At 40.1% G+C, this 121,896-nt stretch overlaps 3 protein-coding genes across 5 annotated transcripts; 1 reads left to right on the forward strand and 2 right to left on the reverse strand.

Annotated features, from left to right (window-relative positions):
* Nucleotides 1-50,112: 50,112 nt before the first annotated feature.
* LOC121904331 (serine/threonine-protein kinase pim-2-like) lies at nucleotides 50,113-52,948 on the reverse strand. Its single transcript, XM_042422015.1, has 2 exons — nucleotides 52,813-52,948; nucleotides 50,113-51,486 (listed from the first exon to the last, which is right to left on the reverse strand). Exon 2 carries the CDS (start codon nucleotides 51,378-51,380, stop codon nucleotides 50,259-50,261), a length of 1,122 nt encoding a protein of 373 aa, XP_042277949.1. The 5' UTR covers nucleotides 51,381-51,486; nucleotides 52,813-52,948; the 3' UTR covers nucleotides 50,113-50,258.
* A 7,514-nt stretch (nucleotides 52,949-60,462) lies between these two features.
* Nucleotides 60,463-98,618, forward strand: adgrd2 (adhesion G protein-coupled receptor D2). 2 transcript variants are annotated; one of them, XM_042420785.1, is made up of 25 exons: nucleotides 60,463-60,601; nucleotides 60,850-60,907; nucleotides 61,132-61,371; nucleotides 61,486-62,115; nucleotides 63,548-63,670; nucleotides 65,008-65,102; nucleotides 66,530-66,820; nucleotides 68,586-68,697; nucleotides 74,542-74,676; nucleotides 75,033-75,141; nucleotides 77,444-77,549; nucleotides 77,659-77,714; nucleotides 77,919-78,045; nucleotides 78,170-78,273; nucleotides 78,488-78,590; nucleotides 79,139-79,292; nucleotides 82,227-82,360; nucleotides 83,460-83,575; nucleotides 87,110-87,230; nucleotides 91,948-91,989; nucleotides 92,119-92,172; nucleotides 92,359-92,506; nucleotides 94,481-94,539; nucleotides 94,636-94,666; nucleotides 98,335-98,618. In XM_042420785.1, exons 1-25 carry the CDS (start codon nucleotides 60,557-60,559, stop codon nucleotides 98,340-98,342), a joined length of 3,201 nt encoding a protein of 1,066 aa, XP_042276719.1. In that variant the 5' UTR covers nucleotides 60,463-60,556; the 3' UTR covers nucleotides 98,343-98,618. The 2 variants fall into 2 exon arrangements, with proteins under 2 accessions (XP_042276719.1, XP_042276720.1); XM_042420786.1 differs by lacking the exons at nucleotides 91,948-91,989; nucleotides 92,119-92,172; nucleotides 92,359-92,506; ... (1 more) ...; nucleotides 94,636-94,666; nucleotides 98,335-98,618 and adding an exon at nucleotides 91,651-91,733.
* Nucleotides 98,619-101,449: 2,831 nt separating this feature from the next.
* LOC121903607 (steroidogenic factor 1-like) lies at nucleotides 101,450-120,740 on the reverse strand. 2 transcript variants are annotated; one of them, XM_042420788.1, is made up of 7 exons: nucleotides 120,518-120,740; nucleotides 118,358-118,476; nucleotides 117,866-118,007; nucleotides 116,577-117,220; nucleotides 107,864-107,983; nucleotides 105,449-105,596; nucleotides 101,450-103,318 (listed from the first exon to the last, which is right to left on the reverse strand). In XM_042420788.1, the coding sequence occupies exons 1-7, from the start codon at nucleotides 120,537-120,539 to the stop codon at nucleotides 103,065-103,067; spliced, it is 1,449 nt and encodes a 482-aa protein (XP_042276722.1). In that variant the 5' UTR covers nucleotides 120,540-120,740; the 3' UTR covers nucleotides 101,450-103,064. The 2 variants fall into 2 exon arrangements, with proteins under 2 accessions (XP_042276722.1, XP_042276721.1); XM_042420787.1 differs by having other exon boundaries at nucleotides 116,577-117,232.
* Between the last annotated feature and the right edge of the window lie 1,156 nt (nucleotides 120,741-121,896).

The following is a 121,896-nucleotide window of genomic DNA, read 5'->3' on the forward strand; positions in this document are numbered from 1 at the left end:
ATTTCTCCGACGATGTTTGGTGACCACCGGACTTCCTGGAGGGGCTGTTAGCCGAGCTGCTGCTAACGTTTGCCCAGTTTATTTCTCTGATAACTTAAGATCCAGACGTCCAATGACTAAAATCCTTCTTCTGGCTAAAAGATATAGTTAAAAGCGACCTAAATTTATCATGAAAATGTGACTTAAAACTGAATAAAAGTCCATTTATAACAGTTTGTGTGGAACAACCACAACGCCGATGTATTATCTTGTATGTGTGTAAGTTACTCTTTGGTAGACGCCATTGTAGCGGACAAACACAGCGCCGCCGTATGCATCTTGTGCATGTTTACTCTTTGGTAGAGGAGGTATGACGCCATTGACAGGTGACCAAATGAAACGGTCCGTAACTTTGATTAAATTACAGATTTCCCTGGGTTTGAACATTGTTGGAAACATTTGGGATAATGTAAGTACACAACTCAACAAAATATATAACATAGGTCTAGTTGTTTTTAGACATTTTAATGTGGAATAATTACATATTATACCTTTAAAAAGGTATTTTCCACTCTTTTTGCAAATTTTTAAAATTTCTCTGGCTTCTGACTCTATCCCAAACAGTTTTAAGCAAGCTATTATTCACCTGCTACTAAAGAAACCTCAGTTGGACCCCCTGTCTTTAAGTAACTAAAGACCAATCTCCAAATTGTCTTTTTTTAATCTAAGGTTCTGGAAAAAGTCATTTTTATAGTTGAGTTGTGGTGTGCTTCAAGGTTCTGTTCTTGGCCCCCTTCTGTTCTCTATATACATGCTGCCTCTCGGCCATGTTAGTATGATGTTCTTTACCATTTTTATGCTGATGACACTCAGTTTTATCTGCCATTAAAACCCACAGATCCTAGCAGCCTATGGCAAATCTTAGAACTTGCCACTCTGATATTAAATCCTGGATGTCCCAAAACTTCTTTAAATTTAATGAGTCTGAGAAGTCTGAAGTCATTCTGTTTGGTCCCCCAAATTTCATCAGCTGCTAGGAATCTAGGGGTAATATTTCATACCAACCTCTGTTTTGACAGTCAAGTCAAAAATGTTGTCAAGTCATGTTTCTTCCAGCTTAAGATACTCTCTAAAATTAGTTAATTTTCATCAGTTGCTGATTTACAAAAAGTTGTACATGCTTTTATCTATTCTTGCTTGATTATTGTAACGCACTTTATTCAAGTATCAGCCAGGGCTCCCTCTGCCGTCTCCAACTGGTACAAAACACTGCTGCTTGACTTATTACTGGAACAAAGAGGCATGATCACAATACTCCCTGTTAAATTTCGCATTGATTTTAAATTCTTATTGCTCACTTTTAAGGCCTTAAATGGCCTTGGACCTACATACATCTCTGACATATTGAACTAGTATGCAGACCTTTCCCGTGGCGTAGGTGGTATAAGCAAATGCTTATGACTGTCCATCCGTAGGGGTGCCCAAAATGAGGGAAGAAAAAAATTCAAAATTTTAAACTTTTACTATTTTTTACTAATACTATTTTAATGCTATTTCAAAATATTACAAAAAAGCCCACAACAACATATAGATAAAGTTTATTATTATCATTATTATAATTATTATAATTATTATTATCTAACTCAATTGTCATTATTATATAACTCTCAAAAGGAAAGCAAGTAAGCGTATTTCCCAACTAATTTCCATACTTCCTGTTAACTACTATAATCTCAGATCCCACTTAGTTTAAACTAATGCAGTCTAATATAACAGCCCTGCAATAAATTCTACCTTGAGTTTTTGTTGAAACTGTTTCAGATGGGTGTTCAGTCATTTTGGAGGTTGTAGTTTATAGTGCTGTTATAGGAAGAGGTGTTTCTAGTATTTAATGTAACCTCACAGTGATATTAACAACTACTAGTGAAATGGAGTCAGAAGGGGGTTGCAACAACTTTGTATCAGAGAGGGAAAGCAGACCTCTGAAGTTTATGAGAAACAAATGGAATGTATTCTGGAAAATGGTTCATGGAAATAAAATAGGTATTTGTATCTGGACTAAATGCAGTAAAAAATATTTTGCAAAATGTACTTTACAAGAGTGAAAAGTATACTGTCAGCCAGCCAGGTTACTGACCCCCTCTGCACAGGCACCCTGACCAACCTGTAGGAGTCGCTAGTGCAAAAACATGGACACTATCCCTCACTGTCTTCCCAACTATGCACACTGCATTATGATGGAGTGAGGCCTCCGGCTTGCCTCACCAAGCCAGAAGCACTGCTGCAGGGAACTGAACTGTAAATTGGTCTCAGGGGTGGCGGACAAGTGCTTTTAGCCACATTTGGCCAAATTTCACAAATTTTAAATGTGTGGTGTTGATGAGCACTATGTTGTCCCACAATACAATGAGTACCAGAGATGAAGAATCCACTCTGCTGCCCAGAGCACTCATGGTTCCACACAGTGGCTGTTTTTTTTTCACAATTCCTGATAGTTTAGCCATCATGCTTTTGTCCTCCCCCACCTTCTCACCTCCCCTATATAACCTGGTTTAACTTTTGCCACATCACAATGCACTGTCATCATTCAACAGTGAAATAAATGTAAGCACACATTCTGTGTTGACTGAGGATATGTTTGTGGCCTTGATAATTGTCCAGGGTGTAAAATCATGCGATCCATAGTATTTCTGTGCACTAGAGCTTTAACTAATGGTTATGTTTATAATCAATAAATCTGCTGGTCATTTCTCAATTGATAGATTATTTTTAGATAATTTGGTCTATAAATTGTTAGACAATATAGTTAGTTACACTTTCCTTAAGACTGACATGTTTTGCCTGGCCAACAGTCCAAAACAAAATCACATGCAGTAAACTTTGGTTTGGTATTTTTGCTTGAGAATTTACTAAAGCAATTAATCAATTATCAAAATAGTTGCCAATTCATTTTTTGACAATTGACTAATCAATCAGCTTATTTTTTCAGTTCAACTGTCCAATTTTTTGGTGTTTGATAAACTTTAAAACTCATCATCTCTGCATACACCACCAGAAGTGCTTGTCAGATTTGGAAACCCAAAGCTGCTTCTGACATTTTTTTTCCACTTTGCAAATCTGACATTCATACCCACTTCATGAAGTGACTGGCCACACCTGAGGAGGTGAGAAAGGAGCCAGAGTTTGAACTTGTCTCTGAAACATTCTAGAATTTTTCATGTACAGTTGAGCATTAAACTTTGAATGCCTTCAAGATGAGACTGTCTCACAATGTGAGCCATTATCCTCCTACAGTATAAACACTGTTGCCCTCTGATGTGGTCGGACAACATGCCGTACAAATTGGTTCTTTTCTAGCATAACCCGGCCTTAAGGCACTGACCATGATTCACAGTGTCACATTTGCTTTATTCCCTTCATTCTCTCCCCTCATTTCCTATCACTCTCTACCAAAGACATAAAATGCCCCAAAAATGATCAACAAAAAGTTATCTTCTCATCAGTACCTGTACAACACACGTACCCAGCCTGTTGCACTAAGACTGGGCTATCTCTATGTCCTCTCCCTGTGTGCTCACTAGTTTAATTTTTCCTTTGCAAATCCACCACCAGCTCAATGGTTTTGCTTGCACTTAGCTGCACATAGTCAGCTGACATCCCTCAACAAAGTTCAATATCAGTCTCCTGTTTTCATCTCCATCTTTTGTGATGGAGCCAAACATGGCTGAGTCGTCTGACACCAGTTCTCTGAGCTGTAGTTAAAGTCTGACTTGTGAACAGAAGAAATTCACTGATTGATTGACTGTCGGAGTATGTTTTGTGTAATTTCCTAATAGTGCAAAATGGCATTCTTTCTTTTATACTATTAACATTATTACATAGTATATGGACTAGTAGTGTAAGTAGTGTATATGTATAGTATACATATATAATCTGGATCTGGGCACTTTCTAGTTGTTTTGTATTTGTTGTCTGTTCCCCTACAAACAGATAAACAAATGCAAACTCATTTCAAAGCACAGTCCGCACCCTCACAACAGCGTAGTGTTGGATTTGCTGTCAGGGCCTTGTTTCGCGGCTCTGCACTTGCCTCTCTGGAAACTGGACTAAGTAAGAGTTTAATTCTGTTAACAGACTGCTCTCTCCACACCGGGCAAGCCGGGCTCAATGGGGCCTGATTTATGTGCTGACAGGCTGTGGAGGCTCAGTGTGTTCTGTGTGTATTGGAAGACATATCACTGCTGGAAGCTAAATAAAAAATCAATGAGAGTGAGGCTGCTTGGTTAGGGAGAGCGTCCGCTCGGCTGGAGTTTAACAGCGTTTTAACTCTCCGCTGACTGAGGCTGGGGGAATGGCCATTGATTTTACCCCCCCACACCACCCCCATCACCGCCTGCTCTCTTTTAATAAATCAGTCTAGTGTGTGTGCATGTGTGTGTGTGTGTGTGTGTGTGTGGTATACTTCCAATTCCTTCTATGTCAAACACTGGAATGTAATGGAGGATAAACACACCTTAAATGGAGTTTAGCCATCTTTTTATTAATACATTTATAATAGTTAGTGTAGACAGTTACATCAACTGAGGTCAACTGTGGGAGTTCAAACCAAGAAGGCTCATTATGATAAAACTGACCAGTAGTTTACATACACATCCCCTACTGAATGGCATGGCTTCTTTACCAGAATATTCCTGCATATTTCATCTTTATTTAGTCAGGCAATCTCATTGAGATTAAGATCTCTTTTCCAGGAGAGACAAGAACATTCATAAGACAAGAACACAATGGGCAGACAGAAACAACACAAAAACAAGAAATTAATAAAAACGGTTACAAGAATCATAAAAAAAACAAAAGATAATAAAGCTTTAAAATCTCCAAGAGTAATGTAAGTAACTTAAGTTTGAGGGCAGTTTGCACTTCATTCCATTTCAAAGGTGCATAGTACCTGAAACCAGTTCTGCCAACATTAGTGTGTACCTGAGGGATATCTTAGGTTAAATAGTTACTGGATTCTGCACAATAGCTACTAGATTGAAATGAGAGAGGAGATGTGAAGTTGTTTGGAAGCTTCAGCAGTAGCGCATTATAGATGAATAACATTAGATGGATGTTTCTTCTTGTCTATAAGGAAGTCCAACCAACCTTGTGATACAGAGAACAGTGATGAGTTCAAAACGTGTCATTTGTGATAAAAGTGTTGATGCATGACAATACAGAATCTTTCCATAATCAAGGACAGACATGAAGATTGATTGCACAATAGTTTTACAGTTGGGGGAAGACAGACAACCTTTAATTCTATACAACACTAGTTTGATTTTTAACCTCTGAGTCAAATGATGAATATGAATCTTGAATTGTAGTCTGCTGTCCAGCCAAATTCCCAAGTTTCTGTATGACTCTGCAAGAGTAATATAGTTGCCATTTAAAGTTTTGATGGCAGGATTGTCAGAGTCACTGGTGGAGGTGGAGAATACCATGTGCTTGGTCTTTCTGCATGTCTGTGAGTGGAGTGATAATTGGAAAGCATCAAAGGCAGACTGAAGATGAGTCAGAGCCTGGGCTGGGGTGGAGCCTGGGACATATAAAATTGTACTATCCGCAAAAAAAAATGGACATTGAAGTATTGATTAGGTAGAAATGTGTTATTTATGTATAATGTAAACAGCAATGGACCAAGGACAGACCCCTGTGGCACCCCGTTTCCATACGAGGGCTTGACTGAGCACCATCAGCAACAACAGTCTGAGTTCTCTCTGTAAGGTCAGAGTGGAACCAATTACGCGTGGCTTCATCTAAACCTATATACCGTAGTTTATGAAGTAGGATTTTATGATCAACGGTATCAAATACTTTTGAGAGGTCAATGAAGAGAACAGCACAATTTTGGATAAGCCATACGCTTTGGACACCTCTCCCTTCCAAGATACTCTCTGAGAAAGTAGGACATGAACCAGTATGTGATACTTTACATTGGGGGGTAAGTAATGGCTTGAAGTAATGAGGGACTACCTAGTTACTACTCAGTGTTATCTACTACTTTACTTGAGGGGGCACAAAAAGGGTAAGTAACTGAAGATAATGATGAACTTATAAGGAACTACTTAGTAACTACCCAGTATTATCTACCACTTTACAGTACGGTACACAAAAGCAGTAGCTAATGTTTAAGTAATTAGTAATGTTGTTACTAGTTTTGTGCTGCTCAGCTGCTGGTTCTGGACTCATGAAGAAAGTGGTCAGTATGATCAATTCACAGATATTCATGAACTAATCATTCAATCACCTAATCATTCATTAATATAGCATCTTCCAGTCTGTTCTCTCGTAACTCATCATTATCTACTATATAGTCCTCCATAAAGAATTATTATGGAAGTACTTGTTAATGATGCATCAATTATCAGATTGTTCCTGATTCGTTCTTCAATTGTTTCTCAATTAACCAATCATTATCTGCTCTATGAAATTTGATTAAGAACTATCCATTAACTAATGGTTTACTAGTAGTTAGTTCCTCATCCGTTCCTCATTTGTTCCCTGGTAAATACCTTATTTTGTGTACCTTATTGTTAAGTATTATCGCATTGATGTCTTCATTCCCCTCAGGAGTTTATGGTTGGCTGCTTGAATAGACATTGACTGATTGTTGAGACTAAGCAGTGGACCAAGCCTTTACCCTGACATTGGAGGTGTCTCAGTTGCTACCAGAGTGGTGCATTCGTTCAGCCAGGTATAAAAAAAAAGTTCATTTTGTGTGAGGGAAATCTCATTCACTGAATCTGCACCCTCTGCAGCACTCACTATCACTTATGTCATAATGTAATGAGACTACTTCCATCATCATCACTTGATTTTGTCTATATACTGTACATCAAATAAACCAAACCTCTCTTCTGATGTAATTTATTAATCTTTTAGCTGTAATCTCTGCTGTCTAAAAACATGACTGATTAGTGAAACATGTCAAAGTTAATGCAAGGGGAAATTATCTTATATGGTAACTCACAACTTGCATGTTGCACATTTGGTCAAACATGCCTCTAATCGGCAGAACAGAGTAGTGTCTGCAGTCATGTTGGTGTTGACCAGACTGTCATTGTCAAGAGGAAGATGAAGAGAGAGGACTGGACCGTCACAGAGAAGGCTAAGCCAACGCTGTATCCTGTAACCCTGCTGCCACAACAACCCAGATACATTTCAAACATGGTTAAATAGACTATGCATGGATCTTTCAATGATGTCTATGTACAAGTACAGTCCACAGTGTGTGCTTTTGTGTCTCTAGAAAAAGTATTATCTGTAGTAGTAGTATCTGATTGTTAGGAATTAGATCACAGGAAGGGATTATGGGTCTTTATGACTTCCGCCATTCAACTGAAATGTCTTTTCCACAGAACACACTCCTCCACTGTGTTTAACATTCACTGATGTGTTCTGGAGCACACACCGCAAGAACGCTGCTGCTTTGCCTATAATTAGCGTTAATAATCATTGTCTTTGTTTCGATTTGTTTGGTCAGGTCTGCTGCTGCTGCGTTGAAGACCGGCAGTACCGCGACTAGTACTCTTTTTAGCTGAGTCGTTTTAATGGTGTGCGTAGTAAGCGGTGTTTTTTCTTTTTTTTTGTTGTCATCATTTGCTTATTCTCAGTTTTGCTTAGTTTAGTTCATTCATTTGTTTTTACTTTATAGCTTACATAATGATTTCATATCACTAATATTGTTTTCATAGTTTATTTTGTTGTTTGCTTATTCTCGGTTTTGCTTAGTTTGGTTCATTAATTTGTCCCAACTTTATGGTTTATGTAATGGTTTCATATTAATAATCTTGTTTTTCTAGTTTATTTTGTTTATTTGTTTATCTTTTTCTAGTTAGTTGTACAAGTACAAGGCTTTCGTTTTTATGCCCTGTAATGAATATTGTTTGGTATTGTTTATGTGTTTATTTAGTTCAGTTTTGTTTGTTAGTTTATTCTTTTCTTTTTTCTGGTTTTGTTACACCGCCAGCAGGGGGCCCTATCTTATAGCTTTTGATTACCAGTGTTAAGCGTTTCAACATTAAGGCAACTGTTTGGTGGTTTTGTTTGTTTGGTTAAAGACTTTATTGATTTTGTATCCCTATTTATTTTTTTCAGGAGCTGAGCGCCCACGGTGGTGGGGTTGGTGACTGTAGGTGATGGTTCCTCCTTTTTCCTGTGTGCTGTGTTTAACTGAGCGTCGCTGGGTTTGACCCTTCACCAGTGTGTGTGTGTGGATGTGTGTACACGTGTGATTCGGGATGACACCTCTCCTTCCTCCCTTCCACTCTTTTTAATACCTGTGTGGTCGGTACGTTTAATAATTGTTTTTTTTACTCAATTTTGATATTGTTAAAATAAAGAATTGTTAGAAGAATAGTTGGAACCACGTCTCTTGCCTCTTGGTGTAGCGAACCTGACTGCCTTTTGAATTAATGGTACTGGTCTGAGGTAACATTTGTCCTTGGGTAAAAGGGTGGCAAAGTTGGATTCTTTTGATAACACTGGTTAGTGCCCTTCAATCCCTATTTGGTACAACAACTTGTGTGTTTAGGGTTGTTGTCTTACTGCATGACCCACTTTCTGTTGAGCTTCAGTTCAATGACTAATTACTTGACATTTTCCTATAGAATGTGCTGGTACAACTCAGAACTCATAGCTCCTTCAGTAATTTCAAGCAGTCCTGGTTCAGAGGCAGCAAAGCAGGCCCAAACCATGATAATGCCACCACCATGTTTCACAGATGGGATAAGGTTCTTATGCTGGAATGCAGTGTTTGTGCATCGCCAAACAGAACGCTTCTCATTCAAGCCAAAAAGTTTGATTTTGGTCTCATCCATCCACAGAACGTTTTCCAATCACCATCTGGCTTATCCATGTGGTCTTGAGTGAACCGTAGACGGCAGCAATGTTCTTTTGGAGAGAAGTTGCTTTTTTCCTTACAACTCTGCCATGCACACCATTGATGTTCAATGTTCTCCTGATGGTGGACTCATGAATATTGACTGTAGACAATGCAAGAGAGGTCTTTAGTTTCCTAGACGTTACCCTGGGATCTCTTGTGGCCTCCCGGAGTATTACATGCCTGCTCTTGGTGTGATCTTTGTTGTTCAGCCACTCCTGGGGAGGGCAACAAGGGTGTTGGATGTCTTCAATTTGTACATGATCTGCCTGACCGTTGACTGGTAGAGTCCAAACTCTTCAGAAATGGTTTTGTAACCCTTTCCAGCTTGGTGAGCATCAACAACTCTTCTTCTAAGGTCCTTAGAAATATCCTTCATTTGAGCCATGACACTTTCACAAACCTATGTTGTGCAGCTCAGACTTTGATAATGAAGACCCAGATTCCTCTTCTTTAAATAAGACAAGGCCTCCCAGACTCACACTTGATAATCATCCCATTGAGGTTCACATACTTGTGCCACACACAAATATGTAACATGGGATTATTTTCTTCGATAAATAAACAAACAAGTGTAAGGTTTTTGTCTCATTTGTTTAACTGATGTCTCTTTATCTAGTTTTAGAATTCAAATGGAAATCTGATCATGTTTTAGGTCATATTTATGCAGAAATAGAACAAATTCTAAAGGGTTCACAAACTTTCAAGCAGCACTGTATAAGTGTTTTCTCATTTTATGTCCCTATCATCAGGACAACATCATTTGTCTGTGTTGTCAGCCTAAATCTGGCACAGACTAATAATGTTTGTTTGGTCTGGTCTGAATGAATGGATAAGTTGGTGAACTTCTCATGTTTTCCTCTTGGTTAAGTTTCTTTACACACAGAAAAACATTCAAACAAACCAAAATTAACACTAAAAGCCACATGAGAACACTCACTCCACACATTGGTTGGATGTATCTGGGGCGGGAGAACATAAACAGGAATAAGGTCCTGAAGAAGCTCCCCTGGCCAAATACAGCATTCTTCATTGCACTAATCCAGGTCAGATCTCTCTCTCTTTGTTTGACTTAGTTGTTAGCAACCATTAAATTCGGTCATCTGCATCCCAATATGCAAAGCTTACCTTTTTCCTCAAATTTGCACACAGTACACCTAGTAGTCGGGTCAGATTGAAGTCGGATCACGTTCCCACCACAAACGAACCATTTGGGACCATCCGAGACCACCTCCTCTAAAGGGTCATGCTATAGTTGTTTTGGTCTGGAACCGAGTACACCACAGTATTTTGTTATAGTAGATGATTTTAGCATGAATTCAAAAGCCAGAGAACATTCATGTGAGAATCATAAAAGTGTTGCACAATTTACTGTGTATTGATAAGTTCATGACCTGTTGTCAGTCACTGGAATTTCATTTCTATGTGGGCCAGAATAATGCTGATGATGCCAGAACTGTCCAATCAGTGTCAGTCTGTATAACTTCATGTTTACAGCTCTTGGTCTGTTTGTAAAAAGTCAGAGTGAACATGAACCGGACCAGAACTAAGATGCAACAATGTATCATTGTCCAAACTAAATGAACCAAACTAGGTGTGAAAGTGTCCTAATTCCTGATCTAAAATAGCTGACAAAACTGACACTAGATCAGCTGGAGCTCATGCTGTCGGTTACTTTCTGTTGACCTTCTTGTTCACTTTTAATTTTAGGTTTTATGAAATAATATTTCACTCCATAAGTGAGAGTGAATGAAAGACAATGATGTATATTCAGTACATACATGGAGATAAGCCTTTGTTAATGAGAAGACAAAATCAGAATATGCACTAAATCCCCCAAGGTCCATTTTCAGTTTGTGCAAATAAAATCCCTGTGCAAATATTTCTTAGCATCATTACTGTTTTAGGACAAAAAAAAAAAAGTTAGGAAGCAGATCATAATGAAATATTTCCATGACACTTATCCTCAGATAAATAAGTGTGCTATGTTGTGCCCTCTCACCTCAGCTGCAGCCCTCTCTGACTGGCACTCCCTGATCACCCTAATGAGGCTCGGGCACAAACCGGGGCGAGAGGGCACCGCCATTATCTGGTGTCTCCCCCATTAAAATCACCTTCAACAGCCGTGACCGTCCAACACACAGTCATCCTCCACTACAATTAGCGGGTAAAAATTATGCAAATATAAACTAGTGGAGCTGCTGTGAGGATGCAGAACACAGGGGCTTGTAAATGCGGGGAGGTGATATTAAGGAGAACTGGGGAGGCATGTTGTCCAGAGGGCAGCAAGTGATTAGTGGCATCAACCTATCTATCGTCATGGCGCTGATGTTGTTTGGGTGGGGATGGTGGGGTGACAGAGTGACAGGGGTAATTACTTAGGAGAGGTCACCCTGGGGTGACGGGGGGCGAGACAACACTGCTGGGGACCCGCCAGCCCCCCATGTCTCTGACAGCAACCTACTGAACTCTGCACTGCCCTGCTACAGCGAGGTCGCTGTACATACACTATACTACACAACAGTAAGCAGAGATGCGTACATAGGTGTAGATTACATGTAAATCTGACTTTATACACACACACATTCACACATACACACATGTTTACACATCATTTATTTTATCGGGAAGTCTCCTAAAGAGCCAAGCTAGTGTGTTTGCAAGTTTTATCTCTACACTTCTTTTGTATTTTACAGTTTTGCTCACCATGTTTGAATGTTTGAGTTTTCAATGTGTTTTTTCAACCATTCCAGCATCCATGGATTTAAATTAATATGTAATCCTGCCTCCTACACAATACATTTATATACAACTACAGTAACTTGCTCAACGATGCAAGTTTTAGAGGAAACATACAGTAATTGATCCCTGCCTGAAAATCCCATTATTGTGACTTCCTGTACCACATAGAAGTCATAGAGAGAGGTGGATGGTTGGGATTTTGACACCGGAGACAGGGGTTGTGTCCTGTGTTGCACCTGTTTTTAGGTTTAGGCTACTAAAACTCTTGGTTAAAGATTCCCTCCAGACATATTTTATGATATTATTAAACACATTTTTCCATTTTATCTACTCCTTCATCTACTCCTTCTCCCTCATTGGAAAATCCAGAATCTATAAATATGCAAATATTTTTTATTCCACACATTGAACTGCAGGAGTAAGGTCCATTCTCAGTGTATGTGCACTGGAGGCTTCAAGTTTCCACATCACAAGTTGCATCCTGGACCACGATCGGCTTCCAAAACTAGTTGTGATGTCACAAATCATGCTCGTACGTACATGCATGAATGTGAAAACAACCTCCTAGTGCACTCTGCACAAACTGTACATGAATTCTGTACAGTGGAGCTCAAACATCCAAGTCAACCCTAACCCTAACCATTTTTTGAGTGGAGGGGAACTTTAAAGTCTGGAAAAGATGATGGTTTTGATTAAATATTGAAAAAGTCAATAAGTCCCATCTTGTCTCAAGTCAGCATTGTTGACATTTTCAATGTTTGACCAAAGCCACCATCTCACCACCTTAACCAAGAGTTGCCAGAACAGTATTATAAAGACATTCATCAGTGTTTAGTTGCCAGAAGTGGACAAGGAAAACAGTTGAGATAAGTTGACTGTGAACATTTAGGTTCAGAGTGAACATCTTGCATTGGCAGTGATCACATTGCAGAATTATGTTCAATAATTGTTTACCAGATATGTTGATAAGAAAATATCATTCATTGGGCACTTCCCACAAAATGTATTTTTCATGCAGATTAGATGTGATTTGGCTTAATCTTTTAGGAGAAGTTTAACATGGCCCAGTTTTGTCAGACCTTGAAACTTGCTTATTATATTCAAAAACTTTGACCGGATGTGACGCTAGAGCAAAAGTCACCAAAGTGGTTAAGATGTATCCTCTAGAGATCTGTTGTAAATTTCATGGCAAACCAACAGTTGTCGAGATATTTCACCCTGAACCAGAGATATCAAACTCAATGTCAGTAGTGTTCATCCTCTGGGGACCAGGAATGTCTGTACAGAATTTCACAGCAATCCATCAAATAATTGTTTAGATATTTCAGTCTGGACCCAAGTGGTGGCCTGACCGACTGACCAACGTTGCCATCCCTAGAGCCATGCCACTAGCATGACTAAAAAAAAAAAAAAAATCTCCTTAATGCTGACTAACCTAATATTAACAGTGATGACTTACACAACTCATGCAAGTTTCAACACTGCTTATTGAGTGGAATACTGTGCAAAGTGAATGGGAACCAGCTGCTGCCTGGAACTGAAAAAAAAAAATACAAACAAATTCCTCAAACACAACAGAAGATGATGTGATGTGATGTATATGCAGTTCAAGTAAATGGGCTAAAATGTGGTAAAGCACTGGTACAGTATGGTCTCTTAAATGTCCGATGAAATGGGCACTTTAAGTTACAGGGCCCTATCTTAACGCCCGGCGCAAAGTGGCACCAAGCGTGACACAAGTCTCTTTGTTAGTTTAAGACCGACACAGTTGTCATTTTCCTGTTTGGCGCCCACGTTGTTTAAATAGCAAAGGCACTTGCGCCCATCAGAGCGCCCATGGGCGTGTTGGTCTTAAAATGAGGTGTGGTCATGTGCATTGCTATCTTGAGGCAGCAGTGAGCGATTGCGCTATTGACCAAAAAAAACCTGGTTTGAAGTCCATGGCACAGTGTTTCACTGTTATTTTAAGGGCGCATTATCAAGACAGTAATATGCGGCTACACAGGCGGGTGCACAACACAAACCCTGCATGTTACACACAGCAGCAGCAGCAGCGCACAGACATGCAAAAGACTACAAATAAAAGGATTACAATGTGAAAGAATATTATTGTGTACATCAACATATTTAAAAAAAATACATGTCATAATGCTTAGTCTGAATATTTATCATATTAATCGGAGTAATGACAGATAAAATTGTTTAATTATTTGACCAAATCGTGGCAATACACGTAGGTATTTAAACAGACAGACAACAGCTGATCAGACAACAGCTGATCAGACACAGATCAACTTTCCAGCTGCATCAATACATGATGACATGAGGAACACATGAGGAAATAAATGGTGAAAACAATGATTGAACTAAAGAAGGAAATAAATCTGCACAGCTTCTAGCTGCTGCCAGCAGCAGGATCAGCACCTTGGAGAGCTAATCAAGTCCTGATAACTGTGTTGATGATTCTTAACATGATTAAAATTAATGATTTCATTTTTGAACGATATTTAACAAATATTCTTTAACATTTTTGAGAGTACAGTTATCAGGTTTCCATACTTTCAGTAATTAAAACCCTGCTGATTTGACCTGTAACTCCATGACTGAACAAAACGATTTAAAGAAACCAAAGCTGTAATTAAAAAATAAACCTTTTCAAAAATCAAATGAAAATACATTTGCAACAAATTAATGAACAGGACCTTAAACTGGTGATCTCGGGCTGACCACAGGGGCCAGTGTGCTCGTTATGAATCGTACGCTTTCACTTTGCGCACGAGCAGATCCGTTTCCTCTTCAGAGAAGCGCTCCTTCTTGCTACTTGGCAAATGCGCCATCATAATAGCAATGCACCAAGGTGCAAGCGCACCTGGCTTTTAAAGGGAATGGGAGATGACACACTGATTGGTTTATTGCATGTTACGCTGAAAACACCCATGATTATTAGGAGACTATGGAGAACCCCTTTGAACCATGCACCTGGTGCATTGACCATTTTTTCTGTTAAAATAGAAAAAGTGGATTTGGACCCTCAATGCACTTGCACCATGCGCTTCAGACCATTCGCTTTAGATCATTAAATTAGGGCCCACAAAGTCCAACAAATAAAGTCACTACACTTTTTCTAATACTGTTTCTGCTTGTTCAAGTGCCTTGAGTTTAGTATTATAAATATGAGATTAGTTTAGTGACTCTGAACACTGGATGGAAACGGACAATAACTACTATATTAGGTGACTGCGGATGCATATATTTAATTCAAATCAGTGACAGGTTCACTAAACCAACCCTGCCCTGCCCTTTTATAGTTTATATAAAAATATGTCCAGCTCCAAAACTAACCAGTGAATCCTTGAAAAATTCAGCAGCAGCCAAAATGTCCTCACTCCAAAAGTTTAATGCTGTAGTTCTCACAAGGATAGACGCACAAGAACACACACACACGCAGACAGAGACAAAGCCTGAGGGGAAGTGACAGAGCCACCAGGAAGCGTTGCAGAGCCTGCTGTGAGTTGAGGAGTGGAGCTCTAGCTCTCTCCACAGATCAGCTCCACAAAGGACTCTCTCTGTCAGTGGTTTACCTCTCTTCATACGCCTTGTCACCACGCTCTTCCTCTTTAGCGCTTCTCTCACTTAGATGAAGCCATGTTAGAGTGAGGGTGGAAAGCGAGGCGCTCTAATGCATTCAGAGGAGATTGGTTGTGAAGTCTGGCTCCCCCCTATGCTCTTCCTCCGAGGCTGGCCTATTGATTGTTGTGTGTGCTGCTGCTTCCTGAGATCCCCGTCAAGCCTTGTTATGGCGGCGGCATTCCTCTGCCTGGCTTTGGCAGGTAACTACAGTGGTGCAGTCTGGGATTTTAACAGCTCGCCTCATCAGACACATTTTGGCTTATTTCTCTGTTTTGTTTCTTCTTTCTCTTTGTTTCTAAATGGTCATTGCTTTGGACTTTCAGCACTACACTTACCAGGGATCACTTGTCAATTAGCTCTTAACTTATTTTTGTTCTGCTTTCTGCCAACAAACTTTGAGTTTCTATATGTGTTGCCCTTTTCTGCGTCAAGCCAATGTAATTATTGAAGCATTTTTTTTTACTGTTATAATACCAGTGTGATCTCTGTATGCCTCCTCATTACAAGCTCAGGAAAATCAGCACACAATCAATTGTACAGCTACACAGTGATGTACAGGATATCCCACCTGTTATTGGCTGCACTCTAAAAGGTCAGTCCATGGCGAGTTCAGAGTTGAACTCATCTGGATAGTGCTTAAGCTCATGAAAAATGACTCCGTTCAACACAGAAATGGAGACCTAAAGCACCTACAGTCAATATTTTTATAATAACAATGGATCAAATGACTATGCATAATGTGAAAGGAGAGCTCATAGTGAATTATCATCCTACTCAGCTCTATGGAACTTTGTGGCCTCTTTCAGCTCATTGTTTTGGTTTCCTGTCCTCTAATTTACTGTTCTGGTTCACCCTCAGAGCTCTTATCAGCATCTTTTCAGTCGCAGCAGGTGGCTGCTTTAAGCAAAAAAGCTATAAAACCTGCTCAACTCTGACAAAGTTAGCAACTAGCTGGTACATAGCACGGCATTTCACAGGTAAAGAGACAGATCATTTTGACCAGACCAGAGTAATAACGACAGTAAACATTCAACAGGTGGACACAAATATGACAAATGAATACTGATGTTGCTCTCAATCTATTGGATGTGTAAACTGTTTGTTAATAAGTTTGGTATGCCAGGTATGTAGAACTGCAAAATGCTTTTCTGGACTGGCTGTAGACTGAATTACATCAACTGAGAGAGAGAGTAACTAAACTGATGTATCCAAATTCAGGTTATTGTCTGGTGGATCTTTACAGAGAAGAAATGTACTTAGATTTATACTGTAGAAACAATCTTTTTTCATCATATTATTATCTCATGCTGATGGACTTGGATGTACTGAGCTGTTTTATGTAGTGTATTTGCTGTTCCGTGGTTGTTTTTTAGCTAGTTAGCTAGTTAGCTAGTTTAGTCCTGGGGTTCCCAACCTAGGGGTCGGGCCCTTCCAAAGGGTCGGCAGATAAATCTGAGGGGTCGTGAGATGATTAATGGGAGAGGAAAGAAGTCAGTTTTTGGACTTTTTCTCTAATCTTTGATTTTTGCTGAAATATTGGATCATTTGAACATTTATTGAAATGAAAGCATGTGAGAAGTTTAGAGGGAAAAATCACTATTTGGTGGAGCTGTTAACAACTCATAGACATGTGAAATGTGACCCCGACTACACACTGCTTTTTGTAAGACGTCAAAAGACAAAAAGGTTGGAAACCACTGGTTTCATCTTTAACAATGTGTTGTATTTTAAAAGCTTGTTATATTATCCATTGTGTCAAATCTTCATCGGAAATACATAAAAGTAAGTAAAATTAAGTGCCTCAAGAACCTCGAAATTGTACTTGTACTTGAGTAAATGTACTTAGTTACTTTCCACCACTGGTGATGGTAAAACCTCACCTTGCTGTACAGTAGTTTTATTGCTAAAAATTATAATTGCGTGACAAAAATAATCTCAACCCTAGGTCCACTTTCTCACATCTCATGGTCTTCATCAGCAAAGGGAAATCGCTCAGACATATTCAAACCTCTGAGCTAGTTCTGTTCTCTGAAGACCATGAGATGCAGCTGAAAGCTCCAAAATAGTGAGTGGATGAATCTTGAGTTGAGATTATTTTGTCACAGAAATATCAAAGATCCCAAAGTCAAGAATTTTCCACGCTATTTAAGAGCAAATATTAAGAATTTGAAGTCGATAGCTAGGTGACCCAAAAACCCATCAAGACATAAGGAGGTCCAGTGATCCCTTTAGCCGAGGTTTCTCAACCTTTCAGACCCATCAGCCTCGCTAACTCCCAAAATTGAGATCTGATGAAAAATATATCAAACATCAGCAGAGCGAGTCAGACTTGTGAATAGCCTACAACCCCTTAAATGTATGTCAAGCAACTCAAAACAGTGTCCAGACAAGCTTAACAAAGTGAGCAGATTGGTGACCTGTAACCAATCATTTTGTTGAACTTTTTCTCCAGATATTCAGTCTGCATAAGTTGATTTCATAATAACTCAGCCCCTGGATGATGAAGGGACAAAGTTATTGCTGAGTGTTTTGAGCTCATCATTAGAGCTCAGGCTAAATGCTCTATTCCCACAGTGCACTGGAAAACCTTGATACTTTGCAGGGAGCTTGTGAAGAGTTAATCTCAGTAAATATTTTATGCGGGGCGTTTTTGTGTTTGATTACCCCGCTTACTCCGGTGCATACGCAGCCCTCCCATCCTGGCCAGGAAGAACAAGGAGGACCAACTCAGCCCTCCCTTCGCTGCTCAGTCGATGCACTCATCCATGCAGCCTCCCTCCTTCGCTCTCTCTCACCCCGCCGCTCTCCGCTCTGCCCATTAACTTCAATTAATGTGATGGTTCATCAGTGGTGGAGGACTCTGTCACGGGGCCGTACCCCACTACTTATCTGATTACTCTTAATGGGAGAAAATACGATAAACAAATTCAATTATCCCTGACCTATTTCCAATGGTGGGGACATGGGATTATTATTCATGTCATCTCTGAAGTATGAATATGAAGAGATCTAATTACCTTGGTGTCACATTATGGATAGACAGGGTATGTAAATATATTCCATATTCATGGTGATGAACTACTCTGCATTGTAAAGGCCAGAGAGGGAGTGAGTGATACTGAAGATGAACACCCCCTGTTGTGTCCTCAGTGGCCATCAATTCTTCACCGAGAGCGGCCTTCATCCGCCTGTATTGATGACGGGAGCGCTGGCGGTTTCCTCCAGCAACCGCACAAATGATGAAGACAGATGGATATTTAATTAAATCCAGACCTGACTATATGAAGATTGAGGGAGGTAATTGAAGATGAACGCCCACTATGGCTGCTAATTCAACCCTTAGTTTGAATCCGTGTTTCAAGAATTTCACAGAGCTGCATCACAACAAATTAAAGAACTACATGTAATTCTGACTTTCAAACGGTGTGCACTTTGTGGAGGTATTGTTTGCCATCATGTAGAAAAAATAGAATTGAATTCATGTTTTGTTGTTGTTAATTAAAGGTGCATTATTTAATATTTTTCTTACATTAACAATTGATCAAATGACTTAAGTGTAATATGAAAGGAGTCACTTCCCTCACATCTACACAGTGTTTTAGTGTCTTTTAGTTTCCCTGTGTGGGATCAATTAAGTCGTCTTATCTTAAAATTCCACATTTTAATACTGTTTCCAGTTGCAGAGGGCAGCTCTTCTTTAGCAAAATAGAGCTCTGATGAACTCGCTGTGCGCTGCCTGCCTACTACCAAACAGCTATCAGACAGTTAGCGTCTAGCTGCTGAAGACATTTTCATATCGGACTTTGACCACAGTTAGACCACGACAGAGCTAAAAGGAAAGTGAATATTGGATTAATATTCATCAGGTGGACTCAAACATGACTCAACATAAATGTTAATGTTGTGTAAATAGGCAGTTGTTTGCTATTTATTGCTATTGATGCACTAGCAAGATCATATGTGGTTTTTAAGCATTTCTTTTTTTTATTGAAGCAGCTTTAATATTTAAATATTTTTGATAAAAACAATGGATCACATGACTCTGTGAAAGGGGTCGGTCATAGAGACAAACCCTCATTCAACCATGCAGCTCCCAGAGGGGTTTTTTTTAGCATCATTGTTTTAGTTTTACAGCTGAACCTACTGTACTATACATACAAAAGCAGCAAATAGTACAGAGACAAAGTTAGTGATTAGCTGGTGAACATAATGGAGCATTGCTGGATGTGTGAATAGGAATCTGCTTGCCAATACATTACCCATAACAACTCCAAAAGGTGATAATATGCTCATAATAATATGTTTTCAGATTTTTACGCCCCCCCCCCCCCCCCACCAAAAAATCAATTAATGCAGCTTTAAGTGGCATTATAAGTCATTATAAGCATTATAATGATAAGTGTTATAATCTACAGTATATTTCATTATGTTCTCAGTGTAACTTATGTAAACCAAGTGAAACCACAAGCAACAGTACACACGATGAGTTCACTCCATTAGCAGCTGCTCAATATTAAGAGAATTTGAAGACTCTGCTGTATAGAATGACTTGTTCAGATGGGTGTGTGGCTCTACTCGTCACGGCTTCATGTCTGTGGAATAACATGGGCTCCCTCTGTTGGTCGCTGGCCGGCCCAGGCTTTACCAGTAAAGGAAGAGATGTGGGGCCAGTGTGACTGTCACTGGAGATAAATGGGGGTCCAGGAATGTCAGGGCCACTGTTCCTGCTCCGTTCCAAAAAAAAAAAAAAAAAACATCTACAGAGATGAAGAAATTCACTTGATTTAACCTCCGCTGAGAACCAGTGACTGCTATTCTAAGGCCATGTGCTTCCTTATATTGAGCTGCTGACTGCTGGTGTTTAAACCCTTGTGTGCCTGCCTTTCTTTCTCTTTTCCCTTCCTCTTACACACTCTCCTCTCTCTGGCTTTCTGTTTGTGTGTACATGTGTGTGAGAGTGTGCACATTTCTTTCTCTGTCTCTGAATACGCCGGCACTTGTGTCTCGGAGAGTTCACTGACTCTAAAGGATCGATGAAGGGAGGAGATTCAGAGCCAATTATTTTCAGCTTAATGGTCCCTAGGGTGCAGGGGTGAGCAACAACAAAACGCCTTCAAGAGACATCAATTCTGGACAAGCCAGCTCCTCCATCTCTGCACTGCCACAGTGTGGGCATCAACTCCCAGCTCTCTGGAGGAGAATGAAGTGCACACTGCAACACACACTAGGGCACATATGCAGTAATGGACACACACAGGAGTAACAGCAGCTGGAAAGCGTAGACTTGGAGCGTCACTGCACTACAGTGACAGAGAATGCTTCACATAACTATCAGCACTGAACCAAGAAAGCTGCATGATGGCAAACAGATGTTGGAAAGCAAAGCACTCAGACATACAGGAAAGGAAAAGAAATACAGTGAAAGGACCATTACTGTGTTTTATGTTTGTCATGAGTGACAGCAGTTCCTGGCTGGTTTCCAGTCATGTCACAGTGGCGCAGCATGAAATGAACTTGAAACATGCTTGAGACAAGTAATGCATCACATTTAGTTCATTTTATTTATTTATTTTCACAAAATTGCATCATCATTGCATGACATAATGTGCGAGCACTAAGTACTTTTACGTTTCCTCGGTGGTGCGTTCATGTGCTGGTGGGAAGCTCCGACAACTGAGACTTAAGAGTTTACAGCATAACTGAAACCCTTTTAATACAAAAATAACAAAATGAATTTCATCTTTTCCTAAGTATGCTTGGTTTTTTTGTTTTGTTTTGTTTTTTTTTTCTCCTGGATTGAATTTACAGTTGAAACAATCAGCTGACTAATCGATTAGCTGATTGACAGAAAATTATTCAGGAATATTGATCAAGCAAAAATGCCAAACATTTGCTGGTGTGAGGATTTTCTGTTTATCTTTGTCTTATGTGACAGAAAACTTAACATTTTTTTGGGTTTTGGACAAAACAAGCAATTTGAAGACATTACCTTTGGCTCTGGAAAACTGAGATGAACATTTTTCACTTTTTTCTGACATTTTATAGACCAAACAATTAATCAAGGAGAAAGAACCTGTCAGATGAATAGATAAGGAAAATAATCATTATCAACATCTTTAATTTATTAGAAACATACCTTGTGAATACAATCCTTTATGGCAGCCAATTCCTAAATCTCAGATACAAGAGTTTCCTACAGGGGCCTGAACGCACCAATAAAAATCACTTTTTAAACAGTAAAGTAAGACAAAAAAAAGTGACCTGTTCTTCACTCTGACGGAGCTCAAGTTTCACATCTCCACAGGCTGAATTTGACACCTTGCATGTATGAACAGAAGACAAAGACATCCTGAAAAGAAGAAAAAGACAATAACCAAAATAATAAGTAGTACTGTAAAGTATTTAAAATCCACCACATGACACTTATTGTAAATAGCTTTAAACCACTAGCTGTTGGTGCTGTACTTTTGTCTCATGTCGCATGGCCACAGGCCTGTGGCTTGTATTGTGGGCCACACATCACTCTCCTAAAAGACTCAATTCCATATCTCTAATTTGAATGTCTGTGATATGACTGAATGTACAGTATGTGGAAGTGCATTTAGACTTGTGCATCAGGCAAATCAATGAATCAATTCAACACTGAGTCTCTTCTGATTGGTTGCTATGTTCAGAACTACAAGTCCACCAAACTATATGACAAAACATGAGCGTTTTCTCATCTGGAACTTCTATGATTAGGATTTACTGAAGTTTTGGCAAAAAAACGACTTGGTTAAGGGGAAGAAAAGATTGTGGTCGTGTTTAAAAGAAACTTACTGGTAGGAGATAAAATGTATTTCTATGCATCATGTCTATTTTTCTTTCACAGAAATAACATAACATCCTATATTGCTTAGTAATACGAGGTTTCTACCCAATAAACATAAATACAGGTTGTTTGAAGTTTGTGAACCAAGTCTTGTTAACAATATTGAAACTGTTTCCATTCACAGGTCCTGATTTGGCGAAAACAGATCTATTATCACATTATACTGCAACACACTGATGGTATATAGAGAGTGTAAGAGAATCAGAGGTGGATTTTTCCTTCAAACAGCTGAACACGCTCTTCTCAGAATCTCCCCGCATACATCCCATTCATCTGCACTTTACCTTCATCGTTTGAATGGAATAAAACACAGTTGTCTCTTCTGATAATTATCTTAAAAGATTGGGGAGGTGAAGAACCTGCTGGGCTCGGAACCATCTCCTTTCCCTGGTTGACGAGCAGCGGGACGCCAGGTTGTTTAAAGCAGTCCCACTGGGCATCTCAGAGGCGGCGTTCAATCGAGGCGCCGCCGGCGACACTTTCCCCCAACAGCTTAGTGCTCATCAACTATTTAGATATGCACTTAACGCTCCTGGGGAAGCTAACGTCTAGCTGCTGGAGGGCGGAGGGAGAGGGAGCACTCGTCAATATAATGGTGAGGAGGTAAGAAAGGGATAATACTTTGCAGGACTGGCGAGAATCAAGCCTGATTAAAACCTATGTGGTGGTGGCCGGGTTGGTTTCTTCTGCAGGAGTGGAGGGAAGAGGGGGGTCGGTTGTGGTCCCATGGGTGCCACACTACCCCCCCTATTCTGCCTGTAAGTCAGTCCCCAGGCACAGAGCTATGAGGTTTTCTTCCTCTTCTCTAAGACAGTATCCCTTGCCTGTACAGACACATCCCTCTCTGTCTGCTCTGTCTGTCTCTCAGTACCCCCACCCCCCCCCCACCCCCCCCCACCCCCCTCCACACACACATACACACACACACACATCACCACCACCACCACCAACACACCTCCTCTTCCTCCTCTCCTCAGTCCTTCCATCTCCATTGCATCCCCAGACTCCCACAAGCAACTCCATGAGGGGTCGCATGATGAATGAGCAGACAGTCAGCAGGACCTCTGTTTGTGTGTGTGTGTGTGTGTGTGTGTGTGTGTGTGTGTGTATTTGTGTGTGTAGGGGGAGTACGCACGTGCATGCATCTGTGTGTGTGTGTGTGTGTGCGCGCGTGCGTTGGTCAGAGAGTGATGACCACAACTGCCAGAGTGATCACAGTGGGATTCATTACGGCGACAGACAGGGCCGCCTCTAAAACACTGACCGTGTGTGCATGTGCTTGTGTGTGTGCGTACTTGTGTGTGTGTGTGTGCATGTCTTGACAGGCCCTCCACTAAAATGGCGTCTGAGGATTACACACTGACTGGGATGGAATAAACAGTGCTGTGTGTGTGTGTGTGTGTGTGTGTGTGTGTGTAGGTTTGATAAATTATTTACATCATTGAGAAAGCAGCGTCGACACTGTTTATGCCCGCACCTGCTCTTCTCAGTGCTTAAAAGATGATTTATGTGTTATGGTCACATCGGATTTCAGCAACTATTGGTCCGGCGTCTTTTGGGACATAAAGTGGTGGTTACAAAGTGCTGCAGGCTCGTTTGGGAGGCGGCACAGCGAGAGAAGAGCAGCATCATATAACTGGACCTGGCAAACTCCTGTCCAGAGAGCTGTTACAGCAGTTTGTTTGCTCTTACACTCAAATGAGTTATGGACACACTAAGGGAGGGAAGGCTGGCAGTGCTTGCCATGAATCTTGCAGTATAAGAAGCTATCATCAGGATAGGTTGACACTACTGGAAGTTAAAGCCCCGGCTAACGCTCAACTCGAAAAAGAGAAAAATCATGCAACTCTGTGTACAGCATCTGAAAACTTGTAAGCATCACACAGGGAGAGGAACGACACTAAACATGTAAATACAGCTGTGAGGTAACTTATGGAAGCTAACATTAGCTAATATTAGTTAGTATTTAGTGTTGTATAACTGACATTACGTCTCTACTTATGCTACTATATGTTTTAGTGTTCACAGATACATATTTCAACAGTTCTTTCACAAAAGTATAACAACTTACCAGGTGACATGTTTGTTGTTTCCTGCTTGCAGTCCTAATCGCGACATCTTTGTCTGACAGACATAGTCTTGCTTTAACGCATAACATTTACAAAATCCACATTTCCACCTGTCAACATACAGTATAATTTCATAATTTGTGACACCAAGTGACAATTGTTTAAAACAACACACAGCTAAGCAGCTGTTGTGAATGTTTTTCCCAGTAAGAAGTTCACATTTACATCAAATTCAATATTAAATGTTCACAGTATAATGATATGAACACCTCACTACTGTTTAAAATCAAACTATTTTGACAGAAAAGGCCATTTCTGAATTATAGAATATTTAAGATTCCCTGTTTGTCAGTTATGTAAATCAGATAGAAGATGAAAAATACAAGAAGTCCATTTGCACTTCCTTTTTACGTTTTCAAATTCACATACAAACCACATTTTTTCTTTACATGTTCAATTACTTGAACTCTAACCCACACTAATACGTGTCTCCTCACAATGCCTGCATTGACAAGAATTTCCCTCCAAAGTTGCACAAGCATTGCTCTGCTGTAGCGAGCTGAATGTGAGACGCAACTTGGCTAGAGCGTCTTAGCTTCAGATTGCATCATTTTCCCTGTAGTATCCTCCAACATGTCCCAGATATCAGTCTCCTGCTGCAGACAGGGGTGTCACAGCCGGATTTACATACAGCCCCAGCAACACAGACACCCAGCGGTACCACAACGCCACACACCAGCTCAATATTTCATAGCCGTATGAAATATGCCTGAATGTGTGCACGGCATCTGCCATCTTTGGGGCTTTGCAGCCCCCAGGAGGCCCGTTTGATCTGTAATTGGGAAGTGTGCTGAATTAATCAGCAGTTTATCCGCTTTTTAATTGAAATAACATTTTCAAAAAACACCGATAACACAGAGAACAGCACCACTGATCCTTCCCGTATTGTCTTTCGCCTATTGTCAATTTTCGTCTGTGTGTTCACTAATGGCCCGCTGAGATTCAGGGAAAAATTACAGTGGTGACAGAATCAGAAAGAGCTAATAAAGAGAGAAATATCTTTACTGTGTAGTCAAAACATTGTCTGACTGCTCCATGGAGAATTCATGTGATGTTTGATTTGATTTTTTCAATGTTCTGTTTTTTTGTTTTGTTTTGGGCTTTTGTTGATTTCTCATCATATTCCTTCTCAGTTAAAAAGGGTAAATCCTCCATGACTGTGAAATTATATGGATTATATAATCCATAAATTCTATTTTGCATTTCTGCTTAGTGATGCCTGAGGCAGTGAGCTCCTGGCAGCGCTGCCACCCACAGACCTTGGCTTGTAACCTTGCCACCACATCCAAGTCCTGACTCTTCCATACTCTGTAAAAGAGAACTAAAAATCCTTTATTAAAGCGGCAGTGAAATGTTATCCTCTTGCTGGTTAATGTCATTTCCATCTTATTTAACTGTCACTTCAGTTTATTCTGGTAAGAGCAAAACACTCATTGAGAGAATTTAAAGATGCACTGCTCATTATTATCAATATTTTTTATATTAAGAATGGATCATATGATTGTGTGTAATGTGAAAGGGGTCACTTATTGTGTCAAACATATAAATACTTTAAATGTATACTATGCAGGATTTTCCTAAAGATCAATGTATGGACTCAAATACAAAATACAAAAATAAACACAGTAGAAGTGCTGTGTTTCCTCTATATTCATCCTGTAGCAATGCACTGCACACACTGCATCACAATGCAGTGTCTAATCATGATTTTCACTTGTACACTGTGCGAGCATAATAGCACCCTATGTTATCATGGAATTGTTTTGAGTCACTGACTAGTGCATCAAATCCCAGAATCCTCCCTCTCCTCATTCTTCAAAGGACGTCTATGTGAGAGATACTGTTATAAGAATAGTGTAGCTGCTTTAAGGAACAGGGCAGTGCGTAATGTGTGTGCATGGTTGAGCAAGTAGAGCGAGCAGCAGAAAAGTGACAGTGAATGCGAGCGGAGCAGAGGAAAAGGTTAGCAGTACGTTGTCTATCGGGCAGTAAATGTACAGTACAGACTCCAGTGTGTCAGTTAATAAATGCTGCAACTTCTCAAGACCAAGAAAAGTCTCGTCTGTTTCCCCAACAGCTGGGGTGCGCTAGGGGTTAGCCCCAAAGTTAGGTTAGCCTAGCCTAACAATAGGTTAGCCTAGCCTTGACTGACCTTTAAGTCGGACCGGCTATTCTCATTTTAGCGTCAATATCAGCCACTTCTAAACACAACAATGTTGAGAAAAGTCTGGCTGCTGAGTCTCTCCCGAGTTTTGCACAGTTTTCAGTCTTCGTTCACTCTCTAGCTTGCTCAACCACCACTGATCTCGCTCTCTTTCTCCCTCACTCTGGTGTTGGTGAGCTGGGGAGGAGGAGCCAACTTTGAATGTTGTGCTTACAAACACCAATTGACAAATCCTGCATCGTGTGCCTTTAGGAATGCTATTTAAAGCTGCACCAATCGATATTTTTATGTTAACAATGGATAAAAAGAATCTTCAACAACTGTGTATTTTCCCATGGTTTTTAGCTTCTTTTAGCTCACTGTTTTCTTTTGTTTTGTTTTATTTTTTCGACCCGCAAACTGCCATCAGCCTTGTTTCCAGCAGCAGTGGACAGCTGTTATGAACCCACTGTACACTACCTGCCCAGCACCAAACAGCAGACAGAGAAGGTTAGCAACTATAGTAGACAACATTTAGCAGCTAAATAGCCAGATATTCTTCTCAAGTGTTGGTGGAGACCAAATCAGAGCTAAAAAGAAAGTGTTGGACAATACTGACTGACTGTAAATTCAAGACAAATGTCAACTCAGTGTAATAGTTTAGTCTAATGCTACTTGTAACTACTCAAATGCAGAATGGTGCTGAACCAGGCCATGTCATGCCCACTGTTCCCCACACTGAGAAGGTGCTTGGCTTCTGCCCCACCACTTTCCAGCTCCAGCAGCCTGGCAGGTGAGCTTGTAGGCTGCAAAGTCTTGGCTACTGACTGTGGTGCAGATGCCCCACAAGCTGGGCCAGAGCACAGGCCAGTAGCTGTTGGTTCGACAGCTATTAATCTATGAAAAATATATTATTTTGTATTATCTATGTGCCCAATGTAGAGCCTGGTCAGTGTATAAAATGCTATTTTAAATATATATTTTAAATAAATCATTTTAAATCTGCAATAAATTTTTTTGACCTCAAACAAGTTATGAAAACAACGTTGACATATCTACACCATTTAAGTTGTTATGGCAAACTTAATAGCAAACAGTTCCTTATGCATTATATTTATCAATCTGGAGTCATCTGACCAATGTTCATTCTTTTAGCTCTATTTTTGGTCTCCACCAGCTCCTGAGGGAAATATCTGGCTCTTTAGCTACTAAATTCTCCACAATGTTCCAGCTCGACCATCTAGTGGCAAACTGTGTCTTTTTACCATTTGGTGCTGGAAGTGTAAAGGAGGTTTTGAGAGTGAACCAAAACAGTAAAGTGGCAGCCAGAGAGCTAAACAATGAGCTGGAACTCGCTACAAAACTCCATAAAGCCAAGAGGAGCTCGAGAGTTGAGTGATAATTCTCTGTAAAAGCTTTAAGATTTCCACTTAGAGCTGCAAGAAAGATGATTACAAATGAATGCTAATGTCACTTTGTTTCTGCTGCATGTGTAACTTGATAATGGTTTGCTAACATGTTAGCCATGACAAGTTTATAAGGTGACAATATGTCAGTGTTGTGTTTCAACTTGACCCGCTGCAAAGTTTGTCCAAAAATTTACTAATGCAGCTTTAAATCAAGTGAAGGGATGTGATGTAATACAGGAATATTATATCATTCATATAAACTCAAAGCACAAGGCAGCATAAATGAATGCTTTCCTGAAAATATAATGACTTTAGTTCATATTGGTCATTGGCAGGTTTATGATGATTATGGAATGTAAAATATATTTTACTCAAATGTTTTTCACTATTACATAACTGAATATTACTTGTGTACAGTTGTGTACAGCCAGAACAGCACACTGTCACTGCTGCACAGGCTCAGAGGTTTAAATAAAGTACAAATTATCCATATGTTGTCAATACAGCATTGAGAAGGTTTCTCTCTGATGCCTGCAATGTTGCTATATTTATAGTGATTGCACCGACCATTAAACAAAAGCATGGAGGTGTCTCCCACCATCCCCCCTGACAATAGCCATAGCAGAGGTGATATAATAAATTGTTGCAGTGGAGATCAATGTCTATGGGAAGAGGCGAGGGAGGAAGGGAGCGAGTCTCATTGTTCCTGCTCTCTGTGTTTCCACTCTTTAAGGCACATCCCCGGCTGCCCGTATGACGGATGGCGACCATTCTGGAGTGGCCGTTTGGTACTTGGCATCACAGTGGACTGGGAGCCCAGGGCCGTCAGGTCTTAGACGGCGGCTGTCCCCAGCGCTCTCCAGGCGGGGCCCCAAGGGGCCTCCACTCTGCCTAGATGGAAAGGAGGCGCCATAAATCAGCCCGTCTGGGGGGCTATGCTCTGTCTCACCATCCATCTCAGCCCCTGGTCCCTGATGGGGAAGATGGGGCAAGAGAGGTTGGGAGGCAAAGGGTGGAAGGGGTTCTCATACCTGGGGAGAGGCTGTAGGGAGGCAGGGCAGGGCAGGGGTCTCTACCAGCCCAATGATCCAGTAACCCAGGGGCCAGGAGAAGCTGTGAAGAGAGGAACCACCAGAGAGGCCACACCAAGAGTGAGAGTCAGGAGCAGATAGTGTACATTACCAGACTGAAATGTAGAATGCAGTTTAAAAGATTTGGCTACTTTAAATGCCCCTATTTAGCATTTATAAGCAGTATACACACCTTTAGTAAATTGTTTATAACACACTAAAATGTAGCTTATTAAGTATATTAATTTGTTAGTAATTAGTATTAATTCTACATGTATTAATGTATTTGTCAACAATTATAACTTCCTATCTGAAGATTTTCTATATTCATTATCTGTCTATATAACAAATCCACTTATGCTGCCACAGGAAAAGTAATTGTTTTTGACAAATACATTAATAAACACTTATATCTACAAATACATTATAGTGTGTTATAAAGCATTTATTGTCTGTTTATCTACCGCTTATAAATTCTTAATAGAGGGACATTCTCAGTAATATAAAGTGTTACTGATAATTCATCCATAGAACAACTTGGGTCTTATTCCCATAGCTTTGGCCATTATTTCTGGGATTTTATCCTCTTTCATGTGATCCTGTGATCCAGGGAAGGTGAGAACATTGCTGAAAAGTTGTCCAATGAGGCAAGAAACAGCAGCAGTCAGATGATCAGACAGGTTGTAAACAAACCCGCAGGTTAGCCAAACTAAGTCAAATGATAAAATTATTTCCAAAACAACTGTTGCAATTCACAAATCCACATCCTGCTTCAATGTTGACTAACTGTACTGACTGTAGTAGTAGTAGTAGTTTTCCTAAGCAAGCATTATTATCAACTCAGTTTTTCCTTTTACCTTCAAATGAAGTGGTTCAGATAACCTGGATTAAGTGTTAGCTTGATCTCATCTGACTGAATCTTGTTTTTATCATCAGACTTCAGTGTGGTGATGCCACCATGTTCCTAGCCTTAAGCTAATTACTTGGTGAGTACGATGTTATCATAACCAATAGCAGCAATGTAAAGTAGGAATGTCCTGAGCCGATATGCTGGCTCAAGGCATTAGTTAATTGATTGTTGATTGTTGTTAGCTATAAAAAGCCAAATCCCTCTCCAATCCTGTGATTATTGTAACCCAGTGCACTGCAGGTACTCCAGACTTTGTTCATGGTGGGGATGAAGAGTGTCTGTCCAAACCTTCCTGCCACAACAGTATAGGACACCAGGAAACACTAAAGGAAAGAAAGAGATCCAATGAGTATCACATTTTCTTAATGCATAAATCTACATTACTTGATTTTTGATGACTTGGTTGCAATGAAAACAACCCGTAAATGCAACATTGACAGATTATCACCTTAAAGTTGTTATGGTGAACTTGTTAGTCAACAGTTACAGTATCAACATTTCCAACAAATAAGGAATGACATTATTATTAGGGGTGTACTCAAATACATACTTTATTCGGCAAAGCACAAATAGTGGGTTTTTCATGAATATTTGTTTCATACAAATATTTTTAAAATTATTTGTTTTTGGGAAGAAAAAAAAAGCAAGTCAAATACCAGCACGCAAGTCAGTTATAGTCACTATGTCAGTGTCTCTCCTCTGCTCCGCTGTTACGTCTATCAGCAGGTCTCAACGAGGGGAGTCACATCCACCTGCTACATGACGCATATTTCTTAATTTGGACATCACTTTAATTTTCATCTTTAATTTTCTAAAATTATAAGCGTAATAAAAACAAAAACAGGATTTTTAAGCCTCTTTCCACCTTTATTCGAATACAAATACAAATAATTTGCTGCCTCAACAAATACAGATACAAATACAAATACTGGGCCATCTGCACATCCCTAATTATTATACATTCATATGGAGTCATGTTTCCGTCCACCTGATGAATGTAAGAACAATATTGACTCTCCTTTTAGCTCTGTTTTTGGTATCCACCAACTGATGAGAACAATATCTGGCTTTTTAGCAGCTAAATGCTCTACAATACACCAGTACTGTCTTTTGCGAATTTTTATCTGCCCATTTGATGCTGGCCAGATGAAGTACAGTAGTTTATTAGAGCTTTTAGAGCTGCTACTGGAAATGACTGTGATGAGCAGTGAGAGTGAATCAAAACAGTGAAGTTGAAGGCTGTAAAACCAAAACAGTTGGCTGAAACACACTAAAACTCTCCAGAGTGCTGGGGGAACTCTAAAGTTGGTGATAATTGTCTATGGGTTTGTCACTATGACCCAGAAAGCAAAATTGCTGTGACCCAGATCCAGCCCACACCCGACACTTTCAGCACTTTCATCCGGCCCACATACCGCATGGAATGATGGCACTTGGGTGGTCCGCCTCTGTTTCCCAGATCTAGGCCACAAGCAAGCCATAGCAATGCTGTATGTCAACCAAGAACAAACCGGATAAACCAGAACTGGCCCACATCCAGCGAGAGCACCACATCTTTACCAAAAAAGGCCCACATTTGATTTGGGATATTTGGGCCATATTTGCTATTTTACATGTGGGCCATTTCAGGCTCACATTCATTTGTCCGAGCCAGAAGAAGACCAGCCTGAAGTGGCCCACTTCCGTATATCTGGGGAGCGACCCCTTTCACATTGCACAAATTCATTTGATCCATTGTTAATATAAGAATAATGATTACAGCAGCTTTAGAGCAGTGAACAGCATCAAATTTTAGTGTGTCCAGATGTGTTATTCCTTACCTTATTTATATATATATATGTATATATATATAAAAATAATAAATAAAGGTTATTAAATATAATAATAACCTTTATTTATTCAGGGAAGTTTCACTGAGAGAAAGCCTCTCTTCTGCAGGAATACCCTGATCACATTCACACAGTTCACACCTGGAGGATGCCCAGTACAAGCACAGTCTGATCTGCCAGACACTGAGCAGGTCCACTGGAGCAGTTGGAGTTTAGGGCCTTGCTCAAGGGTTCCTCAGTGGTGGTAATGAAGGAGGAGCAAGGGCTGCTTTTTCACTTTTCCCACCCAGGATTATCCTGCCAGTCTGGGGACTGAACCAGCGACCTTCCGGTGACAAGCTCGCTTCTCTAACTTTAGTCCACCGCTGCCCCTTACTATCAGACGACAGAAAAAACATTCTGAAGTGTTATGTTAAGTGTTACTACTTTATAGCTACTCATGCTGCTTGTTACTGAGGTCTGAGAGGGTGGGAGTCAGAGCATGAGCACATATCAAAAGGTAACAAGAAGAAGCTGAGACTGATTTTGATTGTATGAGTGGGAGTTGTATGTGTGTGTGTGTGTGTGTGTGTGTGTTCATGTGTATGTATCTATGAATGTGTATGTGCCTGTGGCAGTAGCAGGGGTCGAGCAGAGAAGGCTTTCACTCTGTATCTTCAAACAGCAGCATGGTTCTATGCAGCAGGACCCTGCAGACGGTGGCAGTGCCGGGGGCTGCCGGGGTGGCTGAGAGGAGTCACACCGCTTCAAAGAAAGAAGACACAACTGCAGGGCAGAGCATCTGATCCAAGCACGCGCCTCCACCCTCCAACCACAGCAACAAGGAGGAAAGGGAGGAGAGGGTGACTTCTCTATTCACTGCTGCCTAACTCTCTCTCCAGTGCAAACAAGAGAGAAGAAGTGAAGGGGCTACCATTACAGCCTGTCATGCAGCTTAAACACCCTGCTCCATCTCCCTCCATCTAACCTCCTGGGAGTGGAGAACCAGAAAATGTGCCAAAAGCTACAGAATAAACTAGAAAAGATACATTTTCTTTAAAATAAAAAAAAGGTCTTCACACAGCATGAATAAGTTCACATGCAGTGCTGTCAAGTTGAAATCTTTGAAGTATAGTTCAACCAGGAGAGACAAGTGAATGAAGCAAAAAGAATTGTTTATTATACAGATGATATTGATGATTAAGTCTAGTCATAAGTCTTTGACGCTTAGACTCTACAGGGAGATTTTGTAATCGAGGGAGATCAGTCCTGGGGAGTCCAAACACTGGTGGTAGTGGTGGCTGATGACTTCTGCTGAGACTGATAAAGCAGATGAGGTTGATGAACTGATGAACTGATGAATCTGTGAAGTGTGGGCGGTGACGGGGAGGTGGTGAGGTGTGCATAACGCAGCATGAAAGCACTAAGGCAGAGAGGGAGAAAACATATTTAAAAAGACAGCTGCAACATGATAGGCTGACAATGAAGGTGTGTCACTATGCTACTGGTTAGATCTGACCAGCTGATGTGAACAGCTGACAGTTGACAGCCCGGATAATGACAGCAAGGAAATTATGAGTGAACATGTGTGAGGGATGGAAATGACAGATGGTTTGAGAAATAAAACTACAGACCTGAGCGTGCAAAAGATAGTCCTCCTGACTGAACTTTCGCTAAAGCTCCATTAGCATTAGTATTTGAAGAAGTAGTAGTGGTAGCAGTACATAATAGTTGGAGTAGTTCTAGCTGAGGTTGTAAAAGTAGCAGATGCAGCAGAGGCTGAAGTAGTTGTACTACAGTAACAGCAAATGAAGCAGTTGTAGTGTCATTACTAGCAGTTAAAGTAATAATCCCACAGGTAGTAGTAGCAGTGGTAGGAGGAGAAGCAGAGGTAGTAGATGCAATGCTATTAGTACTAGTGGACTTACAGTAGCAGTATTTGTAGCAGCAGCAGTAGCCTAGTACTAGTAAGTAATCACTGATGGAAAGTAACATAAAGCAAGTAAAGTACATTTACTCAAATACCGTATCATGGTACAGTTTTGAGGTACTGGTGCTTTACTTGAGCACTCCAAATTCATCTTGAAACAAACATAATGTTGCATGAATTACATTTTTTTGGGCAAGTGTTGGGCAAGTTACTTGAAAAATGTAATCGATTACACATTACATCGACTACTACTCATTAAAAAGGCTATCACATTACTAATAACTTAACAGCAAAAGTAATTAGTTACATTAACGTTTACATTACGTGCAGAAAAAGAAAAGGAGACGTGGTTTAACAAGCAGCAGCTGACAGTCAACAGCTAGCTTAACATTAGCTGCAGTGACTGGATTAAGTCCCGTCCTCTAAGTGAAGCTGCTTTGCTCTGAACTAAACCAAACCAAACTGTCCAAGTAACAGAAGGTTATTGGGGATAGTAAATGTAATATAATTAATCAATTTCAGATTGTAATACTTTACACTACTCATTACTGAAAAAAGTAATCACATTACACATTACAAAACAATGTGTTACTGTCCAACATTGGTAACAAGGAAACATTTTGCAAAGTTACAAAATGTTTGCATTATGTAACAACAACCTGAGAACACCACAGGTTGGATTTGGATGGAGCATTTATTTCTGGCCACAAGACAGAGCTTTCTAGACATTTGGGACTCTAAGAGCAGAAGCCATATTGGACCTATGAGAACTACCAGGGACTTGTCTAACGTATACAGGGAATCAGAAACATAGCTGGTAGCCCAACTCTGCAGAGCCAGGAACGTCAGCAATAAAAGTTTCACATGATGAAGTTTCAAACAAAAGTCAGTAGAGAAACAATGTTTTTGCTCCAAATCACTGTAGCTGCATTTTAGCAAATGGTGGTGATGAGTTTCTACACCATAAGTGAGAGACAGTTTCTGAGGGATATATTTCTATGCAGTAGCCACAGCAGCAGTAGTACTAATAGTCACGGGGAGTTCCACTGGCACTGGGAGGAGTCATGCTGCTTCAAAGAAAGGAGAGAAAACTGCAGGGCAGAGCATCTGATCCAAGCACGCGCCTCCACCCTCCAACCGCCGCAACACGGAGAAGAGGGTGACTTCTCTTTTTCGCCGCTCACGAACTCTCTCCAGTGCAAACAAGAAAGAAAAAGTGCAAAAGTTACCATTATAGCCCGTTACACATCTTAAACACCCTGCTCCATCTCCCTCCATCTCTCCTCCTGGGAGTGGAGAACCAGAAAATGTGCCAAAAGCTACAGAATAAATAACAGAGCTGGAAAGGACGGGGGGCGCGGGATGGGGTGGGGGGGTACTCTCTTCAAATGAATGCTAATTCTACTAACACCCCACCACCACCACCACCACTACTGCACCCCACCACCAACAACTTTGTTCACATATTGATGTGTTCTGCAATCAACTTCAATGGCACGAGCCATCTTGTTGGAAGAGAGAGGCCGATCAAGCCAGGGAACAGAAAAGAGAGAGAGAAAGTCAGAAAAAGAGGGGGAAAGTGAAATGGGGGTCCCAGATTATTTCTTCACTCGAGCCCAACCACTGCTTTCATTAGCCCCCCCATTAATTAGCCTCCTTGAGCTCATTTGCAAGTCAATGGCTGTGGCTGTAGGACCGGCGGCTTTGAGCCGCAGCGCCCCTGTGATCTCTGGGTCCTCCAGCCCCTCCACCCCTCACACACTGGATGCAAGCCTTCCTGACAATTAGTACAAAAGAGATTCATGCTCTGTATAGCCGATACATTATTCATATTTTCTCCTCACTTAAATAAATCATAATGTTCTTGAGGGTTTTACTTAAACAACATGCTTTCTCTCCCTCTCTCTCTCCCAGCTCTCTTAGCTAACATCCAAATGAAATTGGTTTGCATTGACCTTGCCCTATATTTGGGTCACTTCCTCAACAGTGCAAGACAAGCAGACCCCTCCTTCCCCCTTCAAGATGATCATCATGGGTCTGAGAAAATAGGACAGTTTGTCCACTAGTCTACGCTCTCTTGTCTAAAAGCACACATCAGACCCAGCGCCTTTAACTTCTAAGAATCCCACAGTTTCAGATTTATCGAAACAGTGGCCTGCTTTTATTATGCAGAATCGGTTTTGATGCTTCCGACTAATCACCCTGTTTTTTCTACAGACGCCTGGGTTGAAAGTCCTCCTGAGTTCTGACTGCTCCCTCAGAAAGCAAACTGCGGCTTCGTCTGGAGGATTGTGGGCCTCGATGCCTCTTATGTCCTCCGCATTGATCTGTTAGCGGTGTTGTGCTGGACTAGCACAGTCTGGACAGAGCAGAGCAGCTGTCTCAATGATTTAGCAGCCCTTTGTACTATTATTCATCTGACTGGAGGGAGTCAGTGTCCAGCTGAGGGCCTGCATCTTTTATGACCACTTGCAGTCCATTCAGACAAAGGTACTTCCATGGAATACTTTGGGGACCCGTAGCACATGTTTATTGATGTATATGGCTGCATATTGATTTTGAACATCTTTATTTCATTGTGAAAAGGGGGAGACTCGCAATGCTAAGATATGAATTTCATGGGTTACCTTTTAAATTGTCTGCCTTCCTTTTTCTGGCTTGTCGATGTTGATTTCATTAGACAGATGCTGTCATATTTCCTGTCACACTTGTCATGTTAGTTAATCCATCAATGCCTGTCCAACAGCTGTCTCTTTTAGCTGAAAATTCCACCGCTCATTTGGAAAGTTGCACAGTGCACTTCAAGGTACATAATCCTCCACTTTCTCCCTCAGAAGTTCCTCAGCCTCACTTTGGCTGTTGTATATTTGAGTGTTTTACTCCAGCATCGTGGGGTCCGGGAGATCTGAGGCTTCACGTAGACACAGCTAGCCTGTCACTTGAGACTGGGTAGAAACAGGTAGTGCAATTAGCCAGCAGTGAACATGTTTATCTGTCAGCCCAAAGACAGGATGGGACGGCTTTGAGGAGAAGGAGGAGAAGGGGGGGGGGGGGGGGAACGTACTGCCCCTTTTAACTGTGTACAGGCTATTAGACTATTTCACAGAACTCATTTTCAGATACAAAAAGGGGAATGCCGGTGCTTCCATTTCCCCCCCTCACCCAATTAGGAGAAGAATCCCCCTTCTTCAGCATTTATTACACCTATTCAGTATTCTGGATCCTGCTATCAGTTTTCCATAACTAGGCTGCACAAAGAGCAAACGCTCCATTTGGTGTGATTTGTTGCCCCGCTTGACCACTTCTTTGTCTCGGCCGGGCTGGCTAAGCGCTGTGGAATGGGGCACCCCTGCTGTTTTATCAAGTCTGCTGAATCTGTAATGAAATAAGTGAGGGTGACAGTGACAGTGGAGGGAGGGGAAGCGGAGGCAAGAGCAACAGACCGCCTTATTTGAATCATTTAAGCAAGATGCAATTACGGCTGCGCCCGGCACGGAGGAAACAGCCCATTTTAAAGGCAACACAAATCAATGAGCACAGCGATGGTGATGTGTTTGACAGAAGTGCCTGTTAGTGGTATACGGCTGCTCTCGAGGATCATTACACACCCTGTAGACAATACATTATCACCAAAAGAGAGGAATGAAAACAAAGAGCAGTGGGAGGCGAGGAGGGGCCACTGGGCCATCTGTATTATGGCCTTGGACGGCCATTTGAGAATCGAAAATGACGCTCAGTTTTCACATCTTCAAGGACTCGTATATTCTTTCAACTCTTTTGCACAATTTAAAGAATATCTATAAGTTTTACTTTCTTAAAGCTGCTACGTGTATGGTTTTTAAACTCCATGTCATGATAAAATTAATTGTGACACCTTGGTTTCAGAGAGCAATTGCAACCATATTGAAGTCAAGGCAAGAGATTGAGTTATCTTTAGATACCTTGCACACATATATACATAGTATAGCACTGAATGTTATCCACACTGGGCTCAAATGTGCAACAAGTATAGTCTATATTTTTTAATTAAAAATGTAACATGCACATGAAAGTACTTATTTTAGCCCAGTCTCAGCTTTCATGTCACCCCAAGTTGGTACCACATTCGGTTTGCGAGTTGCGGCAGGTGCTTTGACCTGGCATACCTGAACCTACCTAAATATACTGTCTTTAAGATAATTGGGAGGTGTAATTGTTGTATAATTGCTCAAATGACAAATGACACCATGGTTGATATGACTGAAAGCCTCTAGGGGGGGATTGGTGTCTTGCCTCCTTTAGTGTCTTTATTGAAAATGATTAGCACTCCTCCAGGCTAGTAGCGTAAAATGCAGTTCAGAGGCTGACAGTCTACAGTCAATGTGTTGATGTTAAAGGGGCACTCCACCAACTCCACATGCAAAAGTCAATTTACTTATAACTGGGAGTACTACATAGCCAGTGAAAACAGTTGAATAATGACCTCAGTGGTTCTGAAGGAGCTTTCTGCAGCCTGATATAAAGTCATAACACTTGATGATGCAATCAGGGTTATTTCAGAAAGTCAGAATTAGAAAGTCTGCATTACAAACAAGGAATGTAGAATTTGACCAATGTGGACCAGTCAGGGACGGTCTAACAAAATATTCTATCAAGTTGCATTATGGGAAATAAAATATATGTGCTTGTGGAGATTGACCCATACTGGGAATAAAAGTCAGAATATCTTGCCTGTGCTGCATTATTTTTGCATTATTCTGTATTCTTTCTTTTTTATTTTTATCTCAGAAGTCCCCGAGTGTCATGGAATGGCAATACTAACTCACTGGAGGATCCCGTTAAATATTTTTTTAAAGGAGCCATTTTATCTGGTGGATTTCAGACAGGAATTCCTCCCATGTAATGAGATAGAAGGTGGGTGGGTGGGTGGGGGGGGGGCATGGAATAAGGTTGTCTACTATGTCAGTTTTGTGGGATTTAGACTTTTCTTATTAGTTAGTCTTTACATTAGATGAGCTCCAGTAGCATCCAGGCCCAGTGTTGGATATAACTTTGACTGAACCCGGCACCTCTGGGACACGTCAGGCACCAATGCTTTCTCTCTCCCATTCTCTCTTTGTGTTTCTCTCTCTCTCTCTCGCTCTCTCTCTCTGCCTGAGGATGAGGCCATCTGGTCTATGTTGGTGAAGCCAGGCATACTGACTGGAGTCGGTGCGGGCCAGGCCAGTCTGCGTACTGGAACACAACTCACTTTCTATATTGCCTTGTTTTGGCCACAGAGCCTCGTTGATCCCCCTCAGCAGAACATTTTACATTTGGAACACTCCTCATTTACACTTGTACAGACGAGCAGCACAGCGGCCGAGGAGTGGCATCATGAATAAAATTATCATATCAAAATATCAGCGGTGAAATTATCCGTTTCTGTGTGTGTCGGCCTCCTTCTTTCCAGGAGGGGGAGGAGGAGGAGGAGGTAGACACTAGGGATTGAGAAGCAACTGTGAGAACTTGTCAGAGGAAATTAGAGGGGGTTTCTGGACCATGGACTCACTGGCTGGAAAACAGGAATCAGAGGAGGGACCCCCAGACTTGAGACCAGCCGTGTGTAAAAGGAAAAGAATCTCTCTCTTCCTACATCAGCTTTTTTTGGCATTTGTTTTTTTTTTTTTTTCCTGCCAGCTTCAGTGATCTCAAGTCCAGCTGTCCAGTCAGTCAAAGCTTGAAACTGTCAAGTCAACATCTGACGTACCTGCCTGTGGCATGGCCTCCTAAAAGTAGAGTTCAGTGCATGCATGAGTGGAAGTTAACCCCTTTATCCTGTCTGTTTCCAGGGCAAGCCTTCTCTGTACCTGATGCCCCCCGCCTCTGTGGCTGTCTGTGGAGGATTGTGGCTGGCCATTGGAGCTCCATACAGGTCCACCCCTCATCTATCAGTGACAGTACTGGCTGACAGAGCACTTATTCACGCTCACTCATGAATATTCAATTTACTCCTACTTCAAGGGTACAAAAGACATATCTATACACAGGAGAGAGGAGCGGCATCTCTCTCTTTCTGTTCACTCTCTTACTGTATCATCCCCCTCTTCTTTCTACCTCTTTATACATGTACAACCTAAACATTGGCAGCAATATGCAGGTCTTAATTTCATGCGCATGTTTCATTAGAGGTGTCGACCAGGAGACATTTTTTCCCTGACACTTTGAGCAAGCCAACACAATCCTGCACCGTTTGCGCGAAGGAAAAATCCCATTTGTCCTTTGTCAGCACAAACACTTTAATTTGAGGCTTTCACTCCTGAGTAAGCAGCAGATCTCCTCAGAAGCCCGGAGAGACACAGGAAACACATGTGGGTCCTTCAATCTCTCCCTCATCAGCAGAGGCACACCTCATTCTGCATGGCCTCCATGTTTTATCAGTCAGCAGGGGCATGCATAAGTCAAAAGAAGAGGGGGAAGAGCAGGTGTGTCAGCTTATAAATAGCCGACGAGACCGGCAGGTCACACTGTTGTTGTGAAGTCTTAAAATGCTGCCTTATGCGGAAGAGTTTACCAGATGTTTTATTACAGTCCAAAATTTCAGTAACAAACCTGAAAACAACACAGCATTTTAAAAACAAATGTCAGATTTTTGTCATTTTCTGGGCTGGTTAGCCCTTAAAACCCTAAAACACTCAGTGTGCTCAACCATGGTAAAGGCCTCATTATGTTTCAAACAAAGTGTTTGGATTGTCTAATCAATTTTTGTAACTTAGATCATTTGAAGCATATTAACTATTATGTTGCCCTGATAAGGCTGGACTACAATACATGCAATAACTACAGTTCATTCATAGATTGTTTTTACTTAATTCTCAGTTCATGCTTACTTGAGATGGAGTCTGTCCCAGCTAGCAGTGTGTTAAAAAAACCTTGATATATGATGATAAAAATCTAAAATCTGTGGTAACACAGAGGGGCAGGCAAATGCAGCCTAGATGTGGATGTGTACTGTATGCTTTGCTGTCTTCAGTATAGGTTGCACTTGAAACATATCCAGGTAATATTACAGTTCCTGGGAGATAGAGCCAGGAGCCCTTACTGAAAACTCAAGTCAGTACATACTGTAAAATGTACGTATGGATCATAGAGTAGTTGTCCTATTGTCAGTCCATCTTGACCATCAGTATTATGAAATCATTGTTAAAGATTAAGGTTATGTTTATCAAGTTAAATCAGCTTCAAAAGCTGCTGGCTACAGTACAAAGCTGTGGCCTTGGGAGGACTGTAGGCTGAAAATTGCACCTCCCTCCCGAATGAAATTCGACATGTCATCATCACAAGTTATCACCCCCCGAGCCTAACGGATATCGCAGACCATAAAGGATATGCGTATGTGTTCTTCAGCTCCAGGCAACTCTCAGCTGCATTTCTCTGAACCTTTAGAGTAAGACCACCTTGTGATGATGCATTGTGCCTTGAAATGGGACACAGCTACTGTCAAGTCAGTATGTCAGTCTGTCTAAGACTGTGTTCGGACCAACACCGGCAGTGTGAATAGACGCAGCCCTCTCCTTCGTTTGAATTGGGGCAATGCGTTTATGCAGTCAGAGGTGGGGAGTGGGGGGCTAAGGGTTAGGGTTAGGGTCCAGAGTTGTGCAGTGTTTTGGCTTCTGATAAATCCTTAAATTCAGTTAATCTATAACTTCGACATGACTTCCTGGATCGTATTTCATTGTCTCACCGGTATGTCAAACAACGGGCTCCCACTACCGCAGCCCTCGTACCATTTTCATGCATTGCCATTTTCAGTCTGACCACGGCCTACACCTGCAGTAAAATTGGGAATAAGGTATTATAGTCATGCAGGACAATATTGCAGCACATAACTTATATCCAATGCCAACATTCAGTGCTAATACAGGAAGTAGTTTGCTCTTTATGTAGCAAGGCAGAAGCTAAAGGTGTAGAGGAAAGAGTTGTAGTGCGTCCGACCTTCAAGCCAGAAACTGGAGTTGGTGTCCAGTCCACCCACAGACTACCGATGTCAGATTTTTTTTCCTCTTACCACAATCTGTCTTCAACTGAAGTCATACCTTAAACATACTGTAATTGTAAAGGAATGATTTCAAGTTGTCATTGAGTAGGATTTAGGGATTTGTAGACTTGTCTGATATCAAAGCTATGTCTGATGAGGGTTGGTCTGAGGTGTAAGCTGCATCTTGCCCTGTGTCTGCTTGGACCCATCCACCCTGTGGCCTTGCACAGCATAAGCTAATGGGATGGCGCAATTGAAAAACATTGAATGTCAGTGAAATATTCGTTTCTGGCAGCTTGGGTCCTAAAGTACCAAACTCATTGCATGCCTTCACCATATTTTGGATTGAGTTTATGCTCAAAATTCATCTGTGTAATGAAAGGTGATGTTTGCCCTGCTAAAGCACGTTGTGACGAGCAGAGGATTTGACTCTGACTTGTGTTTGTGATGATCAGTGCTTGTAGCTCTCTAGGTATGATGAGGACTTAATTAGCTGTTTGTGGATTTGGCTGCTGTGGATTGCATTGTGGATCGCAGCAAAGACGCTGGGGCAATGAGCGGGCTAAGTGCAAACCTCTGTTCTCATAATTGCACATCTGTTTCTCATTGCTTGCTCCTGTAATTACCTCCTCCTCAGTCATCTCTACGGAGGCCGGCTGCAGGTGACGGCAGGTAAAACGGGGAATGAGGAAACCCGTCTGCTCTCTGATCAGCAGAGACATGCAGGGACAACTGGGACGGATGTTTTGACAGCTTCTCCTGGGTGCACACACACACACACACACACACACACACACACACACACACACACACACACATTCTACATGGAGTATGTATGCATATCTAGTACACTGTCAAGTCTTACACCAGAGCACCACCCAGTGGTAGAAGATAGACTTGCAGGTTGGAGTAAAGGTACAAATGAAGTACTATGAAGACTCTGACTGTAACACACACACACACACACACACACACTTTGTATATTTTCAGCACTTTCAGGACAATCAAGTAACAGCATAAGTGATTTCTGATTGTCTGATATGGCGAGTGTTGAGTTGGTGGTAGACCACATGAAGACAAATCATGTCATGGTTTAAAGTTTTGACAACAGAGCCAATGATCTACATGGATCATTGGCTGTCAACTGCAGCAATCGGCTTTTCCTCATAAGTTTGTTCTTGAAATAGTCATGTCATGGTATCACACCTGAAGTTGTGTGAAAAGGCCAATTCAATAGTAGCTATATTTGATTTATAAACACTGAAAACAGAGAGAGGAACAAAATACAACAAGGAGCTGAAAGGATGTGGGTTCAGATTTGAATTATTTATCTCATTAGGTGTATTTGCTCCTGAAATGATCAATAAAATAATGTTTATCTATGTAAATTAATTAAAATAACTTAGAACAACCTAAAGAAATTACAATAAATTGAAGGCAAAAGGGAAGCCCAAGTGTAGACAAATGGGGAAAACTATAGTGAATCAAACTAAAAGCATGGAAACAAAAAACCCATAAAATCTAAGCAATGCTGACTGTTATGAAACAAGATCTGCCAAATGGTATGAGGTGAAAATCATGGAGGTAATTGATGAAATGAATGTATACAGGTACATGTGGATGAATATTCATGTTCAAGCAGATTCACATGTATGTATAAGTATATAGTGTATATATAGTACACATAAGTACACATATGTCTCACCTGATGTATTCACGTTATTTCTCTACTCTATCACAATGGCAGTCTCTTAATGATTAATTTTAACTGTTGTGGGTATAATGGTGCAAACTCTGTGATATCATCTACAACTGTTAAAACCTGATGGATTGGAGTTTAAGAACCCACTAATGATGCAATTAATGAAAAATATTAATCGCAAGAAATAAAACGAAAAAAAAAGCCTCATCCCATACAAAGAAATATGCAGTGATGAAACAATCTCACGATGCATTAAGCATGGGAAATAATATGTGTGTTATTACTGTGGGTGAAGTGTGAGGTGTTCTGTTACTTGGTGCACTGAGCGAAATGAAGACGGGTTTAGAAGATACATGGCAGCATAAAGCAGAGCTGTGCAACATTTGGCCACATGGTGTCAGTGTGCTAAAATGAAGGTTTACCACACACACTGTCACCATGCACCTTCACTACCCTACACCTTATTGACAGAGAAACTCAGTGAATCTACAGTGAAAATTGTATTAGTAAAGTAGAATTTATGACCTTTTAAGGTTTTTATTACAAAAAAGTCATTTATAAAAAATAGATGATCATAAACTAAGTCATGGAAGAAGAATTTAACCTTAGCAAAAGAAATACCACAATGTAAGTGCTGCATTCAATATTTTGCTTAAGTAAGTAAGTTAAGTAAGTATCATAAGTATAAGAATGGCACCTTTATATCATAGCTGATATTATATTATTGTATTATTACTGATGCATGAATCTTCGGAAGCCAAGGACAGCCATGCTTGCAATTATTTTTTAATGCCTTTATCTCGAGATCACGAGTTCATTATTTAATCGTCTTGAGAAAACGAGATAATCAACCCATTATCAGAAAGAAGATAACAAAAGGTCAGACCTTTCTTCTGTTTGGACTAACAGCCTGAGAGGTCATATTTTCGTGGATGTCTAAAACTATGTATTCTTTCTTTTCAAGCCATATCCATACATGGATACACTATGCATACTTGACAACAGAAGTGAGAATGTCTGAAAGAGCCATCCATTTCATGTGAACAATTCAAAACCTCAGGATATCAAATGAATAAACATAACCTTAATCATTCACTGCATAGTGTACTCCATTGGCTATCATGATGGTTCAATTTACACCACTAACAATTTAGATGCTTATAAACCTATACTATTACTATACAATTATAGATGTAGCATTGATTCAACATAATGGACAACACATGGAGGAATTAACTTGTGGTCTCGAGATAACAGCATTGAAAAAATAGTCACCATTCTCGGCTTCTGTATGAATCTACACCGATGCATCATATTTTTAAGATTGTTTTATGTTTTTTATGTCATTGTAACTAGAGGTGTCAAATAAAATGGAGTAGGTGGTATAAAGTAGCATAAAATGGAGATATTCAAGTCAAGCACAAGTAATTCAAATTTTACTTATGTACAGTACAAACAAGTGAAACAAACAATCCCAGCAGATTTTATATCTATCCACAAAAGACAAAGGTATTAATCTAGATAAGTAAATGTTAGGAAACGTACTTGTCATCATATATAGGTAACAGTGATTGCAAAATCCCCATCACATTAATTCACCATAGTCTCACAGGATGGGATAGGTTCATGGTTTACATTCTCCCATATTCCCTTTACATGCTTGCTTTTTTCATTTCTAGGTTTCCAATCTTCATGGGATTGTCTATTGTCAGCCATTCCCTTTGAGGATTCACTATAAAAGAGACTTATGCAAGTTCATATAATATACACAGACATATAATATCTCATCCCCTATAAACCAAACGGTCACAAAAACAGAAGCAGATGAGTGAATCTCAGTCATTCGTATCACAACTTTGAGCAAGATTCTCCTGTTCCATATTTTACCCAGAAACACTATGAGAATTCTGTGAAGTATGTAATTTTTACCTCCAGTGTTAATGATGAAGTGGAAGGATTACCATTTATAGTAGATGAAATATACTATAATGGGACTCATGAGCTATTACAGATATTTAGAACCATAATGTCTGTGTATGGATTTAGACCCTGCAGACTCATGATAGGATATTTAGCTGTTAAAGCTAAGCTCAACAGGGAGGAATCAAAAAAGCTGAAATGTTTAAGCACCATAGTGCTGCTAGATTGTCTATCTGTGACAGACCTTTTGACCAGCTAAAACAATTATAGCTGATTAGTTGATCTGTCTATCTGTCCAACAGGTATCTGTCAAGGTTTCAACCAACAGCCACAAGACAATATAAGATTCTCTGGCACCACTTCCACTGCTAGACAGTGCGATGGACTTTTCTGCTGACACTGGAACAAGCAAGGAAGACACTCCTCAGCACACTGGAATTTTATCACTGAACTACAGTTGCACTTCTTGGACGACACCTTGAGCAACTGTACTATACTATAGCATTGTATTGTATCACATTGTATTGTTTCATATCATGTCATATATAGAGATCTTAACAGGTCCCAAATTGTGACAAAACTGACTCTTGGAAAACCTCTTGAAAAATAGAGCAGAGGACAGTTAGACAAGTTAGAAATAGACCCGAAGATAATTAGAATCGATCCGAAATGCAGTAACAGCAAGGAATACGTGTTGGAATACATACCAGTTGGCTCCCTGGTTACTTGGAACCAAGTGAAGACCTTTGTCATGTTGTCATCTCGCGGCAGTAGCCGCTACTGCACTACTTGAGCTAGCTAGTATAGCTTGTGTAGATGCTATCATCAAGCGTTTCTACAAGTCCACCGCCATACACAGACTTGTGTGTGTAGCTGACAGAAGCACTTCTGTACAACAGCAAACGTTTGAAATATACCAACACATACGACTCTTAACCCACATTAGATGATTCAAAGTGATATTCAGAGCTTAGTGTGCCTCACAATTCATCACGGTGTATTGCGCATCACCAGTCCAGTAGTTGGCAGTAGTGTGCTATAGGCTTGTTTTTGGGACTGACAATAATCTACAGACAGGAAGAAGTTAAGGTTTATAAATTGGATTTAGCATGAATATTAATATTAATAAACAAATGCTAAATTATGACAGAACTCCCACAGCTGGTTATCACCAAATATTAACAATTAATCTGTTCTCCTTGATGGGTTTGAAAAGACTAATATTGTTAGCCCTATATATCTGACACTATCAAGATAAATATTAAAAACCATATCCATTATCAAAGATTCTGAGAAATACAGACAGGTGGCAAATGAAAGGAAAAACCAGTACAGGCCTGAATTTTGAGCCCTACAGTGAGGGGATCTGGTGGCTCTGTTATGCTGTGGGGGCATTTTGCTGGCATGGTTTTGGCCCACTCGTTCCTTAGAGGGAAGGGTCGAACACAAAGTTGTTCTGAGTCATCACCTTTATCCTATGATGAAACATTTCTATCCTGATGGGACTGGTCTCTTCCAGGATGACAATGCCCTGATTCACAGGGCATGAGGGAACAGGGGAAAAGTTTAGAACTTGAACTCTGAAATATTACTTTTGTAGTTTTTAACATTGAACGGGTGAGGGTACAACAAAAATGCAAGTCTCTACAAAACCAAAATATGGTGTAAAATTTATGTAGATATAGCTACTAGTACAGAGTGGGCCTAATAAAAATATCACTTTTTAAACTGCCAGTAGCCTGATAGCGACAAGCCCGTGTATCAGTGTTGTACTGGATGAACTCAGAGGGGTTGACTCAGCTATTGTTTCACTCAAGCTGGAGCCCAATCCAGTCCAAAGAGGACACAGCTAACGCTGGACTGGCCCATCCTTCTCTCCCTCTGTCTTTCTCTTTGTTTCATGCCAACACCCTATATCCTTTATATGACTGCTTTTAAAAGTGGTCTCCGTGGCGACAGTGTGACCCCTGCTGCCGTCTACTGGGCTCTCAGTAGCAGACCTGATTGATGGCCGAGGGGTGGCCATAAAGCCTATCTGCTGTTGCCAGATTAGGCCAGACAAACATGGCCCCCTGATTGCTGACCAGCCAGGAATGTTTGTTTACAAGGGAGCATTCCGCCATTTTCTGCCCACAGATTTACAGACATGTATCCTGTGAGTCTAATATAACATAGCCTAATGATACACATACTTGGGTATGTAATATAGAAGATTGTCAGCTATTTACTGTACATGATGGTGTAAGTTGGGATGCAAGAGTAAGAGTTCACCAACTATATTAATACAATTCCTACTTTATGAGGCATATGCAGAAGTCAGTCCCCAAAGTATTTAGAAAAATGTGTTTTCCCCACCACAGCTGCTCCATTTTCACATCATGTTACTGCTCTGGGAGATTCCCATGAAACATGCTACAAGACTCAACTTCATATCTGGGCTGTTCTGCAACTGAGCAGTTGGTTGAAACAAAAAAAAAAATGTGTGCGTGTGTGTGTGTGTGTGCGTGTGTGTGTGTGTGTGTGTGTGTGTGTGTATGTGGGGGGTGGGTGGGGGGTTGTCACTGTGTTTCTGTCTTCTAATGCTCTGTTGGGCCTGTTCTTCTGGGAAAAGCCTTCATCTTCACTCCTCATGTAGGTCATTGGCCTTTTGTGTGCGACGATGCAAGCCCACCAAGTGTTTGACGTTTCCATACCATCCTTACAATCCCCAGGTTGTCATGGAAATACACTGGGTGGCAGTGGCAGCAGAGTTACAGTGGAGGGAAGAGCGAAGCAAAGGGAGGGGGTCAATTAGCCCAGCCTCTTTTGTGAGCTCTGGCTCACTGTGGCCAAGTCTGTTGATTAAGAGAGCTCTGACCAAAGGTGTTTGTTGACTTCAGGCAGAAAGCAGGACAGATTACTCAAATAACCGGGAAAAGCCAGAACACTATTTATCACGCAGTAGGCTCGTTAAGAACTGCAACTCTTGAATGTGGTCAAAACACGTGGGTTAAAGATGTTAGATTTATGTGGCTTTACTGACTGTGTTGAACAGTCCCCAGAAAACCTGAATGGTCTTCTCCTGGATGCTCAGTCAGTTGCTCATCGACTGAACTGAAGTGTGCAGAGTGTAGTGTTGACTTGGGGCCAGTAAAAGAGCTCAGACCAACTGTTTGCACACTGAGCTCAGGGCTGATAGTGTAAAGAAACACTCTGTATGCATATGTGCACACACAGAACTACCTTACATCCACTCCAGCTTCCAGATATGTTGCTATTATGTCTGGACATATGATAAGAGAGTAGGCATTTACGCATCTAAGTGTAAATGTGCATGTGAATGTGGGCAGACACATTTGGTAGACTTTCGCCTCATATATTTTCACAACAGAAATCTTCCAAATTTTGAATGTAGTTAAGTAGGTCAGGGTCATGTTGTGGTGAACGTGTTGCTCTGGGATGCAGAGGGAAATGCCTGTCTTGCTCTGCATTTCTGTTGACTGACTGCCACTATTTTTATGACCCAGTTCATTCAATTGTAGTTGACCCATTCCAGCACCTCCCCGTTTTAACCAGCTGTCAGGTTTATAAGGAGTTTGCAACACTACAACTAGTGTTGGGGTTAAACAAAAATTTTAAATAGTTTTCCTTTTCTTTCTTCTTGATTCCTAGGCTCCTTTCAGACATGACACACATTGCTGGCTTTATCTTGCTGTTAGGCTAATGGCTTTTTGTCATTGAGATGTATGTGCCCAGTACATAAATGTTTCTTATGGCTTCATTCAGCTTTATACATATGGCTTTATACATGACAGGACCTTTACTGAAAGAATGCACCCACAATGCTCAAATTAGACTTGCCACCTTTTGCACAAGAAGAGACTGTGCTCAGTGATGGACTTTAAAACTTACTTTGCCCTTCAAGCTTTAGTCAATGACCAATGTCAGTGCAAAAGACACTCACCTCACTTCTCACAGTGGATCCTCTGATCTCTAAGTCTCTCCTTGATTTCATCATTTATCAGTTAAAATTCTGCTAACTGATTGATAACATACTGACACACTAATTTGGGATCTCTTGTAATTGCTTACATGCTGTATGGAAAATTTTTTGCCGGATCTTGCATCCATCAGGACAAAAATGTTAAATTTCACAATTATGCAACAAGGTGCATATCTGAAAGGGCCTAGTTCCAACAAGGAAATGAATACAAGGTTGCATGCAGTTGTTAAAAAATTAATTTTGCTTTACATACCTGAAAGGAGCAGTCATATGCTATTGGAAAGTCGTTTTGTATGTCCTGTCCAAAAACCTTTGTGGCTTCTGGTCTGGGGCTGTTTTGGTCTGGGCCCCTTAGTCCCAATGGAAGAAAACCTTAATGCAACAACATACACTGATATTTAATACAACAGTGTTCTTCCTCTTTCCTGTGTCAACATGGCAAAAACAGCTACATAAAGAAATGATTTCCCTCTTTGGTGTGGAAAAATTTGACATCCAACACTTTTGGGATGACCAGGCCTTATCAACCAACATCACTGTTGGACCTCACATGTCCTTGTGGCTGAATGTAGCAGATCCCTGCAGCCAGGTTTCAACATCTGGTGGAAAGCCTGAAACCAGAAGATTAGAGGCTGTTATAGCTGCAGAATGCCATGTTCTTTAATCACACAAGACAACACATTAATGGAGTTTGTGAGTGTTGCTGTCATAGGTCTGACATTTACCACATGCTGAAAACCAGAGGAGCACTCTTTGAGTTTGAAGAAACTCAATAAAAGATGGAGAAGAATGGCCACAGAGTATGAAAACCAAGGCAAAGTCTGACAAAGATAATGATTAAATCATTTTTATCAAAATGACAAAAATAGGAAGTTTGAATGCTGGGTTGGGGGATAGGGGATAGGGGGTAGAGGATAGGCAGTAAGGGATAGGGGATAGGGGTAGGGGATGGGGAGTAAGGGATAGGGGATAGGGGTTAAGGGATAGGGAGTAAGGGATAGGGGAGAGGGAGTAAGGGGTAGAGGATAGAGTGTAAGGGTAGGGGGTGACAGTGAAGGAAAGAGGATATGGGTGGTCTGGCACAAGGTGGGTCCAGGCTTGCTGTCAGGCTGGCTCATGCCAACCAGGGGTGAAGCCGGAGCTGCTCCAGAGAGGGACGCTGCTGAGGGTCTTCAGCCAGACACAGGCACAACACATCCTGGCAATTTTGAGATAACTCGTCACTGATCTTGAGTTCATTGCTCAGAAACCTCATTGTCTCGAAGCATGTGTCCCTGTGCAGCATGTCGTACAGGACCAGTCCCAGTTGCCACACTGTGGCGGGACCAGCCCTGTAGGTCCCGCATCTGTACCATTCTGGTGGGATGTGTGCCGAGGTACCATAGAAGATCCTGTAGGTTGAGGTCTTCTTGGTGAAGCAGCTAAGGCCGAAATCAATCAATCTCAAGCGTGGGACATCAGTGCTGGTCTCAATCAAAATGTTTTCCACCTTGATGTCCCGGTGGAAGATGTTTTTAGACTGAAGCTCCCTGGCTGCTTCGACCAGCTGCTTAAGAAGAAGTCTAGCCTCCTTCTCCTGCAGGGACCCCCCTTTGATCTCAATGTATTTCAGAAGGTCAGTGGAGGGGACTGGACGTTCCAGGACCAGGATGAGCTCCTGGTCTAGATCATAGTAATCTAGTAGGGAAATGGCGGCAGATTTCCCTACTGATCCTGCTGCTCCACTGACCATCTTTCTCATGACAGCCACCTCAAGAGGGAGCGTCCTGCTGTTCTGTATGATGTGTTTGCAGATCACATTGTCCCTGGGAATGTGTTTTATAGCCACAGGGAAATGATCTACTTTCCTGTAACCAGCATAAACAGATCCGTGGCCTCCCTCACCCAGCAGGTTAAGCTGGTGGTATTTCACTTCAAACTGCTGTCTGCTGGTATCTTCAGAAGTGAATGGGGTGTTGTTGTCCCTCTGCTTTACACCAGAGTCTTTCTTCTCCTTTCTGAGTGTTGCAGCTTCCAGTGATGATGAGGTGGCATCCCCTCTTTCCTCTTTGTACTGCTTCAGGTCAGAGACTCTCTGTCTCTTCATCTGTCTCCCTCCATTTTTGGCAGCCTTCCTCTTCCTCTTGCCCACCCTGACAAAGTCTCCAGAGATGTTGCAGGGTTTAGTCTGAGAGGTCCTCTGCCTCTTCCTTGAGCCCTCCTGATATCCAGAGGCTGGTCTCTTTCTTGTTTTCATCCTGACATCTATATCAGTGAGGCTTCCAGAGGCAGACTTAGAGCCCTTCTTCCTCTGCTGTGGTGTCTCCACATCAGGGCTGGTCTTCCTCTTTCCACTCCTGGTCCTGACAGAGATATCACTGGGCTCTTTTATGCTGCTTTTGCTTTCTAGAAAAACATTATGTCCTGCACTACAATTTTAAGGTTCCCTTACTTTATGTGAGTATTTCCATTTGATGGCTCTTTATACTGCTACTCTACTACATTTATAGTTACTAGGTAATGGATAAGGCTGGCAATTTCCTATATTTTTCTTATTGTCAACAAATTTCATGTGCAGAGCCAAACCAACAATGAACTCATCTTACTTTGTAAGAGTACAAGTATTGTGTGTGTTTCCAAAGTCTGATATATCTTATTCCTCTGTGCTGTAGACCTCGGTTGTTGTCAATAAACTATTAAAAACATGTCAATGAGCCACACCGCTGCACTGGGTGACATGTTTCTTCATCCCTGAAGACAGTGGTTACTGTAGCTTGTTTAGAAACAGCTTCAAAGAGTAAAAACAGCAATAAGATAGTAACCCTCAGGAGAGAGATTCCTTGTACAGCAGACACCACTGCGCATACATGGTAACGCAGTTTCCAGAGCTTTGCTAGCTTGTTGTGCTACATATCACATTGTAAATTTCTCAAAGAACTTCAGTAACCATTCCCTTCAGGGATGAAGAAACATGTGGCTCGTTGACGTGTTTTTAATAGTTTCTGGACAACAACAGATCTAGGGCACAGAGGAATAAGATATATCAGGTTTTGGATACAAGCACAGTACTTGTAAGTAGGATGAGTTCATTGTTGGTTTGGCCTAGCACAGATTTGTTGACAATAAGAAAAATATAGAAAATCACCTGCCTTATCCTTTAATTTCCAGATAAGGACTAAAATGTGATCTACAGTATAATGTATTGTTATAGAGTGGTAGAAGAAGTGTTCAGATCCTTTAATTAAGTAAAAGAAAAATATCACAATGAAAAAATACTCCATTAGAAATGTAAAAAAGTAAAAACCTGTTAAAGTATCAAAAGTTTTAAAAAATAAAATTAAGGCAGAATGAGTATTCCTACTTTTATATTATTATGTAGGCAATATTGTATTATTGTTTTCTTATTGTTAATGCCTTACCATGTGTTCAGCATCTAAATGTCATACTCATAATCCAATAACATTATGTAACACTATGAAAAGGGTCATACTGTGTAATGATATTTGTCACTATAATGTATCAAGTATATTTTTATACAAGTATATATGCTGACGATACTGTGATTTCATATAAAGTAACATTTTGACTGCAGATACATATTTTTTCACTGCATTAATTGTATTTTCACAAAAGTTAAATGTTCTAAGTATGTTGTCTCTCATGAGAGATTACAGGTTTTTACTACTCACCTACTCTCCCGCAGCCAAAGGAAGCTGAATTTTAAACTGCTGATCTGAATAACAGTCCATGTCGAAGTTGAACAAGGTTTAACATGATTACTTGACAGTAGAGAACTACCAACACTTGTAACTTGTGTATGTCTTGAGTGTTTGAGAATTCTGAAGATGTGGTAAATTTAGCGCGGAATATTACAGTATGATGTGTCCCATTATGAGCTCAAGTGTTTCTAGAATTCTGCTATAGAACTGCATAATCAAATAAACAGATGTGTGTGTGTGAGAGAGAGAGAGAGTGTGTGGCTATATGAATAAATGGAGTTACAGGCTAAGGCGCCGCACCTTCAGCAATTCCAATTTTGAAATACATATTTCTACATATGTGTCTAATATGTTCGGCTTTTCCTGATGGCCCCTGATTGGTTAACACTTAACACTGAAAGTAACTGGATCTGGGGTGGAAAATTTTACGCCCAAGAAATGTTGCCAGATTGGGCGATTTTCCACCCAATTGCTGCCTCTTTATTAAATAACATTTACCCTCTGAAGGCAGGCAAACAGGTTGTTGTGGTACTGTGGTGATAACTGTAAAGTGAAAGCAGTTGCTAAGTGGCCACCAAAAGATGGCTGGCTCTCTGTTTACATTGTACAGCACATGCTCATGACCAAAATACACAGAGCTACCTAGGGCCATATCCCCATGCCACGCCACTGCTTCTGAAAATCAACATTCATTTATTATTGAATGTAAATATATTAAAATGAGATCAACAGTATAGGTATGTAATGGTTTAGCCTAGCTCAAAGACTGGAAGCAGCCTTTAAAGAAAAGAAAAAGTAGTCCTTCTCTCTCAAAAAACTCAAAACTTTTCACATTTAGGCCAAATCAGGTGGTGCGGTCCACCATTGCAGGGTTGAGTGGAGGTGTGCACATGTTTATTTGTGCTCTAGAACATAACCACTGTGAAACAATCAGAAAAAAGCGTTTTATTGATCTGATTCAACGGCTTTCTCACTACCAGGCTCCCACTCTTCATTCACTCTCTAACTCGCTCGACCACAACTGCTCTCTCTCTCACTTGCTGGTGCTCATAGCTCTCTCTGTCTCGTCTTTTTTATGAGTCGAGAAGCAGACGGTAAAGTCTAACTTTAATTTTAACGTTATCAAACAAAGAGAACTGTCCTCCCCTCCTCCGAGTAATGTCTTTGTGCTCTGATCAGTCTGATCACCGACTGTGATTGGCCACCGGAGCCTTCAGCCACAATGACGTTGGGTTGCGTTTCTCCAAAAGTTGACTCTGGCTCAACTTTCCAGCCACAGTCCAGTGCGGCTCCGCTGCGGCCAAAACGCCTGCAGCAGAAATGTGCTTTCCTCATTCAAATGAACGTGAGGACTGGCATTTTCACTGCACCACCTGATTTGGTCTGAATAAATTTAATTTTATTGATGAAAACATAGAAAGAAAAATATTGTGTAACAATAATATAGTGTTACACTATAGGCTATAGTAAAAGAAAGAATTTGTGCCTGTCATTATTTAGAAAGTCTAACACGGGCCTAAACCTGCATTCATTTTTTGGCAATTGTTCACTGTAGCACCTCATTATCACCTCATAAAGTTGACATCACTAACATCTTAACAATTATCTATTTACACATCCAGCAGACATGGAGTAACATTAGCATTTATCTGTCATGTTTTTGTCCAACTGCAAACTTCCCTTCTAGCCTTGTATTGGTCTCCACAAACTCATCAAGAAAATATCTAGCTCTTTAGCTCTAAATGCTCCACCTCTCTCTCGTCTGCCATTTAGTGCACAGTGGATTTATCAGTGCTTATTTACTCAAAACAGCTGTCCGCTGCTGCTGGAAACAAGGTTGATGAGAGCACAGAGACCAGGGACGGCCCTAGCCATTTTGCGAGATTGGGATTTTTTTCTTGTATCTGTTCATTTGTTACCCCCGGAAAAAAATAGGATGGGGTGCCCACTGGCAAATTTTTATTATTTATTTATGTAATTTTTTTTTCTTTCAGCAACCCCCAGACAATGTGGCGCCCTAGGCGACCGCCTATATTGCCTATGCCTTAAGCCGGCCCTGACAGAGACTGAGTCAAAACGTAAAGTTGCAGCCTGGAAAACCAAAATTAGCTGAAGCTGAAGATGCTAAAATGCACCATTGAGCCAAAACTTTGTCAGTATGAGCGATACTTTTACAAGTGAAAGATAACGTTTTACTGTAAGTGCAACAAAACCTTCACAAGTAGAAGGCCAATAAGTACTTTATCAAACCACCTGTTCAACAAGCATAAACATGTTGAAAAGCGTTATTTTCAACTGTTTTGCCCGCAGTGTCCCATCCACCACTGGTATGTTTTACACAACCACAGTGCATCACAGCGAAAGCTGTCTGTATGTAGCCTAACTGTTTATCAGAGTTTGCCACGTATCTTAATATTTGGCAAATTTAGCTACTGGCTGAGACAAACCAACACCTCCTCTCTCTACCAGCGGTACCTGTAGGCAGTCAATCACATCAGCGACAGAGGACAGAGGACAGGATGAAAGACTGCCTGTGCAGAGAGCAGCTGTGCACACATGCTGTGCAGTGCCAGAAACAGGTTGTGATAACGAAAAGGAAAAACTATGAAATCAGGAGATTAACAGGAGAAAGGGTTAAAAACAGGGAGACTCCCGCGAAAATCAGGAGTGTTGGCAGGTATCTGTATGCCAACAGTCTCACAATGAGAATGTTAATTAATTACCACAGTAACCATCTCAGTTTAGCATGTTAACATGCTAACATTTACAAATTTGTACTAAACACAAATGCAGCTGAGGCTGATGGAAATAGGCCTACTTGCTGTTTTGCAGGCATGTCATAAACCAGTATTTGACAAATGAATCAAGTAGATATCAAGATATTTCACCACATAAGTGAAGACTTTGACTTGCTAGTGGTAAAAATAGAATTCCAATATATAAACAATTGACTCTTCATGTGAATTTCCAACCATGATTTGCGCTAGCTAGCAGTCATTCAGGCATTTTTCAGGCAGAAAATGTCCATGGAAGAACTAAATCAGCAGCAGACCTTTAAAAATAAAACCTATAAAACATCTCAACAAAGGAGGCACTCCACTGCGATGAACAGAGGTTTAAATTATATTTAATATTGGCTTTTGACACCGCTGTCTCATCTCACAAGAACCTTGTGTAAACCTGAGAAGCGTCAGTTTGATTTTTTTACATTTGTAAAATTAAGACTCTCACAGCAGTGTTCCTCTTTGAAAATAACTTTAATGGTCAAGTCACGACAATAGGAGTTTGTCTGCATTAGTGTTGAGGTTTATTTCCAACATGAAGACACACAATAGAACAACATGGACCCATTTTCAGTGCCAAGGAACCACAATGCAGTAGCTACACTGTGCACATCTCTGAACATTGTCCTGTGAGATATATACTGTCATGACATCCTATCGTTGATCTTCTGATACTGTATTTTGTACTCAGTGTGAAAAGACCAGGTGGCAGCTTTTAATGTGGTGGTAAAGTTTTATATATTAGCCTTAATGGGGTTTTACTGTGGTGACACAGCAGCGTGGCATCTGGTTTTGTGCTGTTAAGCTGGATTGGATATTTTTTGATTTATCCTATCCACTAAAATAAATGAGTAGCATTCTCTTACAGTGACACCCTTTATACAAGTAACAGTAATATATAATATATAATATATAATTAACATTATCATTGGTTTTAGTGCAATTTTACTTTTGCATAATGGTTTAAATGCTCTGGCTTTTCAACCAGAAGAGGGTAAAAATCACAAATATTCTACACAATTAAATTTTCAGAGACTGTCCTCACCAGAAAAAAGTCAGCATCCGTCATTTGTTGAAATGCTTAAAATGATGTATGTTTATATTTTCCTGCCAAACAACCTTGTGGCAGTGCAAAAAATGACTTTTGTTTCTCAGAAGCGAAGGAAGAAGTAGAGTTACATTGTTATAGCACCACAAAACCTCTAACGATGTCGTTGTGGCTCTTTGGACATTCAAACTATCCTCTACCAACAGTTAAGGTTGTTGCTTGACTGTGACCATAATCTTTCTAAATTTAAACTTTAACAACAGAGAGCACTCATATAGATATCATCTGTGAAGGCAATAACAAATGACATAATATATTTTCATTTACGCTAACATAATAGCATAACAGATTTTATAATTGGAAAATTGTGACTTGAATGCTGTGACTACTGGTGATTTTGTTCCAAAGAGCTCCACTGTGTTCTGTAGATAAGGACACTGTCTTGGAAAGGGGTATCACTGTTGAACTTTTCAAAGGCACAAATGTCTGAGATTCTTAAAACCTGCAAGTCAAATCAAACAAAAACTACCTGCTCAGCAAGATACTAGTTGAGGACTAAATATATGTGAAAATATTTGTAATTTTGATTAACAGACCCTTTTTATTCAGGCTACAATTGTATGACTAGATAGAAGGCAATTTGTCTATTATGTGAGTTACATTGAGCTAATAAACCTAAATGTTAAACTTTTATTTTTCATATATAAGTGAAAATCTTTAGGTACACAATTCCTGATTGTACTTTTCTGAATCCTTCCAGGATATTAGGCACCCTACCCATGTTCTTGACAAGTAAATGCTAGGGGTTTCACAGCTACGACTAAGCCCTGGTTGAAGGAGAAAGTTGTTGTTCAGTTAGATAAATGGGCGAAAGGAGAGGAGGGCACGAGGGAGAGTGATGTCCAGGAGTCTCAGCCTGAAGGAGGCTTTGTTCCTGTGGGCTCTTGTCCAGTTTTTCACACTTTGAGTGGATACCCAGGTGGAATACTAATGGCTGGCTTTGTCTCAATCAGTCTTTGTCTGGATTACTGGATTCTGGGCATTGAGCATGTCTGGCTTTACTCCAGCTGTCTTAGGGCCTTTTCACACCTGAAAGTCTGAATCAAGGTTCATGTTGCTGTTACATTGTATACATTTGATCCGGTTAGTTTTGGTTTCACATTGCTATTATGTGAGCGCACAAAAGAACTTTACATGACATACCTATATCCTGTCGTCATCACCTACATGGGCTGCATCTCCCTATACTTGACATTGATGGGTTTGTAGATGAGCATGTGTTTGACATTGGCATGTTGTCAATTCAGCAGGTAGCCTTCTATCACAATTGGACTTAATGGAGAAAAATGAATGAACGGATTCATTTCGTTGCCACTATGTTATATTATACTAAACACAGCACAAAAAGTAAGGAAATTTGTGTTTGATAGATTATTTCTTTGTTGTAACAATGCTTCTTGGCAATAAATCTTATACAGTTGGAAAGCCTGTTTATTTCCCTTTTAAATGGTGCCACATTTGTAAGGAACATGCTCTGCTCCGCTGTTATGTCTATCAGCGGGTCTCACTGAGGGGAGTCAAATCCACCTGCTACATGACGCACATTTCCTAATTTGGATATCACTCAGTTGGGGGTGTTCGCCAGAGATAAAGCTGAGTTACTGATACAAGTGAAGTGCTCTCAAGGGACTTTCCATAAACTGTTTTTGCAAAGCAAAGCAAAGCAAGAATTGCCCCTGAACTTCCTCCCTACACATTACATGCTCTGCTGTCTCTGTGTTACAGGTGTATAAATAGGTAGAGGTCTGCCTGCAATGAGTAAAGTTTTAGCTCAGTAGTCAACACAGTCATCTACGATCTGGGAGACTCCAGTTCAAGACCCGATGTGGGGACCTCCTTCATAAGGTAATTTATTCATGAACACTTACTGTAACACTTTAATTTTCTAAAATTAAAAGTGTAATAAAAACAAAAACAGGATTCTTTCCACTTTTATTCAAATACAAATACAAATACAAATAATTTTGGTGCCTCAACAAATACAGATACTGGGCTCTCTGCACATCCCTAATTGGTAGGCTACTTTTTAGCAGCCTTGCTAGCTAGCTACGCTATTTGTACTGTAAGTGGTGTACAGTGGAGAATTTTACAACATGAAAAACTTAGAAACATACTGTCCTTTTAACTCTATTTTGTTTTGGCAAAGCAGTGGCCCACCAATGTGATGTGATTCAAATTGTAAAATGTAAAATGGATCTATGGTTTAGAACGGCTGTCTGGAGAAATATCTGATAGTGAAGAGGGCACAGTTCAATGGTAACGTAAAAAGACAACAAATGTAATTTTCATTATACTAAAATGTGCTCATAAACAACATTGTCAAACCCACAGCTGTTAGCAGTTTAAAATGCTGCACTAATGCACGCTTAGTATGACCGTCAGTCTCGAGAGTTGCCTGATGTAACATTCCTCAAAGTTGAGGACCAACTTCATGGTTAATTTCAAAAAGGCTAACTGTTATATTAGTTTATCTCCTAATAATTTTTTTTTTTTTTTAAAACAGTCTAGCTAATTTAGCTGTTTGTTTGTTTACAATGTGTATGGTGGTAATCTGACTGCTCTTCTTTCTTACCCCATCAGACTTCTTTTTAGCAAAATACAAAAATAAGACCCAAGTTGAAATGAACTGGAGATATAATTTAAAAAATCAAACCATCTCATCAGAACACATCCACAAATTGAGTCGCGCTGTTTCTAAATTGAAGAGTAATGATGTCAGTAAGAGTGATATGCTTCATTGACATGATGTTAAACCTACTTCAGTAAGCCATGGTGGTATCTGCTTGTCCCACCTCAGCTTCCTTCTCTTTTGCTCAAATTTAAATTTTCAAGTCGACAGTTTAAATGTGTTGCATGCAAGTATTTAGTCATCAATCTGTTAATCCTCAAATGTCCATGAAAACCTGCATGTCTAATGTGGTATTCTATTTTGAATAGAGGCATTGATGTCAAAAGGCATACAAAAGCTTTTCAAGCATGTTGTGCACAACATCAGATGAAAGCCATCCAAACAGACAACCATGAGGGTTTACCGTGCAATGATTGCATGAGTAGTACTAATCTTTTATTGACTATGAAGTACAGCAATAAAACCCATGTTCCAATTAACTTTAGAGAGTCCTATAGAAGGCATAAATAAGGGCTATGTGGTAAAAATGTCTGCCGCCCCGCTGCTCTTGATGTACTCTCTGTGCCAAAAGCCTGACACTGCTTGCGTAAGAAGGGTTCTTTTAAAAAAAATGACTTCATTTGCATAACAAAGGAAGATGGCTTCAGGGTGCTAAGAAAGGAGGGGTAGAGGGGTCTGAAGGGAGGCAGGAGACAGACTGGGACTCTTGGACAAATCCACTGGGATCACTGGCTCTCTCCCAGTCTGGAGACCTAGAAACTCTACTGGATATGCTGGACGTTGAGGTTGGGGCACTGGATGACGAGTCTGGACTGGATTTGGTTTTGATCGTCTCATACATGTGGAGTTTGTTGCCAGACTACTCAAAGGGCGACTTTCTACTGTTGTGGAGAAGAAATCAAGGATTCTGCTACTGGCTATTCAGCAACAAGCAACTTGGGATTTACACTCTCCAGTATTTTGGAAAACTACCTGTTGTAGTGTGACACACTAAAATGCAAACTCTTCAGCTTTGCCATGTTATATTCAAACCTTAATTTGAAATATAGTGTTTATTTTGTTCACTTTGTCATTCGACAGAGATACAAAGCTTTTTTTTCCCCTGAAGTGACGTACATCTGGACCCAGGGGAATCATTTTCCACAAAAGCTGAACAAGTGTTTTATTTCAGCTTGAAACCAGACTGGCTTAGAGATGACTGGTGCCCTGCATGCTGGACTCATACTCTTCTCTATTGTGGTAATAACCTTCTCCTTCTATACTACATCATATAAAAGAGCCTTGCAGAAGGATTTCTCTCTGCTTCTTTTATAGCTTTTAGTAAGGTACAATGACTATAAATTTTCTTTCAGAGATTTTAAACACTGATGACCATGTTAATACCTGCCTATGGTCAATTGCTGGATAACCTCTCTTATATCAAATATGTAGGAAAATGTTGCATACAAGTTATTGAAATGATAAATTAACTTTATTTTCTCCTGTAGGCGATATGTAAGAGTGAACCAACACATGCTGGGCCAGACAGAGTGGGGGACTCACATGGTGAGACACTTAATCACTTTTTGTGGCCAGCAGTTTCGATTATCTGTACTGACTTTTCCCGTCCACCCATCCATGCGTTCATCCATGTATCCAAGCCCCTGGCCTTCACTATCTAGTCAACCCCTCAAAAAAAACATTTAATCCACATCTTATTGACACCTCACTCTTTTTGATTCATTATGTACTGCTTTGGTTCCAATTGTTTTCTGTGTCTGACTCCCCAGGACAGTCCAGACTGGTTCACCTAACATCACACTGGGCCTTCCAGCTGATCAATGACTCTCTGGCCTTCTCCAGGGCTGACAGCTTCTGTAGAGGCCAGTTCAGCTCCCTCGCCACCCTGGACCCGTCAGAGGACCGGGAGGGAGCCCTGGAGCTACTGCGCCAAGCTGGACTCCACTCACCTCTCTGGATCAAGAATCCTAGAAAAGCAGCCTCCAAGCCGCTGGCCCTCTCCAAGCAGTGTGAGTGGGATCAGTGGATTTAAAAGTTTAATTTCATCACTGAGTAGAAAGGTAGAAACTACCCTAAAAATATACAAATCACCTAAACAGCTCTTCTTCTCCCGTTTTGTTTAGATTTACAGTTCTCAGCTCTAAACTTCCCAAAGGAATCTAGTGAGGGCTTTGCTCGTGTAAACATGTCCTTCCCCGCCTTATCGTCCATCAGTGTGTGTGTTCGTGTTCAGTGGGACCCAGAGTGGAATGAGGTGTCCACCATCTTCTCCTATGCTGCTCCTGTCTTCATCAATGAATTCCAGCTACGAGGCCAAGTGGACATGCAGGGACGCATCCTCTTGGCGCTCATCATCCACGGGAAGCACCTGCCGTATAAGTCGTCCTTCCCCAACGATGGAGCGTGGCATCACATCTGTGTCACATGGCACCGCAGCAGCGGTCACTGGGCTATCTATGTGGATGGGGACAGGAAGGACAAAGGCTCAGTCACAGACCCTTCCAGGGATATCCACGCCAATGGGATACTCATCCTGGGTCAGGACCAAGACTCCTTTGGAGGGAATTTCACAGAGCCCTTTTTTGGGAATATCACTGACTTGAATGTTTGGAATATGTCCCTGGAAACGAGGCATGTCCGTGCCCTCAATGCATGTTCACCCATGACCCAGGAAGTGCTTTTCAGCTGGAGCCTTGACCACCTGAGCAGCCACCCAGTGGTCAAAGAGGTACAGGCCCTTCTTTTTTGCCCAGGTAAGGCTTCTGTCTGTACATGCTGTGTCTTATTTCAGGGGTTTCCTCTTTTGGAGTCTGCATTTCATGTAGGGTCACCAAGGCCACTAAATGTGACCGATAAATACAATTTTTCTATGCCTGAATTTTGTGGACACAACTAGTGTCTCTGTTAGGTTAGGGGCAGGATGTCTTGATGAGGTGAACCCTCCGGACATTGTCTCAGCTGGGAAGGAAGAACAGGTTCAGCCTACTAGTTTTTAATCATCTAAAGGCTACATTTTTTGGCCATGCACCATTTCTATTTGTTATGATAACATTGCACTCACCATAGTAATTGCTAAGATATGGGAACATGGCAGCATTGCTACAACAAAGTCCAACTGGGAAACACAGGCAATCAGAAGACATACAAACTGTCTGTTGTAAACATTCATCACCGTTTACCGATCACTTCCTGTTTCGACTTTGACCTACTGCACTTACTGGAGTTGTGTTGAGACAGTTTTCCTCCTGTGTATTGACTTATTTGGACGGCTGAAGCTTCATCGTAGCTTCAGATAAACTTTTGAATACATTTTTGCACAGATGGATGCTTGTGGATTTTGTCCCCCATCATTTACATTGTAAGTGCATTATGAAGGGATCTAATGGTCAGTATGAACAGCAGGAATGATTACAGCAAGAAAAATATGTTTTAATGTTCATTTGGACTTAGAAATTGTGGTTTTGTCCTTTAATATTAGAATTGATGCAATTCTATACATGCTTTCTTCATATTTTATTAGGCTTGTTATAGTACATGTTAATATCATTATACTCTTCCACTGATTTCTTGTTTTCTTGCTCTCTTTTCCCACTTTTTGTGTTTCAACTTACATCCTCATATTTGATTCTAGATCAGTCATATTACTCTTCATGGGTTGCTCTAAGTTGCCTGTGTCTTAGTGAACAGTCTGAGAGAGAGACACTTCTAGAAAGACATCTCACTGAATGGAGGGTAGTGAGAGTGAGACACAGAGGCAGGGAGGGAGGAATGGATGGAGGGGATTCCCACAGCTCCAGCAGTGCGGGGGCAGCTTGGGGAAGAACAGAGCTCTATGCAGTGGTGAACAGTAACTCCCCCACTGCCTGAGTTTCATTTCCTTGTGAGACATCTGTGCAGGCTTTTATCGTCACAACAAAGAAATGGAACCTGAAAGGTTTTCAGTTGTTTTATATCATTATTGCAATGGCAACATTGCTTGATGCTTCACAGAATAATTAATTTATAGTAAATATGTGATTCATCAATTTTGTGACCCTTTGCTGTTTCTGAACACCATTGTTCTTTTGAATCAAATCTCATATTTATTTCATAATTTTTCGTCAGTGAAGATCTTTAGGTATTTTCTCGAGCTGACTCTTGTTTTGTTGTGTCTCACTGTGTGTGAATATGTGATGACGTGGGCAGCTGTGCACCAGCAGATGGAGCTGCAGGGCTGCAAGATGCTGCAGAGCTGGTCAGATCAGCTCCCATTGTTCAGCCTGACAGATTGCTCAGAACCACTGCCCTTCATCTGCAGGAGCAGCAGAGGTGAGTGTGGCCTTGTCACAACAAGTGAAACTGTGACAAACCAAACCACCATTGAAGTCAACTAGGCTGAAGCTATCATGCTGTATTGTATTTTGAAAATCACATCACTACTATTAATAATAAAAGATACATCTTGTGCAATCCTCTGTCTTTACAAGAAATAAACTGTCCTGTTTGTTTTGAAAATTGTGGCTTGCAGTGAAGAAACGCTGAGACAAACATACATAAAGTGATAAAAACTGTATCGTATACAGAACGATCTCAAGCATTAATACTTTAAACTGACAATCTAACAATACACAGAGATAATGTCCCTTGATACTGAAGTTGATTTGTTTCATAAACAAAGTAATTTTATGATTTTTTAGCCAGGATTAAATACTAAAGTTATGAATCAGTACACTAAATAAAGGGTTACATTTAAGGTAGTGATTCATAAGCACCTTTAAAAATTGTTTACCAGACACCAGTAAGACAGTCTGTGAAGTTTTCTAATTGTTTGAATGTTTTATTTTTCATATTTTATTTATTAAATTAACTTTTCAGTATTTTCTGTATTTGTTACCACCATATGAAAGTATAAATTCAGTTTAAAACCTTTTTCTACACTGCAAGGAATACAATTCTGACATTCAATCCTAAAGGTATTCAAAAAATATATCAAGTCTAAAAGTACTTGAATTAGCTAGTAAAATAAGCATAATGTGCTCCCTAATATCCCCAAATTTCTAGAAAAAATACTTAAGTCATGACTTTACTGTGCTCAGTGTTAGCTTTTAAAAATTCCTTTAAAATGGAATAACATAAACTTAATAGCATTATTAGTGAAATGGCTGTTTCTTTATGATCTTGCTGAAACACATAATGGGCTGTGCATACTTCTGCCTGTAGTGACATCTGAAAATGCTGAACAGGGAGTTCATGAGATGTTCAGATACATGATATGAGGCATTGTACATTTCATTTCATTTTCGAGGGAAAAGTATTGACATGTGAGCTCAAGTAGTTACATTCAAAGTAGAAAAGAATTCTTATTCATGTGTACATTCGTCAATTGTTGAGAGATGATTGCAAACATAGTGATGGTATGTTTGAGTCACTGACAAGACATGAATACACATGTGTAAAATATTTACCTGCTGTAATTACATAATAACATTTAAGCTTTAAGTGGGTAAAGTCCGCCTGTTCTGCTGGGAGTTCAGCGTGTTGTACTGGGACGCTTCAGCGGGCTCGGGTCTGAGCCCAACTCCTCCACTTGAAGGATGAGCTCTCTGAGCAGCAGATCATCCTGCCATTACATCACCCACAATGATGTCACGTTGTTTTTGGCACAGAGCGTTATCTGAAGATGAGGCAGATGAGTGATGCCCAGACCTCTCAGCCGTCTGCCTTTATGAACCATCTGATGAAGCTCTCCAACAAAAGCCAGGTAGACATCTTTAGTATGATTCTCCCTTCTTTTCCAACTTCTCTACAGTCCCCCTCTGCTCAAAAATGTGTTTTGCTTTTTGTTACTTCACTGTGATGTTTGAGCTTCACTGTGCAGAATGATGTGTTTTACAGAGTTTGACAAAAGAAAGTTATATTCACATTCATTTACTGAGAATGCAAAGTATTTTCAGTACTCTAAATGTAATTTTAAGGTGTGTACCTACGAACACGATTTATGATAATGATAAACTTTCTTTATAAAGCACCTTTCGAAACAGTGTTACAAATTACAATTACAATTAAATAAAAACCAGCAAATAAAAGTACAGATCAAAATATATATTTAAAAAAAAATCCCAAAATATAATACAATAAGATAAAAACAGTAAAATAAACAGATAAAACATAAAACATAGTGGAACAGGAAACAAAAAACTTTGAGCTAACATTAATAGAAAGGATTTTTTTAAGGGATACATTTTAATAAGTTATTTAAAAGATGTTACTGATACTCAGATCTTCATGCAGGAACTTCCAAAGCTGAGAGACCCTGACTGCAAAAGCCCTTTAGTCTTTAGTCTCCAATCCTTTAGTCTTCAGCCAGGACCCTGTCTGAAGATCTGAGGCTGTGTTCTGGTTCATAGTGGAGCAGTTATTAAGCAATATAACTCCAGGAGCCATCCCCAGAGGTGGTTTAAATGTAATCAGCAAAATCTTAATATCAGCCCTAAAACTGTGTATCACAGGGGTGATCTCATCTTGTCTCTTTGAATTCGTTAAAAGCAAGCAGCTGCTTTTTTTTTTTTTACTAACTGAAGGTGTTAGATTGTTTTTTTGGCTGAATACAGAAAACCGCAGCAGTCCAGAGGTTACTATTTAAAGTCACAGTAACGTCACAACTTGTTTGGAGCCAGTCACAGTCCAATTTCCATCAAATGTAATGTGGAAATTTGAAGCCTTCACAGCACATACACTGAGAATGGACTTTACAGTGAAGTACATTTTGTGTTCAGCAGTTAAACTTCTGAAATGAACAATGTTTGAATACTCATAAATTCTGAATTTTTCAATGAGGGTGGAGGATTTATCATTCATAAGATTTCAATGTAGTAATCGAATAAAAACATATCAGACACAACTTTTTATTAAAAGCAGTGTATTTCTTTATATCTTAAACATGTCTGGAGGGGCTCTTTAAAGATTACACTCCTTTAAACTCTTCTTCCTTCTACTGTCAACTGGCTTTTAGCCACATTTGGCACAGAGTTATTTTAAAATGACACTGTAATACTGAATAATTATCCAATGAATATACAACCGTACAAGCTGAATCTTACCCATTATACCGTATATCCCATGTTGTAAAATGAAATATTGACATTGACCTATAGCTCTGTATAATCCAGTGTCTGTCTCCACTCTTAGGCGGTGCTTGGGCAGCAGCCTTCCGGGCTGAGCAGCCTGGCTGAAGCGTCTGCCCTTCTGGACATGTCCGTCCAGGCCCTGGAGGACACCCAGCAGGAGGGCCTGCAGCCAGCAGACATGGTGTCCCTCATCCAGCTGTTGTCTCTGGCTGCTGATGTCCCCAAACAGCCACCTTCTGATTCTGCTGACCACAGCCAGGACAGCGTCCAGGAGCTCAGCCAGCACTTCATCAGTGTGGCCGACACCATCATCAGCCAGGACAATGCCTTCAAGTGGCAGGCCATCAAGGAGGTAGCACACGCTGCACTGCACTCTCTCACTTTTTCTCTAGCCCTGCTACACACTTGGCTCCCCTGTGTGGAGCTTTACATACGTAGATGCATGTAGAGATGGAATATCTGTGTAGTTTGTGTTTATTGTATCTACATTAAATCTGATGTGGAAAATAATAGACAGAAAATAAATCTTTTTTTTCAGGAGACCAAGCAGCACGTTGTTTCAATAGGTCACTCTACAGGCATATAACAGAATGTGTTTTAAAGCCTTGACTCAGGTTGCCAGTTTAGTTTACTGTAAAGAAGACTGCACTTTAAACCCAATTTAAAAATCTAAACACTGGTGAATTTTGAGCAACAGTACAATTGAGATACTCCAACTTAGTTATTGTGGCAACTGCTTTTTAATGAGTTGAAAAGCTACATACTCATTCTGTAGACTGACATTTCTTTTAACTACACACTCTCACAATATCCTTTTACAAATCTCTAGATAATGCTAGTAGGAGTTGTCATCAAGGCAATAGAAGCCTGTTTTAGTTCTTCATATTTCAAGTTCATATTTTGAAGATGTTTTTGTAAGGTACTGAAGAAGTATACACTTTTTTCTAGGCTTTTTATTGTACTGTACATGTGTATTCAGAGATAAAACATTGTTACTTGACAAAAGGATTATGTTAAGTATAGAGAGCCGAAGTCACATCCAGGCTCGTCTCTGTTCCACTAGCTTCTGAAACTCAATGCAATCTCTCATTCAGCATTTCTTTCATTGGTCTTGACCTCTCATGTTCTAAGACAAATTGACACTTGCTTTAAGAAGTTGAAAAATGTTCCTAAAAAAATATGAAAACTACAGCTACCATGAAAATTTACAAGGGCAGGTGCCCACATCATCATAATTTGGTTTTATCCTACATTTTCCACGATGCAACTCAATAGCATCAAAAATGCTATTGAAATAATTTGTCCAGAGTCACAAAACGTTTGTACAACTGAGCACTAGACAAATGGATATATAGACTGCTGTTGTTTCAGCTTTAAACCACTAGAGGGCAGTATACTTCTACAGATGCATTACCATCAGGGCTCATCAGCAGTGGTAGAACAGGACTGACACACGTTATATCAGTCTCCATTCGTCTTGATGAAGACGTAGCTTCATCATTCACTGAAACATTTATTTTCAAATTCATAATTTCTAAACCACATGATCATTCAGAGAGGAAATCATGCTCTAACCCACTTCCCACTGGGTACATTGTGTCTTTTTTGTCACTTGTGCCTCTGCACTATTGATGCTGGAGTGTATGGATCTGTATGGAGGCTGCCTCATGACAAGTGTTGTGTTTCTATCAGCGCTTGCCTCCCTTCCCCCAGGCCTCTCAGTGCTCCAAGGCCACCTCAGCCCAGACTCAATGGATGAGCAGCACTCAGAAAAACTGTGGATGTACTCATCCGCAAACCTCCCTCGCTCTGCTGCCAGCTCTGTCTCCAAGGCTCAGCTCTTAGATGGGCATATTGAATTCAGAACGAGGGGTTTCAAAACAGACAATGGCAAAAATCCACGATTGTACCCTGCATTATAGGCCTATCTATTGAACTGTGGGTGACCTCTTCAGTCAAACTGTACGTAGACTCTGGCAAACAGTTTGCGGTGCTGAAAGCGCTTTTTATTGTGTGGTATTTGAATGGTCATTTTGAAATGTACCTCTTTAGCTACCCTGAGCAGGGCAGAATGGTTGAATGTTGCGGCTGAGATGCTGTTGCTCCGTGTGATTTAGGTGGTGAACGGCCCCATGGATGTGGTCAAGAATATTGACCGGATGGTGACCAGCCTGAGCCCTCGCTTGATGGCAGAGACTGATCACCTGACCATTCATAGCCCCAACATAAGTGAGTCACATGTCACATGCACACACACACACACATACAAAACATATGACACAAATATAGCAAAGGAATTTTGAGGAATGACACATTTGAGCCAGGTCTAAGTGCATCATGGAGGTGCTTTAGAAAACTGGCTGCGCTGACCTTTAGGAAAATAGCTTCCATTCACCGATAGTGAGGATTATTCACACAGAAATAGAATTGTACAAAAATCATTCTAAGAAAAGAGTTTTTGACTGACAATCAAATATTGCTTTTACAAATGATGCAGTGCAGACAACCCTGGATTTCATCTTAGCTGTCATTTTAAGGGGCTTTTCTGTGATCTTCATTATTTTATTATTACCGGTATTTTATTCAAGAGTGTGGTCTTTTAATTTGAGAGCATGATTTATTGATTTCACATTCAGATTTTGTAAAAGGCTACTTTCCTTAAAACCCTGCCCTCACACTCGATTTGCTCAAACTGTATGCTTACACTCATATGTTGGTGGGTGTGTATATATTGTTGCTTGCACAGAATTCTTGCTCCAGCTTCATTCCTTCTTCTCATAGCCGGGCTGCTTCTGTGCGCTCATCAGACGTCTGCTCTCAGATTTCTACTCTGCTTTCTGATTTTTTGTGCAACAACCATAGACTGTAAAAAAATATGGAGGTAGTTACACACTGGTTTGTGAACTGCCATTTTGAAACCTCGAGTGTAGCGATCTGACCATCGCCATCTTGGATTTGACTGTTGCCATGTTTGATATTTGGACGAGAGGGTGGCACTGACCATAGCGCTAGTGGCTACCTTGGTTAGCACAGTGCATTTACAGTCTATGGTTAACACACTGATGTATTATAAGAGCTGAATACCAGACAAAAAATGGCGCCCATTCATTCCTATAGGAATTGCTCGTCTGGCGAATTCGCCGAAAAAGTTTATATATATATATATATATATACATATATATATATATATATATATATATATATATATATATATATATATATAAAACCTCCATGAATCAAAAGTTCATAATAGAAAGAGGCATAATTGATGTTGTTTGCAGTGCGAGGTGTCCTGTCAACAGTTTTACAGACGTCTGTTTTACAATGGTGGTCTATGGGGAAAATCCTTTTTGGGCTGCAGGGGGATTTTTCACTGCAATACCACATTGTGGCCACTGGGAAAAACTGGCCACAAGGCTGAGCAGCGGCACCCTATCCAGCTTCTATTATACATTCATGGGTTAACAGTGATGATGCTAATGTTAATGCTAATTTTAGCTAGCGAAAAACAGGCCTAAAACCGTTCAAACAAAATGTACTCACTGGAAAAACTGAACATCCAACTCATTGATGTGTCTTTTGTTACAGCCAAACACTGAACAATGCTTTAGGCGACTAAAATGTTACAATTAACTTTCATGAACTGAAAACACACTGAAATAGCAGCAGCTACACCTATATGCCATGATTACGTTACATAATCAGCGCTGTCACTGTGGTAGCAACTTAAGCCCTAAAGCATATGCAGCTTTATCATCTATTTTACTCTAAATGGGACCATCATTTACAAAATGAACGTCATGATGTATTGAAGAAGTCTTGAAATTAGTGATTGACACATAAACTCATTAGGAAAGTGTTTACTGAGGTAATAAATCAAGTGAGAAGTAGCATCATTTTCTCATAGACTTGCATGCAATCAGGCTTCTTTTTGCAGTCAGTGGAGTCGCCCCCTGATGGCCATTAGAAATAATGCAGGTATAAGGCACTTCCGCATTGGCTTCACCTCTCAGACCAGGAGCTACCTGCTTCACAACAACCCTGTCAAAATGCCCCAACCAATAGAATAACAGGTGTAGTGTTGACCAATGAAATGATCCCCGAGTCCTTGTGGGCGCATTCATTTTACTTCTTAGAGCATCCCATACAGGGGTTAAAGAGTAACCGCCCTCTAGAGCTTTAATAAAGCCCTCCAGGGCCCTCCATGGCTTTATTAAATGTACTTCCCTTGCTTTCTTTATGACTTTTGGAATAAAAGGACAGTTAATATTTATACCAGCGCCCATATGTGGGTTTTTTTTACTATAATAGCTTGGCTACATATAACAGTAGCCCTATAGTACACCAGCCTCCCATCGGTATGCTGGAGGAGAAAATGATGTCACCGTCATGAATCAGGAGCGAGAGTCTAGCGGTTTGCCAAAGTCAAGGACCTCAATTAAGTCTTTTATTTTAATGGGCTTATTACTTCTTTCAAATTGAATTAATAAAGTCATATTTGTGGCACAAGGATACATCCGTGATACTGTTTGGCTTTCAAGTGTTGTACGTTAAGTGAACACTGTTGCTGGGCAACTAACAACAAAATGGACGCTGCTGTGTCTTTTTTTTCTTTTTTTATTGGAAAAGTACAAACAGCAAAAGTAACTAGCTAACACATTAAGACATTAGAAAACAAAAGCAACTTCAATGAGCTACTACATTTTAAAAACACATGTCCCCACTCGCAGGTACCGTATGTGCATTATCTACAATTAAATCAGTCACATGTTTTTAGGCACTAAAATTAAAGTGAGAATGCTTACAAAAATATTGCTATAAGTTGTTTTAATTTATCAATTAACTTCTTACAAAGTTGAGTAAACAACAGAAACCTAAATGAAATCAATACTTGCTGTGAGCAGCTTTGCCTTTAAAACAGCAGCAGTTCTCCTCGGTTCACTTTAACACAGTTTTTCATGGTGACTTGCAGGCAGGTTGTTGTAACCATCCTGGAGAAAGAATGTTTTTCTGTGGATTTATTATTTAGGCCATCTCAAGTGCTTCTTCATGTAATCCCAGACTGACTCCATGATGTTGAGATCAGAGCTCTGTGGAGGCCAAACCATCTGTTGCATCATTCTTCTTGTTGCTGAAAATAGTTCTTTATGATTCTAGCTGTATGCTTGGGGTCATTGTCGTGTCATGAATAAATTTGGGACCGATCAGACACCTCCCTGATGGTATTGCATAATGGATAAGAATCTAAACATCTAGGGTGCGTAAAACTTTTGCACAGCACTGTACATTCCAGACATTAAGTACTAGCTTTCCAGTTGATCAACGAGGGGTCTGTTACTGATAAAGCTGAGGAAATCCTTAAATTGTGTGTCTAGAATTATTAATTACTGACCTGATGACCTAGCAGAGTAGTCAAACCCAGAGAAATGATAAGTAGCTAAATGTGTATCTCAAGCTCCATTGATCACGCTGTAGCACTAAATGGGATTGGAATAAATAAAATAAATTCCTAAGCACTAAAATACAGAAGAAAGAAACACAGTTGCGTCCATTTTTTTGTTAGTTGCCTAGCAACAGTGTTCACATAATGTTCTCATGTCGCAAATATGACTTTATTAATTCAATATGAAGGAAGTAATAGCACCATAAAAATTTTAAAAAACTCAGTAGAGATCCTTAACTCTGGAGATCCACGAGACTCCTGCTCCTGAGTCAAGAAGGTGACGTCATTTTCTCCTCCAGCACACTGACGGGAGGCCAGTGTCCTATACAGCTACTATTATATGTAGCTATTGGTAAACAGAAATGTATGGGCGCTGGTATATATATTAACTGTCCTCTTATTGTAAAAGTTGTAAAAAAAAAAGCAAGAGAAGCACATTCAATCATCCCGATTAAAGAGTAACTGCCTGTCCGGGACGAACTAAAGCGAACACACCTGTAAGGAGGCAAGGATCATTTAATTGGTCAACACTACACCTGGCATTCTAATGGTTGGGGGATTTTCACAGGGTTCTTGCACAAAAAATCAGAGAGCAGAGCAGAAATCTGAGAACAGAATTTTGTGCAAGCAACAATATATCGGAGTACAAGCATACAGTTTGAGCAGGAGCAGAGCAAATCTAAGTGAAAGCAGGGTTTATAAAGCTTTACAAAATCTGTATGTGACATAAATAAATCATGCTCTCATATTGAAAGACCACTCTCTTGAATAAAGATAGGAAAAAAGCCCCATATCATTTTAACACTATAGAACTGTTGGTTTCAGTATGTTGCATCAGCTTCTATACATCATCATCATGGTTGACCAGATACTATGCTGTAGTCAGACATTATTTTAAAACCAATTTTGTCAGGGATGGTATGATCAGCTACAGCTGTAGACATAAGCTATCCGTGCACCTCCAAAATCTCATGTCCTAAGAACTGTGGACCTGCAATATGACCACCAAAAGACAAATTATTTTATTTGAATGCTCTGTTAGCTATTCAGAGTGAGCTTCAATAGACGAATAGATATAGGTGATATCAAGGTTTAACTTTGGGCTTTTGGCATCAAAGTAAAGCAAAGGGTTATTAGAACTTGAGTTTTATTTTCAAAGCTCTGGCCAGCGATGTAATCATCAGTTCATCAGTAAAGATAAATCTTACTAACTAAAGTAATCAATGAGATCTCTAAACAAATATATGTCCAATAGGTTATGGCAAAGAGTAAAATTACATCCCAAACTGGCCATTGTAAATATCCAGCCTGGTTTACAGCCTGACTGACTACATGGTTCAACTGTTTCCTGTGCAATGAGGGATTGTTAGCAACATTTCAGGTGCCCATGCTTTCAGTTTGATCTCCAAATAAAGTCATTGCTAATCTGGCAAAACTCTCAACATGTTTATAACCTTTCTAATCATCTGACTGTTTGTACTTGATGCCCCGTTGGACCTTTTTTTAGAGATGTTGCCCTCTGAGATCTCAGCAATTACTTAAGTATTGTTAATACAGAGCCATAAAATACAACCCAAATTGTAGTAAACTGTATTTTCCCCCTCATTACGATGTTTCATGGATGTTTAGCCTAGCTTAGCACAAAGCCTGAAATCAGGGGGAAACTGCTAAACTAGCTTTGTCAAAAATGGAAAAAAAATGCAACAAGTGCATTTCCCAAAATGTCAGACTGTTCCTAGTCTAACCATCACCAGGGCTACTGTTGGACTAAATGAAACAGTTACCATGCCACACATTCTTATGTAAGCTTTGCTGGTTTGAGTCTCTACTGTAGACACTGTAGCTACAAGGACAGGTAGTTTATATGCCACCAAGGTCATTAAGAGGACTATCAAAACTGAATATCCCTGATATACAAACAGTTACACTTTATTAGGTACCCTTGTACAATGTAATGCAGTTTAGCACAATAGCTCTGCAATAAACCCTGTCTTTGTGAAACTACTGATGTTCGGCTTATGTTGACGCTGCAGAACACTCAGAGAGGAGTTGATGAAACTCTGTGTTCTCTTATTTTTTCTCCTATGCCATTTCCATACTAAGGAGGGGGCAGAATTCACAAAAATAGGACACATGATTTGTTCATGGAACTTCTAAAACCTCAATTTTCCCCATAGATTTTCTTTTTAGATGTCCAGTGTTTACTCACCTTGGCATTGCACTAAAGAGTGTTGCAAGAAAAAAAAAATCTAGTAGATTCTTGACATAAAATACAGAGCTATTATTGTTTGGCAAAAATATGCTAAAGTTGCCATGGTAACACTGTTCCTGCTCAGGTTAATTAATCTTGATTACAATCCAAACCATCTCTGTTGTTTTGATACTGTCAGTATTGAAAATGTGCCAATACGATTGAGAACAAAAGAAACTCGAATGACTTTACTTTCCAGTGAAGTTATCACTTATTTTCTACAGATTTATATTGCAAAGGATGCCTGTGCAATACAAATTGTCAGCTTTAAGATATTTTTTACTGCCTCAAAATCAATTTGACGATAAAACATATTTTATTAAGAATGTCTCTATCTGCAACTCAATAAATCTTTTCTTTGTTCCCTTGTCATTTGCAGAACTGGAGGTGCAGCAGCAGAGGCTGCAGGAAGGATCCAGGGGATCCAGCTTCTGTGGGCCTGAGACAGAGAAACACACCAACCTAGACTGTATTTCAGTCTCACATCAGAAGATACAGGATCTCCATAACAACGGTAGGAAAAATGCTACAAGAACCAATCATCTTCCTCCACTTGCATGCACAGCAATCAGTTATTCAGACTTATTTATGACAGTGCCGAATGTTTGCAAAGAAAGAAGACAATGAAAGAATGCAGTGGACGATACACTAACGACAGACTTGTGAATGTGTAGCATGCATTCACCTACTTACTCTCCCAAGGTCTAGCAGTGAAGTGCAGATGGAGGCACATTGTTGGGTTTTGCAACAACTATTCATCTTGAACAATAAGTGATCCCAACTGAACTATATTTCTCTTAGTACTGTTTTATTTTGCTGTCTGGTACAAGCTGAAGAAATGTTAATCTTGCTGTTGTGTTGAATGTGCAGGCTTCCATAAACTCACGTTGGTCAACACGTGGTATGGCTCTCTGCGGCCTCTTTTCAATCCTGAGGAGAACATCACCATGGTACCTACCGTCACTGATGGCAGCCAGAGGTAATGTACAAGCATAAGTGGAGCTGGAAATGGACTGTTTTTGTTCCTTTTAAATGTAATTTTTCTACTGAACCACCACCACACTTGTCATAATATGGCATGTTTTTTACATCAGATATTGTGGCGCACTATATCGACTTGTTGTTGCTGTTGTTGTCTAGAATTAACTTTCGAGTGAGCAATTTAGCTAACTTAATGAACACAATCAATAAAACAATTCAGAGGATTAAGAGGAAAAGAGATCCTCTGCCATGTAAAGTGTCTGTTTTTGGGGAATTTTAACTTTGTTCTACCTATTCCCTAAAGTTGTCTGCTATGTCAATATAATAGTGTTAAAAGTTATTTTAGCTTTTAGAAAGGTATCAATCCACATAACACATGCTCACTCTATGCTAAAGCATTAGTATGCACGCTGGATAGAGCTAGAAAGGATTTTGGGAGTTAATTTATATACCATTTACTAAGGTAAATATAATTTATATTAATTTTAATTTAATTTTATGTATCTGACACATGGTGGGTGGTAAATTCACATCCTCTTTGCCTTTTCTGTCTTGGGAAAGCCTCCAGCTTTTTAGGTTTGAAATTGCCTTTTTGCTAAAATCTTACCAAACATTCACATCGATTAGAGTGAAAACATAAGATGTCTTCATACCTTTTGGCTGAATGAAAATAACACTTCATAACTGTTCTGTATGAAGGTATCAGGGAGCCTAGCTAGTGTGACACATACAGTAATCCTCAAGTCATAAGAAACATGTTTTCAAAGAATTACTTGCTAGCCTTTGAATAAAATTAACATAATATTTTTCTCTGAGGATAGCAATGTCAGTCTATCTGTCAGTCAGTCCACCACTTTGGTCCAAACTGAAATATTTCAACAACTATTGGATGGATTGCCATTACATTTGGTACACACATTCATGGTCCCCAGAGGATGAAGCCTACTTTGGTAGCTTGACATTTGTGATTCAGTGAAATATTTTGACAACTATTTGATACTTTTCCATGTAATTTACTACAGATATTCAAGTTCCATAGGGGATATATTCTAACAACTTTGGTGGTCCTTTGACTTTTTCTGTTACACCATTAGCAGGTCAAAGTTTTCACTGATGGATTGGCACCAAATTTTGTAAAATATCCTGTGATATTTCTAGTGTCACCATGTGGTTGTTATTTTTGTTTTGTTGTTGTCATTATTGCATGGATGCAATAATAATAATAATAATAATACATTTAATTTGTACCATACTTTTTATTCATAGTGAAACTCAAAGTGCTACAGTATTAATAACATAGAACACACAACATAAAGAAAACAGTAATAAGAGTTAAGATGAAAATGCCTTCCCATGTTGCAGAGCTGTCAAATGCAGCGCTCAAGTCAAGGAGAATCAGGAGAGAAGGGGACCTTGCATTAGCTGCCATCAGCAGGTCATTCACAACCCTGAGCAAAGCTGTTTCAGTGCTGTGTACTGAATGAAAACCTGGAAATTTCAAATAGGTTGTTGTGTTTAAGGTAGTCCTGAAGCTCAGAAGCAACCACCCTCTCCAACACCTTGGACAGGAAAGGGAAGTTGGAGATATATCTGTAGCTGGCAAGAACTTCTGGGTCCAGGGTGCGACCTTTAGTGCAGATAGAACACTACCGGTTTGAAGGTAGAGGTTGACAGTTTTGGTGATCAGGGGCTGAGAATAGGGATGTACTAGAGCAGAGCTGTGGGAATGGGGTCCAGGGCACAACCACAGGGTTTCATCTTCCTTAGATCCTTTCCTCAATGTGGCTCTGCCTGATGTAGTAAAATGGAGGTGGATGGAGGAGAGCTGGACATCAGAGAGAGCTGTTGACCCTGGCTATGAAGAAGTAAATTAAGTCGTTACATTGCTCTTCTGTAGCCTCGACTGGGGAAGCCAAATACATTACCTACCATGACATTCCCATCAGCCTCAGCTGTACTTTGTGTTTGGTGCTAATTAGCAAATGTTAGCATGCAAGCACACTAAACTAAGATGGTAAAAATTATACCTGCTAAACAACAACATGCAAGCATTACCATTGGGAGCGTGTTATCATGCTGCCAGCATCAATAATGGAAGAGGTGCACGCAAAACCAGTTGCCTCATGATAATGTGAATATGTCTTGTTTTTCTGTCTTCCTTGGAGCAACACCTTCATATGTTCTATATGTGCACACAAAAAGGGTTGAATCCATTTTATTTTCAAATCCAATCCTACCAATTCTGCCCGATCCTTATGTCCATTGTTATGATGATTTGTATGAATTGTGTACATAACCAGGTATTTGGGCACTGTCCTGGGCTCTTCTGTCATATCCACCACAGTGCTGGGAGACGACCAGCCAGTCAGCACGCCAGTTCACTTCCAGCTCCACCACAGAGCACAGGTTAGCAAAATCTCTCAAAACTGTCCCCTTTTCAAATTATATTGATATCTCCACCACCTCATCTTAATTTGATATCATATTCATCATGTTGGCTGTATATTTCCTACAGAATTCCACTGGTACTGTGTATGATCCAGTGTGTGCCTTCTGGGATTTTAATCTCATGTAAGTTCTAATGAACTTTTTCAAAGAGTGTGGGCAATTTTGAGGTCTCAGTTTCCTCTGTAACCTGTAACCACAGTTATTTTACCTGTTTCATCGAGAAAATGTGACAAATGCTGTAGAACCTTTAGATAGCAGAATATTTTCATTCTTGGCATTCCTGCGAGTATGTAGATATGTAAGTATGTGTTGTTTGTGTCTGACTAGTCCGGAGGATGGTGGGTGGTGGAATACCAAAGGGTGTGAGGTAGTGTCCAAACAATATGGATACACTGTGTGCTACTGCAATCACACCACCAATTTTGCATTGCTGCTGCAGGTCTATGAAGCCCAGGTAACATTCCTCTCTCCAATTATCACTCAGTATTTTGTATAGGCTTTCATCTACAGTATGTGCTGCTATTTACAGCTCACACTGTGCGTGTGTGTGTTTGTCTGTGTGTCTGCATATGTGTCAGAGGAGCCCAGAGAACGAAAAAGCTCTACAGGTGCTGACGTTCATTGGCTGTGGAGTGTCTCTGTGTGGCCTCCTCTTCACCTTCATCCTCTTCATCGCTGTTGGGTCAGTCACAAACATCACAGAGTGCACTCTGTAAAGCGCCGAGGGTGAAAAACATTTCATAAAAACCTGACAGATTCACAGCAATAAATGGGAAAAAAACAGAACATTGTGCTCTGTAGATTTGTGAACAGCACCGCGGAGAAATATATTTGTGGGATCTTCACACAAATATTTCATGCTATGTGTGTTCACATGTGTGTATGTACTTGTGCAGGGTCCCTAAATCGGACCGTACCACCGTCCATAAGAACCTGATTGTTGCTCTGGGCATCGCTGAGCTGCTCCTGATGTGCAGTAACTGGGCATCTGCTAATGAGGTGAGACTATATGACATATTTGTGAATTAGAAGTGTGTTAGGTGGAACATTCACAAAATAATACAAATTCTTACCACATACTTCACAAAATAAAAATGTGCTTGTACACTATTAAACTTTTCTAGCCACAAAAGCGACAACAGAACACAGTACAGTGCAGTCACATGATTAGAGGGTGAATCACACCTTTGAGAGCAAAAAAAGAGCTAAAAGGAGAGGGAGAATAAGACTTACTTTCATCAGGTGGACAACAGAGACACAACTCCAAATGAATGCTAACGGTGCTCTTGGACTGGTGGACGTGTTAAAAGTTGATAATATGTCAGTGTTGTTTACAGGAAGTTCCCACTGGCCACAAGTGGCCAAAAAACTTGTTAATGCAAGTTTAAGGACACTATTTTCAGCATGTTACATAACACTCTTTCTGTTTTGAACACTGATTTCTCAGGACAATCTTTAATGATAAGACTAAAAGGATAATAAAATCACTAATGCACTCTCCAGCCTTATCATTACATCTTTGTTTCTATATATTTAAAACTCTGCAGGTGGCATGCTTTGTGGTGACTGCACTACTCCATCTCTTCTTCATGGCCTCCTTCTCCTGGATGCTGGTGGAGGGCTTGCTGCTGTGGAGCAAAGTCGTGTCTGTGAACATCAGCGAGGACCGCAGAATGAAACTCTACTACATCATTGGCTGGGGTAAACTCTTTACTCCTGTCAACGTTTTTGATTATTGACCTGGTTACACCTCATCCTTAATATGTATCTCTTTGCTATGTTGTTCTATTACTGTTTGTGCATCATCGAGATGAAAACATATAAACCAGTGATGATCTTTTGCAAACTGTGTCTGTCAAATCAGGATTAAGAACAACAATAAGCAGAGGAGAAAACCTTTGAGTAGAGTGCAGAACAAAGGAGAGGAAGAAAAACTGTGATAGATTATTCTGTCTAATCTCATCAAGTGTTCACATTTACAGTTAATGAATCTCAAACCGTCCCTGATGACCTCACTTTTACTGTAAAGTGCACTGAGAGCCTGTTTGAGCTGCTGGAGGGCTGGGGTATGTTGCTGCCCTCCTCACAGACATATGAGAGGGCTGAGTTCAAGTGGGGACACATTGGGGGAGGACAACAGAGGCAGGCTGGCTTGACATCCCTGCAGGAACCCTACTTCTCAGTGATTCCTTCTGGATAAAAATTTTAAAAAAGATACAGTCATGGGAAAGGCTGGGATTATTATATTCACATAATGTAAACTGAATACTATTTACACTGTCATTGACTCAAAAAATGTAAAATGTGACCTGTTTTTTCAGATGTAATATATTGTATATTGTATAAATATCACCAAAGCACAAGTTCCAAAGCAGTACATAATGCCAGCTTTAAGGACTTGCTGTGCTGATTCACATGGAGGTCACAATTAAACCAAATACAAGTAGTAGAATATTAAGTTTGTAAGGATTATATTGGCAGATGTGATATAACACAGCTGGATGTGGATTCTCATATAGGAATTTTTGTATTAGGATTTTTGTGATGGTACATAATGTAGATTAGGAGCAAGAAACAACACTGGTTAGTGGTATTTCAGTCAGAGCCAGTAGGTTCATTCAGAAGAGCCCTTCCAGAATTAATAGCACTTGAGGTATTAAAAAAAAACAAAACTCACCTTCTCTGAGAGTTTACAAATTGCACTGAAATGGTAGAATGTGGTAGTATCTATTCAAATCCTGTTTTCAAAAAAAAAAAATTTATGGAGCATTTAGACTAAAAATGTACAAATTTAAAAACATAAATCTCAGTTGAGACGACTAATTGAAAATGATTTTATCCACAGTTAAATGAATACAATCGGTCTCAAGGTTGCTATGTGTATTTTTATCAGTATACAAAATAAATGACGACACGATGCAATGTTTAGTTGAATTGCTTCTGTAAAGTAAGACTACATGTCCCATAAACCCCCCATCTTCAGCTTTACTTAAGGTGATTTTTTTTCCTTTTTACCTCAGGATGGCAAAATCAACCTGTCATCTGTCTGTGGTTGTGGGCAGAGCATCTTAACTTATAAAAACTTTTTATAAATAACAGAAGGAAACTCAACAATCAACTCGAGAAAAACAGCTAGGCTAAACCCATGGCTATTTACTGGCTAAATTACATTTACTAAATTGCATTTGCAAGAAGCTGAATTATGTTTTCTGTTAACATAATGAGGAAAGGTTGTAAGTAAATGTTCAACACACAACGTAGCGCTTTATTCACTCAAAAAGCCCTTGCCTGTGAATATATTCCGGGCAGCGGTTTTGTTTGCCAGCGCGACGTGATTGGGAAAACAATTTAGTATATAAATGTAATTTCTTTGTTGTTTTATTTACTGTACTTAAAAAAACACCCTCTGCCAGATATAAAGCCCTTTGAATTCTCCTACTTCCTGTTTAGCAGTGTGGACCTTTAACCTGCACGTAACATGACTTGGGGCATATGGAACAAACATTCAGTAACACAAGTGTAATCATAAATAAATGTATTTGAATACATTAATATTGCATCACTAATTTGTAAATGAACTCAGTATGCCCTCTAAAATGCCCAAAATTATTCTATTAGCAAGCTAGCATGCTAAACTCCACGTGTTCTGTTGCTCAGCTTATGCTGGCATGCTTTGCCTCAGAGACATGGGCCACACAGTACAACGAAAAAGGTATTGATCCATAATTAGTTATTGAATTGTAGAAACTAGTGTGTGTTTCGGCCAATGTGCAACCCTCATCTAACAGGGTACAGGCCCATGGCATGGATCTGATGTAATGACCTATGACTTTTCTATTTTATCACCATCAAGCCACAATTTGTAATTACACACAATAGTTATTAAAAACTGACTGGCAGATGGCGTGAAATATACTGAGCTCATTTGTATTCCCCAGAAGATGAACCCTTAGCATTTTGGAGAAAGTTTGTTCCTCTTCCACCACCCTCAGGACAAAATCTCATTTCATTGGGGAGATTGTCATGATATTTGCTGCCCCTGTTCATGCTTCCATGGACATAAACCCTTTTAATGACCCCTGGCATGTCCTCTCATGCCACCCTCAGGCTAAACTGTACATTCTTAGCTTCTTTGCTCTTTTATATTGGGGAGTGTAATGAACATTGCAGCCTTTAGGGGCTACTAACGGGGCTTTAGACTTATATGCTTATGTGGCAGTTACTTCCAGTTTATTAGAATTAATCTAATGATGTTTTATTGATGTTAATCTATCACTGTTATGTGATGTTTTGTTTTACGGCAACCTTAACCCAGTCAATTAAAAAAAAACATCCTGCAGCTGTTGCTGTTCATGTTCCCAAATCCATCTGTGACTGTGTGTTATGTCGCATAGTGAGCTGAGAACAGTGTGTGAATAAGCACCACAATATTCAGGTGTTTCTTTCAGCTCTCCATGTGGATGTGCCAAATGTTCCCCCTCAGACTAAATAGACTGAGAGAAGAGAACAGACTAAATAGTCTGATCAACAGATGCTGCAGCATTCACTGTTCTGTAAATATGTCTTCAAACACACTGCTTGTTTTGTTGTTGCAGCACACCCACACTTAATTTGCTTTTATTGAATTTTTTTCAGGACTACCTGTTCTAATAGTTGGTGTAACACTGGCAGTATCAGTGGACAAGTACAAGGCGGATGATCACTGCTGGCTCAACGTGAAGACCGACACAATCTGGGCTTTTGTGGGACCGGTTATATTTGTCTTGGCGGTATGTAACCTCACTGTGTGTGTGTGTGTGTGTGTGTGTGTGTGCGTGTGTGTGTATCCGCAGCTAATCTCACATAGTACTGGACCCATCAGCCTTGTATTGTTTGTGCACATTTATGACTGTAAGCTCAAGGACCTCTTGTGCTCTTCTAGACAATTGTTGAAAAACAATTGTTGAAAAACCTATTTTCAACTATTTCTGATAAACAAGTCTGTTGCAGGCCACATTTCGGCCTTTGTTATGGCTCAAAAAAATGACATCCATAGAAAAGTTTGATCTCATCTTGAACCAGAGCATCTGCAGATAAATTCCACATCTGATTTGTTATGATCCACTAAAGTTTGGCACAATAGAAGATGAATAAATCCCCATTTTTGTAAGTTTTGTCGCCATCTTGACTGTAAGGGAGCCAGGAGGGTAACAACAAAATGTTCTAATTAAAAAACAATGTTTAAATTGAGAAGTTTGGACTTATTGTCCAGTTTATTGTTACCTTATTAAGTTTATATAGTTAGATGAATCCAGGAGGATGCTCGGTTACAATACTGTTACACTATTCTATGCATCTTAAAGAAAACTGAGACTACACATGCCCCCAGACACACCTGGCAGAGATCTGCACCTTACTGAGTGCACTCTTCTAGTTAAAAGATACGTCTTCTTTATTTTAAAAAGTTGAAAGAAAGAAGAGGAAAAAAGTTACTAATAGCTTGGTAGCAATCAATATTAAAATTCACTTGAAAGAGAAGCATAATATGGGTGACATGATCCCAGAATTTTCCCAAAATATTTCACAAAAATCCCAAATAACACAGAGGGTCATAGGAGCAACCTACCAAATGAAGACTGAGCTTCTGCATTTTCCCCTCCATATTTTTTTCTATACTCTGTTTTCCCCATCTCAGAGAGACCAGGAGCAATGGAGAATGAAATAATGTGCATCATCTGAATGCTGTTTACAGTGATGTGACTTCCAGCAGCCTGAGGAGGAGGCTAAACTTTCCCTCCTCTTCATATGAGCCTGAGGCCAAGTGGATCTGCAGCGGCACATCTTGTGTTCGCTGGAGGCCATGTTGATGCTGTTGTCCTCTGCCTGCAGGTCAATGCAGTTGTACTGTGTCGGGTTGTCATGGTGACCGTTTCCAGCGCTCGTCGCCGTGCTAAGATGCTCAGTCCAAGCTCGGCATCAAAGATGCAAACCTTTGACCTCACCTGGTGAGATACAATGACTTCTCTACCTCTCTCTGTCACTCTCTCTCTCTCCTCCTGCTTTTTGTGCGCTTTCTTTCATGAATCTCTTTCTCTCGTGCACCCACGCTCTCTCTCACACTCTCTTACTCTCACTCTCTCTCTCTCTCTCTCTCTCTCACACACACGCAAGCTTGCTGTTTCCTTTTTGGTCGAGCCAGCTATAGTCAATAGAGACAGTGTGAGAGATTGGGAGTAGTGGTTCAGGAGTCTGCTATGGGAGTTGTATGGGCTTATCAGCTTAACACCTGGTCCCACTACAACTGTGTGTGTGTGTGTATATGTGTGTGTGTGTATATGTGTGTGTGCAATACATCTATTTGTCTTAAACTACAATCTGTCATCTGTTATCTTCAGTTCTTCTAGACACTTCACAACATGATCAGTGTCTAAAATATTTGTGAGACAAACAATGAGGTTAAAATGATCATTTTAATGTTACTGCCATTCACAGAGAAATCCTAATCTAGTCTTAGTTACTGAGGACTGTTTGAAGGTTTTTTATAACACATGTACATCCTTCATCTTTGTTGTAGGGCTTTAAAAACACAATTCTTACTGGCCAAGGAACCCTTTCTTAGGTCTGTTATTTTATTGCAGAAATCCTGCTACTTCTATGATTTCTAATAAAGTAAAAGGACAAGACTGGCAATGTTTTTCTTCAGCAAATCCTATGAATAGATCAAATCATTATGTTGGTTTGCCTGGCAATACTGTCCGAATTCTCTACCCTTTGAGCTCCAAGCCTATTGGTACCTACTGAAAATGTAAATCTTTCAAAATTCTCTCACAAATACAGTTACATTAAAGAAAAAGTCTCAGTCATTTCCTTAAAACAAACAGCTGGGCACTGTTGCTATTTGCAAACATCACTCATGCAGGAGGAAATAGTGCATTTGTTGGGGACTATTTTCAGCGGTGGATTAATCCACATTTTTCGCTCTCGTCAGTATTTGTGGAAGTAGGACAGTGTGTGTGTTCATGGTAATGAAGGAACATGTCACTCAATGCAACAGTGTGGCTTATTGACGTGTTTTTAATAGTTTTTGGACAACAATGGAGTGTATGTAAGTATGGTTACAGGATGATTGCACAAACATTTCTACTAATTCTACCACAGTGTAGTTATGTATGCAAGCTTGTGACATTTCTAGCAGCATAGCCACAGATGCTCAGTATGGTGCCACAGGTGATTCATTTCTGGCCAAACATATTAATATGCATTCACAGGGTTGGTTCACCCAAATTACCCTGGACAGTCTACATACCTTCAACCAAATAAATAGTCCCAATGAAAACTGTTCAGAGTGACTCTGTGGAGTATCCAGAATAATGAAGACAATTATTCTGAAAAGAGATGCTGATGTGGAATTTTTTTTAATATCATTTTTCATTTCTGTGAGCGCCACAAATTAAATTCCATTCACCTTCAGTTTAGTGTTGTGGAGGCAGAAATCTCAGAGACAGTTGGACAAAAGTTTGACAAATAAAACCTAAACTACAATATCTGTGGATATCCCACTATGAGACAAACAATGAGGTTAAAATGATTATGTTAATGTTACTGCCCTACAAGGCTCCGCCTCGACACCTGAGAAAAGATCTTTGCACTCACCGCCTAATCAGGAGGTAGCAACTGCACAGTATCCTCCCACTATAAGACCCCAACGTCTATGCTGTCTCCATTTGAAACTCAACAACAAATGACTTGGGCAGCTGGGCTTGTAGTTAGAGGGCCTCGCACATGCTCATAGAACTTAGAGTTACATCCAAGTAACTACTATTTCTATTTCGTGCATGCTCTTCCTTCTAACGGGCTTCGCTACTGGTTATCACTGAAGGTGAAGGCCATTAGGAATGAGATTTACTCCCAGCTGGGCCCAAACCGACAGTAGCACAAAAAGCAGCCAACCAAAAAACAGCAGCAGTCCATCGGTTGAGCACTGCCTGCCTGAGGGTCTTGCACCGCACCGCAAAAAGCCAGCAAACAAGCTGGGCACTTACCAACACCTCAGTCCGCTCCAAACAAGGTCATAGACAGGGTTGAAGGGGAGGACCAGGAGGCGGCCAAGTAGATGTCCTCCATTGCCTTTGGCCAGAAGGACAGATTCGGATGCAGTTCCAACAACTGCCTATTGTCACTGATAGACATACAAGAGATGCATGGATGGGGTGCACAGGTCCCCTGCCCTCTTGATCGATGCCAGGGCTCTGCCTGGTGCCACCAGCCAAGGCAGCAGAAGCAATACTCATAGGAGTCCACCAGTGGCATTGGCAAGGCACAAGAGGTGCAGGATTTGCTAGTAGCCATCATCTTCTGTCGTGACACCAGAGGGTGAACTTCTACTTGCAGGCGATCCGTTTCTCGAGGTGGCTGAGTGAAAAAGGAGACGAGCAGTCTAGACACTGGGGTCTTATAGTGGGAGGATGCTGCGCAGTTGCTACCTCCTGATTAGGCAGTGAGTGCAAAGATCTGGTCTTGGTGCGGAAAGGTAAACCAATAGTGAAGCCCGTTAGGGGGCAGAGGATGTACGAAATAGAATAGAAGGTACAGAGTCTGTGTAAATTATTGAAAGACTTCTATGTGCGGTTAAGGACATTTTTCTCCCAGTTCTTTGAGCACTAATGTGCTTTTTTGGAGGTTAATACACAGGTCAGTACATTATAATTAGAAGGTATTATTATTAATATGCCTTATGGCTGAATAGAAGCTAGGATGTCTTTTCATATTCAGGTAAAAGTCCTTCAACCAAACATGTAGCAGCTCTTTTCTATCCAGATTTTCTTTCCATGCGTTTGTCTTAGCCTGATGGCAATGTCATGACGCCATTCCCACGCCATTCTTGCTGTGTCTCTTCATTCCCTCACAAACAGACTGAAAGTAGATGTCTGCGCCAGCTCTAGAGTGTTCAGGGGATTAGAGGGAAAACAACTTTCAAAAATAAAAGGGAAGAGAGGGAACTGAGTGCTGGCTTTGTCCTTGCAGACACAGCGCAGTCTGAAAAGTCAATCTCTTTACCCAGGTGCAGCAGTGTGACAACAATAGTGGTTTGAACAAAGGCAACCTTCTCTGCCTTGCCCCATGAAATAGTTATTGGAGGTATAAGCACCAGGATCATTGAAAGGATGATTGCAAAGGAACAGGAGTGTGACTGTGGTAGGCGGTAAAATCTATAGCTGTGCAGAGATGTTTGATGAGGATTCAAGGAGGAAATATTTGAGAAGAAAAATGTCATCAAAATACCTTGAAAACTCCACTTTGCTGGGTCCTTCTGTCTGTCTATACTCATGTTTCTAAAATGGTTCACAAAGAGAAGTTTTGCACAGCACCAAGGAATCAAATAGTGCCACAGTGTGAAGTCTTGTTTCAGCAATCATGTCAGGCTAATTCATCTCTATTAGAGCTCATTCTCATGCATCTGTCCTTGAGAGTATATGTGTGTGATACATGCACATATTGTACTGTATGAATCATGTATGCACATCTGTGTATGTCTGCAGGGCTGTGACAAGGCCGGTTCTCATCCTGCTGCCCGTCCTGGGTCTGACCTGGCTGTGTGGAGTTCTGGTCCATCTGTCCGTAGTAGTCGCCTATGTCTTCATAGCTCTCAATGCCTTCCAGGTAAACAAAGACACTTAATATGTTAAACTTTATATCATTTATATATCCAGATCTGTTTTTTACAGTCTGGAGAATGGTGCAACTTTAGTGGTCAATTGAATCTGTCATAATAGGCCAAAAACTACAAAATAGTTTTTGACTTAAATCATAGTTATGTGAAGTTTAAGATTATGTACAACTGGCAAGCTTCTATCAAAAAGGTAGTGGTGTCATCATTAAAGCAGAACTGTTTGGCTTTTAAATATACAAAAAGTAAGTTATTTTTCAGAAAATAACTAAAGTTAGATTTCTAAGCAGTAAAAATAATGCACCACAAACACCTAAACAACTGTTTAGGCTGCTGAAGACTGTATATAAAGATGGACGTAGCGAGGTGTGACTTCACCTGTTGGTTTCATCTGAGCCAGCTTGAAGCCAAGAGTTGCAACTTATGGTTGGTGCTATCTTTTACATTTGGAGTCAGGACCTTCCAAATAAGGAGTGAGGTGTGTTGGAAACATACCCTGCTACCTCGCACCCAAGCTAACGCTAGCTTACTGGGAACACCGAGCAGTGCACGCTTGGGCTAATGTTAGCTACTTTAGCTAAACTCTGTTAAGAGGGCAGGTATCATAATCAAGTAACATTAAACTTAGTGAAATATTGCGACCAGTCAGCTGGAGCCAGTATCTAGCGGCCGCTGGTGATATTGCACTTAAAGGTATTTCCACATTGGCTTCAGCCTCAAGCTGTGGTAGTTGCTGCTTGTGCTGAAGCCTATTTTTCTCAAGTGGTTAGATACGCATAACTGGGTTTATTTTTGTCATAATTACCACTAATTTCAACTGCATTTATTGCCAGAGGCATCCTAATTGTTTTCATTTATTTATCAGCCCTTCTGTAAATTACGGTCGCTTGTTAGCTTAGCTGGTTATCTACAGAGCTCGTCATCCTCTGGGGACCATGTATATCACTGAAAAATGGTTTATTTTTTTTATTTGATGCATGGATGAAAGTCTAGTCAAAGTTTTGACCTGATGAGATGCCAGCCAAACGTCTTGAGGTTAGCAAAATCAGCGTTGGCCATGAAAGCTGAATGTTATTTTGAGTGTTGGGTGGATGGACAGCCTGACTTACAGCTCTGTCCAAGGCCCTGCTGTTAGTGTTGTAAAAACCACATGAATCAGAGCTCTGCCTCTCACACTGGACGATGATGCTAGTTGCCTCCCATCACTCAGTTTTACCATAGCATAGAACACTACAGGAGACAATGTACTGGGGACACATCACTGGCTAAATGGGCCAACAGGACATTCTCCCAAAAACACACTGTATTCCCTGAAGGGCCTGGTGGTGTTTTATGCTGAAGCAGTTCACTTCAAAATAAAAAAAGCCATTTACTCAGCTCTAGGTCAGAGTAAACTCAAATAATATTATCAGGACCAAAGACCAGACAGAATTAGCAGCTTTAACCAAACTAATAAAGCATGCAGTTTACAGTTGGTAGCACATATTACTTATGTGCTCTTCACATAGTCAGCACAATAGAAGTCAATGTGAGCTGTAAAGTGGATCTTTTTTCATTGCTTTGGCACAAAATACAGTCAATGACCACACCAAACTCAGCCACCACCAAACCTCTGTGTATTTACAGTCTATTTTGTACATGCTTACATACTATTGTCTAATATAACACAAAATGACTGTAAATTATACAGCCAGATGAGGAAAGAGGACAGGTGAGGCTGAATCCAAAACATGTTCTGGCATTCCACCTTACTCTCCATTTCTCAACCCCATACAGGGATTATTTTTTCCTCATTGAGGTGGAAAGTTTATGAATACTTATGAATAGACAAAATTACAATTTACATTTTTACCATTTTTTCATAAAAAGTCTCCTAGAACAGGTAGAGTACCACTCACATGCTAAATTATGCCACTTCTGAATAACTTTTCCTGAAAAAACTCAATATATGGCAACCCTAACCCTAACCCTGAGTGACACATATAATGACTAAGTCATAAGTCTATAACGAGTGAAATTACAGTAAAAAACACCCAAGGATTCAGAGGGTTTAAGAAAATATACAAAATATTTTGCATAAAACAAAATAAAAACAAAGAAACAGACTCATTTTTGATCAGCTTCAGCTTCAAACTTTGCCTTTCTTATGTGTTTGTTCATCTAAATTTGATGCTGATATTTCTTCATTTTGACTGATTTCGAGAGCTAATAAATGAAATAAACTTGTGTGTGTGTGTGTGTGTGTGTGTGTGTGCGTGTGTGTGCGTGTGTGTGTGCGTGTGTGTGTGTGTGTGTGTGTGTGTGTGTGTGTGTGTGTGTGTGTGTGTGTGTGTGTGGAGACCGCAGTCAGGTCATACCACATCTACCTCCAGCTCTCCTCCCCTGATAACACAGCACTCACTTCCTCTCTCTCACACTCTTTTTTCACTTTCCACACAGTGCCCCTGTTTCTCTTATAGCTTCCACACATTCTGTACATCTCCCTGTCTCTCTCTTTGTCTTTTCTTGCCTCGCCCACCCCTCCGTGCTCCTCCCAGGTCTTTAATTAAACAAAATGCTAGCCTCTGGGTGACCCCCAGAGAACTGCTAGTTAATTTAGATTTACTGCAAGTGTCCAGCTGAGGGCAGATAACATGACAGTAGGAGTTCTTCCTCATGTAGGTAGGAGGATGATGCTGGGCCGGCTCGTCTCTTTCATTTTACCCAAAAAAATAAATAGAAAAAGTTTGCTGCTTCGTCAGGCTGTAAGGCTGACAAAAGCAAAGTATGACAGGGAGAGTCTGAGGGCCAAGAAAGCACAGAGTGAGGTTATAATAATAATAATCATAATAATAGGAACATCCAGCACAGCATGGCAGGGTCCCAGCATCTGATATCATTTATAACCCAGTTTTTCACCTCTGCTTCTGTCCACTATATTTCTGTAGCAACACTGAATTATTCTGGGCAGTGTGATTTATTAGGCATATTTTTAGATTTTTTTTAAAGAATCATTAGCCATACTGTAGGAGCCGTGGGAACATGTCTTCCACCCCAACAAATTAATAAAAAAGGAACATGTGCTTGATCAAAAACACATTAATAAACACATGATTAGAATATTAGTGGATCTACACAGCCTCAGCAAAAAAACAAAACAACAAAGCAGTATAAAGTCCTGCTGTTGGTTTAAACTGCATTTGAACTTTAGTATTTTCATGCTGTCTGAATCCCATTCAAAGCTTCCTGCCATAACAGATCAATACACACAAAATACTAAATGACACTATAAGCAATATTATAGGATACTACCTGGAAAGCTCACACTAGACCTAGAGCGGGCGACAGGGACGTAACGTGAGTCTGTCTGTCGTTGGCTGTTTACCTGCACAGAGATTACAGCCAATAATCACAGTAATGAAAATGTCCATAAGAATGTTGATATATGCAATAAGTAATATACTGCATAAACTTTTAAATTGCAACATTTCTTGCAAAACAAATTTCAACTTCTCTCTACAGCAGCTTCAGCAAAGTAAAGATTTTATAAATATAGAATATATATCTTCCCAGTGAGAGACACAGCACTGCGGAGCCACTAAACAGTGAAAGTTGACAGGCTGAAATGTCCTCCAATAATAGTTCCCATATCTTATTCTGATTATGAGCACAATCACATCAATGTAATCGGAACATGGCGTCTGCTTGGGCTCCACCTCACTGACACCACCGCTTTAATCACATTCTGAATGTAAACATAGCTGCTGATGCACAGATCTGTGGCTTTTATTCTCCAAAGTTAGGTTTACAGCTGGAGCATCTGGTAGCAGCACAGTCCAGAAAAGAAACTTGAACAGTTAAGGTTTTTTAGATTATAACCTTTTTAATGGTATATAATGACCATATTTTTTTCAAATATGGTTGCTTTTACCAGATCTGGACAGAATTCTTGGTAAAAGAGTTCCAATAAGTGAGATCCTTACAGTGTTATATGCAAGTTTATATTTATTATGATGCACCACCGCAGTAACGGTCTACTTACACCTACAACCCGGATCCATCCATGTACAGCAGCGCTGGATCATAAAATGCTCTTAGGGCTTGTTGTGGTGGGAGGCAATGACTAACATGTTTTGTGATTTAGTTGGTTGAGTCTGCTACTGTTGACAACATGTATTGAAAAAGTAAACAGAGTTTTTTTTTTTTTTTTATTCTTTACACAACTATTTCTGTCACTTTTCATGTTTGTATATGAATGCAGCACTGTGAATGTCTTCCAGGAGAGGCTGTCTGAAAGTGTGTGCTTTCCTACCCCATATATAAAAGATGATTGTGTCTCACTCTCTATGACAGATAGCTTTTCAAATCGTATTTCTGGTGCAGATTTTCTCTATAATAAAAATATTAAAACTGAGAAATCCAATTTGGTTTAAGCTGAGCTGAGATTTGAGTGCCGCACCTTTATGAAACCGACTGAAGCTCGAGCCAGAAGGGAGTCAAAAAACCACACAGATGAGGAGCATGAAGAGGTATTTTGCAATGCATTCTTCTCTTTTTGTAGGTAAAGAGAAAAGCATAGTTTGACTTAGATGACAGAGTGGAGCACTAAATGGACTTGATGAAGATCCGTATTGTCAATAAAGGCAGTATGGATGGGGTTTTTTTTTTTATTCCTCTCCACTTTCCATCTTTCATATGTGCTTCCTAATGTGTGTCTCTGCCTCTCCGCAGGGCTTGTACATTTTCTTGGTTTATGCTGTTTACAACAGTGAGGTAAGAAGGCATTCAGTCTATTGTCTGTGCTGCTGTTGCAACTGAATATCAGAATGTATCTTTGTGAGGTATGTCAGGCAGCCAGCCTTTTGGACAAACCAGTGGGTGTAAATGCTGCTTCTCATTTAGGTGAGGAATGCTATAAAGAGGATCAAAGAAAAGAGAAAGGCCTTATCTTTCACGGTGAGTGAGTAAAAAGCACACAGCAGTGATCATGTCATATCAGAACTGGACATAAAATAATTCCCACTTTTCAAATGTTTATTTTATTGACTTAGCATATGTTTGTATGACTTGCTATGTAGTATGGTAGTCTACATTAAGTCCTGACTTTGCAGCACTTCTGATTGGGTTGTGGTATAATTGCAGAACTGTTCTCAGCCAACCAGCTTCCTGCCTTCCCAGAGGGCCCCGATTACCTCCTGGGGCCGCAGTCCACCAACCCCCTCCAGCCCTGAGACCAGTGAGACCTCTGGACCCCCCAGCTCCACCTCCGCTTCACTGGTCATCAAGAACGGTAGGCTGCAGCGTTACAAGGAATTCAATGTTGGAGTATTACTGGAAAGGTTCGGTCAGACAGCTGCCTAAATGTCAGACTCACAATAAGTCCCTCTTCTGATTCTCGGTGCTGATGCTGGCCCACATCAACCCCATGTGCACTGAAACCCTACTGAGTCTGGAACATGTCACAAAATGATGATGATTCATGAGTCTGCTCACTGTAGTATAAACTAAGGAGTGTCTATAATACAGAGAGAAGTGAGAGGGTACATGGAAGTGATTGCTGACGCCTTAGCTCCTCCCAGCAGGGATACAAAGACAGAGGATGGAGGAATTTAATTCACCATACATGACATCCTCGCTCACTGCAGCGTCATTTTGAGAAGACAGCAATTACCCATGATGCACAACATGCAGAAATAATTAAGCAACAGCTTAATTATGCTGCTCCAACATTGATTATGAATCTATTGCTGTGACTGGCTGTCACAGAAAGTTAATCATATGTTGCGAAGAAGCGGCCTTTGTCTCTGGTGAAATTATAGTTAACAGGCTCTTTTCACTATTTTCTGACATTTTATACACAAAACAATTAATCAGTAAGGAAAATAGTTGTTCATTGCAGCCCAGAGCTGTTAGATGAAGAGCTGCCGATCACAGGCTCATACAATGGTTTGTGCAAACCAGCAGGCCTCCAGCACAGTATTGTTTGGTGTGACTGGTGTTAGTTGGTAAAACTGGTAAATGTGCTGCATCATGACTTAAAGCCAATTCATGCTTTCTGCATTCTGCGTTCTGTGCCTGCGGACAGCTGTGTTCTTGCACATGCGCACACAGTTCCACTCATACTTTCCAGATGTGCGCACTAGTAAACAGGGTTGCAGCGTGATAACTTTCCAGAGTCTGTGAGTATTACAAACTACTGTGCAGTGTTTTTCTGATTAGCCTTTAAACGAAATAATCTGTTACTCTAAACATCTCACCTGCACTTTAAACAACGCGCCCACACCAACACGGCCCCTCGTACTGTTTTACACAGGACTGTTTTCAGTCTGAATGCAGCTGAGGACTTCCTGTATGTTGCTGAGCAACAAGAAAAAGTTGCTCAGCAGGCATTCCTGTTGCTTTTCTAGCACATGTGCAGTTGACACACTTGATATGCGCACAGTCCACGTGGTCATAAATCTTGAGCTGCACGCGGACGGACGTACAGGGACAACGTGGACCCCTGCAGACGTGGGCAGATGATGACATTTACGTCACATGGATGCGGAAAGTATGAATTGGCCTTTATAGTAGTTGTAGTTCTGTTCCCCATGTCGCTGCAACAAACATAATTTCTTATTGTTTTTTTTTTTCATCCACATTTATACAGTTTTGATGAGTCATATTTATTATTGCATTGGACAAACAGCATAGTAAGAATTTAGCTGTCCTTTTCAGTTATGGGGCTAAGATGTGAAGTTTGGCCTGAGGGGGGCACTGGAGACTGCACAGAATATTTCAAGGCAACCCACCCATTAGATTGACCTATTTCTTGTGCAAAAGTGGGTGAAATATAATAACAGGTCACTAAGGGGTCAATGATGGTGTTAACTGATGTCCTGTCATCTCGTTATTGACATGTCCACCACTTATGTGAACTGTGACTTACAATAATTAAGCAAATGATCAGTGATGGTCCCAACAGAGGCAAATCTGTCCTGCTGACACAAGGCTAAATGACAAAAAAAACCCAGCAAACCTGCATAAGGAAGGGTGCACGTTTTATGATGAGAATTCAATATGTTTTTCATTCTCAAAATGTTCTTTTGTCATTCGTTTTGTTAGCATTTTAGTTTCTTTGTGTGTATTTGATAAAGCTTTGTATTGTGCGTTGTGTTGCTTGTATTGTACATCTTTGTCGAAGACTTTTTTGGCCTTGCATAAACAAATGTGTTGATCCTAAAGGGAGAAACTAAAAACAAATAGCTGCATTTGTGTCTTTCAGAGAGTTTCAGAAAGGAAAGCTTTGTGAGTTTCTCTCTGAAACCAGCATCAGGAAACCAAGTAAGTAACATGTATGCATCATCACTGCACAGTGTTATCATACAGCGTATCATACTAACTGAATGTGACTTGTTTATATCTTTTTGATTCTAACAGGTGGTGCAGCTGACTGGGTTCAAGCCATCAGGTACAATGACAATGTCACTGCACACTAGTCTTAACTAATTTATATTCATTGGAATTAGAATTCTGGGGGAAAAAGCAAGTAATTTATTCAAAATATAGGCAGATAATCAATGATTGCTGAGAGTTACTGTAGTTACCTATGGCTGGGTTCACATTACATGCTGCAATGGCTCAAATCTGATATTTTTGCCTCCAAGTGATTCAGATCTGATATTTTCACGTGTTTTTTGTTGTTTTTTTTAATTATGCATGCACATATCGCCTGTCATTATCATTCAGGGACAGCACCTCATAGCCCAGAAATAATCATGGATATATTATAAGAGCTGGATACCAGACCAAAAATGGCGCCCATTCAGTCCAGTAAGAACTGTTCGGCTGGCACATACGCCTAAAAAAGTTCCTAGCTTCCAGGTTTGCTTCCGTGTTGTGCGGCCCACTGAATATGTCCACGGACTTTACATTGTGATGACATCACAGATTTTTAAATCGCTTTTCTCGGCTCGAGGGAAGTTGTACAAATATAAAACCTCGATGGATCAAAAATTCATAATAGAAAGAATCATAATTGACCTTGTTGCAGTTCAAGGTGTCTTGTCAACAGTTTTACAGACGTCTCTTTTATAATGGTGGTCTATGGGGAAAATGCTTTTTGGGTCGCAGGGGGATTTTTTGCTGCAATACTGCGAATGACCACTGGGAAAATTGGCTGAAAGGCAGAGCAGCGGAGCCCTATCCAGCTCTTATTATACATCCATGGTAATAATAAACATGGAGGAGAGCAACAACATCAACACGGGTCAATGGAGAGACGAGGAAGTTTCACATTTGTTAAACTGGAAGGAAGGTACCATGAATAAATGCTAGCACAGCTGTGATATCCATGTTTATGAGTTGACTGTCACAAAAAATGACATTTTACTTGTACGCATGCGGCTCACATTTCAGTTAAATCTGTGCATGCGTGGGAGTTTACATGTATACATATACGTATGAATGGCACTTACTAACATGAATGTGAACCATCAACACAAAAAGATCAGATCTGAATAAAAAATCTGAATTGAGAATTAAGGCCTGTAATGTGAACGTAGCCTAGAATCAGCCCAACTAACCTGGTCCAATTCTGGCAGAAGACACTTGCCCCAATACCAGCCCAAGTGCGGCTTACTGGACCTGAGTCCATATCAGCCAAAGTCCAAACCCCCGAAATCCAGCTGAGTCTGAGATCCTGACCTGATGCTGGTTGACACTGGAAAACCACTAAGCTACTATGTAAGGTGCTGGCTCAACCATCGGTGCTTTCACAGCTCACTTGTTTGGTTCACTTTTATTGGGTTGATTTTAAAACCATCCAAGCAAACTTTTCATTTATGATGTGAAAGCAAAACAAACCAACCGCAGGATTTTCTGATTTTAGCTTAAATTCAATGAAGATCCATCTGCAGGTTGTGGGAGCTGTCAAGAAGCAGTCCTATGAGTGATCTGTATAAGATTATTTGGTAACCACAGTAACGTGTGTACTGTGCGGGGATATCCCTCATCAATCAGAAAGTAAAAAGGAGTCAATAGAGGTGTGTAGCGCATGTGTCCTGCAACCCTGTCTCCTATAAATTATGTTTATATATGACCAACAGCAAATACATTTTGTAGAAAACGCAGTGCTGGCTGACTTATATTTTCTGTCAACATAATGAGGAAATGATGAACATGATGAGTTCTCAACTCATTAAATGAAGTTTTTAAAGCTTGCTGATCTTGTTCAGTTAGTTCAGTTAGTTTTACATGTTCACAACTCACAAGTCAACTGATTATTCAACTTAAGTTCAGTTAACTTACTTTTTTTAAAGGAGAAGTTCAAAATTTTTCAACTGTGTCTTAAAACAAGAGTCATGTGTCCATATGAACAGTGAAAGAGGTTTTCCTCGCTGTAATCATTCCTCCTGTTCATACTGGATATTAAAAGATCCTTCAAATGTGCTTTCAATGGAAGTGATGGAGGCCAAAATCCACAGTGTGTCCACACAGTCATTTAAAAGTTGATGTGAAGCTTATATGAGTCTTCAGCAGTTCAGTTAGTCATATCAAGTGGATATCTGACACATTTACAGTCTTTTTAGCATCAAATTCCCTCTTTGTGTTTCCTCAGACAGTGTTTCCCTGTTGAGCTGCAGGTGGAAGTATAGTAACAAAAAGAGGGACTTTGGCACTAAAAAGACTGTAACGTTGAAAGATATCTACTGGATTTGGATGGATGAAGCTTCATATTAGCTCTAGATGAACCAGTGTTCATTTGGGCTCCTGACTGTTGTTTTATTCTTTAAAGAACCAGTGTGTAGGATTTAGTGGCATCCAGCAGTGAGGTTGCATACCCCTCTCCCTCACCCCTCCCTTTCAAGTGTGTAGGAGAATCTGGCCCTCTTTAGGGACAGTGTTTGGTTTGTCCGTTCTGGGCTACTGTAGAAACATGGCGGTGCAACATGGCAGCTCTGTGACTCCCTATGTGGATATAAAGGGCTCGTTCTACGGTAATGAAAACACAACAAGTCTTATTTTCAGGTGATTATGAATATTATATTCCATTTCTGCCAACAGAGCCCCCTAAATCTTACACACTGGTCCTTTAAAGCAGCAGGGGTTTAAACTGTATGACAGTACAGGTGTCTGTAATGCTCCAGGAAAAGCAGCATTTTACCAACAAAGGCAGTGAAGAAGAAGATTGTAAACTAGAAAACAATGCAAGATTTGAAATACTTAAAAAAAATCAGTTTTGAGAATGTTCTAGGACCTAGACTTCAATCAAGTGAGTAACACTTGATGTGAACATGTTTAAATCTCCACAGGCTACATTTAAAATAAATCCAATTAAATCTCAACAAGTCAGGTGCTACGGACACTGATCCCTGACTGCTGTTTCTGTTTATTTCTGTCACTTTAAGGTATTATTAGAAGTAGTCTTTTAATGTGGAATGCTTCATGTTTATTTTTAATTTTCACTCTGACATTTTTTTTTTCTGTAAAAAATCACATTTTAAAGTATTTGTAGAAAAAAATCCTCTATTGAAGACTTGAATATAAACAAATATGAGCTTGTAGAGAGTGTACAGAGTTTGTGAGGAGTGCCTGAGTCACAGCACTAACACTGTAGATGTGTGTAGAGTGTTTGAAAAGGGTGTCTCTGTTTACCTGTGCAGTGCTCAGCATTAGGCCTGTGTGAAAACTGCCCCTGTGTCTTTTGTTGATTTGAATGTGTAGGCAGACACAACAGATGGTCCCCATATTTCCAGAGGGTTAAGTCACTGTCAATGGCTCTAAATTGTCTGGCAGTAGTGGGAAGGAAGTTTGTAATAGATTCATTAAATGTTTTTCCGTCTGCGAGGAAGGCCTGATGGATGGTGTTCGAGTGCTGCTGGGTGTTCATTTTTGACCACCGAGACAAAGGAGAAGTTCATTCCCTTAATCAGGAATTGACATGTCTGGCTATTCACGCCATCAGCCATTAACCACTCCAACACCTGCTCTCTCTCTCACTCCGCCTTTCATTTCCCTCCCTTCTCCCGTCCTCTTTTGTACATAAACACACTCACACTCTCCTGCAATGCAAAAAACATGAAACATCAGCTGTAGCCGGGAGTCGTACCTAATGCCTTTCACTTTATTTCACCGCAGGTTGTTGAACTGCAAATGGAGTGGATCCGGATACTCAATCACTATAAACATGCATCACACTGAAAGAAGGTAGACCTGGACACACACCGGCCACCACACACACACACACACACACATACACTCTCTCTCTCTCTCTCTCTCTCTCTCTCTCCGCCAGCGTGGAAGAACATGAGGATGAAGGAAGAAAGAAGAAGTGAGCTCCACCTTTCTTTGCACTCTGTCTGTTCTGTCTGTTCTCAGACAGATCAATATGAACACACACACACACACTGATCCCCAAACTACTCACTTTTTTAACACTTTTTTTTTTATCAGCAAAAAAAAAAAGAAAAGAAAAAGAAAGAAAAAGAAATGGACAAGATTAAGTTGACGTAACAGAACCTCAAGTGTTCACACACCAAAACCTGTGCAATAAAACAACAATTGTGTTTAAATAAATTCTTACTGTCCTGCCTGATAGAAGCAGATGAGCAGCAGCCTTAAAGGGTGAGTTCACCTAAATTACAAATCTGTTTTATTCTTTTTATTTTCAGTTATTTAGGACAGTGGAGTACAACTTTTACACTCCTAGCGTTGGAAAAGCGTCTTTTTTTCAGATTACTCCCCAGACCTCACTGTGAACAGTTTTTTTTATTTGTAAAAATACAATATCCATAAAAACTATTCATGTAGACAGCTGTTACTGTGAATGATAAGGACATTGTATCTGGAAAGACACAACCCCCATTGTACTGGGATAGAGGCAGAAATCTCAGCAACCTCAGTAAATATAACCAGACTGCTGCATCTGCACGGCTAGATCAATAATAATGTTACAATAATAATCTTTTTTGCTTTTATTTGTAACACTGGCTTATTTCTATGCTCCTAATATGGCATTATATTGTGGTCCGTGACATAACTGTGTAGTGACTGTACATAATGTACATGTGTGCAGTTCACCGTAGATGGCACCAGGTCATTAATAATGCCATGCTGAAAAAATGTGTTTACAGTGTTGCTGTTATAATGTGATGATTGTATAAAGCACAGACTAAACCAGAACCCTGACAGCACAACAAGCATCGGACTAAAAAACAAGCAGGATGATGCTGTGACTGTAACACACACAGATGTTTGCATGAACATCCCAGAGAGCTTCTTCAAACTTCAGATCTCTCCTAGACCAGTCTGCAGGATCTACTCTACTGCTCTTTCTTCTTCTTCTGTATGATGACAAGCAGCAGCTTATCTTTCCTACAGCTGGATGCACTATAAGCTAAGAAAGGCTCAAACTGTTACTACATGTTGAGTGTCTCTAGATAGTCGGACCTACCAGGAATCATGTAGTAGTTGCTGATATATATCTCTACAAAAAGAATCCCAGTTCTTGGTGTTAGCTGTTGTGCTCTAAAGTCTGGTTATGGCCTGAAGTGTCTTAATTGTGTTGTTAGACATCATCACTGATTGTTAAAGATGATCTTCTTGTTCTACGTTCAGACCTGTTTGAGGAATAAAGAAATCATTTTCCTCTGAAGACCTTTGTTCCAACACTGAGTGTCATCACTCTTTACAAAAATAATTCAAAAAGAGAAATGAAAGTTTTTTATACTGCTCTGTTCTGGAGACATTGAATGACTTGTTGTTTCTAAAACGGATGTTTGATGTTTTAGAATAAAACTGGTGTGACTGATGTTTGTAGCGTACTAGAAGTCAGACAAGGCTAACCTACAGCCACACTATGACTGCTGTGTTGAATCCTGTATATACTGTATGTATGAGCTCTGACGAATGTTGTAATGACAGCCGACACACAAGTGGAGCTTTACTTCATTGAATTTTATTGGTTTGATGCTATTACAATAAAATATATTTAAAGAAAACAAAATGCTTTGGTCACTTTCTCTTTTAGGAGAAAAGCACTTCAGTTTAAGACGGGACAGACAGTCAACCCACAGGAAAAAAAAAACAAAAAAAGTGAACCAAGAGCAAAAACAAAGGCAATATCAAGAGAATCAGTTCCACAACAGTAGCGATTTGACCTCAACATAAAGCGGAGAACTTTTATCGGTGTTGAAATGTATTTTCATCTTGCGGTAGATATTCACTTCACAACATAAATATACTGTACAGAGTGATTACACACAGCTGTCTCAACTGGAAAACCAAGAGCTTGTATGATTATGTGTATGTGTGTGTATGTGTGTGTGTATGTGTGTGTGTTTTCAGGCAGACATTAAGTTAAGGCAGGCGGAGTGATTGTCTACGATACTTTGACATGGCTGACTCTTCCACGGCGATGGACGAAGAAGGAATGATTTTTAAAATGAGCACAGTGAGGAAGTTCAGCAGCACAATATTACAAACACTGCTTTAAACGTGTCTTTGTACTTTGCGGTTGGCCCTGGCGACCGTAAATATCGTTCACATTGTCATCATCACTGAGAGTCATGTGCTTTTAAAATGGATGTTGAATACATCTGGGAGTTTCCAGTTTGGGGGAAAAATACATTAGTGCTACTTTTCAACACAGTAAGTGTCACAGATTACACACTGACTGCTACAAACACACAGTACACTGTAGATAGACCCATAGTACAGCCAGCCAATATTCTATATGAAGCTGATAAGACACTTTTAATTAAAGTGGGTCATGGGTTAGTCAGTCACGTCCACATGTTGCCTATTGAGGCTAGAACTAAATTCTGGATTAGAGGATCAGATTGGTCATCAAATCCTATGAAAAGACCCCAACCAACATTAATATATATATATATATATATATATATATATATATATATATATATATATTACTCCTCAGACCTCCATTGTTGTCCAAAAACCATCAACACACACACTGTAGTTTAGTTTGATGCCACATATACCAGCCTATGTGTACGGATCAATGCACATAAAAGGTAAAGTGAAACAAAATGGTAATTCAGTAAGATTATCAGGATAATATACAGTGTTCACAAATGTGAGTTAGATTTGTTAGTCCCTCATAAATGCACCATTTTTTCCCGTTTGAGTAATGCTGGCTAAAAACTACAGTTCCCACAAAGACATGAGTTTAGTAAGGACCAATGGGCTGAGTGGAGAGGTCAGATGGACTAACATATTATTGGTTTTGGTCTTTTCCAAATATTCAGCTTAACGTTTTTGAACAGTATTTATATGAGGCATACAACCGTTTTCATTCTGTGAACTAAACTCAGCAGCTTCATCACAGACTCAGTCAGTTGAACTCTTGTCCACATACAGTACACTGTGTTGAAAAGTGACACAAATGTAGTATCAACCTGACACCTTCATTTTTAAGGGTCCATTGTTTTATTTAATAAAATAAAAAAAACACCAAAAAAAACCCAACTAGAAACCAAATGTTGCCTCATGCATCTTTTCTCTCCCTGTGTCTCCTCTGTGTGACAGGAAGGGTGAGCACTCACCACTGCTTCCTTTTGCTTTCACTGAAAAGAAAACCATTTGCACACTGATGTGTCTTTTTCTCCTCTTCTCTGCTCTGGCTTCCTTTTAGTTTTTCATCCACAAATTAGTGTCTGTCTGTTTTTTTTCTCTCCTTCCTTTATCTTTTAATTTTCTTTTATTGGCAACAGTTTGATGGATAACTGAATGTGTTTTTCTTAACATGCCTGGCTTTTGATATATCAATATATTAACATCTAAATAGATTGAAACAAAACTATAATGAACCCCACAGAACTTCTTATTTCTGTTTTTCGTAAGGTTGGTGACTAAAAGAACAAGTGCAGAGATACGAGCAGTGCTAGTCTAGTCGGACCACTGTACAGTCATGTTATACTGAACTGTCTTCATCAAAATAATAATAATAATAATAATAATAACAATAATAATAATAATAATAATAATAATAATAATAATAATAATAATAATAATAATAATAATAATAATAATAATAATAATCTAGAAACAGTGTTGCTGATCTTGGAATCATAAAGTTGCATCTAATATTTTGATCAAAAACTCTTTTTTTCAACACTAAAATTTCATTTCTGAAAAGAGGCTACAAAATCCATCTGAGAAAAGTGCACATTAGCTCACCCAGCAACCATTCTGTAGATGGTTCCATGTGAATGTTCCCATCTTGTGATGCGACAGTTCAACATCAGCTCACCCAGAACCAGATTTCCTATTGAAAGTGTTTCGCAGTGATATCAGAAAGATATTTAGGTCTTGATGTTACGAAATGATGCAGGTAGCAGCTACAGACAGATATTACAACATTCATCTCGACAGCATGTTTTCATGGCTGATCAGCACTGCTGCAGGCTGCAGCCTCCTCCTCTGAGTCTGAATGTTTGCTGGGCAGCTCTGTGGGACGTAGAAAATCTTTTCGGCAACGTGGGATTCATGTGATATTTGGTCAAAAAGGATATAATGTAACTCTACAGGTAGATCTAATTTTAGATTTTTGAAAACAGGGTAGAAATCCAGTTTAAAAAGGTCACGTTAATGTAGATCTACAGGATATGAAAACATTAACATTCAAAATCTTAAAACCACCTTGAATACAGATGGAGCTTTATAATTCCAAACTCAAAAGAACATTTTCTCCTCTCCACTAAAACAAAGCCCTCACAAAGATGACCCAGTATGAACCTGTCTATCTTCATTTGATTTTTTTTTTTTCTCACTCACACTTTCCCTCCCACACACACACAGTCCCACCTGGACAAACATACAATGATGAATCATCTTGCATGCGTCCTTCACACGCACGCTCGCTTGGCGTGCAGCATCTCAATCAGCAGGTTGTTGCAGGGCACCTCTCCGCTCAGATGCATGTAGCACAGGTAGTCCTCAGCATGTGTGCTGAGGGAACGCAGCTCCGGCAGCCGCACCACCAGCTGGCTGAACTTCTCCTGGAACTGAGGGTAAGTGGACAGGGTGTACTCCAGCAGAGCCCCGTTCACCTGCTCCTGGACACCCTCAACAAACGCCTGGTTCTCAAGCAGCTTCACATCTGCACACAAACAGGCAGAGGAGCAACATAGATCATCAGAGTCAGTGAGGAAAGAAGGAGGAAAACTGGATTTTAAGGTGTTAAAGATCCACATGGTAGTAGAGATAAAGGACCAGGACAAGATGATGTGTGATTTTCCCACAGATACGTCTAGTTTCAAAGTGTTATATTGTGCTTAGAAGCATGGTTCAGTGTCTTTTACTGCATATTTTGAGTTTGTACAAAAATGAATGGTGTATTTGAAAATTCCCCTAAATATCACCAAAAAGTCAAGTATAACAAGAAAAGGGAATATGTTTTGAAGGATGACAGAAAAGACATTACATTATGTGTGATATATGTCCCTTTTCTTTTAATATATCATAGATGCAGCTGTCACTTACATGAAAGCCCCCAAAATACTAAATAGTAACATTAAAATGGGTTGTCTGATGAAATGGTCGGATTCACCAAGAAACACAAAGAAGTTAAGCCTGTTAATAGTGTAATCCTGTCAAAACATTTGCGTATGCATGACATTAAACAGCATAAATGTTCATTTGCGGCTTTGAAAACAGACAAATTAATCTTTGCTCAAAGTCCACTTACTAGCCTTTTCTGGAGCTTTCAATCGCATCTCACAATCTTCATCAATGGACCATCAGTGGAACTTAAAACTCCATCTGCTGATGAAGACTGTAGGATGCATTTGAAAGTCCTGGATAAAGGCTAGTAAGTGGCCCTTGAGTTAGAATTAATATGTCAAAGATTTCTTTTTTCTTAAATTTGTTTAAAATGTGCAAAACATTTGAATGGAAACTTGTTTTTCAAGGTTCATATAGATAATATATTGAGACTGAGGATGCTCAAAGTTGATATTCAGTAGAAAATCTGGTTGTTTTCATCCAGAGAAATTCCTTCAATATGTTGTAGTAAGTTGGTATTTGAGTGTTATAAAAGTAAGTATTAAAGTTCTACTTCAGAATAAAAGAAAAGGAGACATAAATCTGTTTGAATCTTTCATGTAATTCATTCATTAAGGGTAAAAAATGCAGCTACTGTGATTCATACTGATTCTATACTTTATAAAATAAGATAAATGTGTGGCGTGTGGGTGGCTGTATGAGTGTGTTTGTGTTTGTGTGTGAGACAATAGCCAAGCCCTCCGGTGGACCAGCATTCAGCATCAGCTGAGCCCATCTTGGAGAATCCATTCACACAATAATTAAATGTTTTGAATCAATGTTCTGAATCATCTTTTCAAACTGCTTAAGGGCAATTAAATTACCCCTGACAAACCTGACTCTGGAGATGAGGGAGAGCGAGAGCGCAAGCAAAGAAGCCGCCGGCAAAGACAGCAAATATTTTCTGCCTTTGACAAGTGCTCTCCCCATTCAAAAGCTCTTTGTTCCCTGCTTTGCCAGCGCTAAACAGCAAACACTTCTGGGAATCTGGGCAAGCCACATCTATGCTCTCTCCATCTGCACAAGCTGTTACATGAATGTCGGTCCTGCCATCCAATGATAGACCCATCCATTACGTTTCTTTTGAATGCCATTAGTGGACAATGGAGGAGGATGTCTTTGTTAATATTGGCTTTTGTCAACCCTAGAAATTTAATTAAGTGAATTTATTGGAGCGAAAAAAGGCCAGTTTAGAAAACACTTGTAACCTTATAGATAAATAGGTACTGCACATAATCTGCAATTGTGACATTTTTTCATTAAAATGTCACTGTTGCTATTCAAATTCTGCCAAAAGACAGCATCAGTATGGCCCTGGAGTCCCAGGAAGTTGATTAATTTCTGCATTAAAAACCCACTATTCTTCTGAATACACAATACAGACTATACAGGAAAGCTCAGGCCTTCACAAACACATTTTGTTTTGCAGATAGGTTAATCAAGGATCAATCCTTCTTAATACAGATGTTTAAAAGAAGAGACTCTATGTACCAAATATTAACACTGTTTCCTCCTTTGAGAAGTTTTAGCAGGACAAAGCTGATATTAACTTATAGCAGATATACTCTATGATTAAAATATAACCTTTGCCTGATGGTGATCACTAACTGTAAGTCATTATTTGCTTTTTTCATTCAACACGTCATCCCATCACACATCATGAAGCCAAGACATGAGGTTGACTCACTGGGGTTGAACAGGAGGAGGAATTTCAGACAGGCGATCTCTCTGCGGTCGACCTGCAGCGCCCGCAGCCTCGCTGCCAGCTCCTGACCTCTCTGGACCAGATTGGACAGAGTCCCCTCGGCTTGGGACAGGATGGACGAAAGCTCCACCTGAAAACAAAGGCACCTAGTTATTTTCTAAGTCTCTTATATTCATGAAACTGAAATGCAAGCCCTCTAAAGTGAATCTCTTTAAAATCAAGACCTCTAACTTGGCTTTTGTGGAGGACAAGAAAATGTTTGCTGGACTTCTGCATTTCCAGTTTTATAGGAGGAAAAATGAATGACTCAATATTAGTTTAAATGTTGAATGTCATCAGTTTTAATGTGGCAGTATATGATAACTTAAGTCACCTATACATTGTGCTAGCAATCATTTTAAATGAATATATATCAGTTTTTCAAAATAAAGGCTATTTAATTTTGCAAATAAACTCCTAATATTCATATGTTGTTTAATGGTTGTAGAGAAAAATACAGTCATTTAACAGGGAGTACTGTAATCCTCCTGACATATACATATATAGATATACTATACTCTAAAAAACATGGAAAAACAACAGAAAACCACAGAGTGTGTGCCATTTCATTACCAAATATACATATGTGGTAATTAGTTAATATTAACGAATAATACATTTTTATTAAACTTTGTCATTTCCATGATGTTCATTGGTCAACATGTCAAGCCTGAAACATATCATCATTTATCATTATTTTACATTACATTTCATTTTTAAAACATTGTCTTCAGGAACTCCCATGACCCCTCAAGTGTCACAGCCGGGACGGAATCCACATTGTTCCTCCTGAATCCGAGGTTTGACAATTAGCCGGAGCCTCCTTTCCATGAGAACCACCACCCCAGTCTCCAGTCCACAAGCACTGTCCCCGATCTCTATGCAACACTGATGAGGCGTGCCAGCCATGACAGCCCAACAACGTCCAGAGCCTTAAGCATCTCCGGGTGAATCTCATCCTCACCCAGCGCCTCGCCACTGAGGAGCTTTTTGACTACCTCGGAGACCTCTGCCAGAGATATGAGTGAGGCTTCCACCGAGTCGTCCAGCTCTGCCTCCTCCATAGAGAGCATGTCGGTCGGGTTTAGGAGATCCTCAAAGTGTTCCTTCCACCGCTCGACAAAGTCCTCAGTCAAGGTCAGAAGTTCTCCACCGCAGTTTCTCCTTCCTAAGTCGCCTGACAGTTTGCCAAAACTTATTTGAGGCCGACCAAAAGTCCTTCTCCATGGCCTCCCCAAACCGGTCCCACACCTGGGATTTTGCTTCAGCAAAGCCAGCGGCCAGTCTAAAACCCTTACCTATGGTCACAAGCTTCAGGTAGTGACTGAAAGAATGAGATCACAGATACAAGTGGACGAAATGATTTCCCTCCGGAGAGTGTCTGGGTTCGATCTTAGAGATTGAGGGTGAGGAGCTCTGCCATCCGGGGGGAGCTGGGAGTAGAGTCGCTGCTCCTTCGCTTCAAAAGGAGCCAGCTAAGGTGGTTGTGGCACTTAGTTAGAACGCCTCCTAGACACCTCCCTCTGGTAGGAAACCCCAGGCAGACCCACAACCAGCTGGAGGGACTGTATATCTCTTCTGGCCTGGGAACGCCTGAGGATCCCCCAGTAGGAGCTGGAGGGCAATGACAGGGTAAATGATGTCTGGGCTTCCTTACTCAGTCTGATGCCACCACGACCTAGTCCCGGATAAGCGGCAGAAAATGGATGGATTGATGTCTTCAGAAATAAATTCACCCCATTCAAAGCATTTAACCAGCTCTAAAATCACATCTCTTTTCACTCTCTCATTTTTCCACAATAGCCACCTACCTTAAGACTAGTATGCTGATATGGTGTTTTATCTCTCCACATCAGCCGCAATAGTTTGGAAAACAGTGTGGAAAACCTGACATAACATGTGATTTTAGGCACATATTAATGATTATTAAATTTGTGCTGCATTCATTTGTTATTGAAGGCCTTTTACTGTATTCATTCCAGCATTTTCCTACCACTGAATAGGTGTGGTGGGTCACCCTGCCTTACAGAGCTGCTAACCCTCAAAGAATTTCATTTCTTTCATCTGTTTCAGAGGCTGTTCTGTCTTGATAAAACACACAGTTCTACTGGCATGAAAATAAGCACATTTAAACATATTTTGAGTTTTATCAGAATTGATTCTAGAGAGGCAAAAAAAAATCCAAAATCATTCATTCATTTGGTCTAAACACTAGATCCTCACTGATTTCCATACTGTAAATGAAATCCAGGATCCTTTCAGATCCTTTCTTGAACCACATTTTGAATGGAGTGCGGTGTAAGTGAATGAACCAGAGTGATATTGTGCGGATAGGAAGTTTTGCGAGGGAGTTGTTACCTCCTGGCCGGTCACCAGCAGGATGCTGTCTTCCTTTCCATGTTGCACTTGTCTGAAAATGTGATCCAGGACCAGAAGTTCAGACCAGCAGTTGTGGAGCAGCTTCATTTGATCTCCCACCTCCAGGAAGCACGCAAACAAACAGACAGAGAGGGAGAGAGGGAGATAAAGATGGACAGAGTCAGAGGGACACACACAAAAAAGACATTATCTTAAATTAAGTCTACAGTTTGAGGTTCTCTCTGTTCATTCATTCATAGAGTTTTTTTTCCTTCTCAAATCCTGATTGATATTCTTTCAACCCTAAAATGTTCCTGATTATTCTTCTGTTACTGTCTTCCACAGCGTCTATGTAGGAAGGAAATCAATATCTTCTTTTTCAAAGTATTTTTCAATTGTATTTTCTATCATTTTTGTTGTTCTGTTATATTTAATATGGTCTACGTGGCATAATTCCTTCTATGTGTAAACACACTCGATTTAAAAAGAAAAGAAACATCGACCCTCCTGTCACGCTGTCAGTCCAGAGCCAAATCTCACTGAAATATGTGACAAAACCAGATAAAGTAAAAAATGAGGTGACCATAAAAACAAGCAGGGAAGAGAAATGAGCTGATGGTCGGTGGTGTTTGTGTTTGTGAGTGTGTGTGATGATGTGCTGCCACGTTCACTGTTGTGTATTTACGAGCATCGTCTGAGACCTCTTCAACCTGCTCACCTCTCCTTAACCCCCCCCCCACCCCCTCCACCCCTCCCAGTCACATCTGCTCTGTTCTGGGGGATGGGTGTGTGTCTGTGTGTGTGTGTGTGTTTTCAGATTGACACCCCCCCCCCCCCCGGCCCCCCGCCCCACCTCGCTGCAATATTGTCTGTAAAGTGAAGGACACGGCAGTCAGTGATTCTGCAGCCGCAGCTGCTAATAGGCCCAGATGCACATTCGTCTGACACGTAGCTGACAGAATTACTGTCCATCTGAATGAAACTATATATCAGTCGCAGAGGAGAGGGTCCAATCTTGTTGGCCTCACACCCATCTGGATTGGTGCAGTTGTGGGGGTTTGGGCGTACAGTGATAAAGGAAGGGGTTAAGGAAGCAAGAGGTCTCTGCGACCTCCTGCGCTTCCTCTCCAAGAGGAGTTAGACACTGAGCTGCAGCCAAAAAATCACTCTGAAAAATCCCACAAACATGCTGAACATGTAGAGGGGCTTTATTTTTCCTTCTCAGTGTTTCTCTCTGTATGTTGGAGTGTGGATCTGTGTTAGACTGATCACTAATCCTGGTTCAGTAATAAATGACTCTAAATGGCTGACAGGACCTTCAGTGCTACCAGAGTAATGTTCATTGTCAGGTGTGGTTCGACCTCTCAAACATTGTGAGAGTGTGAGCAGAGTGGAGGGTAAAGAAGTGGAGGAAAGCTTCTGCATACTTTTACCAAATGTTTACAGTTTTACAGATTTTGCCCTTTATTCTATATGCTTGTTATGTTAACAAGTCTGAGTTTAAGTCACAGTTGACCTTGTAGAAAGCAGTGAAGCCTATTATTCTTTGAATTCTTATTTACATTATTCCCTTCAGAATGTCCTTGTATTTTCATGTTTTACCACATAAACATGTCAGACCCTCAGGGCTTATGGTGCACCATCATTTCGGAACATTCAGAACGCATTTGTTTTTATCTTTTGCAGTAGTAATAACTGTGTCAGTGGGACCCATTAGCTCCTATAATGTTTTAGTGACATTATGGAATTTTCAGAAACCTTGAAAACCTCTTCTTATGATTAAACTGACTATTAAGTCAAGAGAACGTAATTTCAAACCATTTAAAACTGGAAATCGGGAAAATCTCACTAAATGTTGATATGTAAAGAAAATATAGCTGGTTGAAGAATTCTGATAAAGTAGTAATTACCAAAAAAAAATCCACTGTCTTCCATAAGGCTGATGAAGATGAGTGTCATATCTAGAGCAGCAGAAGCTGCCATTTCACATCAACAGCAAAGTTTGGAATTTGGCAACTTAACAAACATATTAATAGTATCAACCTCTGAGGCTCAGTTCTGGTAACCAATGAAACCATGCCAAGACTAGGAACAACGATTCAAATGGAAAAGGGCTGAATTTAGTCAGCTTTGACTGGTAATGCAGCGCTACTATCAGAGATGGCCTCTTTTTGCAGATAACATGCTCACAGATCAAATGAATTCTACACAGATTGAGATTTTGTGTGAAGCAATGTGACAGCACACAGCATTAAAGTAGTGCAATGTAGTGAGGCTCTGAGTGCAGAGAAGTCTCCAGCAGTGTTCATTATTTGGTCCAGTAGTAACATTAGAAGCAATGCGTATAACCAGTATATAACCTAATGAAATATAGTCAATTACTGCAATGTTCGAATGACAACTGGGGAAGAGTACATGTATGGAACATGCTGGGGACCCCAGAAAACTGTCTAAAAAGAGGGAAAACATCACTCCTTGAAGTTCATCATTTAATATGTAGATACAGAGAAAATATTAACTATCCAGTTAGGTAACCCTTGAATAGTGTATCTCTATTTTGTAGCTCAGAGTGGATATCTATTTCATCTCATTTTTGAGCGAAACTCTTGAAAATCTTCTTGGACATGTTATTTTTAAATTGCTTGTCTCCAGTTCATTGCCTGTAGTAGCTGAGCATTTGTGTGTTGTTCATTGTGTGCACTTCCTCAGCAACATCTTCCATGTTCAACAGGTGAATGGAAGGTCAAACACAAGACAGACAAAGGCCACCTCTGGGGAACTGCAGCAATCAATAGCTTCCATTCTGCTCACAATTTAATAACAATGTAGACGAGCGGAGCGCGGAGCTGCAGTGGAGAGCTGACATTCCCCCGTTATCGTCTGCATGGAATGTAATTATCCAGCCCAGGGAAACAGCTCTTTCTGCGGGAGGCTTTCTTGGCAAAATATGCACAGCTTTGTTCTCACTGTCCATGTTGGCTGTTGGCTTTAAAAATTGCCTGAATATCACCAGAAATACATCAGTTGTGTTTAATGTGGTCCAACATAAGGCTCTGGGGAGGACACCAAAAATAAGGCCGCATAGGTCTAACGGTCAGAAAAACTGTCACGTTACAAAAGAAAAGCTGCAGATATGACATTTTTTTCACATTTTGGTATGCTGCCACAGCCACAACTTTATTTTGGAAAAAGAGAAGTCAAATAAAGTGAACATGTGCACATATAACATCCTGTTAGTGGTTTACATTTCCATCACACACACACACACTGTCTCCGTTTGTGCTATCAAGAGTGTCAAATAACTCACAAATGTATCAGTGCAAACTGAAATCATGCAGTAAGTGTATCTATCAGAGCCGAAAATTCATTCAGTCATGAAGAGGAGCGTTGTGAAACTAACTACAGCACACAGAACGCTCAAGAAGCCTGGAATTAAATGGTTGTTGTTTTTTTTACATTATTGGAGTCATAACTAAATTATATTGGATGAATAAATAGTTTGACAGATTATAATTTTGGTCTCCTAGAAACTAAAACATGATTGAACTTTTGTGTGTTCAGGTGAACTTACATCACTTGGTTAAGGTGAAGACAGATAGTGGTCTTGGTTTACAGTGACTTGAAGCACAAGTTATTAACACTTGACTGAAACAACAATCTTTCTCTAATAACCGCTGGACTCAAACCTGTCCTGTGCATATTATTGACAGCAGTTATAACTGGTGAAACAAATTAGTAGTAAATGTCATTTCAAGAGACTGAAAAAGGAAAAGAAAGGTAGGCCATGACAGGACCTCAAAAACCATGAAGGTAATATCATTCGATAATATTCCCTCTCCAAGCAAACTTCATAGTAAAACTAATACAGAACACAGACGTGCAATCCAAACTGTTCATTACTGATCAGGCTAATTACTGCTACAGATGTATGATTCAATCAATCAGCAACTAAATACATGCACTTATTACTTTAATTCAAGGAAACAAGGACCTGCTCTCAGAAAATGTGAAAATAACTACTGTAAATATAATTTGGTAACAGAGACAAGCAAAATATATATTAATATATATTTTGATATGAGCTGAGCAGCCTCTGTGCATCTTTCCTGTATGATATCAGGATACTAACGCAGAGGAGTCTTTCAGACATGTATCTGTCTAAGTGGAAGTAGGATACCTTGTTGTTGTTCATTTAAGAAAGTGCTACAAATCCCATCATCACCACAATGTGGTCTTTGTTTCTGAGACGGGAAAGGTACAAAAGTAACAATAAAGAAGACTAATCCTTTTGGATGTTCTCACAAACCATGAATTCAGTCATTATTTGTAGTTTTTTTTCATAGCTGACATATTGTGAAATCAACTGTAAACACATTATGGGAACTGGTCTGCTCAGAACACAGCAACATTACTGCGTTGGTTCCTTTTTACCAACAAAAACCTGTATTAAACTTTGTTTCTATTCCTGTGAGATACTGCGGTGCACATGAGCAGCACGCACAGAGGCCTTTATGATCAACACCTTGTTGGTTGCAGTATTCTCTGAAAGGCCAGGGGCCATACAAACAAAATATCCTGTGAATAAGAGTCAACGAGTGTTCTTCATAACAGTTTCCAGTCTTTGTTTACTTTGTTCTGTGCGTTGTTAAAGTTATTTTCCTGTTTTTTTTTTGGGTGGTCACGTTCTGACGTACTAAAAGACACACAAAATGAACTACGATAGAGAGAGCGAAGGTAAAGGAAAGTAGTCTGCCTGGGAACAGTAGTAAACACCGACGTACCACCAAACAACCAAACATTAATGTCCTATAATTACTGTCACTTGTCCGTCTCTACCATCCCACCTCCACCAGGATCAGCAGGACCACTTCTGTAGTGCACACCTAGTTACAAAAACTCAGAGGTGCAAACCAAGCACTGCAGCAACTCGTGGAGCCATCACGCTCAACGTGAAAGACACGATGACGTCATTTTTGACACCAGGGACACTGCGTCAAGCATCAACCTAGCTTTAGTGGAACAGGAGCAGCCCCCGCTCCACCTCCTGAAAGAAACAAATAAAAACAAATAACACTTCTACTAGCAGGATAGCGGGAGTGTGACAGGCTCGCACCAAAACCTGACATTAATATTATATAATAATTCCTCATTTATGTGCACTTATCTGTGACATCCCCACCTGGCAACTAGGGATGGTCCTCAAAACCTGGTTCTAAAATTTAAAGAACCAAGACGGTCGGTTCTTTTACTGTATTTTTTTTTACATTTTGGTGTAACTCATGGTCGCGCTGCAGGCAGCCTCTGCTCTCTGTGTCTGTGTTTGACCGAGGCAGTGCACACACACACACACACACACACACACACACACACACACACACACACACACACACACACACACACACAGAGCAGACAGAGCCGACAGCAGAGCAGAGATGGAGACAGTGAACCAGGTGAAGCGCGCTGGTTCGTCTACCCTAACACTAATGAAAAAGAACCAACCAGGAGTATCGTTAATGAACCGATTTGCTAAGGCGTATCAATAAGAGTAGAAGTATTGATAAAATCCTAACAATACCTTACCCCCCCCCCCCCCCCCCCAACCTCCAAAAAAATCCTAGGGGAAAAACAGACAAAGGCTGCTGGCTACTGGAAAAGTGTAGCTTATCTATCGATGAAAAAATATTCTCTCGCACCCCTCAAGTGGTACTGAGCCACGCACAGAGGCTTGGATATCTTGGATAGCTTGGAAAGCAAAGCTGGTGGGGGGGGGGGGACTGGGGGCCACCAAAAGTCTAATGTTACCAGCCAAACTCCAGGCAACAATGCACATTAATTAATATTGACATTTTAATATTATTAGCTCAACAGCAAAGTGGCGCCTGTAATCCTGAACTGACTTTAAATTGACTAATGGATACAACACTTCACATATAGAAGAGTTACAATTAAAATAATGAGAAAATGTATCACAACTCTACGTCTGAACCATCTTAAACAATAACCTGACAGGTTTAAAACGTACTCCTTAAAAACACATCATTCATAGTACATATCTGACTAGATTTAACCACGACTAAAACACTCAATAAATGAAACCAGTTTGGGTGAACCAGCCTGTAATATTACTGTCAACACAATACTATCCCAGCAACTGTAAGGCCTAGTGCTAGTACTAATAATAATAATAATAATAATAATAATAATAAAAGTATACATGAATCCTTGCTACTGTTTGTGTGAAGACACATCTGCTTCACTCTGCAGCCTTCATGGTGCGAACAGAGAATCCAAACAGAAAGAAACCAGACAAAGCTTCACACATGCCAAAGTAATGATTCTCTGCTGATCAGGCTCTGCTCGGTCTGGTGTTAAGGTGCTAAGAGTCGAGACTAAAAGTAGTTACAAATGATTTATTAGCATGTGAATGAACTGAGTGACCAGCACAGAAGACCTCATGTCCCAGCGTGCGGCAGTCCCAGCAATGAATGTCAACGAGTGAATAAGTGTGAGGCAGTAAAGGAGCAGACCTGCTCCGACTGCGCCTGGCTAAATAAGCTGTGTTTGATCAAAATACTGAAAGGAATCTCACTAAATCTCACCAAGGCCAAAATCAACCTTTTGTTGACAGTTAAACTGTTTAATTGGTTGAATCAGTTTGACCATGGCTTGTCGACAGATGTTTGTTTGTCAGCACAGACATTATATTATGACACACTGAAGAAGGTAATATTTTCTTCTTTGTTGTGTAACTGACCTGATTTATCAGAAAAGAATTATAATCCTCCATTTTTACTGTGAGCAGTAGGTGTATTCGGCCGTATTGGCAGCAGCAGCAGCAGCAGCAGCAGCAGCAGCACATTTAAGCACAACAACAGTATCGATTCGTCCAGCAGGGGACTTCAATCTGACTGAGCTACTAAATCATCTACACTGTCCAATACTACAGTGAGTCTGTGACACAACCCACAAAGACAATCACAGCGCTGGAGATGATGGATGGAGACACTGATGTATGTCCAATCATTATCCTCAGAAGAAGTGTGTGTGTTTGTGTGTGTGGTCTGATCAGCCACTGTTCAGCACAGAGACAACAGCAGCCAGTAATAATAATGACTCTGACACATCTAAAAGACTTTAGACTTGTTCCTCTTTACTGTAACTCTGCAACATCATGACCTTACAAATTATACTCATTAAGCAACTACAAACATTTCTTTCATCTCAAACATTACTATTAAAAAAATACTGATCAGTGTTTGTTCATGTGTTAATACCAGAGCACATACCCTTCTACAAGAACATCAAATAGTTAAGATGCCATAATGTCATTATACCATAATTTAATGATATGCAGTACATTCATTTATCTGATGCTTCCCTTCCTGTCAATGTAACTCTTAACGGATTATTATGATGCTTTTCTATGTTTTATGTTTGTATGTTTATGTGGTGTTGTCTCCAGTCAACACCACAATGTATGAAAATTCACTTGCAAAGATTTCCTTGAGTTACAGTATGATGTCATCCATCAGCACTAAAAATACATTTTGACAAATGAAGTCAGATATAATATTTACGTCATTTACTGTCGTTACCTCAAGCAGCTCTCTGCTCTCTGCGAGCTGATTTTCATATAAATAAACTGTTGCCAACTGTGGTTTTCACTCTTAAAGTGGGCTGCGGGTCCATTCTGAGTGAGTTAATTGTGAGTGAATCGTGGGTGTACGAGTGAACTTTGAAAGCATTCATTTATTTGTGTCATGCTGAAATGGCATGTGGGCCTGTAAACTGTATGAATACATTTCACACAAACACATTTCTTCTCCTTATTATTTTCTCACAAAGCAAATGTTATGTAACAAGGTTCTTGTTATTTTTAGTGCTATTCTTATTTTATTAAAATATATATATATATATATTAACATTAAAAAGCTGTATTGTGGTCAGTATGAATAAGGCTGAATTATTTCTTCTTCTTTTTTTTTTGTTGCAGTGCTTTTACAGCATTGGTGAAGCTTTAACTTTTTTGTTGCAATACTTTTTATTTTGTTAAGATTTAAGCCCCAAGCAAAATTTTTATTTCTATTTGGCAGATAAGAAAACTCTCATATGCATCTCTGCATATTTAGAATAAAACACTTTATTTTAGCCTTTTTAAATTTCACAGTTTTAGTGAATTAATTCATGAATTCGTGAAGGAGAGGGCACACACTATGAGTCTGTTCTAGTCTGAACCAGATGAGTCCAGGGAGAAAAAGAGAATATAGAGTTTAAAGATACTAATCTGTTGCCTCCTGATCCAGTTGATTTTTAAGACTGAAAGCAGGACTATTGATGTCATAGTTGGGAGAAATTGTGATAAAAAAAAAAAAGAGAGTTCATCCAAATGTAACTTTTGTCCTCAACTTTCCTCGTCTTTCGTCTGCAGCATGTATTTGTCTTTTGATACACATGAGAAGTCTGATTTGAGGGTTTGGCTGTTATTTAATTTTTATTTGACAAACATAGAATGTTGTTTTAATGGCTTAAAGAGTGTAGCAAAAATACAATTTTTACAGGATATCATATAAAACTGTTTGGATTGTGTATGTAAAGCAGGGTTATGGAAGAGAGAATAACCGTAGCTGCAGCTGTAAAATGTTCTGCACTATTTAGAGTGTGTGCATGCACGCCTGTGTGAGCATGAGGACGGGGTAACGTGCTCGGTACTCACCCTGAGCTCCTTGAAGAAGATGCAGCTCCGAGCCCACTCCACGATGGAGAAGAGAGTCTGGTCCGCCATGCGACACATGAGGCTGAAGGTGCTGGGCTTGTCCAGTCGGCCTCGGCTGCTCTGCTCCTGCTGCAGATGAGCCACGATCTTATTTTGCACCACCAGCTCATCTGGATCACAGCGCAGCAGCTCCAGAACCAGCGGTGGCAGGCTGGGAGGCTGCGGTGAGGCTGAGGGGTACATTTCTGGGTAGGGGTATCCTGTCAGAGACTCGGGGGAGCTGGTGTAGTCGGGGCACTCGGCTTTAATCGCCCTGCCAGGGAGGGCTGTGTACTGGTACTGAGTGGTAAGGGGCACGTGTGACTGCATGGCCATGCCCAGGGATGGGGGTCCATAGAGGTTGGCCTCGTAGTCTGTGGGGGTGATGGAGCTCGGGGTGGAGGGGAGGAGACTTTTCGAGATGGTAGGCAGGCTGTGCAGGGTGCCGGTGAAGCCGTAGTCAGTCTGCAGAGGAGAGGCTGGCGGAGGAGCTGCACTCTCCAGCTTGAAGCCGTTGGATCGTATCAAAGCCTTCTTCTGCTGCTTCAAGGCCCTGTCTCTCTTGTACATGGGGCCAAATTTATTCCTCCCCCCACGCATGCGGTCTGCACGCACCGCTGTCACACAAGAGACGAGAGGTGAAAAACAGATTTACAGATGAAACAGTGACTCTACTGAATTCTCCTGCAACGCCGAGCTCTCTTTTCCAAAACTGATTAAAATCACAACTTGCATTTCACCAGAATTCCCAAATCTTCCTCCAGACAGAGTAAATAGCAGACATGTTGGTCATTTTTGCTTCCCTTTTTAGGGCTGAGATGAATCCCCAGAGTCTGTGCAGCTCCACTCCTTCTTGTAGCCTAAATAGAGCTTTTGATTTAAAACAGGGGAGTCTCCGGGATTTTATCAGTAAGTCAAGAATGTGTCCTTTTTCTGCTACGGAAGCAGGTGCTTTCCTGCATTGCTGTCTGGGAATTAATCTCATCCCATGTGTATAGGAAGCAACTATGAGAGCTACAAGCCCACAAATCTATAGTCATCAAAATAATAACAAAACAAAAAATAATAATAGGCCTACACACAAGAAGTCTTTACACTTACATTATTGGCATTGTTTTTGAAATTATGATGAAATAAACAAAGAAAAAAAAATATAAATATACAAATTTTCTTCTTTTTTAATTTGTCGCAAATAATAACACAGTTATATATGAATATTATTATTGTTGTTGATGTGCAGTCAACTGTACCTTCAAGGCGCATCCCGACGTTGAGGCATTTCTGGAAGCGACAGAAAGGACATCTCTTCCTCTGGGTCTTGTCTATTTTACACTCCTGGTTTTCCGCACATGTGTATCTCTTGTTGTTCTGCACTGTCCTCTTGAAGAAGCCCTGAACACACATCATATGTTAGAAACAGCAAATAATTCTTACACAATATGTCACTTTTAAAGAAATAAAATTGTTTCCAAATCTTTGCGTAATTTCGGTAAATAATATTCGATGAATAAAAAGTGAGTCTAATTTAGCATTTTTCTATTTTATTTTTTATAGCTAAATAGAAGAGGAAATTAAATGAAAATGTCACAAGTTAAACGTGTGCTCGTAAATCATATCAGGCTGTTATAAGGAGCGTGATGACAACATCCGTTAAAACACGCTGTGAAAGCGGTTTTGGTTGATCAGTAATAATGAGTCGGGTGAAGGAATGAGTGGAAATGCGGCGCAGTTTGAACAGTTACCTTGCAGCTCTCGCAGGTGAGGAGACCGTAGTGATATCCAGACACTTTGTCTCCACACACAGGACACAGCTCTTCCAGGTCATCATCATATGTGTATTCCATAACCTTCAGAGTCACACCTGGTACACACACACATTCACCCGCCAAGGACAACGCGGCACGTAAGTGTACAATGCAAATATTTATACATACATATACACTCACCTGGAGAAAAAAAATCAATAAAAAACGCGTTTATATCCTGTAAGTTAGAACTGGATGGTATTTAATATAATGGAGTTTCACATGTCGCAGATTTATTAAATGTGTCGTCACTTTTTATTTATTTATATTTTTCCTAAATCAATCGCATGATAAATAATAAATAAAAAGCTTTTCAAATACAATTGTATTAATTTAACAATGTCAGAGACTCTTCGTTGTTTGAGTTCAATATGATAATTAGGTTATTATATTCATAAAATGCATACATTCAATATATATTCACTTCTGAATGAAATCATATTTCTATACATACTTCATAAGGCCTAATAAAAATCATATTTATACAATTTTAAAAAATAATAAAAATCGTATATGTTGGACGTATTTTTTTTTAAATATATCGATGTAAATGTAACTCTTAGATAAACTCATTCTTATATGTAATTTCTACGTAGAATGTTTAGGTGTTTCCGTGTTGACTACATTATGACCGTGAGTTGCGCTTTATGAGCAGACATCACTAAGAGATACTTTTTAATATATGTTTTGTTTTTAGATGGTATTATGACCATATAAAATATGACATATAAAGGCAGGCAACTATAAAAATATAAAGGGGCTATATATAGTCTCCACCCGTTTTTCACCAATATCTACATCAATTGATTATTTTTTTCTGATTTTTTTATTAATTCCTTTTTATCATATTTATCACTTTCATCCATTTGAAAGCACTCCGCATATACATTTCACTATGATTGATTTATGGCATTATAATAAGGGGGATAAACTAATGTATTCTTCAAAGTAAAGTATGGAAAAAGCGAATTTAGACACTGAATCCCGCGCGTTCACACACACACACACACACACACACACACACACACACACACACACACACACACACGATCTCGTTCAAACACGGCTGTACTTTGTGGAAGTGGATGTCGGCTGTTAGCTAACCCTACCTGACAGATGAAGCCTCCATCAGTGAGTGTGAAAAAGGAATGAATCACTAAAACAGCACGTTTGAATAGTGATATGCTGGAAATAAAAATAAAAAAGTAATTAGCAGATCCTTGTTTCGGGAACTTCCGCTCGGTTTGTTTCGGTGTCCCGCCGGTGAGAGAAAGATGAAATTATCCTGCTGTCGATAACAAGGAAGAAGTGAAATGAGCCGAAGTGAGTTGAGCTGAGAAGCGGGAAGAACTGACGGCTGAAGTTCGGGCCTGCACGGGCGTCGCGTGAAGCAGCTCGTGGGTCACGCACGCAACAAGGGGTCTCGCGGGTTGTTGGAGGATGAAACAGCGGTGCAGGTGTAGTTATAGGACTATATAGGCTAAATATAGTGAAGATTATTATTATCACTATTATTCATTCATATTTAACCTGTGTTTTTTAGGCATTCTTATTTTGTCGTTATTGTTGTTGTTGTTGTTGTTGCATTATTAGGCTTTATATATATATTATTTATATCATAGTAGCATAGTCACAACGTTTATTGATTAGTATTATATAGCCTGCTTTTATTCCATTATATTGTTTTCTATTTCATTTTTGTAAAGGTGTAGCTACATTGCTAGGCTAATAAGCTACAATTCCTTGTACAACTGAAAACTATCAATTAAAAATTATACTGCTATTTTTAGAGGCCTACTTTAATAATATTAATAATAATAATAATAAAAATATTTTCTTTTGCATGAGTTGAGGTGCTCGTTTCAGTTGATCGCTGTTCAGTTGCATCGTGGACTAAAACTGTTTTTCTACAAGGATTTCTGCAGTTTCCTTATCAGACAGTTATTGTGACACTGCACAACAGGTGAGAGATCTCTGGAGTTATTATATCAGCTTCAGGCCAGGAAGCCTTTCTTCATTTATTGGGCTTAAATTGGTTTCTTGACTCGAGCAAATATTAATCATTAGGATATGTAAGTTTGAAGTGAAGAGACTTACCGTGAGCCTTGTCTCCCAGCATTTGAACAGCAGCCAGTCAGTGATGATTGTCTGATAATTAAAAGCTGAGTGTAGGTGTTGCTGCAGCCTTGCATGAGCTGCCGAGGACAACAAAATAAAAAAAGACCAATAGAAATCCGGATGGACTCTGTGTAGAACAGGGCCAGTAGAAGGTGTGTGTGAATATGACCATTGAAGAGCTCAGAGTGAAACTCCTTCAGTCCGCTCGCCCTTTACTGCGCTTCCCTTATCACAAAAGTTAGACTGCTTCGCTGCTATTGGTGGACGGCGAGTCACGTGACGGATGCTCGCTGCCTGTTCCGTAAAATGCCTGGAGAGGAGAGGAGAGGAGAGCGGAGTGGTGCTGATGGAGGAGTCGCACTCATGTTAACACGCACACACGTAGGACCTTTTCTCCTCCAATGGTTCAAAAAAATCAACCTAAAAGTACACAGCGGTAGTTTTACAGGATATTTTTATAGATGAGCTGTCATTTGTTGTTTACTTTTAATGGAATTTATTTTTAATTTGACTGGAGAGAAAAACTGCATCTGCGGACACATGAAATTATACTCTATCATTAGATAGTTGGGCCACATTTGCCGATTTCTAAGCTCATAGCATAGATATAGAGCAGTATAATAATGATAATATAATAAAATATATATCACATATTATATAATATATAACTATAAATAATAATAATAATAATAAGAAGAAGAAGAAGAAGAAGAAGAAGAAGAAGAAGAAGAAGAAGAAGAAGAAGAATACGTTTTCTATTATTATCATTATTATTATTATTGCTGTTGTTGTTGTTGTTGTTGTTCATTAATATGAATTGATACATATGTTACATATCAAAATTAAGTGTCGGACATCTGTTTCTGTTGAATTTAAATCAAATGGCCCCAACAGAAATATACTACACATAATCATATAGATATAAATATATTTACTTTATTTTTACATATTTCTATATTTATCTGCACTGCTTAACTGTATACATACATGCTTACGTGTATAGTTCCTGCATTCATTGTCATTTCATTGGCATTAATATTAATTGACTATGACAGGGCATTTTGCTTGGTAAGCGCGATGAAACGTCAAACTCTCTATTGTTAGCTGAGACAGGAAGCAGTGGGTGGCTGCAGAGGATCCGTCAGGTTGCTGAGGGTCACTGTGTGGAAACCAACAAAGATGAGGGTCTTCAATCACAGACCACCGCGCGCATTTAAAGACAGGAAACACATATATGACTTCACCTAACACAAAAACTCCTGTACTCACATACAAATCCATCAGCGGGCAGGAACTGATCAAACCTCAGATCTGCTAACAGTTTGCTCCTCTGGGCCCCCGGTACTGAGCTCCGCACC

This window comes from Thunnus maccoyii, chromosome 9 (assembly GCF_910596095.1).
Source record: "Thunnus maccoyii chromosome 9, fThuMac1.1, whole genome shotgun sequence".
In the NCBI taxonomy this organism is placed as follows: domain Eukaryota; kingdom Metazoa; phylum Chordata; class Actinopteri; order Scombriformes; family Scombridae; genus Thunnus; species Thunnus maccoyii.

Bases quoted from the DNA above. Each gene is read 5' to 3' on its own strand.
- adgrd2 (XM_042420785.1), top strand. From the start codon at position 60,557: ATGACTGGTGCCCTGCATGCTGGACTCATACTCTTCTCTATTGTG. The intron at 78,046-78,169 runs GTAACATTCCTC...CATATGTGTCAG, and splicing joins TGCAGGTCTATGAAGCCCAG to AGGAGCCCAGAGAACGAAAA. The intron at 83,576-87,109 runs GTGAGATACAAT...GTATGTCTGCAG, and splicing joins CAAACCTTTGACCTCACCTG to GGCTGTGACAAGGCCGGTTC.
- LOC121903607 (XM_042420787.1), bottom strand. From the start codon at position 120,539: ATGCTGGGAGACAAGGCTCACG. The intron at 105,597-107,863 runs GTAACAACTCCC...CTTTGTTTTCAG, and splicing joins TGCTGGTGACCGGCCAGGAG to GTGGAGCTTTCGTCCATCCT. The intron at 103,319-105,448 runs GTGAGTCAACCT...GTTTGTGTGCAG, and splicing joins CCTCCTCCTGTTCAACCCCA to ATGTGAAGCTGCTTGAGAAC.
- LOC121904331 (XM_042422015.1), bottom strand. From the start codon at position 51,380: ATGAAAACAAGAAAGAGACCAGCCTCTGGATATCAGGAGGGCTCAAGG.